This window comes from Trichomycterus rosablanca, chromosome 1 (genome assembly GCF_030014385.1).
Source record: "Trichomycterus rosablanca isolate fTriRos1 chromosome 1, fTriRos1.hap1, whole genome shotgun sequence".
NCBI lineage: Eukaryota > Metazoa > Chordata > Actinopteri > Siluriformes > Trichomycteridae > Trichomycterus > Trichomycterus rosablanca.
In genome coordinates, this window is record NC_085988.1 from 18987795 (window position 1) to 19131973 (window position 144179).

General features: G+C 40.9%; 1 protein-coding gene across 2 annotated transcripts; it reads left to right on the forward strand.

The window, feature by feature from the left end:
• The first annotated feature begins 34382 nt into the window (after nt 1-34382).
• Nucleotides 34383-65966, forward strand: zgc:92242 (uncharacterized protein LOC436899 homolog). Of its 2 annotated transcripts, none has more exons than XM_063000569.1 (6): nt 34383-34458; nt 42093-42477; nt 54629-54776; nt 55762-55852; nt 58273-58558; nt 65450-65966. In XM_063000569.1, exons 2-6 carry the CDS (start codon nt 42300-42302, stop codon nt 65608-65610), a joined length of 864 nt encoding a protein of 287 aa, XP_062856639.1. In that variant the 5' UTR covers nt 34383-34458; nt 42093-42299; the 3' UTR covers nt 65611-65966. The 2 variants fall into 2 exon arrangements, with proteins under 2 accessions (XP_062856639.1, XP_062856630.1); XM_063000560.1 differs by having other exon boundaries at nt 34415-34462.
• Nucleotides 65967-144179: the final 78213 nt, after the last annotated feature.

A 144179-nucleotide genomic window follows, 5' to 3' on the forward strand; every position in this document is an offset into this window, starting at 1 on the left:
ATTGTGCGATTAATTTGTTAATTTTTTTTTTATCGATTGACAGCCCTAATATATATATATCTTCTGGGAAGACTTTCCACAAGGTTTGGGAGTAAGTTTATGGGAATTTTTGTGAAAATTGTCCAAAATCTCTTGGTATGCTGAAGCATTAAGAGTTACTTTCACTGGAACTAAGAAGCCGAGCCCAACTCCTGAAGAACAACCCCACACCATAATCCCCCCCCACCAAACTTTACACTTGGCACAATGCAGTCAGACAAGTACCGTTCTCCTGGCAACCGCCAAACCCAGACTCGTCCATTGGAATGCCAGACGGAGAAGCGTGATTCGTCACTCCAGAGAACACGTCTCTAGAGTCCAGTGGCGGTGTGCTTTACACCACTGCATCTAACGCTTTGCATTGCGCTTGGTGATGTATGGTCGGCCATGGAAACCCATTCCATGAAGCTCTCTATACACTGTTCTTCAGCTAATCTGAAGGCCACATGAAGTTTGGAGGTCTGTAGCGATTGACTCTGTAGAAAGTTGGTGACCTCTGCACACTATGTGCCTCAGCGTCCGCTGTCCCCGCTCTGTCATTTTACGTGGCCTACCACTTTGTGGCTGAGTTGCTGTTGTTCCCAATCACTTCCACTTTGTTATAATACCACTGACAGTCGACTGTGGAATATTTACTAGTGAGGAAATTTCACGACTGGACTTGTTGCACAGGTGGCATCCTATCACAGTACCACGCTGGAATTCACTGAGCTCCTGAGAGCGACCCATTCTTTCACAAATGTTTGTAGAAGCAGTCTGCATGCCTAGGTGCTTGGTTTTATACACCTGTGGCCATGGAAGTGATTGGAACACCTGAACTCAATGATTTTGATGGGTGAGTTAATACTTTTGGCAATAAAGTGTATATGCATTTGTTGAGGGGGCCCACAAGCTGCTAGTTACGCCACTGGGTGATTGGCTGCTGGGTGTAGGTGGGTGAATAAATGTGTGAGTGTGCGACCTACACACCCACCCCAGTGCTGATCCGAATAAAAGGATTATTAGATTGATAAATAGAAATTGTTTTTTAGTGCTTTAGATGTCTTCTGTCAGTAAATGAACAGTTCTGTGTTATTCATTATGTCATAAATGTTATTTGTCCTAAAAAGAGACTACGTCAGGCCACATTGTAGACAAAAAGGGGAGTTTCCACAGTTACTACTGCTGAAAGTTACCAGTTATACATTCCTGTGTTATCTCCCAGGAAATTGTTCAATGACACAGTGTTCTTGACAGACAACATCCGGCCTAAAATAGGCTGTTATCTAGATGCAAACACACAAACAATCTGCTTTGACCTGCTATGTGGTCTAAAGAGACATACAAGATACGCACTGAACATACCTCTACACACACTGTCACTGATACTTGTTCTGATAAGAAGTGATGACAACAATGCTATCCCATGATGCAGTGTGTGTTTTGCTTTTTATTTTCAATGGACCTTAACAATATAGTTATTTTGTAATGTAACAGTCTCTCCCCGCACAGCGGTTCCCAAGCCGGCACTACACATGGACATTATGTTGACATTTCCCTACTGTTGTCTGGTGGCACTCACATGTGCATGTTCAGCTTTGTTGACAGAAATATTAGTGCTTGGAGTCGAGGTTAGTTGCTGCCTCTTGTGGTTGTACACAGTGTACCCCACTGTGAGTGGTATTTGGCATGGTTTACACAGCATTAAACAAGTGCTATTTTGTATGTGGCAAGGTGAAGCATCAAGCATACAAAATAAATGTATTAAGTGTATTAATCTTGTATGTCCAATGCAACATCTAGTTTACACAGCCTGGTTTAATAAATTGTCAACGTAGTATGTCCTTTTGCTACCTGTGTTTGTTGAGTGTCCCACATCGCTTGCCATCAACTCTTCTGAAGTTAATGTGGACTTGGCATCTGTTGGTAGTGTCTTAAAGTTTGTCACTGGTGCCTCTGTGTTACTCTTTGACACCTAGTTTGTTTCTCTTATGCCAAAGAGGTCAGAGTGAACTAGGATCCAGCAGAACATCATATTGATGCTTTTTGAGGCGGTATGCTCTTTGAAAGATTTCTTTGATGATTGGGTGCACTGGCCCCACCTAGAGCCAGCGAGCCAGACTTCAAGACCATGCACATAAATGTCTTTGTTGCTGTGCTGAGCTAGCAAGGGCCTCTGTCGTGGATATTGATCAGCGACTTGGGAGGATAACTCATTTACACACACAGCGTACCCCACTGTGAGTGGTGTTTGGCATGGTTCACACAGAGGGGCACCCTACTCTCTTATCAGAAACGTTATTTTTGTATGTGCCAAGATGTAGCATCGGGCATACAAAAGAAATGTATTAAGTGTATTAATCTTGTTGCTACATCTAGTGTAATCTATGGGTCCAATCAAATTTCAAGGTAGTATGTCCTTTTGCTACCTGTGTGTTTGTTGAGTGTCCCACATCACTTGCCATCAATTCTTTGGAAGTTTGTCACTGGTGCCTTTGTTGTACTCTTTGCCACCTAGTTTGTTTCTCTTTTGGTGACCTCATGCCAATGACCTAGGATCCAGCTTTGTGTTTTTGAGGCAGTATGCTCTATGAAAGATGATTGGGTGCTCCGACTCCCCCTAGAGCCCGCAAGCCAAACTTCAAGACCATGCACACAAATGTCTTTGTTGCTGTGCTGACTTGGGATATTCAGGAGCTAGCAAGGGGCAATGGCCGCTGTCGTAGATATTGATCAGCGATTTGGCAGGATAACTCATTTAGTTTAGCTACCTTGGCTACTGACACCTGATTGTCTGATTTAGAATATACAAATAAGTGTGTGTAATAAAGGGTGTGTAATAAATTTTGGGGTGTACATCTATTTATCAGAGTTTAGGTGGGTTAATGTCACAAGAAATGTCTAGGATAACGTTCAATTTCTCAAGTAACCCAGTTTCATATAATGTACAATAATAACAAACAATGGAATAGTAGAATATAGTTTTTGAAGTTTACATATTAGCTGTCATGTAAGTTTTGGGATTTAAATGTTTATTTTTGAAATTGCTCTTTTTAGAACACGTGCATTTTGTCCAGACAAAAATGAATTTGAATTCTTTCATAAGTTTATTAGGGGGTGTAAATTATAATTCTGGTGGTGTAGAAAGTTCTTTGTCCATACCTGAACTCATAAAAACAGCAGTCTATTGCAAAGACAGGAAAAAACCTGACTTATTTTACACTGAGAAAATAAATATGGTCAGATGTAATTCAGGAACCGCCAAATAACAAAATTTAAAAGATTTGAAGCTGCTGGAACAAAAGTGTCACTGAGTTTTACCTTTTAGTGCTGGGTGGGTCAAAACTACGTTAACACTAAAGGATCAGTTCCCCAAGAAATGTGTATCCAGGCATTAAATGGTACTGTAGCTCGCTGGTTTTTGTGTGTTGAACATGATGGTGGACAGGTTGAGACTCTCCTGTAAATCAGCGGTCCCCAACCTTTTTTGCACCATGGACCGGTTTCATATAAGATATAATTTCACGGACCGGCATGGGTGGGAGGATTTAAAATATAATAACTATAGAATGCCAAATAAGTTCAAATCCTTAACTTTTATCGCTGCAACGAGACGCTGCTCCCAACTAGTGGTGATAAGACAATAACACCCGAAGAGTTTTGGAAATTTAATTGCTTTTTGTAGCAATCTTTAATTATTTGTTATTTCTGTGTGGCCCGGTAATTAATGACCCACGGACCGGTATCCGGTATTGGTCCGCGGCCCGGTGGTTGGGGACCACTGCTGTAAATCATCTTACACATATGAAGTATGTTTGGTGAATAAATGGTTTCCATATATATACATACATACTACAAAATCGGCTTTACTCAAAATAAAGGTTGTTGCTGCCTACTTTTTAGGTTAATTGTATACTTTATTTTTACAATGAAGACTATAGCAGAACTTGTTCTCTGACGTCTTTATCTAAAGTCACATCAGGAAAACACAAATGGTTTGGGTGAATCATGTTGATGCTGCATGCAAACAACACGAAAGCACATTTCGACACATTTGTGTTTACCGCATTCCACTAATGTTGCGGTGTCACAGCTATATTGTTAAAAAAGAAAGAAACTTAACAGAAGTTAAGCTACAACTTTGAATATGGGCTACAACTGAGCTAATTAATCTAATATATATTTTCAAACAAAAAATCTCTACTTATTTTAATTTCAATAAACGAACACGTCCTTTATTTACAAACTGCTTCACGCATGGAGTAGCAAATTTAGCTGCATTTCTGTAATATGAGAGGAAACCTTGCAAGACATAAAGGAAAAGCAGAGAGGTATCATTAGAAGTACTAAGAGCTGTGAGCATTAGTTTCTACATTTCAATGGGGTTTGTTGACTGGTAATAAGGAAATGAATAATTCTGGGAAAGGCCTAATTCCTGTTGCAAATGCTACGTGACTCACTGGATACAGACACCCATGAGTCTAAATGCTGCTCTCTAAGAAATCTGAGGTTGCTCAAGTAAAATGTCAATGTAAAAATGTTCAAATAGAACAAAGTATTTTTAAATATGTTGTCTTGTCAGAAATGCAAAAATACAAATATAGGTCACTGGAATAGGTCAATTCCAAAATGGTTTAATAGCACGTGCATCAATGGGCCTTGGCCACCCATGACCCTGTCGCCAGTGTACCACTGTTCCTTTTTTGGACCACTTTTGATAGATACTGACCACTGCAGACCAGGAACACCCCACAAGAGCTGCAGTTTTGGAGATGCTCTGACCCAGTCGTCTAGCCATCACAATTTGGTCCTTGTCAAACTCGCTCAAATCCTTACGCTTGCCCATTTTTCCTGCTTCTAACACATCAACTTTGAGGATAAAATGTTCACTTACTGCCTAATATATCCCACCCACTAACAGGTGCCGTGATGAAGAGATAATCAGTGTTATTCACTTCACCTATACTGTATATGTAAATATATTCTTGTATGAGCTTAATTAGTAGCTCCAATTAACCTGACTACAGGAGAACAGGAGCTACCGGAGGAAACTCACACATGGGGAGAACATGCAAACTCCATCGCTCCACCTGGGAATTGAACCCAGGACCTTCTTGCTGTGAGACGACAGTGCTACCCACCGAGCCACCATGCCCTTGTTCACATTATGTCTAAACAAAAAAAACAAGGTGTCATTATATATATATTCATTCATTCATCATTATATATATATATATATATATATATATATATATATATATATACAGTGTATCACAAAAGTGAGTACACCCCTCACATTTCTGCAGATATTTAAGTATATCTTTTCATGGGACAACACTGACAAAATGACACTTTGACACAATGAAAAGTAGTCTGTGTGCAGCTTATATAACAGTGTAAATTTATTCTTCCCTCAAAATAACTCAATATACAGCCATTAATGTCTAAACCACCGGCAACAAAAGTGAGTACACCCCTTAGTGAAAGTTCCTAAAGTGTCAATATTTTGTGTGGCCACCATTATTTCCCAGAACTGCCTTAACTCTCCTGGGCATGGAGTTTACCAGAGCTTCACAGGTTGCCACTGGAATGCTTTTCCACTCCTCCATGACGACATCACGGAGCTGGCGGATATTCGAGACTTTGCGCTCCTCCACCTTCCGCTTGAGGATGCCCCAAAGATGTTCTATTGGGTTTAGGTCTGGTGACATGCTTGGCCAGTCCATCACCTTTACCCTCAGCCTCTTCAATAAAGCAGTGGTCGTCTTAGAGGTGTGTATGGGGTCATTATCATGCTGGAACACTGCCCTGCGACCCAGTTTCCGGAGGGAGGGGATCATGCTCTGCTTCAGTATTTCACAGTACATATTGGAGTTCATGTGTCCCTCAATGAAATGTAACTCCCCAACACCTGCTGCACTCATGCAGCCCCAGACCATGGCATTCCCACCACCATGCTTGACTGTAGGCATGACACACTTATCTTTGTACTCCTCACATGATTGCCGCCACACATGCTTGAGACCATCTGAACCAAACAAATTAATCTTGGTCTCATCAGACCATAGGACATGGTTCCAGTAATCCATGTCCTTTGTTGACATGTCTTCAGCAAACTGTTTGCGGGCTTTCTTGTGTAGAGACTTCAGAAGAGGCTTCCTTCTGGGGTGACAGCCATGCAGACCAATTTGATGTAGTGTGCGGCGTATGGTCTGAGCACTGACAGGCTGACCCCCCACCTTTTCAATCTCTGCAGCAATGCTGACAGCACTCCTGCGCCTATCTTTCAAAGACAGCAGTTGGATGTGACGCTGAGCATGTGCACTCAGCTTCTTTGGACGACCAACGCGAGGTCTGTTCTGAGTGGACCCTGCTCTTTTAAAACGCTGGATGATCTTGGCCACTGTGCTGCAGCTCAGTTTCAGGGTGTTGGCAATCTTCTTGTAGCCTTGGCCATCTTCATGTAACGCAACAATTCGTCTTTTAAGATCCTCAGAGAGTTCTTTGCCATGAGGTGCCATGTTGGAACTTTCAGTGACCAGTATGAGAGAGTGTGAGAGCTGTACTACACACCTGCTCCCTATGCACACCTGAGACCTAGTAACACTAACAAATCACATGACATTTTGGAGGGAAAATGACAAGCAGTGCTCAATTTGGACATTTAGGGGTGTAGTCTCTTAGGGGTGTACTCACTTTTGTTGCCGGTGGTTTAGACATTAATGGCTGTATATTGAGTTATTTTGAGGGAAGAATAAATTTACAGTTATATAAGCTGCACACAGACTACTTTTCATTGTGTCAAAGTGTCATTTTGTCAGTGTTGTCCCATGAAAAGATATACTTAAATATCTGCAGAAATGTGAGGGGTGTACTCACTTTTGTGATACACTGTATATATACAGGTATATATATATATATATATATATATATATATATATTCATTCATCTTCAGTATTTGGTTCATTTAGGCTCACAAAGTAAAACACTGGGCACAAGGTAAAAATACATCCTGGTCAAGGTGGCAATACATTGCAAAATATTAAACAAGCACTCATTTACTTTTATACACACCTGGTGGTGGTTTAGAATAACCACCTGCTGGCATGTATTTGGGAGGTTACAGGAAAACAGTGTGGATATGAAGAGAACAAGCCAAACTGGATCTCTGGAGCTAAGTGGTACAAATTGCACCACTGCTGTGCTGCTGTGCTGTCATTTAATACAAAGCATAAGTATATCCTGGATGATCTACTGATCCATTGCACAGAAACACACACATACACACAGCTATGGTAACCAGTATAAATCCACATGCAGGCATCAGGGATATTTGGATAGGTCAAAATAAAAACCCACAATCATAGCTTTCACTTCCTGGAACATTTGAACAAAGCAGTACAAATGCAGTGTTATATAATTGTTAAATACACCTACGAGATTGTCCCCTGGAGGGCAAACAGGCAAAACTCATCACAGTCAAGGAAAATCATTGTTATACAAATGCCTGGGAGAACTGTCTATACACCTCATACTGCGCTTTATGTAAGGGTAGTACCTTTCAGCGCTGTTGTTTTTCTGTACACACTGATACCCCCTGAAACCTCACGTAGGGCATTCCTTTTTAACAGACCCTTATTTACCTGTAATTCAAGCATTTATGGGTAAGCGCAATCACTTTCTCTTTATTAAACATTGTGTCATGCACTTGTGTGATGAAGTATGAAAGAATCGGTTGCTTATCAAATGTGGTCTGATCTTTAAACAAATTATTAAATGGTCCATAGTTTGGCAGTGTGGGTTCTAAAAGTATATAAAATGTATATAAAATGTTGCACAAAGTCTTTTAGATGGGTGTCCCACAAAGACCACACTAAGAGCACAGCATGAACCACAAAGGCACCATACGTGTAGAATTATGCTTTGTAAGGCTTTATAAATGACACGCACCAAAAAGTCAGTAGAAAATGTCAAACAGTATGTTCTACACCAGGGGTCATCAAACTACGGCCCGATGCTTTCATCTGACCGGCCCCTTTAACCACAGCAGCAATACATGTTGTCTGGCCCCTGTTCATCTTTAAACTCACAGTATTATAGCGGGGAAAAAAATAACAGAAAAAACAAAAATTGGCCACCTGGAGTCTCCGTAGATTATACGGCAGCGATCCAACGGGTGGCGCTCCAAGCATGGTGGGTTTGGCGAGAGGAGTGATTGTGCGTATCAATAGAGAGATGACTGACCGCAGCGACTGCACTGTGTTGCAAAGCAGTTAAATGGAATTTCGTTATGAAAATCGTTGTGTCCTGTGTTGATTTCATTAAAACTAATGCTCTTAACTACATGCAGATTCAGGAATTATTGTCCTGTTTGGACGCGAACAATTTTGCTTGGTATACGACCTTTGTTTGGAATACGACTCGCATGCTAGAACTTGTACGGGTCAAAATTAGTCACGACACTGCGCGCTACTCTTGTTTACCTCTCGCGAGACAAAGCCACGAGCGTTAACGGTGTGCCGTATTGCTAGGCAACATGAGGGCGAACATAACATTCGCAAACTATTACACTATTTCTTGGACGAAACACCCGCTTAATGATCAGGATTACTGTTTATATTAATCTGGACATTTCCATGTATAGTACATGACTTAAAATAGTGTTCAACCAAGTTTGTACTTGTTCTTTTCAGTGGCGTATTAATATGGGATGATGTGAGGTGGTGACAGGTGCGCTTATATCGGTGATTTTACAGCGGCTTCGAACGCGGCTCAGCCAATCAGATTTTAGGACCGGAACTATCCGTTTTATACATTATTTTATACAACCCCATCAACGTATAATATGCCAATAACAATAGGATTTTTTTTCATGGGAACGGATCAATCATTTTTCCTTTATTTCTAATGGGAAGAATTTGTTTGGTATACGTCCTGTTTGGTATGAATCCAAGGATCTGGAATGGATTAAGGACGTATACCGAGGTACCACTGTACCTGTGAGCAGACTTTATCAAGTTTAAACACCTTAAATCTCCAACCAGATTCAGACTCATTCATCAACACTTATTACCTATTATGACTGGCAGTAACAAATATGGAACCTGATGCTTACTGTCTCGTCAGGCAAAAGCAGACTCACAGTTCACACTGATTTTTGGGGAAACACTATGAGTTGGGATAATGGAAATGATTAAAATAAATAAAATGTCTGCATTATCATTATGAAGTAAAATTATACTACAGTTATACACAGCAGACAATACGTACATCCAGTATACATAGTAAATATCCTGTATTTAGGGATCACCACAGTGGATCTGGTCCACATACCAGACTTGGCACAGTTTTTACTCCTATTTTTAATTTTTATCCTGGCCTGGGACCAGCGCTGAGAGTGTACTGAAAAGTGGCCATCCCCATCCTTCAGACATTAGCCAATCATGCAGATGCCCAGCCAGCCATATTATATATATATATTCGTCTCTGACTTTACATCTACAAGGTGGACAAACTAGGTAGGAGTGTCTAATAGAGTGGACAGTGAGTGGACACGGTATTTAAGAACTCCAACAGCGTTGCTGTGTCCTGGGAGAGTCCTGACCATTGAAGAACAGCATGAAAGAGTGCTAACAAAGCATGTAGAGAAACAGGTGGACTACAGTCAGTATTTGTAGAACTACAAAGTGCTTCTACAGTATATGGTAAGTGGAGCTGATAAAATGGACAGTGAGTGTAGAAACAAGGAAGTGGTTTTAATGTTATGGCTGATGAGTATATATATATATATATATATATATACAATTAAACTCTTATCTGAATATGACACGCATAGTTCATATAGGTTTTTTAAAACATTTTATAATATCAAAGAGATTAAGCACAAAGCAAATACACATTGGCTGTAAAATTTAGAACAGCTAATTGACCCTCTACATGTTTTAGGGAGGTAGAAAACCTATGCAGACACAGGAAAAAACATACAAAACTCCTTCCAAACAATGACCGGAGGTGTGATTTAAACTACACCAGACAACTCTACCAGCTGTGTCACTGTACTGCATGTAATGCATAATTGTACAGACATTTTTACAGATTTTTAAGGTAGTAGTCCAGTACCTCAGCATTGTGGAAGACCCATCACATCCATCGCATGGACTTTTTACTGAAACGAAAATGTATCACAATTTCTCAGAACCCAGAGCTGTAACACAAGTTTAAAAGTGAAACAGAAGAAAAATCCAGCTAAACACAGATACATGTGGACGCTTTCAGAGTGAATCTGATGGTTATTCCACACGAATGCAGTTTTGTCTCATATGCACACTTTGATGACGTATTACCGCACTGCTCAAGCCGAGCGCTGAACAAAGTGACTGACTTGACTTGACTGATACACATAACTTATGCTGTACAATACCTGCACATCTGGACATTATAAAACTATTCTAATTCTAAAACTGAAACGTTATATGCCGGAATAATACTTGAAACATTTACTTTGCATATCAGAATATGTTTTTCTACCTCACCCATTATTTACAACACTTGTCTCTAGTCTTGTCTTCCTTAAATACTCTTTAGACTATGAATGTCTTTTTGTATTTATTTTAGGCCTTTCTTGTATGTATTGTACTGTTGTCTACCTGCACTGTATTGTACTGTCTTGTAGTGGTGGTAAATTCGGTTCATTTTATGGATTTTATTAATCTGAGTCACTCAGTAATGTGATCCGGTTCACTTGAGTCACTTATACTGACATCTTGTTTGCAATTGATTTACTGCATGAAAATGCATCAAAATATCACTTGTCTTCTGTCCACTCATCTTCTGTAAATAAATCCTCTCTTAATTCTCTTGGTACCTCACACTTCTCTTGTCAGTGACAAGTTGACACTTTTTTTTTAAGTGGAATCTTGATCTTGATCTTGGGGATAGGGACAAGTAGGGTGGTGGACTCACCTACCAATCAGATGGGTATATTAATGGATCAAGGGTTCAAGGAGGATGGTCAACAACAAATTGCCATGGTAACTTCACCCATTCAGGCAGCCACGGTGGCACCAAAACAAACAGTCAATAAATTACAATGGGGAAGGGCTATGATACTCCTTAAGTGATACAGTACTAAAGTAGCCTGTAAGCATTTGCATTTTAATAATAATATAACTATATTTTGTTGTTGTTTTGCTAACAAGAACATACGCTGCATTACTAATCTATACCACTACTACTGATAATAATAATGATAATGATAACAATAATAATAGCATGTGCATAAAATCAGCCACATAACGAACACCAGTGTGTTTAACCGCATGTTTATTGGAATATTTAACTTATTACTTAGATTCACGGACTGGATGGCCAATCAGAGGACTCATAAGATCCGGGTTGATTGAGACCTCGGACTCGTGATTCCTGATTCGGTACGAAGAATCGAATCATTAACCCGGGTAATTCAGGAACCGCCCAGCTCTACTGTCTTGCACTGTAGTTCTATGTTGCACCTTGGTCCTGGAGGAACGTTGTTTTCTTTCAATATGTACTCGTATATAGCTGAAATGACAATAAAACCTCTCTTGACTCTTTTGACTCTTGACCTAAAGCTTTAAGGAAGTTGGATGATGCAGTGAGAAAGTGACAGCACAAGCAGATAACAAAATACTTAAATTAGGGTTCACATATTTTAAGCCTGAACCGTGAATAATATAACATGCTCAACAACTGTTTAAGTTGAATCTGTTTGTTTTTGACATATTTAGACAAATATGTTTCTGTTACAGTACGGTCACACTGCTTTTCATAAGAAAAGAATGCAGAAATCCAAGGAATTCCAATTTTGCAGCTGTAAAAATACAATACATAAATACACTGGAAGTGCTCACACTCTCGGGTGTTTAAAAAGCAACTGGTTATCAGTTAATACGTCTGAGTCGCAGGCAGCATGGGCGTGTATGGGAAGTATCTTGATCTTACAATAGGAGAAGTCTGATTTACGGTAAACACTACTATAGGCTAGTGAGTCTTGCCAAACAGGTAGTTCCTTCCAGTAAACTTAAATTATCAATGTTGCATTAGGGGAAAGCACTTCAACAGTAATCTTAAACTAAGCTTTTCACAGGTTGCCATTCTTGGAGAATTACATTCCTACAGAGTTTATATGCAAATTTACCAGCTAATCAAAGATTATACAGACACTGATAAACTGGACCTGCAGGTTAGAGACCAGAATTATAACTTTTTTCACACATCCAAACCAAGTACAGTGGTACCTTGACAGTGGAACCAACGTCAATTGGTTCTGGGACTGGCGTTGAGTTTAAATGGACTTGCATATATTTTAGGCTAATGTTAAATAATGGGGTTGTTTTTGACACTTATATACTGAAAATAACACAAATATAATATAAATACACTGAAATAAAAAGCTGATTCTTACAATTTCTCAGAACCTCGAGAACCTGTAACACAAGTTTCAAAGTGTAACAGAAGAAAAATCCAGCTAAACACAGATACATGTGGAGCTTTCAGAGTTAATGTGATGGTTATTGCACACGAATGCAGTTTCGTCTCATATGCACACTTTGATGACTTTGATATTACCGCACTGCTCAAGCCGAGCGCTGAATGAAGCGGCCGTTCATTTTCATTGTTAATTTAAAATTAAATAAATACATTTTAAAAAAACAAACGGAACATGTTGAGTTTAAGGGAAACGTTGAGTTTACGGGTACAAATTTCAGGGGCGTAAAGATTTTGAGTTTAGGGGATGTTGAGTGATAAGGTAGCACTGTATATTGCAGTCATTTCAAACAGTAGAATTTTAAGTACTAGCACAATGTTTAAAGATCTAGAATTCATTACTCTCTGTAATTATCAGCTAGGAAATCTTAATAACTCTTTACCCTCTCATGCGTCAACTGAAATGTTTATACCTTTTTACGTATACCACAATTACTATTTTATGATTGTTTCTACATTTGAACTCATACAAAACATTAGAAAAAAAAATCCAGCTAGGTTGCTCCTGGTTTTAATAAAAAAATTTGATCAGTGCTATTAGTGCATTTCGGGAGCTAACATGGGGTGTGTGAGGGTATGCTTTTGTGACACTCAGTCTCCCTTTGTAGCATCATAGTTTTTAAGGTGATGCTACACATGGACTTTTGTTGCTGATTTTTTCTTATTCTTCCTGTGTTTATCATACTCAGCTGTTATCCATGTAGCCCTTTATTAATCTGTATATACAGTACCCCTTCTCTTCTGTTCCCTTTAAGCATTATCCTGATCCTTAGGTATAGTCTGAGGTTGTCTTTTGTTTTCTAGTTTGATTGTCTGTAGCATTAAACTTCCATAGTCTGTTGCTTTGTTAGTGTATGATTAGCAGTAAGCTTAGAGTAGTTCTTGTTAGCCTTTAGCAGTTAGCTTAGCATGGGAAGTAGCATTTAGATAGATAGATCAGGCCTTCTCATCCAACATCAGTGTCTGACCTCACGAATGCGCTTCTGGAAGAATGGTAAAAAATTCCCATAAACACACTCCTAAACCTTGTGGAAAGCCTTCCCAGAAGAGTTGAAGCTGTTGTAGCTGCCAAGGTTGGGCCGACATCATATTAAACCCTATGGATTAAAATTGGGATGTCACTCAAGTTCATATGCGTGTGAAGGCAGACGAGCGAATACTTTTGGCAATATAGTGTAGATAGATCACTTCATTAATCCCAAAGGGAAAGTCAAGTATAACAACAGCTCAAGGTACATCAGAAAAGATTAATAAGGCTCAAAGTACATTAAAAAAAATTAAGTAAGTAAAAGACTCAATTAAAAATTATTAATTAAGTAAGGCCCAATGTCCATAAGAAATATTAAGTATGTATTACAGTACAATGCTGGTAGGTAATAAATATATATATGTAATATGTGATATAGTAGAAAAATTATAAAAGTGTCCTGTGCATTAAATATCCATAGATGTGCAATTTCATAAACAGAGTGACAGAATTGACTGTGCAATGATGTCCCGGCACAGTGGAGATGTGTTATACAGTGAGATCGTTGTTGGTACAAATGATTTCCTGTATCGTTCCTTCTTACAGCGGAGCTGAATAAGTCTGTGACTGAAGGTGCTCCGCTGTCTGACTAGGAGGTCATGGAGGGGGTGTGATGCATTGTCCAGTATGGAAATAAGTTTGTTTAAAGACCTTCTTTCGACCACCGACTCGAAACCTTCCAGTGAACAGCCCAAGACTGATCCAGCCTTCTTGATCAGTTTATTAAGTTTTTTTGCATCTCCTGCTCTGATGCTGCCTCCCCAACACACTGCTGCAAAGAGGACAGCCCCCGCAACAACCGACTGGTAGAAAATAGTCAGCATCTTGCTGCACACATTAAAGGACCTGAGCTTTCTCAGAAAGTAGAGTCTGCTCATCCCGTTCCTGTACACAGCCTTTGTGTTGGCCCTCCCAGTCTGTTGTCAAGCCAGACACCCAAGTACTTGTACGTGTCCACCAGTTCAACATTCTGACCCATGATGGTAACAGGGCTGGTCACAGTCCTCTTCCTTCTGAAGTCCACCAACATCTCCTTAGTTTTGAAGACATTCATGAGCAGATGGTTCCTAACGCACCACTGGACAAAGCCGTCCACAAGGTCCCTGTATTCACCTTATTTATGTTTTGTTTAGTTTAGTGATTAGCTTAGCCTAATCTCTGTGTTCTGTCCTTGCACTTACTGTTCGTTTTCATGTTCTTAGTTTTTGCTGTTGTATTATGTTTTAGTTGCTATTTTTAGGTTTGTATTTTGTTAATTGTGTTTAATTTAATACATCTAATGATAAATCTATTAAATCTAATTCATAAAGCCTGTGCACTTTTGTGCTGCCACTTCACCCAGCCAATCTTTTCATCGAAGAATGTCATTTTGTGTTGCACTTAAACAAGCTTGTTTATCACCATATACAGATATAAGAAAAATGACTAGATATATTCAAAAAAGTCACAGTAACAACTACAAAACATGACCCAAATATGGTAAACAGAGATTAATTTTAGCACAGTACAGCAATTTTTTTCACTAACAGTCACACACCAGCTACATACAGCATTTAATAGATAGGGTGATGTGAGGTGAGGGAAAGTGAACATTGAGACTGCGAGAGCGATTGGCTCTATAAAATCTCAAACCCTAGGCTGCAAATAAGCCTCTTTAGAAGATGTAAAAGCAGCCCTATATGAACGTCTGAGAGCCCAGAGCTTTTTACGGTTATCAGAATTCCTTCCTTTGACTACTCCCAGCTCTGCTTTCACCTTACAATACAGCCTGGAAGTGTAATCAGCCTGATCGCACTACAATGCAGCCTAATCATCAGAGCTGGAAGCTAAAAAGATGAGGCAAGTGGCCATTTTCTGATTTTTGTAGAGTCTATAAAAAGACTAGGGTGTTCAGGTGTTCATGGTAACCCATTACCGCTTGGTTCCAGCTATTGGCCGATCAGGTGTCTACATACAGGCGTAATTAGCTTGTGATTATGTCTCAGAGGGGGTGGCCAAGGCACTGTAATTGAATGGTGTCTTGTCTGGGTGTGTTACTGCATTGCATCCAGTGGTTCTGGTAAAGCCTGACCCACCAAGACCACAGCATATCGCTGGTAAAAACATGAAAAGTAGAGATATACCATAATTGTATACTATAGCAGTAAAAATAAATGTAATGCAACAGTGTTTATGGAGCCTTGATGGCTGTGGGTTCTAAGCAGAACTCATACAAGGTCCAAAGGCAATATTCTTTTAATAAAACATTGAACGGGCAGCTCATCATTAGACAGGTTCACCTTGCTAATGCAACATATGCAACTAAAATGTACTGTATGTGAATGAAACTAAAAGGCCAAACAAATAAAAATAAAAAATTGGGATAGGTTTTAATGATCCACAACAAATTATTTCTACTACCAGCCACATACCTGCTACATAATGCATTAAAATTAAAGGGTTAAGTGAGTGCTGAAACTGCTAAAGACTAGCTGGCCCTATAAAACCCAAATATCCTGTTCTTTAGTCCCAACCTGTGATTCCTCTCTTTCTTATCTACCAGTCCTACTTTCCCAGTCCCATTTAAACTGACCAAAAAAGCTGGAGGCTAAATGGTTGAGTATCTAGTGGTCATCTGTCTGGGTATTACATAGCCGTCTCTGTTGGTTTTTAAAGGATGCCTTAGGGGCAGCATGAAAAGTAAAGTAGTGTAAAATGCAGACAATGGAACTACATAACTATTAGGAGAATGTGGGGTAAGAAGTTAAAACATTAAAATATGGATGATAAGGAAAACAAATGATATAGAACTTAAAAAGTAAAAGTAAAACTGCCATATTTTTTTGCCATCGAGTTTAGTTGTAGTGATAAGCTGACAAGTCTGTCTTACTTTTAGTATGTGATTGTAAAATCATACATACATTCCTGTCATCAAAATGGTTTTAATTTTGTGTTTTAAAAAATTGCAGTCATTTCCAAAGTCTCTGTGAAGTACTACGTCACCCCCAGAGCCTGTGGCTACCTTTCCAAAGTAGGTAGCTTGCTCCAGCATCCTGTGTGGCTTCAGTCCCTTTGTGTTGCAGCTAGTCTTCTTTGACATTTGACCTGCATAGTGACTGGCTTTCGGGAGCCGAGGTTAAGCATAGACTACATGTCTGCAAATAAGCCAATTAGCCACCTTGACCAAACAACACCAGATTATATGGCTACTAATTTTTGTATATGTGACGGAGCGGTGGACGTTTGGTTTATTTGTTTAGGTTAAAGTTGCTCGACAACGCCACCCAGGGGAATTTCACCCCTAGGAAATATTTATATAACTGGCACTTAAGGCCCAGAAAGAAAGACACCCAGGTTCGAACACACTTAGAGACCAGAGACGTACTTCCAACACTTAGTTAGTTTTATTAACAATTGTTTACAAAAGTTTCCACATGACAAGCCACGTTCTAAAACAGACACAATTAGTATAAAATGATTAGCCACATCACATTTAATACTCTATGGGTCCATTTATAATTTATAAAGACAACCAGGGCAGGAAGGAACAGGGCTGAGGCAGAAGGAACAGTGCTGAGGGCTTACCACGGCAGCGGAAAATATGGAAGTAAAGAAATCTCCTACACTACACACCACACGTGATCACACCGCACACCTCAATAACACCCAATGTGCTCTAGACTGCAGGGCAAGTGAAAGAGGTTCCACCACCAAAGTCCGTCTGCCTCCTGCTTTGGCCCACAGCTCCTGTCCAGCCAAAGGAAAAGAAAGAAAACAAATAATTCTCCAATACAATAAACCATAAATCAAAATAAATGAAAACAATTATATAAACAAAATGTATTTATACAAAACAATAACTCAAATACAATTCAGACAAAACAATGATGTAAACAAAAATGACAAAGTCTGACCAAACAATACTTTAGCAAGACCCAATGCAGGCAAAACAGTCTATCAGCCAAAACAATAGTTTCAGCAGAACACCAATAAAGGCAAAACAGTTCTTTAGGCAAAACAGCAGAACACCGATGAAGGCAAAACACCAATGAAGGCAAAACAGCAATGAAGGCAAAACAGCAATGAAGGCAAAACAGCAATCCAGACAGGAAACTGGAACCAAGCCAGCACGATCCAGGCTAAAAGACCAGGATACAGCAATGCAGTTTTCCGCGCAGTGGAAGTCAGAGTACAGACCAGCAGGTACAACAGCTACCGTAGTCACAGTAGTGTAATGTAGCCGCCATTTTCACTCGACTGGAGGCGAAACACGCCAACAGAAACGCAGAGAAAACCCGCAACATAGCACCGGTACTACAAACACAAGCCCACATGGCTTTTAATCGTTAAGAAGCGATTCACCGGGAGACACGAAGCCAAACTCGTCCATGTCGGCACGGACGTCAGATGCCCCGGAAGAGGAAAGAGCAGGAAGTGCACCACAGGTAGTCAACCAATGCCCATACTTATAGCATGGGAAAGGACCGCCCAGCAGTTTAAAGGTATCTACAAATCATCCTCAGCTGGAGAGCAATTTAGATGAAAACACAAAACCCCATCCTGCTACATATACTTACAATAGCCATAAAGCACCATGATTGTGTAACAGATAAATGAAATAAAAAAAGATTTATTCAACTCTTTTTTTGCATTTTCTCCCAATCTAGTTGTATCCAATTACCTGACTGCATTACGCTTCCTCTCTACTTATGCTGATCCCCACTGCTGATTGAGAAGAGCGAGACACTCTCCCCCTCCAACACGTATGCAGTAGCCGACTGCATCTTTTCACCTGCACAAGGCGAGTTCATATGAGGATCAGCTTTGTGTACGGAGAGCCACACCCTGATCAAAGCATTTTTCTCTCTGCAGGTGCCATCAGTTAGCCAGCAGGAGTTATAATTGCATCAGGTAAAGCTGATATAAAACTGATATAGACAGTAAAACTTGTTTCCAGCAGCTTCTAATTCATGGCAGACTCTTTTTTGGATTACAAACTAATGTTATCTTTGATTGTGGCAAAGGAATCACTAGTCCATTGACTTTTTAGTAGAGGCTTGTTTGTACAATGATGTTGGACCTGAAAAGTAGTTACATTACTGACCTGACCTGTTGCTCAGCTAATTTGTGCAGTATATAAATATAATCTTTAACTAGGATCCATGAGGCCATGCCACAAAGTTAATATTAAATTATTGATCTTGCTAAGTTGCTGTATGTATAAATTAAAGTTTAAATGAAAGATTTTAGAACCTAAACAACAATAATGTGTTCCAGTTCATTTTGGGCAAAAAACATTTCAGTCACTTAAGTTATAGAAAAAAATAACATTAGAAATTGTATTATAATTGTATTCATCAATGGTCCTTACACATTGTACTGTATAATTGTAGTTATTATTTTAGATTTTACATGTCAGAATGTAACAATAAGTGTAAAATGACTAGTGATGCTGACACTTGAATCCATGTTATTCTGATCTATTTGTTACAAAACCAGTCAGTTGCTCTATTTTTGCCAAATTACAATGTCGCCCAAAAACTTAAAAAACAGTCAGCTATTGTCAATGAAAAATAACCTAATTCATGTAAGCCTAACTCATGTAAGCTAATTCATGTAAGCAATTCTGTATAACAGCAACTACACAATCAGACAGTATGAAATGAGGCCAGTTAATGTTTGGCCTGAGTAGAACTAATGACAACAGAAAGCAGTTCAGAACCAGTTACATTGTAAGCACTGGTGTTTTTTTTTTTATAAATGGAACATTTGTGTTTGTGTTGCTTTCCTAACAGCTCTAAATCATATGTAGTTCATTCATTCAGATTGAGGACAGAAGGCTGAATAATATGTGGACCTCATGTTAACTAGTGTATACCTGTATATGATGCTTTTTGGATTGTGCCTTAAAACAGCATGAAACATGAGTGGTCAGTGTCTTTTTAACAGTTCTTTAGCTTGATAAGTCTGTATCAATAGCATACAGTCAACCCATGTTTATATATACACCGATCAGCCATAACATTATGACCACCTCCTTGTTTCTACACTCACTGTCCATTTTATCAGCTCCACTTACCATATAGAAGCACTTTGTAGTTCTACAATTACTGACTGTAGTCCATCTGTTTCTCTGCATGCTTTGTTAGCTCCCTTTCATGCTGTTCTTCAATGGTCAGGACCCCCACAGGACCACTACAGAGCAGGTATTATTTAGGTGGTGGATCATTCTCAGCACTGCAGTGACACTGACATGGTGGTGGTGTGTTAGTGTGTGTTGTGCTGGTATGAGTGGATCAGACACAGCAGCGCTGCTGGAGTTTTAAAACACCTGACTGTCACTGCTGGACTGAGAATAGTCCACCAACCAAATATATCCAGCCAACAGCGCCCCGTGGGCAGCGCCCTGTGACCACTGATGAAGGTCTAGAAAATGACCACCTCAAACAGCAGCAACAGATGAGCGATAGTCTCTGACTTTACATCTACAAGGTGGACCAACTAGGTAGGAGTGTCTAATAGAGTGGACAGTGAGTGGACATGGTATTTAAAAACTCCAGCAGCGCTGCTGTGTCTGATCCACTCATACCAGCACAACACACACTAACACACCACCACCATGTCAGTGTCACTGCAGTGCTGAGGATCATCCACCACCTAAATAATACCGTCTCTGTGGTGGTCCTGTGGGGGTCCTGACCATGGAAGAACAGCATGAAAGGGGGCTAACAAAGCATGCAGAGAAACAGATGGACTACAGTCAGTAATTGTAGAACTACAAAGTGCTTCTATATGGTAAGTGGAGCTGATAAAATGGACAGTGAGTGTAGAAACAAGGAGGTGGTTTTAATGTTATGGCTGATCGATGTGTATATATATATATATATATGTATATAATATCTCGATGTTTTGAATATCCAATAAATAAAAATGTCACTACAATGCAAGTTATAAACTGAGTTTTAAGTGCTATAATAAAATATAAACTACTGTAATAAAAATTTTACTAGCCCAATATTGTTCGCAAGCCAGCTCTGACAGTCCAATAAAATAATCATTAGAGTGTCTCTCTTTAGTGCAGTGGCATGTTTATACTACCCAGTGGGGCATAAATAAAATATTTTTAGCAAATATTTAATATCCTTTATTGTTCATAAACCTTTCAGTTTACCGGCATAATAGCTGTTGGTGTTATTCTCCAGAACACCTACTGAATGATTCACCCCTGTTTACTTTGCAAGTCAGCATGTGCAGCTAAAAGGCATTGAGAGAAAGCACAAACTGACCACACAGACACATTCTTGGTCATCACATTTTAGTCTTGTTAAAAAAAGCTGTCAACATTCACACACCAGCTACATACAACATAACATTGGTAGGCTGAGGCAAGGTGAAAGCTGAGCACAGAACTAGTTAAAGCTGGTCCTATAAAACCCGATAACTGTTCCTCTGACCATTAATTCTCTCCTTTCTGTCCTCCAGCCTGATATTCACAAACCCATTCAGCCTTATACATAGAGTTAGAGGCTCAAGGACTGGGGAATATGTGGCTACTGACTGGGAGTTACACAGCCGTCTCTGTTGCTTCTCTAAGCCTTGAGGACAGTATGAAAAGTAAGGCAAGGCAAGGCAAGGCAAGTTTATTTGTATAGCACCTTTCATACACAGTGGCAATTCAAAGTGCTTTACATAAGGAAAAATTAAAAATTAAAAGCATTAAAACATTCCTGAGATCTAGAACCTCAGAAAGACTTCTTGCAAACATTTAGTTACAATTAAAAACATGAAATGCAAACAAGAGAGATAAAGATTAAGAACTTGAAAAATTAAAAGAAAATATTGTAAAATATACCCTACAATTTGGTAAATACGAAATTAAAACAAGAGAAATAAGCAAATAAAACATAAAAACTAAAAGAAAATATAGTAAAATATACCTTACAGTTTAGAGATTATGGAATTAAAACAAGACTAAAAGAAATATGGTAAAATGAGGGTAATAGTAAAAATATCGAGCTCAATCATAGGCACAAGAAAAAAGAAAAGTTTTTAACCTGGATTTAAAGATTTCTATGTTTGAGGAACATCTAATATCTCCTGGCAGTCTGTTCCAGTTATATGCAGCCCAACAACTAAATGCTGCTTCACCATGTTTAGTTTGGACTCTGGGCTCTACTAGCTGACCTGAGTCCATGGATCTAAGAGATGTAGGGTCAAATGTATGAAAATACTGTTTTGAAAGATTAAAGAAACTTAAGAAAGGCATGGTTCATTGTACTAGGTCAAAGTATATATTCATGTGGACAACAAAGAGTGGCCAAACACTGAACTGTACTCAACCAGCCTGCCTTTGTTAATACATAAAGAGGTTAGAAAAGACTATAGGGATCATATGAACAAGGCCACTGTCACAAATAGGATCTAACGAATCATATTCATTAAATGTACGTAGCACATCCAAATCTAGAGCTATATTTACCATACTAAATGCACTACTGTACAAGGTTACTAATGAAAGTATAAAAGTCTCCACCATATGTTAATAGCAAATGTACCTTGGTAACTGCTTTTTGACTGCCCCACTGTAGTTTTTGTGGTGTTTAATTTCCTGCAGCCCTGTTGTTCATGACAACCTTGTTGAGATTCTGTTTGGCCAATCAACGATCTACACTGTTTCTCACCACAACAATATAAACTGCCTTAGTATGCTTGGTTCCTGGTCAAGAAAGGGTAACCAAATTTGCCATCGGTACAAATGTACAATAGGGTTTACTTGGCAGTGGAAACAACCACTGAACACCACATAGGGTATCATGCATTGGAAAAGTGGCATTCAGTGGACTGAAACAAAAGAAAACTGTTCTTAAAGCCCAGAACAGTTTATTCATTCATTGTACAGAACAGTATTGGGTGCATTGCTGCCTAACTCTCACTGCCCACTGATTAGAAGCAGTTCATTCATCTGACTCTCTGACTCACTTGACTCTGTGGACTCTTTAATGTACTACATATCCCAGGATTGACATGGTCACATGATGTGACAGTCACCAACAACTACCAGTCAGTACTCTCTCATTTGTTAGTCATCACCACAGTTCTAATTGACTTGTCTGTTTCTTATTAGCTAGTATGTATTGTTTGTTTTCCAAACTCTGTATTCACTTAACTGTGAAGTAATGCTAACACCATTATTTTGTTTATCTGCTTTTCATGTATGACCCTGTTTGTATCTTTGACCCTGGTTTTTGACATACCCTGATTTGGTTACTTGTGCTACTGTGTATCGGTTGACGTCTTGGCTTTGTTCTTGACTACACTTTTGGATCATCCCTGTATTTCTGTTTCTGTTTGCCTTCATTAAAGCTGCTGATTATATGAAGCATCTGGTTCTTCTGTTCGGACACACTGCGACCCTGAATAGGATAAAGTGGTGGTAGAACAGACAATGAATGATTATGCTGCCTGACATCTTTTTCAAGGTCCAAGCTTACTTTAACATGACCACGCCAAGCCACACTCAGTATGTATTATGTAATCGGACATTGTGGGTGCTAGACAGCCCTGCCTGTAGTCTAGACCTGTCTTCTATTGGAAACGTGTTGCATTATGACAATGAATGACACATATCTAAAATATTTAACCCCCCTTACCTAAAAAGTTATGGTGGTGGGCAGTGGAAGCTCGGTGGTTAAGGTACTGGACTTGTGATCAATAGGTTGCTATCCCTACTACCACCAGTTTGCCACTGTTGGGCTCCTGGGCAAGCCGGTAAACCTTAATTGCTTGTAAATTATTCAGTCATAACTGTAATCCGTTTTAAATACAAATGTCTGCTAAATGCCATAACCATAAACAGTGATGTCTAGAGAATTAAAAGGAAAACACACATAACATTTTAATTAACAGATAAAGAATATTTATTGATACCTGCAAGTGATTTTGATGACATAAGTTGGCATTTTAAGTTTAAATGAAAACAAATGTTCATGTGCATTATTATTTAACCCCTGCCTCAGTACTTGGTGGAACATCCTTTTGCCCTGAGAATCAATCTTGGGCCTTTGCTATTTAACCTGTATATGCTTCCACTTCCTGCTGTAATTACTATTTTCACCAATGTGCAGATAATAACATATCCCTAACAGCAAATGCTGGCAAATGCTGTTCAGTGGCATAGTGTAAGTAATATCAATTTGTGGATGTCTTGGAGTTAAACAGAGAAACAACAGAGGTTCTTATTGTTGGAAGTAAGACACAAATAAAGAACACTGAGGCTTATCTACAATCTATTAATATAAAGAATAAATGATGTGTCAAGAATCGTGGGTTGCTTTTGATAATGAGCTCATTTTTGATAACGAGCTCATAATGTAAAACTGCATATTTCTATCTTTAGAATATCTTAAAAGTTCAGGACATTCTAACCCCTGCTGATAGCAAGAACCTTGTGTATGCCTTGGTCACATCTAAACTTGACAGTTATAATGCTCTGCTGTCTACCATACCCAGGAGTTCTGTCAGACACCTGCAACAATTTCAGAATGCTGATGCTAGAGTTCTTTGATAAAAACAGACCAGTTTGTGAGTCTCCCAAGTGTACTTGTACGTAAATAAAAACAACAATTTGGTTTGTACTAACAAATTATTGTCATTGTACTTTATTAATCCCTTTTCTTAGCGCAAAACTCTTATTTATTCGAACCTGGGACTGGCACTAAGAGTGCACTGATATGTTTCCCCCCCAATGGCTAGGTTTGTGTAACAATGTGCACCTTCTGTAATTGTGAGCCCAGCCCAGTATTTAAACCCCTGAGACTCAGACACTGCCATTTCCAGCAGCATGGCTTTTACCGTTACGCCACACAAGCTCACTATGAGGTTAAATCCCTCATAATAATAAAGTACAAGAAATGGAACATGTATTAGTCTGTACTCCCAACCTGCAGTTTTCCTGTGTTCCTATGTTCTATTAAAATGCTGAGACATTTTCCCTAAGAGCATGACTAGCTTAAAATCCTGGGGTCTCAATGACATGCTGATTTAATGAGTATTTATTCTACACTCTGATATACAGTGTATTTATTTATTTATTAGTTTTTTTAGTTAATCGTTATACCAAATATCATTTCCATGAAAGGGTGTACATGGTCTGTAACAATGCTTGGGTAGGTTGTACGTGTCAAAGTAACATCCACATGGATGGCAGGATCTAAGGTTTTACGCTGCCTCCTCCGGCTTGCCTTCTTCCCATAGTGCATCCTGGTGCCATGTGTTCCCCAGGCAAGCGTCGCCGACGCACCCGGCCATCCATGTGATGTAAAAGAAAATGTGATTCATCAGACCAGGCCACCTTCTTCCATTGCTCCGTGGTCCAGTTTGGATGCTCACATGCCCATTGTTGGCACTTTTGGCAGTGGACAGGGGTCAGCATGGGCACCCTGACTGGTCTGCGGCTATGCAGCCCCATACACAACAAACTGTGATGCACTGTGTATTTTGACACCTTTGTATCAGAACCAGCATTAACTTCTTCAGCAATCTGAGCTACAGTAGCTCGTCTGTTGGATCGAACCACACGGGCCAGCCTTCGCTCCCCATGTGCATCAATGAGCCTTGGCCACCCATGACCCTGTCGTCGGTTTACCAATGTTTCTTTCTTCAATTTTTGATAGATACTGACCAATCCTTAGGCTTGTCCATTTTTCCTGCTTTTGACACATCAACTTTGATAAAATGGATAAAATGTTTACTTGTTACTTGCTGCCTAATATATGCCACCCAGTTAGAGCCGTGATGAAGAGATAATCAGAGATAATATATATATATATATATATATATACACTATATTGCCAAAAGTATTCGCACGTCTGCCTTCATGCGTATATGAACTTGAGTGACATCCCATTCTTAATCCATAGGGTTTAATATGATGTCGGCCCACCCTTTGCAGCTATAACAGCTTCAACTCTTCTGGGAAGGCTTTCCACACATTTTTGGAGTGTGTTTATGGGAATTTTTGACCATTCTTCCAAAAGCGCATTTGTGAGGTCAGACACTGATGTTAGACGAGAAGGCCTGGCTCAAAGTCTCCGCTCTAATTCATCCCAAAGGTGTTCTATCAGGTTGAGGTGCAGGCCAGTCAAGTTCTTCCACACCAAACTGGCTCATCCATGTCTTTATGGACCTTGCTTTGTGCGCTGGTGCGCAGTCATGTTGGAACAGGAATGGGCCATCCCCAAACTGTTCCCACAAAGTTGGGAGCATGAAATTGTCCAAAATCTCTTGGTATGCTGAAGCATTGAGAGTTACTTTCACTGGAACTAAGCGGCCGAGCCCGAGCCTTTGCATTGCGCAGGTGGCATCCTATCACGGTACCACACTGGAATTCACTTGTGTTTGGAAGCGCTTGTGTTTACGCTTGTGTTTACTAACGTAAATCCGTGCTTGTGAAAACTTCTGCTACCGGCATCGGAACGAAGCCGGTTTTAGTTTGTTTGTTTTGTAATTCAGCGAATAAACATCTTATTCATCCAGAATTAAAACCGCTTTCTGTCCGCTTTCTGTCCGTTTGTGTTTGGTTGTGTTTTGTATTTTAGCGCTTAAACATCTTTGTTTTGTGGGGAGTTATAATCGTTTTCTGTCCGTAGGAACCGCGTTTTGTTTATTTATTTAGTACACCAGCGCATAAACACCGTTTTCCTTTAGAATTACAGCCGTTTTGCCCGAACGAAGCGCGTTTGTGTTGTTTGGTTGTTGGTTTTACATTCCAGCTCATCATCGCCTGTTTCGTCCGGAATTAAAGCCGTTTTTCTGTGACTACCAGCAGAAGCGCCGGTGAAACCAACATAAACATCAACTTCAACTCATCTTCTAAAGCTAAGTACATTTCTCTATTATAATGGCCCCAGCAGGAGCTTTATATCCCTGTTCCGAATGCAACATGTTCAGTTATTCCTTCTTCGTGTTTAGTGATAACTTAAGTGTAGATTAGTTGTTAGTCTGACGGAGAAGATCTCAGTGTTAGAAGGGCGCATTCGGGCATTAGAACAGACTACTACTAGTGAGGGCTTAGATTCAGCTGTAGCAGTCCCGAATGCCAGCAGTTCAGGTACAGAACCCCAGACTCCGGCATTAGAGCCCTCACAGCGGGGCGACTGGGTGACGTCTCGGCGACATAGTCGTAGGGCAAAGCACCGACCATCTCAGTTGCACGTGTCCAACAGGTCTTCCCCACTCAGTGACCCACCCGCTGAGAAGCCTGTTAATGTAAGTGCTCTGGTTATAGGAGATTCTTAGCTCCGACACGTGCGTATTGCGACCCCCATAGAGACACCAGCAACCATAGTCACCTGTATTCCGGGGGCCAGGGCGCCTGACATCAGAGCAAATCTGAAAGTGCTGGCTAATGCTAATCATAGATTTTCGAAGATTGTTATCCACGTCGGCACTAATGATGTTCATTTGCGGCAGTCTGAGGTTACTAAGAATAATGTTAAAGAGGTGTGTGAGTTAGCTAGGTCGATGTCTGAGGCAGTAGTGTGCTCTGGCCCCTTACCGATTCGACCCAGTGGCGAAACCTACAGCAGGTTGTTGTCGCTGAACCGCTGGATGTCTAAATGGTGCTCAGAAAACTGCATTGATTTTGTAGATAACTGGTCCACTTTTGAGGGTAGGCCTGGTCTTTTAAAGCGGGATGGTGTCCACCCCACGTGGGAGGGTGCTGCTCGCATTTCTTGCAGCATAGGTGACAGGCTTTACCACCGCGTTAGTGTAGCGGCAGATAGTGTTAAATGACTATCCAGAGCCAAGACCAGGCAGCAGACAAACAGGTCTAACGAGTCTGCGAGTCGCCATCGGACGTCACCCGGAATCCTTAGGTCACAAACCATTGAGACTGTATCTGTTTACCGTGGCAGGTGTAAGCCAAAACAAAATCAAAAAGTATGTCATAATAACTTAATTAAAATTAATCTAAATGAGCATCATGAAAACCATAGTAAGGCTAAACTAAAGTTAGGACTTCTAAACATCAGGTCACTTGCATGCAAAACAGTAATTGTAAATGAAATAATTACAGATAATAGTCTTAGTGCACTTTGTTTAACCGAGACCTGGGCTAGACCTGATGAGTATCTAAGTTTAAATGAAGCATCTCCTCCGGGTTACAGTTATGAACATATGCCACGTCTTAGCGGTCGTGGTGGAGGAATAGCCACAATTTATGATAAAGACATAGGTCTTACTGTAAAATCATCTCCCCTAACAAACTCGTTTGAAATTCTTATCTCTGACATAACCAATAAATGTTCATCTGATAAAACTAGTATGTTTAAGCTGGTTACTGTTTATCGACCCCCTGGTCCTTACTCAGAATTTCTTAACGAATTTGCCGATTTTCTTTCTAAATTAATCGTATCAACTAAAAAAGCTTTAATTGTTGGTGACTTTAATATTCATTATGAGGATAAGTGTAATCCACTCAAAATTGCGTTTGATTCTATTTTAGAATCCTTAGGCATCACCCAAAATGTAACAGGACCCACTCACCGCTGTAAACATACCTTAGATTTAATACTTACTTATGGTATGAACCTAGACAACCTGGTAATCGTACCACAGAATGACTTAATTTCTGATCACTCCCTACTAATTTATGAAGTGTCCCTGTCCAATAATATACAGCAACCACATCGTTTTAAATGTAAGCGCACTATTACATCTGCAACTGCAGCAGCGTTCATAAACTGCCTACCAGAATTACCAAATATATCAGCATCAGAACCTAAAGAACTAGATCAGGCAACTCAAAACCTAGAAACCGTACTGCGCACAACCTTAGATAACGTAGCCCCACTCAAAACTAAACTGATTAGGGAGAAAAAGCTTGCTCCATGGTACAATGACCACACATGCGCACTTAAACAAGCAGCACGGAAATTAGAACGCAAGTGGCGTCACACTACACTGGAAGTGTATAAGATTGCTTGGAAAGATGCTCTAACTGAGTATAAACATGCCCTTATGAAAGCTAAATCTTCATATTATTCGTCCCTAATACAGAAAAATAAAAACAATCCTAGATTCCTTTTTGAGACAGTGTCCAAATTAACTAAAAACATCAATGAAACTGAATCTAATATACCGCCTGACTGTACCAGCGATGATTTTTTAAAATTCTTTAATGACAAGATAGAAAAAATACGACTTCAGAGTCAAAGTGTGTCACTTGCCAATGTTAAGTATGGACTCACTCTGAGCAGCATTGGTGATAATAGTAACGAGTTAATCCAACTAAATTCCTTTAATCCAATCTCCCAAAATGAACTAACTGTGTTGATTAAATCATCAAAGTCATCATCGTGTATACTCGATCCTGTTCCAACTCGTTTACTCAAAGATTTACTCCCAGCTATTGTAGCGCCCCTGCTTACATTAATTAATGCATCCCTTAGCCTTGGGTACGTACCTAAATTGTTTAAAAATGCCGTTATTAAACCCCTGATTAAAAAACCTAATCTTGATCCACGTGTACTAGCTAATTATAGGCCAATTTCAAATCTTCCTTTTGTCTCTAAAATATTAGAAAAAGTCGTTTCCAAACAGCTATGTTCTTATTTGAATGAAAATTGTATTCATGAAAAATTTCAATCAGGATTTAGACCCAACCATAGTACCGAAACCGCATTAATTAGAGTAGTTAATGAGTTGTTAATGTCTTTTGATAATGGATGTGTCTCTTTTCTTGTTCTATTAGATCTTAGTGCAGCGTTTGATACGGTCGATCATAACATTTTACTGGAGAGGCTAGAAAATACAGTAGGTGTTAAAGGACTCGCACTCTCTTGGTTTCAATCATATCTGACTGACCGCTCGCAATTTGTTTATGTAAATACAAAACTACAAACTACAAAAGTAAAGTGTGGTGTTCCACAGGGGTCGGTACTGGGAGCGCTATTATTTACACTCTATATGCTTCCACTAGGAGAAATTATTCATAAACATGGCATAAACTTTCACTGCTATGCAGATGACACACAGCTGTATATATCAGCCAAACCAAATGATACTGACACAATCAGTAAGATAGAAGATTGTGTAAACGACATAAAAAACTGGATGTCGTGTAATTTTCTTTTACTTAATTCAGATAAAACTGAGGTTTTACTTGTTGGCTCTAAAGCTGCAAGAGACAAGTTGTCTAACCTGGTGCTAAACCTAAACACTTTCTCTGTTACTCCTAGCTCTGATGTAAAAAATTTAGGTGTCACAATAGATTCAGATCTCTCCTTTGATACACACGTTAATAATATTACTAGAGTTGCTTTCTATCATTTGCGTAATATTTCTAAAATAAGAAATATACTATCTGTTAATGATGCCGAAAAACTGATCCATGCGTTTATAACTTCTCGGTTAGATTATTGTAATGCTCTTCTCACTGGATGCTCTGGTAGATCCAAAAACAAACTCCAGTTAGTTCAAAATGCAGCAGCTCGAGTGCTAACTAGAACTAAAAAATTTGATCATATCAGTCCTGTTCTATCATCTCTACACTGGCTGCCAGTTAAATTCCGCATTGATTACAAAATACTTTTACTAACCTATAAAGCGCTACATGGTCTGGCTCCACAGTATCTGAGTGAACTTATTAATCACTACAGCCCAGCGCATCCACTTCGCTCACAAGATGCAGGGTTACTTATAGTTCCTAGAATTAAAAAGATCACGGCTGGTGGAAGAGCATTTTCTTACAAAGCTCCACAACTTTGGAATAATCTTTCTGCCTCTGTTCGGGATTCGGACACAGTCTCAATGTTTAAGTCTAGACTGAAAACATATTTATTTTCTCAGGCTTTTGATTAGTATAGACAAAGGCGCAGAGCTTGGGGGTTCTTGGTCATAGAAACTTGTGGTGATCAGGGATGTTGGGTTACTGTCGTTCTGCATCTCTTGTCCGATCACTCAGGTTTGGGTAGGGGAGGTGGGCGCCCTGTGAAAACCTTTATGATCTTGTTACCTGCTCGCTCTCCCTTTTAGTTATGCTGTTATATTAAGGGCTGCCGGAGTCTAAAACTCTCTGTAAAACTGTTTTACTCAACTAGCATTGTACATTATTAACTACATTCTTTGTTGTTTTACTCCAAAGGCATTCTGATGGAAACCTGTTTACCCGCCGAGGTTAAGGATTAAAGTCGAGACTGCAGTGCCAACAATGCTGCTCCTGCCGGATGTGATGGGTCAGGAGTAACTGCACCAAGAATGACAAGAAATCACTACAGACTTTATTGAAGACTAGAGTGAATAACAACTATCATTATTATTTATTTATCTATTTATTACCAGTTATAACTTTTAGTTCATTTAATTCTGTGTTTGTATGCTTTGTGTAAATCGTGTATTTATTTAAAGTATCCTCCAGGCCACCCAAGAAGGATGGGCCCTGCTGAGTCTGGTTCCTCTCAAGGTTTCTTCATGTAATTTTCAGGGAGTTTTTTGTTGCCACAGTCGCCCTCGGCTTGCTCAACAGGGGTTTTTGTATCTGTTGGTCCTGGATTTTGTAAAGTTGCTTTGAGACAATGTCTATTGTAAAAAGTGCTATATAAATAAAGTTGACTTGACTTGACTTGACTGAGCTCCTGAGAGCGACCCTTTCTTTCACTAATGTTTGTAGAAGCAGTCTGCATGCCTAGGTGCTTGGTTTTATACACCTGTGGGCATGGAACTGATTGGAACACCTGAATTCAATTATTTGGATGGGTGAATACTTTTGGCAATATAGTACTTTTGGCAATATATATATATATACATACTGTATATATACTGGTGCTGGTCATAAAATTAGAATATCATGAAAAAGTTGACTGACTGTGGAAACTTTACACTGGACCTCAAGCAACGTGGATTCTGTGCCTCTCCTCTCTTCCTCCAGACTCTGGGACCTTGATTTTCAAAGGTAATGCAAAATTTATTTTCATCAGAGAACATAACTTTGGACCACTCAGCAGTCCTTTTTGTCTTTAGCCCAGGCGAGACGCTTCTGATGCCGTCTCTTGTTCAAGAGTGGCTTGACACAAGGAATGCGACAGCTGAAACCCATGTCTTGCATACGTCTGTGCGTGGTGGTTCTTGAAGCACTGACTCCAGCTGCAGTCCACTCTTTGTGAATCTCCCCCACATTTTTGAATGGGTTTTGTTTCACAATCCTCTTCAGGGTGCGGTTATCCCTATTGCTTGTACACTTTTTTCTACCACATCTTTTCCTTCCCTTCGCCTCTCTATTAATGTGCTTGGACACAGAGCTCTGTGAACAGCCAGCCTCTTTAGCAATGACCTTTTGTGTCTTGCCCTCCTTGTGCAAGGTGTCAATGGTCGTCTTTTGGACAACTGTCAAGTCAGCAGTCTTCCCCATGATTGTGTAGCCTACAGAACTAGACTGAGAGACCATTTAAAGGCCTTTGCAGGTGTTTTGAGTTAATTAGCTGATTAGAGTGTGGCACCAGGTGTCTTCAATATTGTACCTTGTCACAATATTCTAATTTTCTGAGATACTGAATTTGGGATTTTCATTAGTTGTCGGTTATAATCATCGACATTAAAAGAAATAATTATTTGAAATATATCAGTCTGTGTGTAATGAATGAATATAATATACAAGTTTCACTTTTTGAATGGAATTACTGAAATAAATCAACTTTTTCATGATATTCTAATTTTATGACCAGCACCAGTATATACAGTGTATCACAAAAGTGAGTACACCCCTCACATTTCTGCAGATATTTAAGTATATCTTTTCATGGGACAACACTGACAAAATGACACTTTGACACAATGAAAAGTAGTCTGTGTGCAGCTTATATAACAGTGTAAATTTATTCTTCCCTCAAAATAACTCAATATACAGCCATTAATGTCTAAACCACCGGCAACAAAAGTGAGTACACCCCTAAGAGACTACACCCCTAAATGTCCAAATTGAGCACTGCTTGTCATTTTCCCTCCAAAATGTCATGTGATTTGTTAGTGTTACTAGGTCTCAGGTGTGCATAGGGAGCAGGTGTGTTCAATTTAGTAGTACAGCTCTCACACTCTCTCATACTGGTCACTGAAAGTTCCAACATGGCACCTCATGGCAAAGAACTCTCTGAGGATCTTAAAAGACGAATTGTTGCGCTACATGAAGATGGCCAAGGCTACAAGAAGATTGCCAACACCCTGAAACTGAGCTGCAGCACAGTGGCCAAGATCATCCAGCGTTTTAAAAGAGCAGGGTCCACTCAGAACAGACCTCGCGTTGGTCATCCAAAGAAGCTGAGTGCACGTGCTCAGCGTCACATCCAACTGCTGTCTTTGAAAGATAGGCGCAGGAGTGCTGTCAGCATTGCTGCAGAGATTGAAAAGGTGGGGGGTCAGCCTGTCAGTGCTCAGACCATACGCCGCACACTACATCAAATTGGTCTGCATGGCTGTCACCCCAGAAGGAAGCCTCTTCTGAAGTCTCTACACAAGAAAGCCCGCAAACAGTTTGCTGAAGACATGTCAACAAAGGACATGGATTACTGGAACCATGTCCTATGGTCTGATGAGACCAAGATTAATTTGTTTGGTTCAGATGGTCTCAAGCATGTGTGGCGGCAATCAGGTGAGGAGTACAAAGATAAGTGTGTCATGCCTACAGTCAAGCATGGTGGTGGGAATGCCATGGTCTGGGGCTGCATGGGTGCAGCAGGTGTTGGGGAGTTACATTTCATTGAGGAACACATGAACTCCAATATGTACTGTGAAATACTGAAGCAGAGCATGATCCCCTCCCTCCGGAAACTGGGTCGCAGGGCAGTGTTCCAGCATGATAATGACCCCAAACACGCCTCTAAGACGACCACTGCTTTATTGAAGAGGCTGAGGGTAAAGGTGATGGACTGGCCAAGCATGTCTCCAGACCTAAACCCAATAGAACATCTTTGGGGCATCCTCAAGCGGAAGGTGGAGGAGCGCAAAGTCTCGAATATCCGCCAGCTCCGTGATGTCGTCATGGAGGAGTGGAAAAGCATTCCAGTGGCAATCTGTGAAGCTCTGGCAAACTCCATGCCCAGGAGAGTTAAGGCAGTTCTGGGAAATAATGGTGGCCACACAAAATATTGACACTTCAGGAACTTTCACTAAGGGGTGTACTCACTTTTGTTGCCGGTGGTTTTGACATTAATGGCTGTATATTGAGTTATTTTGAGGGAAGAATAAATTTACACTGTTATATAAGCTGCACACAGACTACTTTTCATTGTGTCAAAGTGTCATTTTGTCAGTGTTGTCCCATGAAAAGATATACTTAAATATCTGCAGAAATGTGAGGGGTGTACTCACTTTTGTGATACACTGTATATATATACTGTATATATATATATATATATATATATATATATATATATATATACACACACGTTTCTATGGTGAAAAGGCTTAGTTAATATTGCAGTTACAAGCATGCAACAACATTAATGTTACTAATGCTAATCACTCACTGTAGTTCTGACTATTACTCTATAGCTCTATATTATTTCCTCTCTTCTCTGCTAGACCCATTTTTACTCTTATTTACCCTGATCAGTACAGCTGGGGGTTAAGGGGCTGGGTAATGTGTGGGCAGTGTATAACATATAGTCTTTCGTGGGTTTCCTTAAGAGCAACCTGGCAAGAAGATTAGACTAGAAGGAAATAAGAGGACGACGCACAGAAGCAGTATGTCGCTGTTTGAGGAAAGAAGGAGGCGGGAAGAAGAAACAAAGGAATTTTGTGGCGTCACTTCACACCACACCCCTTCAATACAAAGACAAGAGTAGAGCAGCACACACTCTTACTAGTGCTCTCATTTTAACTGAACTCCTGTTTACTCTCCGGCTCTCACTCAGGATGTGCGTATGTGTTTATTTTCTCTTTAAACATCAGCTTCATCAGGTTACCGCTTAATGTAATGCTTTAGTATGCTGAATTAGTAGTTCACCACTAATATGCTTGTTTTGGAGTTTGTTTTGTCTAAGCATTTTAGCTTTGTTTTCTGTTTCATGTCTCGTTCACTTTTGAGTTGAATTTCTGTCTTTGACCTTTTTAAGTAGACTTGGTTGGATCTTCTATATGGAATGCAAATGGTCTCAGCATTACTGTAGTGTATTGCGTTATTTGATTAAATGCACATGGATTAGCTTTAAGTTGCATTGTTTCAACATAAACAAGAAACACTGTTACACTAATTTGGGGCCTAAATGTAAACTCAAAGTTGTAGTTTTTGTGGTTTTGTTGTATACAAGTTTCAATTGTGGCATATTCCTTTGTTTACTTCAATTAAATTGTGCATATGAGTTGGTTCAGCCTTTACCTTTTTTAAATTAACTTACATTATTAGTTATTGTCTGTCAATAAACATTACCATCTTTTTAATTTGCTTTTTGTTGAACTGTTTGTTTGTTTGTTTGTTTATTGAATTATTGTGCAAAGTTTCAGCTTTGCTGTAGTCCATTGTAATATTCAGCTATACACACATGTGAATCGTTCTGGTCCATGTTTAGTACATTTCATAAGATGTTTAAACCTTTCTGTGCTTTTTGTACTCTTCTTTTTAGACAGTTTTTACAATATATACACAGTTGCAATCGGAAATGTTCAACCCCCTCAACTTGAAAGGAAATGTGTATAGAATTATATTAACATTGTATTAAAATCTTTTATACCCATTGCCCTTTTGGTGCAATAAAATGATCTTCATTTTCTTCATGGTTGCTCAACACCTGAAACACTTATAACAGCTGAAGAAAATTAAGGGTCATTATTGAATTCCTTATTGTTTTGTTTGTCTTGTTTACATTTTATTTAAGGTAAATGTCATCAAAGATGACTTAAAACCTTGGTGTAGTATATTTAGCATTAATGTACATAGTTGTAGTGATGTGCTGTGTTGTGGCTGTGGCCTTTTACCCTTATTGAGAGAAAAACACATGGTGAGGTTATAAATAGAGGCCTGTTCTTTGTTGATGTAAAAAGCATTTTATTGTGTTATTGTCTGACAAAGAATTAAAACGACTCACTGATGTTGTTCACTTCTGTAGAATGACTACAATGCTCTATTTCTATCCATGTTAAAAAGAACATATCATGTCCTGTTTTTTTGTTTTCTTGTTTCATTTTGTCACACTTTTACAAACAAACGTGTTTGACAGTCTCCAAACTGGAGTATAAAAACTACAGGCGACTCCAAATTTATGTGATGTTTCCAACCATGGTTAGTCAGTGAAAAATGTTAAAAAGATTCCAAAGGCTTTGTTATTCTAACAAGCTGATGAATGGGGAAACATGGTGACGTTTACATTTGAAAAGAGGGCTGCTCTGTTGATCCTTGTATGGCTGCTCCATTTTTAAGTCAAGTTCCTGTTGGTCTAGATTTTACTTGTTAGACACTTTCTGTTCTTGATTGCTTAAATAGACTAAGATATCTAGTTTTTGAGTGAGTCATTGTTTACATCAACTGAATCTGTATGGCTTTTGCTAATAGACCTTTATAGTAATACAGATGTACAATGGTTTTCAACTAACTGATCGCAGGTATCATAATTGCTAAAGAAACATTGTTTTTAAGTAAATATCCATGTAGAAATGAGATTGTGTTGAAGCTTCAGTGGCTTAATTGGAAGTAGGGTTGTTTTTCACCAATACACTTCTGACTCTTTTGAAATGAGCCTCCTGCTGTGGCTTATCTTTTAAAGTGTCTTATCTTTCTGTCCCTCTTGCTTTGACGGTTAATTATTTAAGTCAACTGTTTGATTAGATACGTTTTATGTTTGGTACAGTTTTCAGTGTGAAAATGATTCAGCTTTGGCAAAGATTCAAGTTTTCAACAAAATTCCCTTTATATACTGTATATGTGTAGGCTGAGTTTATGTATGCATTCATGTGGGTTAACATTTTAGCATGTAATGGTTGGTATCTTGTATCTGTAATAGAGAAAAGACCACCTCCTTGTTTCTACACACATTGTTCATTTTATCAGCTCCACTTACCATATAGAAGCACTTTTGTAATTCTACAATTACTGACTGTAGTCCATCTGTTTCTCTACATACTTTGTTAGCCCCCTTTTCATGCTGTTATTCAATATCAGGACTCTCACAGGACCACTACAGAGTAGGTATTATTTAGGTGGTGGATCAATCTCAGCACTGCAGTGACACTGACATGGTGGTGGTGTGTTAGTGTGTGTTGTGCTGGCATGAGTGGATAAGACACAGCAGCGCTGATGGACTTTTTAAACACCTCATTGTCACTGCTGGATTGAGAATAGTCCACCAACCAAAAACATCCAGCCAACAGTGCCCCATGGGCAGGGTCCTGTGACCACTGATGAAGGTCTAGGAGATGACCAACTCAAACAGCAGCAATAGATGAGCGATCGTCTCTGACTTTACATCTACAAGGTGGATCAGCTAGGTAGGAGTGTCTAATAGAGTGGACTGTGAGTGGGCATAGTATTTTAAAAACTCCAGGAGCGCTGCTGTATCTGATCCAGTCATACCAGCACAACACACACTAACACACCACCACCACGTCAGTGTCACTGCAGTGCTGAGAATGACTCACCGCCCAAATAATATCTGCTCTGTAGTGGTCCTGACCATTGAAGAACAGGATAAAACAGTATGTGGAGAAATAATTGGACTACAGTCAGTATTTAATTGTAGAATTACAAAGTGCTTCTATATGGTAAGTGGAGCTGATAAAATGGACAGTGAGTGTAGAAACAAAGAGGTGGTTTTAATGTTATGGCTGATCAGTGTATATGCTGATTTAATTTTAGTTAATAACTTCATCTAAACTGACTGGTTCTACTGAGCTTATTGTTAATCAAAAACATTATTCTATTAAGCTGATATAGACCAGGCATTGTTTTTAACTTTTAAAGGCTCTGTAGATGTGGGAGGATGATTCAGAGTGATATTTACAAGTAACAAAGGAGGTTTTTCAGTATTGCCCAGTTTGGGTGTGCTCCATTTATGTTATTTTGAAAGATTAAGAACTTTTTTGTCAGAGTATTATTTTCTTTCTGACTTGTTGGTAACAGTACGAATCATAACTCATGAATATTCTTACGTGCTTTAGTTTTTTTGTGCTAGAGTTTAATCACTGTCTTGTTACTCCTCTGAATAGATGTCAGATGTTTTAGTTTAGCAGTTTACAGTTTTAGTGAATTAATGTTGACTTAGGTATTTTTGGTTATCCCAAAATACATACACACGTGAATCGTTTTGGTCCATGTTAGTGTAGATCTTAGCTAACTTATTTTTCAAAAATAACATCAACATCATATAATTGCAGTATACCATATATACACGGTTGCAATCGGAAATGTTCAACCCCCTTCATCTTAAAAGGAAATATGTATAGAATTATATTAAAACTAATATATAAAATTTAAATTTTCCCCATGGTTGCTACACACCTTCAACACTTGAAACACTTATGTAACACATAATTGGTGAAGAAAATTAAGGGTCGTTATTGAATTCCCAATTGTTTAATCATGCTGTTACCTAACTGTAGGTCATATAGACTAGCAGTAGGTTTTAGGATCAGCAACATTATCCAGGGATTAAATAATTGTGACATGGCATCATAATACATCATGCTTTATTATTCAATTGGTAAAACAGGTTTAGAGTTAGAATATTCACTTTCTTTGTGGGTTGAATATTTCCGATTGCGTGTGTGTCATGTTCATCTCTCTTAGACCATCCTTTGTGTGCTATGTTGTGTACACAATCCTGTGAAGTATTTTTGACTGTATGAAATTGGATCATTTTATTATTTCTGTTGTTTACTACTGAATGCTAAGATTTTAATATTCACAGATATAAATATATACCTATCAGGCTAAAGCTTTTCATTACTGACTTCATTAAGGTGGTAGTGGTAATGATGACACATTTGGATTAAGACAGTAGAATGGATTGTAAACCAAGAGGTTGTTAGAATTATGTCCTGTTGTTTCTAGGGATGTAACGATACACTCTACCCACGATGTGATATGAATCACAATACTGGGTTCACGACCTAATTTTTTTTTCAACTTTGTGAAGTGCCGTCAACCAGGCGAGGTGAATAGCACCAGTGCCCTCTGCTGTTTAAAGTGAATAGCGATTCATTTTAAATGAATAAACGATTCGAATCGTGGCATGTGCACCGATTTATATCTGTCTTGTGGTGCATCGTTACATCCCTAGTAGTTTCCATGCCTATGTTGGCATCATAAAAACATCATGAAAAAGGATACATGTGCTGAAGTTTTTTTTTGTAAATAGTTTCTCTGTTTGTGTTGCGTGCATGGATGGTTTTCTGATATGTGATCATCCAACTGGGAAAATTAACTGAACAAATGAACCACACAAACCAGACAAGCAGCTCCTATGCAGTCTAGGGGGAAATGGGTGGATAAATAAATAATCCCTCAGGAGTAAATGAATTGAATGTATTAAAGTGAATGGTTTTTTTTTTGCCAGGGTTACTCATTGACAAACAATGACTACATACTAGACTGTATTTGAAAGGTTTTGTAAGATGAGAGGTTTTGAAATGCTGTAGACCCGACAGTCATTAGTCCAACACCAAATCCATACAATAAATCATTCAACACTAACAGCCATACACCTGCTGAATGGAACATGTATGTTTAACATGTCATTTGATCAAACATGTTATGTAATCACATTTAGCAAGCATGGGACAGCTTAGCGTTTTGCTAATAGTTCCTGCAAGCAAATATTCACCTTTTATGTTGCTTACAACAACAATGACTAAAAACCTTTGAATGCTTGAACTCTTTTATAATAGAGATAAGAATTAGGTTGCACACTGTCTTATTTTTGCTCTGTTAATGTTACGTTTGGAGCGCAAACACCACCAAAACTGTGCATTTTTTGTAGATTATAAAAATGTCTGTCAATGTGAATATTTACACACAGAATACACAAGATATACTTTATTGATAAGCAGACACCAGTTCAAGATATGCTGCACAATATGTACACAGAGAACATGGTAATAAACGAAACGCCTCTCTCAGGCTGTTAAAAACTTTTTGCCATTCCATTTATTAAAGGAGTTGGTGTGTTTAAGTAAACACAGAGTAATAGTAATTCTAGAAGCTAAATAGCACAGGGACAGTGATGGCATAGTGGGTATAGCAGTGGGCTATCAATTGAAAGGATGAGAGTTTGAATCCCAGCTCTGCCATGCGGCCACTGTTGGGCCCTTGAGCAAGGCCCTTAACCCTCTATGCTCCAGGGGTGCTGTATAAGATAGATCGATAGATAGATAACTTTATTAATCCCAGAGGGAAAGTCAAGTATTACAACAGCTCAAGGTACAATAGCAAAACGTATTAAGTAAATAAAAGACTCAGTTAAGAACTATTAATTAAATAGGCTTAAGGTGCATAAGAAATAATAAGTAAGCATTGCAGTACAATGTTGGTGGAAATAAATACAGTATAAATGCAATATGTAATATAATAGAAAAATTACATAAGTGTCTTATCATTAAATGATAAGATCATGTTCCATGAGTCTGTCCTGATAGTCCTGGTATTAACTCAGTGAGCGATGATGTCCCGGCACAGTGGGGATGAGTTATACAGTGAGATCGCTGTTGGTACAAACGATTTCCTGTATCATTCCTTCTTACAGCGTAGCTGAATGAGTGTGTATAATGACTGACCCTGCATTCTGACCCCAGCTTTCACACAAGCTGGGATACGCGAAGAAAGAATTTCTATGTACTGTGCATCTGTATATGTACAGTGTATCACAAAAGTGAGTACACCCCTCACATTTCTGCAGATATTTAAGTATATCTTTTCATGGGACAACACTGACAAAATGACACTTTGACACAATGAAAAGTAGTCTGTGTGCAGCTTATATAACAGTGTCAATTTATTCTTCCGTCAAAATAACTCAATATACAGCCATTAATGTCTAAACCACCGGCAACAAAAGTGAGTACACCCCTTAGTGAAAGTTCCTGAAGTGTCAATATTTTGTGTGGCCACCATTATTTCCCAGAACTGCCTTAACTCTCCTGGGCATGGAGTTTACCAGAGCTTCACAGGTTGCCACTGGAATGCTTTTCCACTCCTCCATGACGACATCACGGAGCTGGCGGATATTCGAGACTTTGCACTCCTCCACCTTCCGCTTGAGGATGCCCCAAAGATGTTCTATTGGGTTTAGGTCTGGAGACATGCTTGGCCAGTCCATCACCTTTACCCTCAGCCTCTTCAATAAAGCAGTGGTCGTCTTAGAGGTGTGTTTGGGGTCATTATCATGCTGGAACACTGCCCTGCGACCCAGTTTCCGGAGAGAGGGGATCATGCTCTGCTTCAGTATTTCACAGTACATATTGGAGTTCATGTGTCCCTCAATGAAATGTAACTCCACAACACCTGCTGCACCCATGCAGCCCCAGACCATGGCATTCCCACCACCATGCTTGACTGTAGGCATGACGCACTTATCTTTGTACTCCTCACCTGATTGCCGCCACACATGCTTGAGACCATCTGAACCAAACAAATTAATCTTGGTCTCATCAGACCATAGGACATGGTTCCAGTAATCCATGTCCTTTGTTGACATGTCTTCAGCAAACTGTTTGTGGGCTTTCTTGTGTAGAGACTTCAGAAGAGGCTTCCTTCTGGGGTGACAGCCATGCAGACCAATTTGATGTAGTGTGCGGCGTATGGTCTGAGCACTGACAGGCTGACCCCCAACCTTTTCAATCTCTGCAGCAATGCTGACAGCACTCCTGCGCCTATCTTTCAAAGACAGCAGTTGGATGTGACGCTGAGCACGTGCACTCAGCTTCTTTGGACGACCAACGCGAGGTCTGTTCTGAGTGGACCCTGCTCTTTTAAAACGCTGGATGATCTTGGCCACTGTGCTGCAGCTCAGTTTCAGGGTGTTGGCAATCTTCTTGTAGCCTTGGCCATCTTCATGTAGCGCAACAATTCGTCTTTTAAGATCCTCAGAGAGTTCTTTGCCATGAGGTGCCAAGTTGGAACTTTCAGTGACCAGTATGAGAGAGTGTGAGAGCTGTACTACTAAATTGAACACACCTGCTCCCTATGCACACCTGAGACCTAGTAACACTAACAAATCACATGACATTTTGGAGGGAAAATGACAAGCAGTGCTCAATTTGGACATTTAGGGGTGTAGTCTCTTAGGGGTGTACTCACTTTTGTTGCCGGTGGTTTAGACATTAATGGCTGTATATTGAGTTATTTTGAGGGAAGAATAAATTGACACTGTTATATAAGCTGCACACAGACTACTTTTCATTGTGTCAAAGTGTCATTTTGTCAGTGTTGTCCCATGAAAAGATATACTTAAATATCTGCAGAAATGTGAGGGGTGTACTCACTTTTGTGATACACTGTATATATGACAAAGGCATTCTATATCTATAGGTAAAATTTTAACAGTTGCCCTCTCTCTTTTTTCAGTCATCACTCTACATGGTCAAAGGGTTGGCAAGGAATGAGCAGAGCCAAAACAACCACTGCCAGCTGTAGGAGGACAGGTGTTTCCACCTGAGAAGACAACGGGAAGAGGAACTACAGTCACCCTAGCAGGGGTGCCTCCTGTTTACCAGCAAACCCATTTACTAGTTGTCCAGTAGTTCATAGCAGGCCACACACACACACTCCATCATGCTGCAGCAGATCTTGGCAGACATGTACGTGGACCCTGACATCCTGGAGGCCCTGAATGAGGAGCAGAAAAAGACCCTTTTTCTGAAAATGAGGGAAGAGCAGGTGCGTCGATGGAAGGAAAGAGAGGAGCAAGAGGAGCAGGATGGAAAGAAAGACAAGCCCAGGCCAACGAAAGGTAAGGCTTTCTGGGTTCTAACAGACATCATAATATTTGTTATTCTGTCTGTCTGGCATTTACTGGATGATTGTATCCTATGTGACTCGCAATAGTGACAAAAAGGTAAAGTCTGAATAATCATTTAAGTAAATTTAAGTTCCCTTAGGCTTACTGTAAGTTATTAAATGTATACATGGTCAAAAATATACACTAGCCATAACATTAAACCCATCTCCTTGTTTCTACACTCACTGTCCATTTTATCAGCTCCACTTACCATAGAGAAGCACTTTGTAGTTCTACAATTACTGACTGTAGTCCATCTGTTTCTCTGCATACCTATTTAATCTGCTTTCATCCTGTTCTTCAATGTTAAGGACCCCCCACAGTACCACCACAGAGCAGGTATTATTTAGGTGGTGGATCATTCTCGGCACTTCAGTGACACTGTTATGGTGGTGGTGTGTTAGTGTGTGTTGTGCTGGTATGAGTGGATCAGACACAGCAGTGCTGCTGGAGTTTGTAAATACCGTGTCAACTCACTGTCCACTCTATTAGATATTACTACCTAGTTTATCGACCTTGTAGATGTAAAGTCGGAGACGATCGCTCATCTATTGCTGCCGTTTGAGTTGGTCATCTTCTAGACCTTCATCAGTGGTCACAGGACGCTGCCCACAGGACAGTGTTGTGCCAGTTCACAGCTTTTCTGAACTAGTTCAAGTTCAGTTCATACATGCTCAAAGTGAACAGTTCACGTTCAAAGTTCACAATTTTAATTCTGAACTAGTTCAAAGTTCAGTTCATTTTACTTTTTTCGTGAGATATTCAAATAAATACTTTTTTTCACACTACAAGCTAGAAATCACTATACGTTCTTTGAAACTGCTCATTGTAGACATTTGCTCATGACACTGCAATTGTGGGTTTCTTACCAGGTGATGAAACTTGCAGCAGTACAGACAAGGTAGACCAGTTCTATACTTAGTGCAATGAAATCTACCAGCATTTAATTAAAAAAAGAATATATAATATGAAATATGTATATATTATTTGATATATATGATATTATATATACATATGTGTGTGTATGAAATGAAACTCTTGAATGAAGGTAATGAAGGCAAAACTCAAAGGCACAAAAAACTTTATTTTTAAGGAAACTGCGATGCATTGCGCACACAATGTCAAAACCATTTCTGTCTGGTGATACATGATTTAAGCGGCACCAGCGAGAATACAGGAGGGAGGAACTTTCTCTCGTTGCGTTTCAAAAGAGAAAACAGATGTCACTCAGTTTTCAATGGAAAACAAATTCCAACGTTCATTTACAGTGATGTCTGCCGTTCATGACACATAATGTGAACTAATTCACGTTCAAGTTCTTTATTAAAAATGTGTTGCGTTCAGTTCAACGTTCACGAAAAAATGAGCGTGTTCAATGAACACGCGTTCACGCACAACACTGCCACAGGACGCTGTTGGCTGGATATTTTTGGTTGGTTGGACTATTCTCAGTCCAGCAGTGATAGTGAGGTGTTTAAAAACTCCATCAGTGCTGCTGTGTCTGATCCACTCATACCAGCACAACACACACTAACACACCACCAACATGTCAGTGTCACTGCAGTGCTAAGAATCGTGCAGTGGTCCTGATCATTAAAGAACAGGGTGAAAGCAGGCTACAATGGTATGTAGAGAAATAGATGGACTACAGTTGTAGAACTACAAAGTGCTTCTATATGCTTCTAAGTGGAGCTGATAAAATGGACAGTGAGTGTAGATGTTATGGCTGATCAGTGTACATTCAACAAGTTAGATTATTAATTTCTTGGTGATTCTCTAATTCTTTGTTAGGAATGGTAATTATACAAGTATGTAATACTGTTCTTACACAGACATTCCCCAGCCTGTGAAAGTCTGAAACGCCCAAGCTCCTGACAAGTTTATGTCCTTTTATGGCAGAGCATGTTTAGCATGCTACATCACTATTACACTATTACATTATTAGTTGCCATGACCTAAAAGCATAAAGCTTAATCTGTTGTAGTAACCCAACTATTACCTATTGATTGTTTTTGTTGGATAGCATGTTTAGAATTCTTGCAGTAGCCTAACTGCTTTCAAATTCCACTCAAGCTTTTAAAAACTCTCTCACGACCGGTACAAATGTTTTGGAATCAGTGAATAGTTTAAATATCTTTTAGTAATATATTTGTTTGAACTGTCACTCTCTAATGGCATTTTAAGCCTTTGGGATGCAAAAATGCCTGAAGTTCAGTTTATTTTATTGTACAGACAGTGTGTTCACTTAAAAGATGTATTGTAAGGTAATGAAATGTCTTATTTAATATACACCGATCAGGCATAACATTAAAACCACCTCCTTGTTTCTACACTCACTGTCCATTTTATCAGCTCCACTTACCATGTACAAGCACTTTGTAATTCTACAATTACTGACTGTAGTCCATTTTTTTTTTTTTTTTACATACTTTGTTAGTCTTCTTTCACTCTGTTCTTCAATGGTCATGACCCCCACAGGACCACTACAGAGCAGGTATTATTTAGGTGGTGGATCATTCTCAGCACTGCAGTGACACTGACATGGTGGTAGTGTGTTAGTGTGTGTTGTGCTGGTATGAGTGGATCAGACACAGCAGTGCTGATGGAGTCCACTCTATTAGACACTCCTACCTAGTTGGTCCACCTTGTAGATGTAAAGTCAGAGACGATCGCTCATCTATTGCTGCTGTTTGAGTTGGTCAACTTCTAGACCTTCATCAGTGGTCACAGGACCCTGCCCACGGGGCGCTGTTGGCTGGATATTTTTTTGGTTGGTGGACTATTGTCAGTCCAGCAGTGACAGTGAGGTGTTTAAAAACTCCATCAGCATTGCTGTGTCTGATCCACTCATACCAGCACAACACACACTAACACACCACCACCATGTCAGTGTCACTGCAGTGCTGAGAATGATCCACCACCCAAATAATACCTACTCTGTAGTGGTCCTGAGAGAGTCCTGACCATTGAAGAACAGCATAAATGTGGGATATCAAAGCATGTAGAGAAACAGATGGGCTACAGTCAGTAATTGTGGAACTACAAAGTGCTTCTATATGGTAAGTGGAGCTGATTAAAAATGGACAGTGAGTATAGAAACAAGGAGTTGGTTTTAATGTTATGGCTGATCGGTGTATTATCAATAGAAAAATAATGGAAGAGTGTCATTTAATCTATTTAAGACTCTTAGGAACATCACCGCAACAGAACCCACATACTGATCAAAGAACAAAGTAAGCACATATTTTACCCACATGGAGCGTAAAATATTTGATACTTGGAGCTTCAGGCACTTGAAAGCACCTGACCTAACCTTATAAACAAGAGGAATGCAGCGGGGTCACATTCTTTTTTGCCTTGCGACATTTCATGTAGAAATACTACTCTACTCTTTTTAACACTGGACGTATATTAACGTCAGGTGTCTTGCTTCACCTCACTGAAAAGGACTGAAGACATTGTTTTAATTGTTTTTTAAATTAGCAACAAATTGGTCACTGAGTGATGTGCTGATGCTCCTCCACTCTCTGGTTTGGTGAAGTTCACAGTTCACGTCACTGGTTGTATTGTTAAACAGAAGTCTTCTGTTTTCCGTCTCGAGGTTTCACCCGTGTCTGTTGGAACCATGTGACTGACGGGTGATTCTGCTCCGTTGAAGAATCTCTGTTTTGAGCTGGAATTGACTCAGCGTTGGGGTTGAAATCTGACCCGAATGAAAACACATGCGTTGCTGTTGTCTGGGTTGCGAACACAGTGGTTTAAACTGGAGTTTGCACCTGTCCTATTCCATAACAGCTGAAAACAGAACGTCTCTTAGAGCCATAAATCCTAATCCCAGTGCACACAAATTATTGGGCCGGCACAATTGGAGAATGTTTACTTTGATAAACACCTGCCTGTTTTTAAAAATGGCAAATGATATGACAAAGGGTAATAAAATAGAGAGCTCTTATTCGCTGTCTATTAAAAAGGTTGAATGGTCTGTTATACTTTTATCTCCCTTCTCTTCTTCATATCTGTAATACAGGCCCTTTTTATCCTAGTATGTACTGTACCGTATTGTTGACTTAGTATGAGATAGACAATAGGATTGAACCATAGGGCACACTACACAACATAAAATATGATGACTTGCAATGTCAGGGAAGTGTTATGGACTGACAGTCTTACATATCATGCCTGTCTTATTCCGTAGACTGTTTTTTGTATCATTTGATAGATTTGAATTAAAGCATACTTGCCCCTTGATAATTCATAAATGTGGGGCTTACATTAATGTGTTTGGGTCTGCAGCAAGTTGGACGTTCACCTAAGTACATGCTAATTTACATTGAACAGCCATAACATTAAAACCACCTTCTTGTTTCTACACTCACTGTCCATTTTATCAGCTCTACTTACCATATAGGAGCACTTTGTGACTGACTGTAGTCCATCTGTTTCTCTGCATGCTTTGTTAGCCCCCTTTCATGCTGTTCTTCAATGGTCAGGACCCCCACAGAGCAGGTATTATTTGGATGGTGGGTCATTCTCAGTGGTGTGTTAGTGTGTGTTGTGCTGTATGAGTGGATCAGACACAGCAGCGCTGCTGGAGTTTTTAAATACTGTGTCCATTCACTGTCCACTCTATTAGACACTCCTACCTAGTTGGTCCACCCAGAGACGATCGCTCATCTATTGCTGCTGTTTGAGTTGGTCATCTTCTAGACCTTCATCAGTGGTCATAGGACGCTGCCCACGGGGTGCTGTTGGCTGGATATTTTTGGTTGGTTGGACTATTCTCGGTCCAGCTGGGACAGTGAGGTGTTTAAAAGCTCCAGCAGCACTGCTGTCTGATCCACTCATACCAGCACAACACACACTAACACACCACCACCATGTCAGTGTCACTGCAGTGCTGAGAATGATCCACCACCTAAATAATACCTGCTCTGTAGTGGTCCTGACCATTGAAGAACAGGGTGAAAGCAGGCTAAAAAGGTATGTAGAGAAACAGATGGACTACAGTCGGTAATTGTAGAGCTACAAAATGCTTCTATATGGTAAGTGGAGCTGATAAAGTGGACAGTGAGTGTAGAAACAAGGAGGTGGTTTTAATTTTATGGCTGATCTGTGTACCTCTGGCTAGGAAGTCTTCTTTGTGCAATGTCTTTTAATCTTCTGGATTATTTAATCAGCCCAGGCATCTGTTTTCATATTAGCTCAGGTTTTGTTTCCTAAAAAAGGGGGTTAAAATGTATTGTAAGATACACTACACTGAAATATTTTCAGTATCAACCAGAATGTCATCAATTTACTCATCCCTGAAATCTCTTGAATGATTTATCAAGAGCGTGAGCTTGAGCTGACTTTAGTCACCAAAATTGGAAGGCAAATGAAAAATTTGACTATCAAACTAGAGTAATTTTTAGCTTTGGCTTCCAAGTCCTTAAAACCATGACCCAATCAACAGCAAACAACACAGACTATTCAAGGGAACAGTACAGACTTGGATTATATTACTTCAGGTGAAATTCAGCATACTTAGAGTAATAAATCCTAATCTCTGCACACACAATTACAGACTAACATTTACTTGGTAAATGCACATCTGGTTTCCGAAGAAATTGGGACACAAGGAGAAACAAGAACCTGTGTTTTTTTTTGTTGTTGTTTCTTTTTTTAAATTAATTAATTAATTTTTGGTTAATATTCTTAAAAAAATCGAGTGAAAATTCAGAAATAAAACAAAATGATTCCCAATATTTTACTGACCAACTGTAAACAAAGTTAGAATTGTATGCCTGCAACACACTCTAATAAGTGTAATTAATAGGAAATGGTTTTACAATTTGAAAACTGAGGACACTAGTTGTTGCGGTTTTGCAACTTGAATTTTCACCCATTCTTCAGCTCAAAAGTCCATGGTCGCTGCTGTCTGATCTGGATTTTATTCCGGCCAGTAAAGCAGATTTGCTTTGTGTCTACAGAGCCACACTGTTGTTGTGTGTGCAGAACGAGGCCTGGTATCGTCTTACTGAAATAATCATGGAGTTCTTGGAAAAAGACGACACCTTGATGGCAGCATGTGTCTTTCTAAAATCCTAACAAAGCCACTGCGTCAGTGGTACCTTTACATATATGCAAATCGCCAATGACATGGACATTGATGCACCTCCATACCATGACACATGTTGGCTTTTGCACCTTTGACACGAAGAATTTGACGTCTGTTGACCAAAAACAAGCTAAACTGTAGATCTGACCAAAGCACATTTTGTACTCTATTGTGGTTCATTTGGTTCATCCAGGACCAACAGACCAAAACCCCTGTTTAGCAATCCGAGGGCGACAGTGGCAAGGAAAAAAAAAAAACTCCCTTAAAATTACAGTAAGAAACCTTGAGAGGAACCAGACTCAGCAGGGACCCATCCTCTTTGGGTGACCTGGAGGATAATTTAAATAAATAGGATTTACACAGATCATACATTTACACAAATTTAAATTGAACTGAAAGTTATAACTAGCAAAAAATAATTGGAGTTCTTCATTGTTCAGTCCAGTGTGTGATAATGTCCGTCGTAGGTTCTGGACATTTTTGGTGCGAACACGCCAGGTTCCCATCCCATCTAGCAGAAGCAGCATTGTTGGCACTATAGTCTCGACTTGCAGTCTTTAACCTCGAGAGGCCCAGGAAACTTGGAACAGTTTTTGCATAGAATTGATGTATGGTTTTCTCTTTGTTTAACAGAGTTTTAGATTACATGTCTTAATGCACCAGTAGACTGTGTTAGGTGACACCGGTTTTCTGAAGTAATTGCAAGCCCAGGTGTTTATCACAGTAGCACAACTGTTTCTCATGCAATGCCATCTGAGGGCTTAGAGGTCACACACATTCAGCATTGGTATATGAGATTTTCTCCAAATTCACTGAATCTTTTGACAACTTTATATATGGTTAATGGTGAAAGACCTAAATTATTTGTTCTTGCATTTTTGCTTGATTATGGTGGATTAGAAACACTAGCGTTATTTAAAAACATATTTATTAGTCCACCACTAGACTCCTTCACCATTTTGGACCCTTAGTACCAAACTCCTAACACAAGTGTGCACATCTGCATAATCCAAATGCATGGTTGTGCTGTTCCTCACGTCATCCGTAGTGTGTTTACATACAATAAATTGCATGAGTTGCCATGTGGGTGTTTACATACAATAAATTGCATGAGTTGCCATGTGGGTGTTTACATACAATAAATTGCATTAGATACCACGTGCACAAAAAACCCATCTTATTTCTAACACAGACAATATGGAAACTTCACAAAACGTAAATACACAAAATGTTTACCCACCTGAGGTTGAATCCTGCAAGTCGAGACTGCTGTGCCAACAATGCTGCTCCTGCTAAATATGACAGGACCTGGCGTGTTTTGCTAGTTAAAACTTTTAGTTCAATTTAATTTTGTGTTTGTATGATTTGTGTAAATCCTATTTATTCAAATTATCCTCTTGGCCACCAAAGGAGGACGGAGGGCCCTGCTGAGCCTGGATCCTCTTAAGGTTTCTTCCAGTATTTTTAAAGGAGTTTTTCCTTGCCACTGTCACCCTCGGCTTGCTCAACAGGGGTTTTTGGTCTGTTGGTCCTGGATTCTGTGAAGTTGCTTTGAGACAATGTCTATTGTAAAAAGTGCTATACAAATACATTTGACTTGACAAAATCGGAGGAGTTTTTTTTATACATGTGCACATAGAATATAAAGTGTTTTATACTTCTTAAGACTTGATTGCTTAAATGCATCAATCCAGTACAGACTATTGGTGTAAGAACTGTTATTGGTATAAAGTAATCTAGTGGATACATTTTTCAGTCAGATCCAAGTTTTATGCTCCATACCAAACAATGACAGACAGGACACAGACCATCACACTTTTTATACAAAGTGCTGGTGTGATTTTACAAAGATGTCAGTATCTATACCAACCTTTAATCTTTAATTTGGGATGTAAAACTAAATTTACACAGTCTTAGCTATCTAGTAAGGCAACAACAATGCACAATATTGAAAGTAATTTGCAAAAGTACTAACCAAGGACAGGTCACGTTGACTTGAGACACTTTGCTTACTATTTACTATTCTTGACACGTGACCGACTGGGTGGCTTTTCAGCAAATGTTGAACTTTTATTTTATCTGGACAGTACAAAAAGTCTTTGTTAACAAGCTGCAGACATGGTACACCGAGATCAGTTCACGCAGCTTTACATTTTTTTGCATTATAATTTGTTTAAGCCCAGCCATTTGCGTCCGGCATCGTCTCTCGTGGTTTTGGTAATGCCCTTTTTGGAATCCATGCTGTTTTGCATTTGGCCTTATTAGTAACCAGTTGTTGTACTTGTGCTTCCCTCTGCATCATGATGTTATCTGTCAAAGGACTTAAATCCATGGAGGGCACAGACATTTTCATTTATTTGATTATTTTTTATTCATTTTTTTGATACTCGATTGGCTGCATCATCCGTACTGTATGTATGATAACAATGGACCTTAATTTTAAAAACAGGCTTGCTCAGGATTTACATAATTCTAAATAAATAAATAAAATTAAGATTTTAAACTGTATAATTTGTGACTGAGACTGAGAAACTTTAGGAACCTGGAGTAATATGGTAATGTTTATGAACCACTTTTATTTTGAGCAGATGTCCTGTGCCACATGGAAACACTGGGCATAAGCTGGAAAAACACTGGGAGGGTCATTAGTCTCTCACAGGGCACAACATACCCACCCATACAGCCACTAACACATGTTTTAGAGCAGCCAGTCCACCTTTTACATGTTTTAGAGGTGGGGAAAAAAAGAGATTCTAGAGGAAACCAACCCATATTTGGGGGAACATGGAAAAACATGGCATGTTTCCTGTGCCGTAATCATACTACCCATTGCAGAACTGTGCCACAATTACCTTATAAAAGGTTGTAAATGCTAAAGTTCTTCTTTATTTATTTTAGTCAGGGTATTGCCTGCTTATTACCTTTCTCAATTAGTCAGTATCAGTCTTGTTCTTTATACCTCTCCTGTCTTATACTGGTATGTTTATCTTACTCATAGAAACAGTTTACCAAACAACGTTCCTTGCCCCTATTATTTTGTGCCACTCCACTGCACCTGATTAAAAAAACAATGCATTCCAGGCATGTCCTTGTTCTTTCTCATCTTCTCAGCTCATCTATCTAATGGAATGTTGGTCTGCTTTTTGTTCCTATAGCCTGAAAGCAATGTACACTGCCTGAAGTGTTGCAGGAACATACCAGGACGATTATGTAAAAGGCGTTTCGTTGTGTCACATGTTGCATGTTGCATAGCATCTGATGTTAGACAGACGATGAAGACGATGTCAACATGTATAGGTTACACACCGCTATGGGGTCGTCAAGGTAGCCTGTGTTTATGTAGGCATTTAATTTTTTATTCAACTAAGCTGTAATGTCATAGGGCGGCACGGTGGCTCGGTGGGTAGCACTGTTGCCTCACAGCAGAAAGATCCTGGGTTCGATCCCCAGGCGGGGCAGTCCGAGTCCTTTCTGTACAGAGTTTGCATGTTCTCCCTGTGTCTGTGTGGGTTTAGTCCAGGAGCACCGGTTTCCTCCCACAGTCCGGTTAATTGGAGACACTGTACTGCCCTATAGGTGAATGGGTGTGTGTGGGTGTGTCTGCCCTGCGATAGACTGGCACCCAGTCCAGAGTGTTGCCGTGTGCCTTGCGCCCATTGAAAAGCTGGGAAAGGCTCCAGCATCCCCCTGCGACCCTAATTGGATAAGCGGTTAAGTGAGTGAGTGAGTGAGTGTCATGCATACAATATATATGTAGTATGGTAAATTGTTGCCCAGTGGAGGCCATGCTCTCCACAACACCTAGGTCCTCATACGGTTTCTTTTCCTGATACAACATTCAGAACTGATAAATAATACATTTTTTTTTATTCTTTATTTAAGCAAAGTGGTGCATGCCACACATTCCCAGGTTTAATCCTGACATCTGATCACTGTCTGGACACCAGTGTTTCTGGATGGCACTGTTTCAGTGTTTGTTTTCATATTGGAAGTACGTAGATGACAATTAATCTGGATAAAAAGCCACTCATGTAATATCCTGCTGCCCTCTGCTGGTGGATAGGATACATATTTTAAAGGGCTGATGTACAGTACTTTATTCACTAGTCATTGACGTACTTTTTACAGTTACATGTAAAAATGTGGGTAACCCAAATCGGTTTGTTTGCTGTTTTTTTTCTTCTTCTTCTAGCTGGAAAATTATTTGTAAAAAATTAAGTGTTAAAAAAAAGTGCTGTAAAGTTAATGCAGTAAAACAGAAGTGTTCATATTCCTGTTTTAGAAAGTCACCCATTTACATTTTTGGCATTTAGCAGACGCTTTTATCCAAAGCGACTTATAGTATACAGTCTAAGCAACTGAGGGTCAAGGACCCAACATTGGTAACCTGGCAGTGGTGGGGTTTGAACCAGCAACCTTCTGGTTACTAGTGCAGCACCTTAACCACTGAGCTACCACACATTTCATTATGATCTACACACGTGGTCCTGGATTGATGTTAGCTTGTGTTTCTGGGAGTAGTTCTTGGTGGACTTTTGAGATTATCTAGGATCTTTGGTCTTGTTGTAAAGCCAGCTTTTTTTGCCTTTTAGTTTCTTTACTTTACAAACTGAGATTTGCTTCCAGGATTTGGATAATGTAGTATTTAATGGAATCGATTCATCCACACGATCATGCAATGTGCCATTTGTAATAATAATATGATAATAATAACAATAAGCTTTACTTATATAGCACTTATTTTAAACAAAGTTTCACAGTGCTTTATAACAGACAGGAGTATTTGTTTGTTTGTTTCATTAGGATTGTAACGTCATGTTTTACACATCACAAGAATGGTAGTTACTCATTACACAAGGTTCTTTAGTTCACAAGTTTATATCGAACACAGTCCTGGACAATTTTGTATCTCCAATTCACCTCACTTGCATGTCTTTGGACTGTGGGAGGAAACCGGAGCTTCTGGAGGAACATGCCAATTCCACACAGAAAAAACCCGGACCGCCCCACCTGGGGGATCGAACCCAGGACCTTCTTGCTGTGAGGCAAAAGTGCTACCCACTAAGCTGCCCCAGACAGGAGTAAAATAAAGTTACAGATATAAGCAAATAAAACACAGAAAAGACAAAAAACTGAAACATTTAAAAGTGCAAATACAAACAGTAAAAGCAGTAAACCAGAAAAGAAAAAATAGAAGCATTATGTTGTGTAATAGATCCATGTCAGTGTTTAAGAGTTATCAAGATGTCTTCATCAAGTTTTATTTTTTCCTCTCTGGAAATACAAGGCCAGTTGTAGCTCAGTAGTAAAGGAATTGTACTGACAATCAGAAGGATGCCGGTTCAAGCCCTACCAATGCCAAATTGCCACTGTTAGGCCTCTGCGCAGAACCCTTAACTCGAAGTTGTCTGATTGTATTTGGTCACGATTGTAAGCCACTTTGGATAAATGTGTCTGCTAAATGTCGTAAATATGAACACACTGTTGATTATGAAAAAAAACTTCTTTGCATAATTCAGACGATGACTTTTGTAATAACTACAGATGTGTTTTATTGCACAATTACTGATTATTTAATATTCAACAGATCAGACTAAATATACATAACAATGGCACGTGCATCAATATTTTGTTTTATTTTTTCTTTTGATATGTTAACTATGCAATTGTTATTTTAATTAAAGGTGTTGGACAAAAGTATGTGGCACCTGTCTATAAGATTGTGGGACATCCCAATCCATAACAATGGGTATTCGTACTTGTTCCATTGAGTAACAAAAGAGTTATAAAGCTCTGACACATTGTTCGCATAATTTGGGTATAAATAGTTGTAATATTGTTCTCTGATCTCAATGTATTGTCATACCTCTCAGCCTTAATGCAGTGTCAAAGTCTAACATAATTGAATGCACATATTTTCTAAGGTCTGTAGGGTGTGGTGTACAGGTGTGTATCTGAATCTGCAACTGGGTGTGTGATTGTTTTTCTGTTGCTCTCTCTCCACAGCTTCTTATAAGAAAGTGAGCTGGCTGCTAGGACGGGATGGAGACGTACACGTCTGTGTTATCGGGGAGACAGACGAGTATAAATCACACAAACTTATCCTGTCTGAACTCAGGCAGCAGAACCTGACCAACTTTAGCAACTGTGACAGGTATTGTGTGCCTCAAGGTGTGAAAGGATTGGGAGAAAAACAACAGGGCACAGCTCACACATCGTCATCGACATGTTATGCGCTTTAGAGTAAGGTTAGGGTTTCTATAAAAGGTCATATTTAACGTCATGCCTTTGATAGCAATAAAAATACAGGAAGTTCAGTAAACATAATAACATGTACGTAACTGTTAGAAAAAGGAGGAAATGCTTGTTTACTTGTTATGCTACACAATGTTTTGTTGCCAAGTAATAACCAGTGAAAAATTAACAGAATAGAGAACATCTCCATGTTAAAGTACTATTCAAAGTCAAACAGTACACTTTGATGCTCTGGTGTGAGTGTATTAGGTTCAGCAATGTTGTTGGGATTTTTAAATACTGTTTTATTAAGGAAAATCTAAAAGGACCTCCCACTCTGAATAATGTGGTACAGAGGGGTTACAAAATGTCCAGTGGAACAGATGGGATAAAGTCAATAACTGTATGCCCACAAAGTTGATCTGTATGATAGATGTAGCTTTTAAAATAATGAATGAATGAATGAATGTATGTACCCGATAGTTGTACCTAAAGTGCTTGGTTTAGTTTTGCACTGAAACTTAGAGCTTTATCTTATCCAAACACGTTACCATGTGTAACTAATTATTCAGTTACTGCTTTATCTTGGTCAGGGTTGTGGTGGATCTGAGGCAGGGTTGCCTCTGTTATTTACACACATTTTAGGGACAGTTAAGAATAGGCACTTGAGCTATATGTTTTTGAGAGGAGGGAGGTGGCCGGGTGCCTACATTGACATAACTGGCTTGTCTAGGGAGCTACATAAGCTTATTTTATATAGGTTTAATGTAATCCTACTATGTACCTAATGACATTTAAGGCATATAATGTAATTAAAATAGACTTGTATTACTTTTATTAGCCTTTATTAAAATTAGCATATGTAATAAAACTTACAGCAGTGTTTTTTGTTTTTTTCTAAACAGACCTCATACTACTGGACCTTCGAAAAGCAGCATATCAAACCAAATAGACCAGTCAGACAATACCAAGCCAGGAATAGAACTACTGCTTAAAGTAAGTATAAATACATGAATATATTATCTGCAAGAAAATACTGTGCATTTACATGCTTTTATCTAAAGTGACTTACAGATGTGACAGAATACAATTAGAGCAATTAGGCTTTTGTGGGGCTTGAACCAGCAAACTTCTAATTATTATATCCAGTAACTTAACCACTGAGCTACCACTGCCCATTACATTTCATGGACTCTTAAGCGAGACCTTTAATCCGCAGTTGCTTAGATTGTACCCTGTCTTTGGGTCCTCACTTTGGATATAGGCATCAACCAAATGCCTATAGTAAAAACTTGTTCTCCCCATGTCTGCGTGGCTTCTCGCTTCTTGTGGCTTTTCTCCCACAGTTCAAAGACATGCAAGTGAGGTGAATTGGAGATGCAAAATTGTCCGTCACTGTGTTTAACATTAAAGACTTGAACTGATGAATCTTGTGTAACCTGTAATAAACTGTCCTGTCATAAATGTAACTACAGGGTGGGCCATTTATATGGATACACCTAAATAAAATGGGAATGGTTGGTGATATTAACTTCCTGTTTGTGGCACATTAGTATATGGGAGGGGGAAAACTTTTCAAGATGGGTGGTGACCATGGCGGCCATTTTGAAGTCGGCCATTTTGGATCCAACTTTAGTTTTTTCAAAGGGAAGAGGGTCATGTGACACATGAAACGTATTGAGAATTTCACAAGAAAAACAATGGTGTGCTTGGTTTTAACGTAACTTTATTCTTTCATGAGTTATTTACAAGCTTCTCTTTGTTTACAGCCATTGACATGTCGCAGAGGTTAACACGTGAGGAGCGGATAGAAATTGTGTTGATGTCTGGTGAACGCAGTACCCGGGTCATTGCAGCAGATTTCAATGCAAGACACCCTACGAGACCACCCATCTCCCATGCTACAGTTAGCAAACTGCTTGGCAAGTTTCGTGAAACTGGTTCAGTGTTGGATTTGCCAAAATGTGGACGCATGAAAACTGTCACTAATGAAGAAACATCAGTGGCTGTCCTAGCTTCATTCAGCAAGAGCCCACAGCGTAGCACTCGCCGCATGTCACTGGAGAGTGGCATCAGTCGAACATCCCTTCGGCGGATATTAGCTACTCACAAATGGCACCCTTACAAACTCCAGCTGCTGCAGCATCTCAACGAGGATGACCCACCCAGATCGGCGCACTGAATTGCAGAATGGGCAAAACAAAAATTGGAACAGGACCCTCAGTTTACACAGAACATTTTGTTCAGTGATGAGGCAAACTTTTATGTGAATGGTGAAGTTAACAAACAAAACCACCGCTATTGGTCTGACACTAACCCACATTGGATAGATCCCTCCAAGACTGTTGGAACACAAAAATTGATGGTATGGTGTGGTATATGGGGTACAAAGATAGTGGGGCCATTCTTCATCAATGGAAACCTCAAGGCCACTGGATATTTGAAATTGCTACATGATGATGTGTTTCCCTCTTTATGCACTGAAGCTGCCACGTTCCCTGAGTTTTTCCAGCAAGATGGTGCACCACCACATTATGGGTGTCAGGTCCGAGCATTCCTAGATGAACAGTTTCCTGGAAAGTGGATTGGTCGTCGTGGGCCAGTTGAATGGCCCCCAAGGTCTCCCGATCTGACCCCCTTAGACTTTTATCTTTGGGGTCATCTGAAGGCAATTGTCTATGCTGTGAAGATACGAGATGTGCAGCACCTGAAACTACGGATACTGGAAGCCTGTGCTAGCATTTCTTCTGCGGTGTTGCTATCAGTGTGTGAAGAGTGGGAGAAGAGGGTTGCATTGACAATCCAACACAATGGGCAGCACTTTGAACACATTTTATAAGTGGTCAGAAACTTGTAAATAACTCATGAAAGAATAAAGTAACGTTAAAACCAAGCACACCATTGTTTTTCTTGTGAAATTCTCAATAAGTTTGATGTGTCACATGACCCTCTTCCCATTGAAAAAAACTAAAGTTGGATCCAAAATGGCCGACTTCAAAATGGCCGCCATGGTCACCACCCATCTTGAAAAGTTTCCCCCCTCCCATATACTAATGTGCCACAAACAGGAAGTTAATATCACCAACCATTCCCATTTTATTTAGGTGTATCCATATAAATGGCCCACCCTGTATATTTAGTATAAACATAATGATAAAATCCTAATAAATAAATAAATCCATTTATATCTACAAGATCAGTGGTGACTTATCAGTTAAAGAATTGGACTATTGACCAAAATGTTGCAGTTACAGCCTCCACCACTGCCAAGCTGCCAGCATTGATTAAGGGTCATTGGCATATAAATAAGACAACTGGCAGAAATTGATGGTATTTGCATAATTATATATATAATGTGATTCATTGTTTATACATTTAACTCACCCACAGTTTACCATGTATGATTACATTGACAGAAAGCAGCTGAGTTAAAGGAATTAGATGCACAGAAAAAGGCCACCAGTTCCATTTACTCCCAAGAGGATGAAACGAACCAAGAAAACAACTCCGACTCCTCAAACTCTTCAGATTTCCTGGACAGCCAAAGCAAAGATTTGCAAAGACCTGAAGCTCGCAAAACAGAGAGATACATGTCTATAGCTGATAGACTGAGCCAGCGGGCTATGCAGAGAGGAACCCGGCAGCCACTGCCTGTCTTCGAGATGCCCTGCTTACAAGTACCAGCCCCAACACAAGAAAAAGGTACGTCAGTTCAGGAATATGTTACTTATAATGAGTTTATTAAAAGCAATATTTGTATAAATGCCATGTTTAAATATTGCTTCACCATAGTAAACTTCAAATCAGAAGTTTTTTTTTTTAGTTTTTTTTAACAAAGAACAGTGTATTTAAAAAATATCTAATTCTCTCTGAATGTAGTACTCCAGTAAAGGTTGTTGTTTATTAAGAAACGAGAGCCATCTAGTGGATATACACTAGCAGTGTTTCTATCTGAGTAGTTCTTTTTCCACTGAAGTGAGATAGGCATCTCTGTTTCTGAGTCACTCTACTGGCAAACGTCTGCACTGCGTGTTCTTTCTACAACCCCAAATCAGAAAAAGTTGGGACAGCATGGAAAATGCAATTATTCAAAAACACAGTTTCTTACATTTACTTTGACTTTTATTTGATTGCAGACAGGATGAACCTGAGATATTTCATGTTTTGTCTCGTCAACTTCATTTCATTTATTAATAAACATCCATTCCTGCATTTTAGGCCTGCAACACATTCCAAAAAAAGTTGGGACAGTAAAGCATTTACCACTTTGGCCTTTATGCACTGAAATTCCTCCCGATTCCTTGAATCATTTAATGATATTATGTACTATAGAAGGAGAAATATGCAAATATCTTTTGGTACCTTCCAATTGAGGTACATTGTCTCACACGTATGTGGACACACTGGAGATCCTCTGATCATCTTTGCTCATCATAGACTCAGCCTTTCCTGGACGCTGCTTTTGTACCAAACCATGATTACAATCACCTGTTGGTATCACCTGTTTGGAATCACATCATTATTTAGTTTTTCACCTTATTACTAGCCCTAAATTACCCCCGTCACAACTTTTTTGGAATGTGTTGCAGGCCTGAAATGCAGGAATTAAGGTATATTAACAAATCAAATGAAGCTGAGCAGATAAAACATGAAATGTAGGGAACACTGCATTTTTATTTTATTTCCATTTTCCATACTGTCCCAACTTTTTCTGAATTAGGGTTGTATATTGACTTACCTTAATGAACCCATATGAACTGATTGACAATAATTAGCTGATGATTATATTGATTATTAAATGAAGGAGGATGCTGACCACCTTGGTAGTTATCCAAGGTTGTGATTTAGTAACAACAGTCTTACACAAATGATAAACTTGGCTGAAATATAGTGTCTGACCAGCCTAACACACCACATATGTTTTCCTCAACTGTCTGGTACATATTGGTCTAATTCTGCTCACTAACAGTGCAGACACCGGTTCCTTTAATAGCACTCAGTCTGTCGCAAGTAAGATGAGCACCGTCTGTGGAGTACATTTTAGCTGCAACGTTGTGCAATGGATTGCTGTCTCCGGGATTCAAACTTTGCAAAGATTTAAAATTCTGTTTTGCACCAGGAACCAAAAACTATGAAATCTTTTAACCAAGACAAAGTAGAAACAATCCTCACATTCTTGAAAAAAATTGGTCTAAATAATCGCATATAAAACAACATACCAAAACAACGCTTGACAAGGGCTTATAGATTTAAAAATTACCCACTCTTTTCTGCTGTAAATATAACCATTGTGTAAACACAATAGTAAATAAATACATTTTGCACCAGGTTCTGTAAACAAAAGAAAAAAACAAACTATGGAGACATCGTCAAAACCAAACCAATAGAAACGGTTGAGCCCAACAGCCAGTCTACTTGACTTGCAGTCATGGTGCACATAAAGATGTAAATGAGTTTGGAGTGATGTCTTTAAAGGAGACACTAAATAAAGGAAAATAGCTTTAGTTAACTTCCACCCAAATCACTGTAGTTTAATACATCTGAGGCTATAATAACTGCTATCTAATAACCGATATCTATACACAAAAATATTCCCTTGTTCAAACCACTGATTACCAACATTCAAATTTTTTTTTTTTTTCTGTGTGCCCAAACAAGTCAATTTTGATGAGTTACTTACAAATACTTGAACTAGATTATACAGGGATTTTGCTTAAAAAAAATAACTCCAGCTTTTGATCAATCTGAATTAGGAGTTCAGTACTGCCTTGATATAAGTTTAATGTGTAAGACAAAAATGAGATCATAATTAAATTATCTGTATAGCATGCAAATGGATAGAACAAATTATAGCCAAATTAAGGTAAATGCAAGTAATTAAGTATTGTCCTTCACAATGAGGGGATACATGGAATACACAAAGTTACATGACGTAATAGAACTTTAGGCGCCACCAAAATCTAGGTTGTATGTACAGTATATTTTTGACCCAGTTTACATTAACAGCATTTAACATATGCCTTAATCCAATGCAACTTACAATACTGTGACAGTATACTGTCTAAGCAATTAAGGGTTGAGGGCCTTGCTCAGGGGCCCAACAGTGGCAACCTGGCAGTGGTGGGGCTTGAACCAGTGACCTTTGGATTACTAGTCCAGTACCTTAACCGCTAGGCTACAACTGCCCTAAAATTAGGGAATGTTACTTTCACCATGTGACTGAGCATTCAAAGCACAGTGGAATTAATATTTACATTTACAGCATTTAGCAGACGCTTTTATCCAAAAATACTTACAATAAATTTTTTGAGCAATTAAGAGTTTGCTTAGAGGCACAACGGGCAAATTGACAGTGGTGGGGCTTGAACCGGCAACCTTCTGATTATTATTATTTTTTTTTTTTCCCCTAATCTAGTTGTGTCTAATTACCCTGATTGCGTCCTCTATACTGATTCGACCCTTCACCGCTGACTGAGGATGCCTCTCAACTGACATACGCCCCCTCCGGCACGTACAGTCAGTACAGACTGCATTTTTCACCTGCACGAGTCGAGTTCATACACTTGACGGGCACTGTGTACGGAGGGCCACACCCCCATCAGCATTATTCCTCAGATCTGTGCAGGCGCCATCAGTCAGCCAGCAGGGGCCGCAGTTGCACCAGTTATGAGGACCTATGATCTGACTTTTCTTACCCTCTGACCCTGAACGACAGCCAATCGTTGTTCATGCTGCCGCACAGCCCAGTCGGAAAGGTAGAGCTGAGATTCGATACGATGTATTCGAAACCCCAACTCTGGTGCGCTAGCGTACTTTACCGCTGCGCCACCTGAGCGGCTAACCTTCAGATTCAGATAAACTTACCACTACATTTTAAACTTACAGTTGATCTAGCCATATTTAGAAAACCCATAATAAACGTTGTCATACAGATTATGTCACAGAAAGTAAATGTTTGACCAGTTGAAAATAACAAAGTCTTACTTAATAATAAATTATTTATAATCAAAAAATAATCAAATCTTTAGAGAAAAATCAATTCACTATAAATAAAGCTAAAAAAACCCTGATACCTTAAACCTTGTCTGTGACAGTGGAACAAATGCTCAGGTTTCACTCAGTACCAGTACTCTTTAGATACAGCTTTTTCACACATTTGACCACTTTCGGGTCATATTACGTACCACTTTTACACAGTTTGTGCCAGCCAGAAATAGAAGAGGTGAAAGAGAAAAGGAACCGACTTGTACTCGTCTCCATGGCAACAGCCCAACACTGTCCGAGAGTCACGGCTGTGGGGAATGGACAGCGTCACATGAAAAGGAAGTACAGATCAAAGGGCAGATACAGACAGATGGACAGACAGACAGAAATAACACAGTGAGACGGTGTGAGAGACGGTGTGAGAGTTGAAGGTAAAGGGGAAGCATGGTGCACACTGTCCCTTTGGAAAAAACACACGCATGGGTCGACGCAGAGTTGACTCCAAGCTTTAGTCCCTTAGGAAAAGCTAAAAATATTACCGGTCCCATCGTTCAGCTGATCCCCCAAGCTTGAACAGCATCCATCTGTGCAGAGCTGTCCATCATCTCTATCTCATGTCTTGCTTTCTGCTTTCTCCTTAAACTTTAAACAGATATCTCATTCATACCGGCCCCTCTTTTGTCTCTTCGTCTTTATCAGTGAAAACATCAAATGTCGTGTGTTTTTTTTGAAAGTTGGTACAGTAATCCCTCGCTATATCGCGCTTCGACTTTCGCGGCTTCACTCTATCGCGAATTTTATATGCAAGAATATCTAAATATAAATCGCTGATTTTTCGCTGGGTCGCGGATTTCTGCGGACAAGGAGTCTTTTTATTTCTGATACATGCTTCCCCAGTTGGTTAGCCCAATTGCAGGGGGTTCTGGAACGCAACCCCTGCGATTGAGGAGGGATTACTGTAGTTTTAACACGTCTTAATTCCTAAACATGCCACCAGGATTCGTTTAAATTTACACTTAAGGTTTTTATGTTCTTGCTTGGATAACATTTTCTTGCATTGCTAGCATTTTCAGTGATTTTGTGTTGGATTGGCATCACCTGTGTAGGTCTTTACAACATCTGTATCCTAGATGGTGATACACATCTAAAAATGTGGACCATCATTAACCTCACAGGAAAAGAGTTGTTAATTCACAGCCAAATTCTGATGATTGTTTAGATAATTATTAATTAACAGTCCCGTTCTGGTTCAGGTTTACGAGATGAACAGAACAGAAAAGGAGCTTCTGAACCACATTAGGTTGCAAGTTATGTTACTTTGGGTATGTCCTACTTGCTAAAAGGAGACCAGGCCCCTACCTGCCCCCACTGTGGATCAAATACTTCTATTAAACATATCCTCTATTCATGCCAACAGATGAACACCATCAGAACAAAATTCTACAATACAAACAGCTACAGGGGAATTTTCACCTCAGTACCTCCCCAAAACTGCTTACATTCTTGGAAGCAAATGCAAACGCTATGTAGAAGTTAAGAAAATTAAAACTCTACACCTAGTTACACAAACACTTTAACCATCATAAGCACAAGAAAGCAAATCCACCCACCACTTTGATGTTTAAAGACAATCTATTAGCTAGCCGTGATAATAGCCATAACAGCTGACATGGTGTTAAGAATTAAACAAACAAACTTTGGGTATGTAAGGCAAACACATGACAACATTGACGGCAGTGTTATAATAGGAAGGAATAAAAAAGACGAGGAAGGCCAAGAATAAGTAGGATTGACATCACAACGTGGGTTCTATTATTAGTGGCTAGTCTGTTATAAGCAACATGATACAGAGGGTTCTGGAGAACGCTGACCCATCTGTACAGCCAACCATCACAAAGCTGTTATGACGTGACATGCTAGTTCACAGTCAGTTGGCAGTCAAATATAGAATTTAGTATTACTAAGATGAAAAATCCCCCCTTTTTGTCACCCAAACCAAACCAGTTGTGGCCAATTGCAGCTTATCTCTCTCTCTCGTTGCTGCCGCCAGCCCCACCGCTGATTGATGTGCAGCCGGCTGTCACTTCATTTCACCTGCCAGGGTCCGAATCTCAGAGAGTGCAGTATCACGTGCAGAGGGCCATGCACTTTCATCCGTGATCAGCCGTCCCCTCAATGCAGGCGCCTTGACCGGCCAGCAGAGTACGCACTTGCATCAGCGACAAAAACCCTCACTCGGCCACTGTCCCTTTCTTTACAAACACACAGCCAATCGTGTGTCTGTGTAGGCGTCTGGACAGCTAATAGCAGAGCACACCTTATAATTATTTAATAATTATTTTAACATGCCAGGTCAGCTTTAAGAAATGTTCTCAATATGTTAATATAACAAGTATTGGTTTAAAACACCTTACGATTTTTTATTTACTATTTACCATCCAAACTTTTCAATCAGAAATGTAAAAAAATGGAAATTATTGCCTAGCAAAGTAATCAGTCATCATACAGCTAGATAAAATCTAGTGATTATGATGATCTACTAATTCTTATGAGTCTTATGATCTAATGATTCTTATGATTTATGATTCAATGACCTAATGGCCTTTTGTGATTCTTTATTGATTCTTTGTGATTTTATGATTTTAGTGATTCTTATGATCTACTGATTCTTATGAATCTTATGACTTAATGATTCTTATGATTATCATGATCTATTAATTCTTCTTATTATTATGAGCTAATAATTCTTATGATTTAATGATTCTTATGATTATTCTTGGTGGTGCAGCGGGATATTCCGCTAGATTCAAGATTGTAAACTACTAGGTTCGAAACTTGGCGTTGCCATCGGTCGACTAGGCAGCATCTAGCGGGCAGTATAATTGGCAGTACCTGCAGCAGACACAGTTCTGCTATGGTGGGATGACCGGACTATGTGGGTGGGGTCTTCAAACGCTGTGTAAGGACCCTGATTGGCAGATAGAAAGGCACCTGTGCAGAGTGCATAGGTGAAAAAGGGTTCCGCTAAGGGCTGCGTGTGGTTTGGAGGAGGCGTGAACAGCAATATACCCACCTCGACTGCAATCAGGGATCCCCCAGCAGAGGAAGACAAATTGACTACGCTGAATTGGGAGAAAATGGGAGAAAAATGCATAAAATCTAATAGAAAAAATAGAACATACATTTTTGAATACTGCATTTAAACCTACATATTGGAAATGCCAAAGACCAAAAGTATGTGGACACCTGACCATGAGTTATTTGGAGACTGTTTAAAATCATGGACATTGCTCTGGAGAATTTCTCCCACCTCATCGGCTGTAACTATAATATTGTATTGAAAAACCATTTCTGTCTAAATAATGGAATTTGACAACAGATTAAATTTCTGTGAAGTGATATCACTACTACATTTTGTTTGTAAAACTGTAAGCCTTCAGCCAGAGAGAAATCACGTTCTGTGTCATGATCGTAAAGCTCTCTTCAAGCTGGGAGATTTATATCCTATAAAAAGCTCATCATTACAAGACTAGAACGATTGAATGCTTGAAAGAGTCTGAGGTTGATTTTAACTCGTGCCTTTTTTTTTTTTTTTTTTTTTTTTTGCAGAAGTGGTAAATGAGCAAGGGAGCAGCTCTTCCAATGGAAGCCGTGTGGCTCAGCTCAGGAGCAACTTCAACACGCCGAATGCCAACAAACCTACACTGTGCCCCAAGCCACCTATTCCTGTTAAACCTGCTCATCTGATAGCTGCTGCCTCTGTTAGATGAACACACATGTAGATAAACCAGATCAGAACAGTGAGCATCAGATCTTTAATAATATACATGTAGCGTAATTAAACAATAATGAAGGAAGCAGAGGAATTGGACCATTTTAGAGCTGGTCATGTAAATAGTGTAGAACAACCAATGGATTCTCATGGAGTACATGTAATTAGATTAACTGTGGAACCCGGGTCATCTTGATTGCTTCATTGTGTCCACCGGTGGTCCACTAAACTTCTAGCGTTTTTATATCAGCGTCTTTGATTTTACAATCACGAAAGTGAACAAAGACCAAAGTTGTTTTGTACTTGTTATTGAATGTGCTTTGTACATATCACACTATCAAAAATACCAATAAAACTTGTTGAATTTGATTACTGCATGTTCTCTCGTGTGTTGTCCGTCTTTGTGTTTAATCAGTGTATGGCTGAACAAACATAAATGTAAACATAAATGTTCTGTGTAACAAAGGTATTTTGCTGACATGGTTGGGTACACTTGTCCCCTAGAGGTAAAGATTACTGTAAATCAATGCAAAGCATGTAAGTCTTGCATTGTAAATCAATATGTTGTTTTAATAATATTCCAGTCCAAGGAGGTCTCTATCAAGATGACAGGGCCCCTGTACATGTGGCAAAGATGTCACCAAATACAACCCCAAATCAGAAAAAGTTGGGACAGTATGGAAAATGCAAATAAAATAAAAATGCAGTGTTCCTTACATTTACTTTGACTTTTATTTCATTGCAGACAGTTTGAACACAAGATATGTAATGTCTTGCCTGCTCAACTTCAATTCATTTGTTAATATACCGCCATTCCTGCATTTCAGGCCTGCAACACAAAAAATGTTGGGCAAAAAACGGGGGCAATTTAGGGCTAGTAATGAGGTGAAAAAACTAAATAATGATGTGATTCCAAACAGGTGATTGTAATCATGGTTTGGTACAAAAGCAGCATCCAGGAAAGGCTGAGACTTTGATGAGCAAAGATGATCAGAGGATCTCCAGTTTGTCAACAAATGCGTGAGAAAATGATTGAAATGTTTAAAAACAATGAACCTCAAAGAAAGATTGGAAGGGATTTGCATATTTCTCCCTCTACAGTGCATAATATCATTAAACCATTCAAGAAATCGGGGGGAATTTCAGTGCGTAAGGGCTAAGGGCGCAAGCTTAAGCTGAACGCCCGTGATCTTCGATCCCTCAACTGGCACTGCATCAAGAACCACCACTCAACAATAGCTGATATAACCACATGGGTGAGGGATTACTCTGGCAAACCTTTGTCAAGCACTACAATACAGAGTTACATGCACAAATGCCACTTAAAACTTTACTTTGCAAAAAAGAAGCCTTATGTTAACCATGTCCAGAAGTGGCGTCGACTTCTCTGGACTTGGAGGCATCTAGGATGGACCATCACTGTGGTCAGATGAATCAGCATTCCAAGTCTTTTTGGAAAAAATGGACGCCGTGTGCTCCGGACCAAAGATGATAAGGACCATCCAGACTGTTATCAGTAACAAGTCCAAAAGCCAGGGTCTGTCATGGTATGGGGCTGTGTCAGTGCCCTTGGCAAAGGTCATTTACACTTCTGTGATGGCAGCATTAATGCAAAAAAGTACATTGAGATCTTAGAGCAACATATGCTGCCTTCAAGACGTCATCTTTTCCAGGGACATTCATGCATTTTTCAACAAGACAGTGCAAAGCCACATGCTGCACACATTACACAGGCATGGCTTCGGAAGAAGAGGGTACGGGTACTGGACTGGTCTGCCTGCAGTCCTGACCTGTCCCCAATAGAGAATGTGTGAAGAATTTTGAAATGAAAAATGAGACAACGACGACCCCGTACTGTTGTACATCTTAAGACATGTTTGCAGGAAGAATGAGACAAAATAAAAGCTGAAACACTAAATCACTTGGTCTCCTCGGTGCCAAAACATCTTTTAAGTGTGGTGAAAAGGAATGGCAACATTACAAAGTGGTAAATACTTTACTGTCCCAACTTTTTTTGAAATGTGTTGCAGGGCTGAAATGCAGGAATGGATGTTTACTATTAAATGAAATGAAGTTGAGTGGATAAAATATGAAATATCTCAGATTCATCCTGTCTGCAATTAAATAAAAGTCAAAGTAAATGTAAGAATGTTTTTTATTATTTGCATTTTCCATGCCGTCCCAACTTTTTCTGATTGTAGAATGTGGAGTATAAAAAATTAGGTCAATCATGGCTATTACAGCACTGCTGCTGGGATTCAGGGTTAGAATCCTGCTCAGGGCCATTCAGGCGCCTACATGCATACATGATTGGCTATGGCTGTGGCGCTGCAATGGATTGGCATCCTGTCTGGGGTGTGTTCCTGCACTGTGCTCGTTGATTTCAGGGAAGCTGGACCTTCGCTGACCCTGACATTGACATGAAAAATGACCATTACAGCCACTGTATATTAGCCCAATAAAAAATGAGAGTTTTTGCTCCAACATATTCTTCTTCTCTATAACAAGAACACCAAGTAATAGAATGTCATCTGGAAAAATGGTTCCTTCTTCAAGTAAAATACCACATACTTGTAAAACTAAGATGCATTAAAGCTGTTTTGAGGGCGTATGATTGTTTGTCACTGTTCTGTGTCATTTACCTGATAGAAGAAGAATTTTACACTGTCTCTCTGTAACAGAGATTCACAGTCATGGATGGGAAGAATGGCTGTATTGTGGAACAGGGGATGCTTTGCATGTGGTTTCCTCAATGTGAGTCACAAACATGAGCTACATACACTGATCAGCCATAACATTAAAACCACCTCCTTGTTTCTACACTCACTGTCCATTTTATCAGCTCCACTTACCATGTAGAAGCACTTTGTAGTTCTACAATTACTGACTGTATTCCATCTGTTTCTCTACATGCTTTTTTAGGCTGCTTTCACCCTGTTCTTCAATGGCCAGGACTTTGAGTGGGGGATCATTCTCAGTACTGCAGTGACACTGACATGGTGGTGGTGTGTTAGTGTGTGTTGTGCTGGTACAAGTGGATCAGACACAGCAGTGCTGCTGGAGTTTTTGAATACTGTGTCCACTTACTGTCCACTCTATTAGACACTCCTACCTAGTTGGTCCACCTTGTAGATGTAAAGTCAGAGACGATCACTCATCTATTGCCGCTGTTTGAGTTGGTCATCTTCTAGACCTTCATCAGTGGTCACAGGGCGCTGCCCACAGGGCACTGTTGGCTGGATATTTTTGGTTGGTGGACTATTCTCAGTCCAGCAGTGACAGTGAGGTGCTTAAAAACTCCATCAGCATTGCTGTGTCTGATCCACTCATACCAGCACAACACACACTAACACACCACCACCATGTCAGTGTCACTGCAGTGCTGAGAATTATCCACCACCCAAATAATACCTACTCTGTAGTGGTCCTGGGAGCATTGAAGAACAGCATGTAAGGGTGCTAACAAAGCATTTAGAGAAACAGATGAACTACAGTGCTCATATATGGTGAATGGAGCTGATAAAATGGACAATGAGTGTAGAAAAAAGGATGTGGTGTATGTGTTTACATATTAAGTGCATTTTGTCACTTTGGGATTCCATAATCAATTGAAAAGTGTGCTTCTCTACACACGTGATCATCTCTCTGTGTAGTCTGTGCTGCGCCTCAAAATCACAAGCCAGTAAAGTATTCTGCTCCTGATAGTTTGTCTATATACAATTTATTTCTTACTTTAAAAACTCAGCAAACTCTAAAAACGCTGGGTTACACTAGTAATCGGTTAGACAAAATTTCCAAGATGTTGAAGTCTAAAGCAGGTAAAAACATGACTCGGGGAACTGAGTTTGGAAAACTCCCAACCAATTCTGTGGACGCAGAGGGGTGTGTGTGAAAACATGGACGGGAATTTCTGTCTATGAGACAACATGAAGCCTGTTTTAGGTAGGCTGTACTGTGTATCGTATCTTCCATTTATTTTATCACTTAATTTATGAGTGTTATTTAATGACTGGTCCGTGAAATTAATCACATTTTCCAATTAATTTAGTAGGGCCCTTGTTATAGGGTACATTCCCAAACACTCATTGGTGTCCCCTTGATTCTTAGCTCCTATGTTTTTGAAGCTGAAATTGAAATTGGCTTAAAGGAATTTAAAAGGAAGGAGGCTTCTAGAGCGGAGACGCACCGGTATATCCTGTATGCAGAAGGCTGCATTGTAGTGTGTGACATAATCTGAACCCGCCATCACATCTGGAGCAATTTGCAAGCAATAAAGAGACTAAATGAAATGCTTTACTATTTCACTAAACACATTATAAATAAAGACAGTTCCAATAGTGACTAAAGCAAGAGTAGCCTTTCTGTTAACCTGTTAGTACATTGCCGTAAAAATTATTTGCCCACTTCTGATTTTCACACTAAATGGTTTTATATTTTTATACAGTATGTAATATAAAAAGAAATGCTTAAATAAATGTAAATAAAATTGCACAGTGTGAATAATTATTTTATTTATTATAAAAAAGTTGAAGTCTTTTTTTTAAAACATATTTTCTTTATGCATGTTCTCCCCTTTTTCTCCCTTTTAGCGTGTCCAACTGCCCGATTGTGTCATGCTTCCTCTCCACCAATGCCGATCCCTGCTCTGATTGAGGAGAACGAAGCTAACCCACGCCCCCTCCGACAAGTGGGCAGCAGCTGTATACATCTAATCACCTACACTTCAAGAAGTGCAGTGCAGCTCAGCGTTGTGTACAGAGCGACACACCCTGAGAGCACTCTTTTCTCATCTCTGTGCAGGTGGCATCAATCAGTCAGCAGAGGTTGTAATTGCATTAGTTATGAGAGAGAGACCCTATCTGGCTTAATCCCACCCATATCTGAACAACAGGCCAATCGTTGTTCGTGTGGCCTGCTCAGCCTAGCCGGCAGGCAGAGCTGAGATTTGATACGATGTATTCGAGAACCCAGCGTGTGTTTTTACCGCTGCGCCACCTGAGCTGCCAAATCTATATATTTTCAAGGGCATTTGTAGCCTATTGGTTAAGGTACTGGATTATTAATCGAAAGGTCATTGGTTCAAACCCCACTACTGTCAGGTTGCCACTGTTGGGCCCTTAAGCAAGGCCTTTAACTTTCAATTGCTTAGATCTTTATATACTGTCACAGTACTGTAAAGGCATCTGCTAAATGCCGAAAATGTAAATGTATATTACAGATTGTACAGGTTATCATTGAGAATACAGGGTTTCTCAAAGGTGTTTTGGGGCTGGGGTTAAATCACCCAAAATAACTCAAATACAGGTTATCCGTGAGACTATTCGTTTTCCTGAAGGTACTTTTGAGAATGTGGTTAAATCCCCTATAATAACATAAATCCAGGAAATAGAACATGTTACAGTCCTACTCTAAATTTGGTGTAGATAATTTATTTGGTATGATTAATTACATACACCTTACAATGTGTGTGGCTAAATTATTATTATAAAAAATAATAATAAATAAAAAGGGTGTGTTCACATACACTACTGGCCGAACGTATTTGGACACCTGACCATGAGCTTGTTGGACATCCCCTTTCAATGGTATTAAACTAGAGTGACCTCTGATCTTCAACAAGACTTTGAAGGATGTCTGTGGGAATCTGTGCCCATTCAGTCAAAAGAGCGTTTGTATTGCTGGGCACTCATGTTGGTCAAGAAAGCCTCAACTGATGTTCCAGTTCATTCCAAAACTGTTCAGTGAGGCTGAGGTCAGGGCACTGTGCAGGTCACTGGAGTTTTTTAAACCAAGCTTGTCCATATCTTTACAGAGCTTGTTTTGGGCACAGTGGCACAGTCATGCTGGAACAGGAAAGGACCTTTGCTAAACCATTGCTGCTAAGTTGGAAGTATATAATTTCTAACTCATTACAATTGTACAATTATTGTGAATACTACAATTACTGTAGCTGAAACACATGAATTCAAACACATGAATTAGGTGTCCTAATATTTTTGTCTATGTTATATAGCATAGCTTTGGCCATGTAATGTACACGTTTTGAATATCCTTAGATCGTAGTTGTTTGTGTATATATATATACTGTATATTGTGGTTGGATTCACTGAGCAAGTACTGTAGATTTGTATGTAGGATCACTGACGAGTCTGACAGTGCCTATACAGAGTGCCCCAGCAGGCTTCCTGTGCCAGAGACACCTCTGCTTATACTTTATATTGTTTATACAGGGTTAGTTGAGGGTTCTTCTTTCCAATCTTTTTTTAAACTCTATATACACTGCCTGGCCAAAAAAAGGTCACACACTCTAATATTTCGTTGGACCGCCTTTAGCTTTGATTACGGCACGCATTTGCTGTGGCATCGTTTCCACAAGCTTCTGCAATGTCACAACATTTATTTGTGTCCAGAGTTGCATTAATTTTTCCCCAAGATCTTGTATTGATGATGGGATATTTGGACCACTGCGCAAAGTCTTCTCCAGCACATCCCAAAGATTCTCAATGGGGTTCAGGTCTGGACTCTGTGGCGGCCAATCCATGTGTGAAAATGATGTCTCATGCTCCCTGAATCACTCTTTCACAATTTGAGCCAGATGAATCCTGGCATTGTCATCTTGGAATATGCCCGTACCATCAGGGAAGAAACAATCCATTGATGGAATAACCTGGTCGTTCAGTATATTCAGGTAGTCAGCTGACCTCATTATTTGGGCACATAACGTTGCTGAACCTAGACCTGACCAACTGCAGCAACCCCAGATCATAGCACTGCCTCCACAGGCTTGTACGGTAGGGTCTTACCCTGATGCGCCCATCACTCTGGAACAGGGTAAATCTGGACTGATTAGACCACATGACCTTTTTCTATTGCTCCAGAGTCCAATCTTTATGCTCCCTAGCAAATTGAAGCCGTTATTGCCGGTTAGCCTCACTGACAAGTGGCTACACAGCTGTTTAGTCCCAATCCCTTGAGTTCCCGTCACATTGTGCGTGTGAAAATGCTCTTACTTTCACTATTAAACATTTCCCTGAGTTCTACTGTAGTTTTACTACCATTTGATTTTACCAAACAATTAAGTGATCGCCGATCACGATCATACAAGATTTTTTTCCGACCACATTCCTTCCTCGAAGATGATGTTTCCCCACTGTCCTTCTACTTTTTAATAATGCGTTGGACAGTTCTTAAACCGATTTAAGTAGTTTCAGCTTCTTCTTAGATGTTTTCTCTGCTTGATGCATGCCAATAATTTGACCCTTCTGAAACAGATTAACATATTTTCCACGACTACAGGATGTGTCTTTCCACATGGTTGTTTAACAAATGAGAAGCTACTCACTGCATCAATTAGGGTTAAATAACTTGTTGCCAGCTGAAACATAATCACCCATGCAGTAATTATCCAATGGGAGGCTCTTACCTATTTGCTTAGTTAAATCCAATTGGTGACCTTTTTTTGGCCAGGCAGTGTATTAGGAATTTTAAAAACAGATGACATCACTTTTCTACATAGTCACCTTACGATGCATTTTCCCAGTGTCGTACCAACTTTTTAAGGCCATCAGCAAACAATGTTTTGGGATGAGCACATAGCCACTATAATTTGCAGGCTAAAATCTGGTTGATAAATGAAGCATAATGGTTATGTAATGGTCATCATAGCAGGACTGAAGATTATCCACACTTATTGTCAAACCCATGACTTGCTACAAATATTTTATGAGATAATGGCAAGCATTTTAAGCACCAGCAAATAAGATGAACACATACAGTTAGGCTGAAGTTTCACTTTCCCTACAGTTTAAATTAAAATATAAAAGTGTCCTCTGCGCTAATGGTGTGGAATACCTTGGACAGTTGGAAAATACAGTGATTTTCACTGCTGTGTCACCACAATGTATCACAGTTCAGGCTCCATTAGTTGGCTTGCAGTGGTTAGCATTCATCTCTGTCTGTCCAGACTCTTGGTAGCAGGATAGTGCTGTCTTCTCTGTAAATCCTAATGATTTTAGCCAACATGAACACTGGTCTTTTATTAGTGAGAATGGTTGATAAAGGGGTAAAACACATGCAATCCTAACAAACACAGATGTGACAGGAGCATCAAATGTGGAATGTCTTAGTATGTTGCTTTATGCAGTTAGTGCATTTCCAGCATTACTAAGCTTTTTTAACACATACGTTTTGTAAACAGTAGTTCTTTGAGCAATGTCCTTAAACTAATACACTAAATGGCCAAAAGTGTGTGGACATCTAATTCCAAAAGCCATGGCTCTAGCCATTTCATTTTATCAAATGTGTTTGTGCACATGACAAAGACCTACTGGAACAAAACTGTTCCTGAAACTGTTGCCACAAAGCATATAATTGTATTATTATAATTGACTGGTTAGGATTGAGTGTAGGGAACACACCTGAACTCAATAATTAGGAGGGCTGGTTCGGTGGTTGTTCAACCCCAAACCAGTACAAAGTTGGGAAAGTAGAAACAAAAATAAAAAATCACAGTGTTTCATACAAGTACTTTGGCTATTGTTTTATTTCAGACAGTATGAACTCAAGATATTTTATGTTTTGTCTGGTCAACTTCATTTCATTTGTTAATATACATACATAAAATACAAACGTCTTTTTAGTTTTGAGTATTAATGGCAACATTACAAAGTGGTAAATGCTTTACCCTCCCAACTTTTGGAATGTGTTGCAGGCGTGAAATGCAGGAATGGAGGTATATTAACAAATGAAATGAAGATGACCAGACAAAACAAGAAATATCTTGGGTTTATACTAGGGCTGGCTCTATACCACTTTTTTATGTCCGATACCGATACCGCAAATTTACATTTTTGCCATTTAGCAGACACTTTTATCTAAAGTAACTTACATCTGTGACAGTATACAATCACAGCAATTGAGGGTTCAGGGTCTTGCTCAGGGGGCCAACAGTAGTAACCTGGCAGTGGTGGGGCTTGAACCAGCAACCCTCTGATTATTAGTCCAATACCCTAGCCACTAGGCTACAACTGTCCCTGAATTGAGTATCTGCTGATACTGTCCCCAAACTGAGTATCTGCTGATACCAATACCAATCCAATACCATCATTTCTCCTCTCAAACTCATTTCCATGATGCTTCTGTAAGTGTTTAGTCAATTTTGTGGTGTTAAAGTTTGCAACGCTGCTGCCATCTCTTGAAACACTTGCCTAGCATGAATTGCACTCGGCTGTTTTGCCTTTATCTTCCTTAAAATAACTTAAAATAACTCCACACAGGTGACATGACGACTGCGCTACTAACAGGTTTCACTTACATTCAAGCTGTTGTTCACGTGACACATCTCGCTTTACGGCGTGCCATCCAAAGTGTCTACAATTGGAAGATGTAGATGTCAATCAAACGCGATGGACCAATTATAATTGACGCAGAGTTTGGTTGAGATTTTCTGTAAAAATTCTGTCACGTTTATAGATTATTAAAAACCAAAGCGCGCTTATTAAAAAACCCTGCTGGATTTTGAAGAGGATATCTGTGGCTAAAAGGGAAACGGTGTAGGTTGTTTTATTTCATAACACTAATGGATTAATCGTTGAGGATGTGAGAGATCTCCAAGCCGGGACAAAATAGGTTTTCTTAATCTCAGGTGGGCGATTTATCATTAAAGCAGTTTTTATTGTGTTTAAACAGTGTTTTTAGATGTGGCAGTAGTAGATGATTGTTTTAAAATGCTAAACGTTTAAGTAGATCAGTGTGTTTTAATTTCTGAATGGCCTTATTTACATTAAGTGTTATTTACATTAAGCAACAGTAAGGATCGGATCGGATTACACGTTTTTTGTTTTTTTTCCATGTCCGATCCAGTGATTTGGGCCAATATCGAATTTATACCAATAGAGAGTATCGGATCGGTGCACTCCCAGTTTATACTAAATTTTGAATTGAAGGTAAAAATCAGAACACTGACACCTGACATTGCCGTAATCGTCTAGATTACATTAGCCATTTATAACTCTGATGACTGTGACTGGACTAGGTAATGTGAAAAAAGTCATGGTGGGTGAATGTGACCTTTCTAGTGTTGGTGACTGATGGGCTGATAATGTTACACTGCATGTCCTTTTCTATCGGACAGTGTTTGATTACATCTGTCAAGTTGTTGGGTGCTGATTGTCTTGCTGCTCTGGTTGGCTAACTGCAGCTTCAAGTGGCCTATTTTTGTGTCTTTATTGCCAACATCACATGTATACAGGACTAACACATTACAAAACTGTACGGATATGGTAATGTATTACCAATATGTATTTTAAATCTGTATTGTCATAATCCAAAAATAATAATGTTGCTCAAAGATGTGCATGACTAAAGTTTCCCCAGTGTCACTAAGTCTAACCTAGTCCTTGCATCAAGTTAATGCATCATGCTAACAAAGTACTAAATTAGGGTGGCACGGTGGCACGGTGGCTTGGGGGATAGCACTCTCGCCTTACAGCAAGAAGGTCCTGGGTTTGATCCCCAGGCGGGGCGGTCGGCTCCTTTCTGTGTGGAGTTTGCATGTTCGCCCCGTGTCTACGTGGCTTTCCTCCAGGAGCTCCGGTTTCCTCCCAAAGTCCAAAAAACATGCAGTCAGGTTAATTGGAGACACAGAATTGCCCTATAGGTGAAGTGTTGTGTGTGTGTGTGTGTGTGTGTGTGTGTGTGTGTCTGCCCTGCGATTGACTGTCCAGGGTGTTACTATGTGCCTTGCACCCATTAAAAAGCTGGGATAGCCTCCATGACCCTAATTGAATAAGCGGTAAAGAAAGTGAGTGAGTGAAGTACCAAATTAGAGGTGAAGAAAGAGAAAGTAGCTAAAAAAGGACTGGTGCCTGTGACAACCAATTTTTTCTGAAAAACCCCGAACAAGCTGAGAACAGCAATGCACAAGCGGCACCCTACCCCATTAACTACCAGAAATAGATAAAAGTGGTTTCAAGAGAAAAGCTGGTTGCCAACAATGGAGCTGGCAAATCTGTGACAAATCCATGATAAATAGAAATACTTCCACCTGGAGCGGATTAATGCTCAACAAGGCACAAGTTAAAAGGAACTGACAAGTCAATCATCTGTGCCTCTCCTCCCCCCATTATCCATATACACTGATCAGCCATAACATTAAAACCACCTCCTTGTTTCTACACTCACTGTCCATTTTATCAGCTCCACTTACCATATAGGAGCACTTTGTAGTTCTACAATTACTGACTGTAGTCCATCTGTTTCTCTGCATACTTTGTTAGCCCCCTTTCATGCTGTTCTTCAATGGTCAGGACTCTCCCAGGACCACTACAGAGTAGGTATTATTTGTGTGTTGTGCTGGTATGAGTGAATAAGACACAGCAGTGCTGCTGGAGTTTTTAAACACCTCACTGTCACTGCTGAACTGAGAATAGTCCACCAACCAAAGACATCCAGCCAACAGCACCCTGTGGGCAGCATCCTATAACCACTGATGAAGGTCTAGAAGATTACCAACTCAAACAGCAGCAATAGATGAGCGATAATCTCTGACTTTACACCTACAAAGTGGACCAACCAGGTTGGAGTTCCTAATAGAGTGGACAGTGAGTGGACACAGTATTTAAAAACTGCACTGCAGTGACACTGACATGGTGGTGGTGTGTTAGTGTGTGTTGTGCTGGTATGAGTGGATAAGACACAGCAGCTCTGCTAGAGTTTTTAAAAAGGTAAGTGGAGCTGATAAAATGGACAGTGAGTGTAGAAACAAGGAGGTGGTTTTAATGTTATGGCTGATCAGTGTATATCCCCATCCAGCCATATTTTGGAGGGCAGAAGGACATGATTCTGTAACCTAGCCACATCGCTGATCTCCATGGTAGTTGGGCATATTACACGTTTCTAAAATGTTTAATGATCTGAAATAATTTATTGTGACAAATATGTTTTACCTTCTACCATATAACTAGTATGGGATATTATAAAAACAAAGCTATAAAAATACAATCATTTTAACATATACTATAAAATGAATACCTGGGGAAATAAAAAAATTCTACTGTATATAAACATATTTTAACAAAATTTGATACACACAGAAATATCTTAATCTTGCCTAAACTGTTTTGTTGAAGCCATTCATCTTTTTGGCATGTCCTCCTAATTTCTAGTACATTTACATTTTCAGCATGTAGCAGACGCCTTTATCCAAAGCGACTTATAGTATTGTAACAGTATATTGTCTAAGCAATTGAGGGTTAAGGGCTTTGCTCAAGGGCCCAACAGTGGCAACCTGGTAGGGGTGAACCAGCGACCTTTCAATTACTAGTCCAGTACCTCAACTGCTAGGCTACAACTGCCTCAAGTAAGTCATTTGGTGACTTCTCTGTACCCATTTAAATAAAGCAAGTTTGACTGCACCTATAAGTCTGAAAAGTTGTGTATAGATTTTAAAAAGCGGATCCTTGGATATCAACCTAAATGTTAATAGAGTGATATTCAGGAAGATTTCAGAGTAGAATTTAATCTTATCGATCAAGATAAAATTTTTATTGGATATTTCATCAAGACGAAAACCTCCTGATAGAATAGAATGTCTTTATTTGTCATATATACATATACAGGTGTATAGTACAATGAAATTCTTTCTTTGCATATACCAGCTCATTTGCAAGCTGGGGTCAGAGCGCAGGGTCAGCCATTGTACAGCACCCCTGGAGCAGACAGGGCTAAGGGCCTTGCTCAAGCTCAAGGGTTTACCAGTGGCCAAATGACTGGCTGGGATTCAAACTCTCAACCTTTCTCAACCTCATAAAATAACAGTGGTACCTTGACACTTGATGTCAATTGGTTCTGGGAGTGGCATCAAGTTTAAAAGACGTTGAGTTTCAAGGTATTTTTCCCATAAGGATGTATGAGAAACCTGTTAATGCGTTCCATGGTCCCGTGGAACTGCATATATTTTAGGCTTATGTAAAATATTGGGGTTGTTTTTGACACTTATACACTAAAAATAACACAAATATAATATAAAGTAAAAAATGTACAACAAAATACAATAAAACCTGCACTTTACCGTTACTTCTTTATTGTTTCCTTATGCTTCTTAATCATGGAGATGCTTGTACTTGGAATACCGTATTCCTTAGTGAGTTCAGTAAGTGCACAATCACATGAGAAGCTGCAAAACAGCTTTTGCGCCGGCTGTGTTGTTATTTCCTATGTATTGTGGTGGTGCACAAAGCTTAATATGACTTATTGTACTTAAACAACGAGCGAGGAATTTCATTAGTAAAGAGAACTTATGAACAGTAATAATTAAGAGAGATTTTTTACGATAAACATTTTAGACTCTCGGAAAAGCTGATTCTCACAATTTCTCAGAACCCCGAGCTATAACACAAGTTTAAAAGTGAAACAGGAGGAAAATCCAGTTAAACACAGATACATGTGGAGCTTTCAGAGTGAATTTGACGGTTATTCCACACAAATACAGATTCGTCTTATATTCACACTTTGATGACGTTTTACCTCACCGCTCAAGCCGAGCACTGAACAAAGCAGCAGTCGCACACACGTCGAGTTTAAGGGTACAAATTTCTCGATGAAGGATGACGAGTTTCAAAGATTTCGAGTTTAGGGGTCATTGAGTTACAGGGTACCACTGTATACGGTATACTGTAAATGCTGATGTAATGTTCCATGTGGACAGTAAACCTTTACAAGTGTTTTCCATTCTGTGGTTGTTTATGTGTTTATATAGGTTTATAGGTGGATTGTTTTTTGAAGTTTGCTAATGTGATCTAACCTTAATCTGTAGATGTTTAATTTCACAGGTTAGGTTTAGCTGCTTCCCTCCTGCCTGAATCTCTCCTTTCTCTCACCTTTCTCTCCTTTCTCTCTACTAAGATTCTAACCGTTTTCCCGTCACGCTCAGATGCACTGGAGAAGCTTCCGGAGAAGGAAGGGGGGCCGAACGGGGCCTCAGGGTCTGGAGGACAGAGGTGTTCGGGCCTCGTAAACCTCTCAAAGCATGTACGCGCACACACACACACACACACACACACACACACACCCATTGCAGCGGATTCTCTGAAGAGAGATAAAAAGAGTGTGTTGTGTGCAGGAAGAGAGCCGGCTCTGTGACCCCCCCCCCCCCCCCCCCCCCCCCCCCGCTGCTCGCCCTCTCTTTCTGTCAACCAGAGAGAAGAAAAGAAAATGAGAGAGAGACAGACAGATAGAGAGAGACAGAGAGAGAAAGAGAGAGAGAGAGCGAGAGAGAGAGGAAAAGTATTGCAGCCTGGTGGATTGAGCTGATCTCCAGTCCCAGTGACCCCTGGCATGAGCAAGTTCTGTGTGTGTGTGTGTGAAAGTGAAATAGTGTGTAACGGTTTGTGTTACTGCAACATGTGATAGGGCCACTGTGGTGTGCCGCTCCATTCCACCCACAAACGCAGACACACACAGACACACACAGACACACACACACACACTTCACACTTCCCCCATCTCTACTGCAGGCAGAAGCGGAATGGTCGGCTGTGAAAATGTGAGTGAGACCGAATCTCCGCAAGAAAAACGATCCAGTGTGTGCGTGTGTATGTAGGTGCACACCCGTGTATGTGTGTGTGTGCGCGTGTGGGTGGATGGGTGTGCGTACGTGTGTGCGTGTAACGCTCTACTGCGTCGTTTCCCCTCCATGATTAATCAGAGCAAGGGCAGGAGGCCGAGGGCCGAGGGGACTGCAGCAGGAACGCACTTAACCCCTCACAGTCCACAGCACAGAGAGAGAATCTGACAGAAAAAGATTGATGGAAATCACAGATTTTACAGGGTTTGGGGATATGATGATATATTGATGTTGTGGTATAAGCTCCCAGGGGTAAAAAATCATTCTGTCTACCAATAGCAGCACATTATTGTTTAATTTCAGTCGGTTGCCCATGTTGACAAACGTACAACTTTAATTCCAGAAAGTTGGGACAGATGCAGGTTCACTATCTTACCCTTTAACAACGATATGTAACCATTTAGTAATTAGGACATTCATTGCTTTCATTCATTCAGTGATTTTTCCCATCCTTGCTTTAACTGGTAATCAGTCTGGCATCTTCGTTTTTGTATATAGTGCATCAAAATGACTACACATTTTCAATAAGAGACAGATCTGGGCTGCAGACAGGCCAGTATAGCACCTGCACTCTCTTACTACACTATAGAAACATGTGCAGAATGTATTTGCATTGACTTACTCAAGCATGGAAGTCCCTAAAAAAGAAAAAGATGGTGTCTAAATAGCAGGATATGTTGCTCCAAAATGTTATCTATCTATCTATCTATCTATCTATCTATCTATCTATCTATCTATCTATCTATCTATCTATCTATCTATCTATCTATCTATCTATCTATCTATCTATCTATCTATCTATCTATCCATCTATCTATCTATCATCCATCTATCTATCTATCTATCTATCTATCTATCTATCTATCTATCTATCTATCTATCTATCTATCTATCTATCTATCTATCTATCCATCTATCATCTATCTATCTATCTATCTATCTATCTATCTATCTATCTATCTATCTATCTATCTATCCATCCATCTATCTATCATCCATCTATCTATCTATCTATCTATCTATCTATCTATCTATCTATCTATCTATCTATCTATCCATCCATCCATCCATCCATCCATCCATCCATCCATCCATCCATCCATCCAATGGTCAGGACCCCCACAGGACCACCACAGAGCAGATATTATTTAGGTGGTGGATCATTCTCAGCACTGCAGTGACACTGACATGGTGGTGGTGTGTTAGTGTGTGTTGTGCTGGTATGAGTGGATAAGACACAGCAGTGCTGCTGGAGTTTTTAAACACCTCACTGTCACTGCTGGACTGAGAATAGTCCACCAACCAAAAGCATCCAGCCAACAGCGCCCTGTGGGTAGTGTCCTGTGACCACTGATAAAGGTCTAGAAGATGACCAACTCAAACAGCAGCAATAGATGAGCGATCGTCTCTGACTTTACATCTACAAGGTGGACCAACTAGGTAGGAGTGTCTAATAGAGTGGACAGTGAGTGGACACGGTATTTAAAAACTCAGCGCTGCTGTGTCTGATCCACTCATACCAGCACAACACACAATAACACACCACCACCATGTCAGTGTCACTGCAGTGCTGAGAATGATCCACCACATAAGGGTGATTGCTTGTAGGTAATAAATACAATAAAGATATGTAATATGTGAAATAATAGACAATTATAAATTTGATTATAAAGTGTCCTGTGCAGTAAATATTCACAGATGTACAATGTAGGTTCTGTAAACAGAGTGACAGCTCATGCTTCATGAGTCTGTCCTGATAGTCCTGGTAGTGACTTAGTGTGCTATGATGTCCCGGCACAGTGGAGAGGAGTTACACAGATCTACAGCTATACAGAGTTATACAGAAAATCACCAGATCTTAATTTAATTTAATAACAGGGATTATTTGGAACAGTAACTAACAGAGAAAAAGGACATTTGTTTTCCTGGTTTTCTCTATTTCATGTTGATTTACTGAAACAAGGCAACTCTAGTTTTATCAGCCCTTTGGGACCTAAGAGTGGAAGGTTGCAGCGCCCTCTGCCGGCATCATAGATGAAACTACAGCTTCCAAATGATCATTTATAATCGTTGTGGTTGATGCAGTCATGCACTGTTGAAGTTAATGTTAGCAGCCCGACTGCACTTTATCAGATTTGGTCTGATCTTTATTAAAGTTACAGTAGTAGACAAACATCTTCTTCATAATAACATCCATAAGTTTTATGTCTTTTTGACACACTGACTCATTTTTTACCGTTCAGACCAAAAGCACTACATTTAAACTGGTAAAAGCTCCATTAACTGCTGTGAGGTTTACTGTTTGCTAATCAGACTTGCTCAACAGTAAATAGAAATTGCAGCTCATTCCACAGGATCTTAATTAGGTAAAATTTTGAACTCTGACCTGGTAATTTCAAAACAAGTTCTTTGCGTTCTGTTATCTTTTGGTTATTTGTTATTGTAGATTAATTTAAAAGTCTGAAGAAATGTTGTCATAGCATCTCTTTAGTCTGGTCTAAGCAGGTTTCATTGACATATGGTTCACTTTAATGGATGGTTTTTAAAAGAGCTGAGATTGTATGCCTTTACAGGACAGGGCATCTCTACAACCCACACCACCAATGTCATTACTGGGGACAACTCTCTCCAATCAGCTTTTAAAGATGTCATTTTTTTATGAACTGATGCCAACATGTATGTGTATTTATGTTGGTCTACATTTTCATTCATTCATTCATTGTCTGTTTTACCACAGCATTATCCTGGTCAGTCTGATTCACTGAGCAAAAGGCAGGAAACATCCTGGATTGTCCACCAGTCCATCACTGTGCAAACACACACACGCTTTTTAGGGCATTTTAGTAGCTCCAATGCATGTCTTTGGACTTGAAACTTAAGCACCTGGATTATTCAAATCAAACCCATAGGACACAGGGAGAACATGCAAACTCCACACAGAAAGGACCCTGGTTGCTGAGCGGGGAATCAGACACAGACCCTTCTTACTGTGAGGTGACAGCGCTACCCACTGCGTCACTGTGCCACCCCTCTACATATTCAAACTGTCAGTGGTCACCTTTCTATCCATCAGAATTTTATCATTCGATGTTTTGGTTAATATAAATGATCCATTAGTACTGTTCAGTTTATTATAAAGAAAATACATGCCATTACATTTATTATGGCCTATCACATACACAGATAAGTCCCCCCCCCCCCCCCCACACACACACACTTTTAGACATGGCGATGTCTATTTCATAACACTTGTGCATGTCATGTTCAGATTCATGTTCAGAGATTTATTAAATGATGGCCTTATGGTACTTACTCATAGATCACTAGTTGAATGCAACAGATATGATCAGACATAACGACCTGATTTATTAATGACTAATAGAGGCCAAATCATTATGGTTATTTACATTTACAGCATCTAGCAGATGCTGTTTATCCTAAGCAGCTCATAATTGGGGCTTCAAACAACTGAGACCTTGCAAAGGATTCCACCTGTGGCAACCTGCCAGTGGCGGGGCTTAAACTGGCAACCTTCTGATTACTAATTCAGTTTCCTAAACCACTGAGCTACAACTACCCACATAATACAGATGATAATTAGTAATGGTTACCTGGTTTAACAATTAATCACGAGTTAATCATATCTCCAAAACAGCACCAATGCTAACACGCCTGAAGAGGAACAGACCAACCTTTGACAGGTTGCTGGGCAGCCACGACTCAGTGATGCCAACAGAAACAATGATATAGTGTCTGGTGTGGACCAACTGAAGAGCTATTGTGGCTCAAACTGCAGATTTTAATACTGGTGATGATGTGAATGTGCTACAACACACAGTGTGTTCTAGGTATGTGGGTGTGTAGTTGCAGGACAGTCAGAGTACACGTGGTAACTCCTGTCCACCATCAAAAGCACATAGAATGGGAATGCAGGCAGAAGTCGAAGAAGCTGCTGGTTGTGTCCTGGTACCAGATACTACAGGACTTGGCCTGTGGAGTCCTATCTCGGCGGGTCAGAGCTGTTTGACAGCGTATTTGGCTCATGCCAGACCCACCACTGACCAGAACGAAGCGGTTAGTAAAACCAAAACAGTCGCGCTTTGAGATTTGGTTATGTCTAAAATGTAATAGCACTGACCTTAAGAATCTGGCAAAGTGTTAAATAAATAAATAAATAAATATATATGCCCATTCACACACACACACACACACACACACACACACACACATAGATGTGTGCAGGAGTGAGTCAGAGTCACGCCGAAATGGACGATCTTCCATACTGCTATTCCGGGCACTGATTCATACACACACACACGCAGTACGGCTCGCAGTACGGCTCGCAGTAATCTATAGCTCACTGTTCACACACGCCCATGTGTCACACTCTGAAAGGGAAGACCTTGCTCCGTTACTAAAACAGCAAACACACACACACACAAAGAGACTTTGAAACACACACACACACACACACGCATAAAGATTCTTTGTACTGCGTGCCCGTCTGATTTGTGCCCGGCTGATTTGTGCCCGGCTAACAGAAGAACAAGCAGCCTCATGTACCCAGAAAACCACAACAACACAAAGAAAGACATGGTGGAAATGAGAGATAGAAGGAGAGAAACTGAGGGAAGTGTAGCACTAGCAGGCCCGCCAAACCGCCTAGAGAAAAACCCTGTTTTATTTATAGTCCGCCGTAACCATGGAAACCGGAGAGGTCACAGCGAGCCAGACCCGCATTTCACCCCTGCTCAGGGGAGTAGGATTTCACGGCAAGCTTCTTACTGTGTGTGTCTGTGTGTGTGTGTGTGTGTGTGTGTGTGTGTGGGTGTGCGCGTGAGTGTGTTTGCGCCCGAGATGCAGAACCGTGACTGATGGTGGTCACGCAGTCCCTAGAGCGAGCAGCCAGGCCCGGTGCATGCCGGGATACGTGCAGAAGAGCTTGAGAATCACGCAGGCTGAAACGCGTTCTGTCTCGCAGCAGTGGAACACTTACACACACACACACACACACACACACACTCACACACACACACAGACACACACACACTTCTCTGTAACTGATCTGCTTCAGCGCGTCTCTCCGTGAGAGCTGACGCTACACCCGGCGTCGCTACAGGATACAGCATGTGAGACCGTATCAGTTCTGCAGCTCCAACAGAAATTAGACAAAATCAGACTTCAGGGCGAACATGTTCACACTACGTTAAAAAGATGCTAGCAACACGCTGCTACTGTAACGAGGCTGTAATCAATACACCTAACAGCAAGCTAGCAAACCAACTTTCTTTGTGTTCACTGTAAAGAATGCCTTTATTTTTCATATATACATATACAGACGTACAGTACAATGAAATTCTTTCTTCACATATCCCAGCTTGTTTGGAAGCTGGGGTCAGAGTGCAGGGTCAGCCATCGTATGGAGCAGAGAGGGTTAAGGGCCTTGCTCAAGGGCCCAACAGTGGCTGCATGGCAGAGCTGGGATTCGAACTCTCAATCTTTCAGTTCATAGCCCAAAGCTCTACCCACTAGGCTACCACTGTCTCTAAATTACAATACAATGATAAATTTACATTTTCGGCATTTAGCAGACGCTTTTATCCAAAGCGACTTACAGTACTGTGACCATATACTGTCTGAGCAAATGAGGGTTAAGGGCCTTGCTCAAGGGCCCAACAGTGACAACTTGGCAGTGGTGGGGCTTGAACCAGCAACCTTTTGATTACTAGTCCAGTACCTTAACCACTAGGCTACAGCTGCCCTGTAACACGAGCACATGTAACACATGCACTTTGGTCGCCATTGGGAATCTTTAAGTTGCGTCCTGATTGGTCGTGCAATAAAAATATACCTGACATTGCTTAGTGCTTTCCTAAATAGTTCAATCATTCATTTATTGTCTGTTTTATCACCACTTTATCCAATTCAGGGTTGCGGTGGGTACGATTCACTGGGCGAAAGCTAGGAAACACTCTGTACAGGTCGCCACACACATTCATTTTACATGTGAATGCAATTCTACAACCCCAAATCAGAAAAAGTTGGGACAGCATGGTTTCCATTTTATCAGCTCCACTTACCATATAGAAGCACTTTGTAGTTCTACAATTACTGACTGTAGTCCATCTATTTCTCTACATACATTTTTAGCCTGCTTTCACCCTGTTCTTCAATGGTCAGGACCCCCACATGACCACTACAGAGCAGGCATTATTTAGGTGGTGGATGATTCTCAGCACTGCAGTGACACTGACATGGTGGTGGTGTGTTAGTGTGTGTTGTGCTGGTATGAGTGGATCAGATGCCGCAGGGCTGCTGGAGTTTTTAAATACCGTGTCCACTCACTGTCCACTCTATTAGACACTCCTACCTGGTTGGTCCACCTTGTAGATGTAAAGTCAGAGACGATCGCTCATCTATTGCTGCTGTTTGAGTTGGTCATCTTCTAGACCTTCATCAGTGGTTACAGGATGCTGCCCATGGGGCGCTGTTGGCTGGATGCTTTTGGTTGGTGGACTATTCTCAGTCCAGCAGTGACAATGAGGTGTTTAAAAACTCCATCAGCACTGCTGTGTCTTACCCACTCATACCAGCACAACACACACTAACACACCACCACCATGTCAGTGTCACTGCAGTGCTGAGAATCATCCACCACCCAAATAATACCTGCTCTGTAGTGGTCCTGGGAGAGTCCTGACCATTTAAGAACAGCATGAAAGGGGGCTAACAAAGCATGCAGGCAGGCCAGTCCAGTACCCGTACCCTTTTCTTCCACAGCCATGCCTTTGTAATGTGTGCAGCATGTGGTTTTGCATTGTCTTATTGAAAAATGCATGGACGTCCCTGGAAATATGACATCATGCTGCCATCACAGAAGTGTAAATTACCTTTGCCAATGGCACTGATACAGCCCCATACAGAACAAAGACCCTGGCTTTTGGACTTGTTGCTGATAACAGTCTGGATGGTCCTTATTGTGTTTGGTCCGGAGCACACGGCATCTGTTTTCTCCCCAACTTTTTCTGATTTGGGGTTGTAAAAGCTCCAATTAACCTGACTGCATGTCTTGGGAGGAAACCCATATGGACTCAGGGAGAACATGCAAACTCCACACAGAAAGGACCCAGACCATTCCACCTGGGAATCGGACCCTCTTGCTGTGAGGCACAGTGCTCCCCTTACCTAAAAAGTTGATTTGTAAAAATGCTCTACATGCAGACTACAGAGTGGCTGCTTTCTGAAGGATTACATGTACAGTAAATAGGAGCTATTATTTGTAGTAAAGTCGCCCAATGTAATAAAACCCTTACATATATTCCTACACGATTAGTAGAAATAGCAGTTAGTTCCCATAATTGGTGCTTAAACTTACCTTTATTAAAATACTACAGTAATTACACCCTAATGTCTACTGTTATTCGCTCTTACCTTAGCCTAGTCTTAAACTATAAATGTGTCTAGGGAATGATTAATGTTGTCACCAGGAGCCTCGCTCTGGATTCACAGCTGATTCACCTAGCATTGAAAAAGCTTAGCTGTACACAGCGTGCATAAGAATCAGTCTAGGCTGGTGTATAGAGGCTTAGTGTGTGTGTCTGGGGTTCACCTTAATAATTTGCTGCTGCCTCTTTGGTCAGATGTAGACTGATCAGCCATAACATTAAAACCACCTCCTTGTCTCTACACTCACTGTTCATTTTATATAGAAGCACTTTGTAGTTCTACAATTACTGACTGTAGTCCATCTGTTTTTCTGCATGCTTTGTTAGCCCCCTTTCATGCTGTTCTTCAATGGTCAAGACTCTCCCAGGACCACTACAGAGTAGGTATTATTTAGATGGTGGATCATTCTCAGCACTGCAGTGACACTGACATGGTGGTGGTGTGTTAGTGTGTGTTGTGCTGGTATGAGTGGATAAGACACAGCAGTGCTGCTGGAGTTTTTAAACACCTCACTGTCACTGCTGGACTGAGAATAGTCCACCAACCAAAAACATCCAGCCAACAGCGCCCCGTGTGCAGCGTCCTGTGACCACTGATGAAGGTCTAGAAGATGACCAACTCAAACAGCAGCAATAGATGAGCGATCGTCTCTGACTTTACATCTACAAGGTGGACCAACTAGGTAGGAGTGTCTAACAGAGTGGACAGTGAGTGGACACAATATTTAAAAACTCCATCAGCGCTGCTGTGTCTGATCCACTCATACCAGCACAACACACACTAACACACCACCACCATGTCAGTGTCACTGCAGTGCTGAACATGATCCACCATCTAAATAATACCTGCTCTGTGGTGGTCCTGTGGGGGTTCTGACCATTGAAGAACAGGGTGAAAGCAGGCTAAAAAAGTATGTAGAGAAAAAAATGGACTACAGTCAGTAATTGTAGAACTATAAAGTGCTTCTATATGATAAGTGGAGCTGATAAAATGGACAGTAAGTGTAGAAACAAGGAGGTGGTTTTAATGTTATGGCTGATCAGTGTATGTATGTATGTATGTATGTATGTAAGTATTTACTCAGACATTTGAGTAGTTTAGTTGTGCCATATTAATTAGTAGGTTTAGGATTCCGGATTCTCGTCCTATACTCAGTTGACATTTCATTAGTAATGATTTTGTTCATATCAGATTTAACTACATCTTCTGTTTTTTACCCTAAGGTGTTTCTGGCGTGAACTTTTTCACCCGCCTGAGGCTGAAGCCTGCAGGTTTGAGGCTGCCATGCCAACGACGCCATTCCTGCTGGACTGCCTGATATGCTGGAAATCTGAATTCTGCACTCAGCAATGTCCAGAAATCACCAACAGACTTTATTCTACTCCAGACTGAATGGAAAGATAATGAACTGTAATTAAATTCTGTATGCTTTTTTACTTGTTATAAATTTTGATAGTATTATATTAGAAATGGGTAGCGCTGTCGCCTCACAGCAAGAAGGTCCTGGGTTTGATCCCCAGGCGGGGCGGTCCGGGTCCTTTCTGTGTGGATCTTGCATGTCCTTTCTGCGTGGGTTTCCTCCGGGTGCTCCGGTTTCCTCCCACAGTCCAAAAACATGCAGTCAGGTTAATTGTATACACTGAATTGCCCTATATGTGAATGGGTGTGTGTATGTGTGTGTGTGTGTATTTGTGTGTCTGCCCTGCGATGGACTGGCGCCCCGTCCAGGGTGTTACAATGTGCCTTGCGCCCATTGAAAAGCTGGGATAGGCTCCAGCACATTTTCTATTGGGGACAGGTCCGGACTTCAGGCCCGTACACGTACCCCCCCTGCACCCCCCCCCCCCCCCACACACACACACACACACACACCCGCGATTGGATAAGCGGTTAAGAAAGTGAGTGAGTATATCTAATCTGTGTAAAGCCGCTATGTGCAGGTGAAAAGAAGAGGTTGGCAACTGCACACATGTTGGATGGGGCATGTATTAGGTATAGAATAGAATGCCTTTATTTGTTATAAATACATTTACAGATGTACAATACTACAAAATTATTTCTTTGCGTAGTCCAGCTTGTTTGGAGTCAGAGCGCAGGGGGAGTCAAGAGGGTTAAGGGTCTTGCTCAAGGGCCCAAAAGTGCCTGCATGACAGAGCTGGAATTTGAACTCTCAACCTTACAATTGATAGCCCAAAGCTCTACCCACTGTGCTACCACTGACCCTGTATGGCCCTCCTTGTTCAGGGTAGGGGCAGTTGAAAAGAAATACAACTGGGTAATTGGATACAACTACATTGGAAGAAAAAGAGAAAAATAATGCAAAATTTGATTTTAAAAAAGAGTAAGAAGAGCACAGACAGGCAGACGTTGCCTTTATTTTACTACAGATTGAACTGAAAGATGATGAACTCTAATTAAATTCTGTATGCTTTTCAATTGTTGTAATTTTTGATAGAATTATATAAGAAATAATTATATCTAATCTAATTCTAATTCAGCATCAGTATCCTCTAGGCCACCCAAGGAGGATGGAGGTCCCTGTTGAGCCTGGCTCCTCTCAAGATTTCTTCCTTTCTTATTTAAGGAGTTTTTCCTTGCCACTCTTGACCCTTTGAGAAAGTAGCATGGGTAAAAACACTCAATACAAGTCACCACATGTGAGACATCCACGGGAAGTTCATTCCAAAATGTGGCTTCTGTTTATGCTTATCTTTCTTGAGTCACTAAGAATAGGTTGGTCCAATTGAGCTTTAAGCCATGCGGAGCATTGTAGGTGGGATGGAATTTGAGAGACATCTAGACAGCTAGGCTTGCTGCAGGAGAGAAGCTATAGAGCATTTTAGCAGTGCTGGGAGGTTGTAGGAACAGTGGAGTGCTTGGTTGGCACAGCAGCAAAACAAAGTAGCCCACCAGTGCTAAGATTACAACCTCTTACCTCTGCTATCGGCCAGCCTATATGCCTACATGACTGGCTGAATGGATTACAGAATCATGTCCATCTGCCTTGCCATTAATGTCACTGGCTGGTCAATAGCATCTGCACAGAGACAGGGGATAATGGAGATAAATGCATGACTCTCTACTTGATACTGATCTCTGTGTAAACAGCCTCATGCAGGAAAAAAGAAGTGGTTGGAAACTGCACACATGTTGGATGGGGCATGTGTTAGGTATGACCCTCCTTGGTCAAAGTAGGGGCAGTTGAGAAGAGATTCTACTGGGTAACTGGTTACAACTACATTGGGAGAAAAAGGGAAAATATATGATATGTAATCTACATCGATCAGGCATAACATTATGATCACCCTCCTAATATTGTGTTGGTCCCGCTTCTGCTGCCAAAACAGCCCTGCAACTGTGATGCTCTGTGTGTTCTGGCACCTTTCTATCAGAACCAGCATTAACTTCTTCAGCAATTTGAGCTACAGTAGCTCCCCACGTGCATCAGTGAGCCTTGGCCGCCCATGACCCTGTCGCCGGTTTACCACTGTTCCTTCCTTGGACCACTTTTGATAGATATTGGCCTCTGCAGACCGGGAACAGTTTTGGAGATGCTCTGACCCAGTCGTCTAGCCATCACAATTTGGCCCTTGTTAAATTCAATCAAATTCTTACGCTTGCCCATTATTCCTGCTTCTAACACATGAACTTTGAGGATAAAATGTTCACTTGCTGCCTAATATATGGGACACTTGTGGCCTAGTGGTTAAGGTACTGGACTAGTAATCCAAAGGTTGCTGGTTCAAGCCCCACTACTGCCAGGTTGCCACTGTTGGGACCTTGAGCAAGGTCCTTAACCCTCAGTTGCTTAGACTGTAAGTCGCTTTGGATAAAAGCGTCTTCTAAATGCCGAAAATGTAAATGTAATATATCCCACCCACTAACAGGTGCCGTGATGAAGAGATAATCAGTGTTATTACACTTCACCTGTCAGTGGTCATAATGTTATGCCTGGTCGGTGTACAGGACTGGTCAGGGCTTCAGTGTGAGGGCGTGAGTGCTCTCTATATGCAATTTGGCTTATGTGGTGTGGAAACTCAACGCTGGCAGGTGATAAGCAGCGGCCACTGATTGGACGTGTGTCGCACAGGGCGTGTGATAATCCAGATCAGATCGGGGATTGTGCAAGCAGCAGCGATGTTGGTGCGGGATAAGCTACATCTCTGGTATACAGTATTTAATGCTAATGTTACCTTTTCACATCTAATGCTCAGTGTACACTTTGTGAACAGATAGCATTACATTCAGTATGTTAAAGTCATTTGAAAATCTTGAAATGTTTTTGTGAAGCTGTGCCACCATGCCACCCAAGAATTGTATGAAAGATAGAGGACTATTGGTTTAACTGACTCAGTGGTTAGTACAGGACAAAGGATCTGATTCAGATGTTCATTTGGCAACCTTGCGTGCTGACAATCATTGAAGCTATAAAAGCAGTCACGACAATGGAGGAGAAAGTTGTGAGGTAATTACGTCACACCCAGCCTAGGGACAGAATCACTTGTGTGCAGAATCAGACAGTGTAGTGTAGTTGTGTTGTTGGCTTGATGTGTGATTTATCATTTCTCCTCCTCATATCTGTTGTGTTTTTGTGTTTCATCCACTATCAAAGGAAACTGTTACCAGAAATGTGGACTGGCCAAGGATTATTGAAATTCACCAAGAAGGTGCCGCATTGGCAGGAAGAACAATACAACCGAGCTGGATGCTGACTATGGCTATCTCTCTGATGCCACCTGGATGAGGCAGACCCGACGGAATAACCCCCAGGGTGGTTCTCATGCCAGCTGCAAATTGAAGTCCTATTCATGTCTGTTGCATTCATGTAGGAATAGTTGGCCTAATTCAGGCTAGTAGCTTTAGCTGTTAGGTTTTTTGGGGGTATCTTTTAGATTCTAGTTAATTAAGTATTATTGTATGATTTAGTCTAGGCTTGAGTTGCCCATCTATAACAGAAGGTACTGCACCTTTTTTATTATTACGGCTTAAGGCCACACCACCCTGAGAAGCTATCAGGGTTGGGCTCAGTCAGCACTTAGATGGGAGACTGCCTGGGAATACTGAGTGCTATAGGACAGACAATGAATGAATGAATGTTATTAATGTTAATGTTAAATGTAATTTACTCTACAAATAACTATTTAAAGGCTAAACTAAAATAAATGTAATAATAAACAATAAAAGTGTTGGATTCACAGCCAAATCAACAGTTAGAATATACTTAGATCAGCCATAACATTAAAACCACCTCCTTGTTTCTACACTCACTGTCCATTTATCAGCTTAACTTACCATATAGGAGCACTTTGTAATTCTACAATTACTGACTGTAGTCCATCTGTTTCTCTGCATGCTTTTTAGCCCCCTTTCATGCTGTTCTTCAATGGTCAGGACTCTCCCAGGACCACTACAGAGTAGGTATTATTTGGGTGGTGGATCATTCTCAGCACTGCAGTGACACTGACATGGTGGTGGTGTGTTAGTGTGTGTTGTGCTGGTATGAGTAGATAAGACACAGCAGCGCTGTTGAAGTTTTTAAACACCTCACTGTCACTGCTGGACTGACAATAGTTCACCAACCAAAAACATCCAGTCAACAGCGCCTGGTGGGCAGCGACCTATGACCACTGATGAAGGTCTAGAAGATGACCAACTCAAACAGCAGCAATAGATGAGTGATCATCTCTGACTAAACATCTACAAGGTGAACCAACTAGGTAGGAGTGTCTAACAGAGTGGACAGTGAGTGGACACGGTATTTAAAAACTCTGGCAGCGCTGCTGTGTCTGATCCACTCATACCAGCACAACACACACTAACACACCACCACCATGTCATGTGAATGCAGTGCTGAGAATGATCCATCACCTAAATAATACCTGCCCTGTGGTGGTCCTGACCATTGAAGAACAGGGTGAAAGCAGGCTAAAAAGTATGTAGAGAAATAGATGGACTACAGTCAGTAAGTGTAGAACTACAAAGTGCTTCTATATGGTAGGGTTCAATTCATGGCTACGATCTTGGTCAAAACTACACCACAGTTATTATCAATTAGGTCTTAAAGCTGTAATTACTAACAATGACTTTGCAACAAAGCACTGTTATAAATATGTGGTGTCTGCATAAACCTTTTCCCTACTAATTTTTATTATATTTGTTTATACTTAAAGGTACATTATCTTTATTTTAGTTTATTTTGATTTATAAGTACATTGCATTGTGTGTGCATTTGATGTGATAATATGTACTAGAACTATAGTTTGTTTGTTAGGATTTTAACATCATGTTTTACACTTTGGTTACATTCATGACAGGAACGGTAGTTACTCATTACACAAGGTTCATTAGTCACACAAGGTTATATCAAACACAGTCATGGACAATTTAGTGTCTTCAATTCACCAAACTTGCACGTCTTTAGACTGTGGGAGGAAACCGGAGCAAACCTACGCAGACACGGGGAGAACATGCAAACTCCACACAGAAAGGACCCAGACCGCCCCACCTGGGGATCGAACCCAGGACCTTCTTGCTGTGAGGCGACAGTGCTACCCACTTAGCCACTGTGCCGCCACTAGAACTATAGTAAATTACCTAAACAAAACTGGTAGAATATACTTCTATATTATCAGTATAGAAGTATAAATCTACTGTTCCATGGTATTCACCCATACATCAGAGACATGGGGCACAGAAGAACCGTTGGAGTATTCCTTTAAGTTTTCTGTGCTGTGGCATTAGAAGTGGGCAATCAGTGTGTGTGTGTGTCAGTGTGTGTGTGTGGTGATGAAATTGTGATGGAAATGCAATTAGAGATAAGGCTGTAAACTTTGTTAGCCTGCGGATGCAGCGGCGTCAGATACGAGACTCTCTCTCTCTTCCTTACTCCTGCGCTCTCGTTTGCTATTTCTCCTTCACGCACATTCTCCCTCGGCTTTCGCTCTCAGACTTTCCTCTCTCATTATCCTTTCCTGCTATCATTTCTCCCACTCGCTCTCCTACTCTGCCGTTCTTTTTTTCAACAGTTCCTGACTGTTCGTTCTCCTTTTCGTCTCCCTTTGTTTTTCTCGGCGTCGTCTTTTCTCACACTATTCTGTTTTTTTTTTTTTCACCTTATCCCCTTATCCTTCCCCCCTCCCTTATCCCCCCTCACACACACCGCCCTCTTTCTTTCCGCTCAACGCCAATTCGGTGACGCCAGGCGAGTATTTGCAGACAGACACCACGGCAACACGCTGGACTGTGACGAGAGGAACAAGGGCCTCTAAGAGCTCTTCATCACAGCTAACCATGGCTGGTTCTAACGCTAATCAATCTGCAGTCTTCTATACAGCCAGGAATGGCACAACACTTCCAGTCAGTATAAGAAGTCATGGTCTGGCATCCTGGGTCTGGCATATCTGTGTTCGCAGTGGAAAAAATATTAAGCCTTTAGGACTGCGGTGCAACGTAGTAAAACATACACAACTACATTTACTTGGGACAGTGGCAGCCTAGTGGGTAGAGCTTGGAGCTATAAATCAAAAGGTTGAGAGTTCAAATACTGACTCTGCCATCCTGCCACTGTTGGGCCCTTGAGCAAGGCCCTTAACTGTCTCTGTTCCAGGGGTGCCATACAATAGCTGATTCTGCGCTCTGACCCCAGCTCCAAACAAGCTGGGATATGTGAAGAAAGAATTTCGTTGTACTGTACATGTGTATATGTGTATATTGCATCTGAGCAATTATGGGTTAGATCAGGGGTCCAACAGTGGTGGCAGTGGTGAGGCTTGAACTGGCAACCCTCTGATTACTAGTCCAGTACATTTACATTTTAGGCATTTAAGCAGAGGTCTTTATTCAAAGCAACTCACAGTACAGTTACAGTATACAGGCAATTGAGGGTTAAGGGCCTTGTTCAAGGGCCCAACAGCAGCAACCTGGCAGTGGTGGGGCTTGAACCAGTGACCTTTTGATTACTAGTCCAGTACCTTAACCACTAAGCTACAGCTTGTACCATTATCACTGAGCTACCACTGGCCTTCTAAACTATTATGCACATCACATTTGCAGCATTTAGCCTTTTTCCAAAGCAAATAACAATAATCACTGAATACAATAAGAGCAGTTGAGGGTAAAGGGTCTTGCTCAAGGGCCCAAAAGTGTCAACTTGGTGATGACAGGGCTTGAACCGGCAACCTTATTACTACTCCAGTACCTTAACCACTAAGATACCACTGCCCTACGACTACAAGTCCAAACTGTCAAACAATGGTATAAGCAGAGGCGTCTCTGGCACAGAAAGTCTGGTGGGGCACAAAAAACTCTATATAGACACTGTCAGACTCATCAGTGATCATACACACAATTCTACAGTACTTGCTCAGTTAATTTAAACACAAACACACCTCATCAATGAAGTCACACATTTAAACATTAAAATAAAGCAGGAGTTAGCAGAAGTGGAGACCGGAATATGACTGACAAAGCACTTATCCCTTATCCCAGATTCCCATTCGCACAAAGTATTTCATTACAAATCCAAAGTTGTCAAGCTGTAATGGTCATTGTGGTCTGTGACTGTAATAGCACATCCAAAGCATGTCAAACCCAAGCTTTCTGTGTGTTAACACACATGTAATAATACAGAACACACTTACCAGTGATGTTCACAGAAAGCCTGGTGGGGCACAATTAACTCTGAATGGGCAGTATCTGACTCATCAGTGACATCACAACTATTTGCTCAATGAATCCAAACACAAACGCACCTTACATTAAAACATTAAAACCACCTCCTTGTTTCTACACTCACTGTACATTTTATACAAGCACTTTGTATTTCTACAATTACTGACTGTAGTGCATCTGTTTCTCTACATACAGTGTATCACAAAAGTGAGTACACCCCTCACATTTCTGCAAATATTTCATTATATCTTTTCATGGGACAACACTATAGAACTAAAACTTGGATATAACTTAGAGTAGTCAGTGTACAGCTTGTATAGCAGTGTAGATTTACTGTCTTCTGAAAATAACTCAACACACAGCCATTAATGTCTAAATAGCTGGCAACATAAGTGAGTACACCCCACAGTGAACATGTCCAAATTGTGCCCAAATGTGTCATTGTCCCTCCCTGGTGTCATGTGTCAAGGTCCCAGGTGTAAATGGGGAGCAGGGCTGTTAAATTTGGTGTTTTGGGTACAATTCTCTCATACTGGCCACTGGATATTCAACATGGCACCTCATGGCAAAGAACTCTCTGAGGATGTGAGAAATAGAATTGTTGCTCTCCACAAAGATGGCCTGGGCTATAAGAAGATTTTATCACCCTGAAACTGAGCTACAGCATGGTGGCCAAGGTCATACAGCGGTTTTCCAGGACAGGTTACACTCGGAACAGGCTTCGCCAGGGTCGACCAAAGAAGTTGAGTCCACGTGTTCGGCGTCATATCCAGAGGTTGGCTTTAAAAAATAGACACATGAGTGCTGCCAGCATTGCTGCAGAGGTTGAAGACGTGGGAGGTCAGCCTGTCAGTGCTCAGACCATACGCCGCACACTGCATCAACTCGGTCTGCATGGTCGTCATCCCAGAAGGAAGCTGACGCACAAGAAAGCCAGCAAACAGTTTGCTGAAGACAAGCAGTCCAAGAACATGGATTACTGGAATGCCCTGTGGTCTGACGAGACCAAGATAAACTTGTTTGGCTCAGATGGTGTCCAGCATGTGTGGCGGCGCCCTGGTGAGAAGTACCAAGACAACTGTATCTTGCCTACAGTCAAGCATGGTGGTGGTAGCATCATGGTCTTGGGCTGCATGAGTGTTGCTGGCACTGGGGAGCTGCAGTTCATTGAGGGAAACATGAATTCCAACATGTACTGTGACATTCTGAAACAGAGCATGATCCCCTCCCTTCGAAAACTTCGATAACGACCCCAAACACAACCTCCAAGATGACAACTGCCTTGCTGAGGAAGCTGAAGGTAAAGGTGATGGACTAAACCCAATTGAGCACCTGTGGCGCATCCTCAAGTGGAAGGTGGAGGAGTTCAAGGTGTCTAACATCCACCAGCTCCGTGATGTCATCATGGAGGAGTGGAAGAGGATTCCAGTAGCAACCTGTGCAGCTCTGGTGAATTCCATGCCCAGGAGGGTTAAGGCAGTGCTGGATAATAATGGTGGTCACACAAAATATTGACACTTTGGGCACAATTTGGACATGTTCACTGTGGGGTGTACTCACTTATGTTGCCAGCTATTTAGACATTAATGGCTGTGTGTTGAGTTATTTTCAGAAGACAGTAAATCTACACTGCTATACAAGTTGTACACTGACTACTCTAAGTTATATCCAAGTTTTATTTCTATAGTGTTGTCCCATGAAAAGATATAATAAAATATTTGCAGAAATGTGAGGGGTGTACTCACTTTTGTGATACACAGTACTTTTTTAGTCCCCTTTCACCCTGTTCTTCAATGATCAGGACCACGACAGAACAGAAATTATTTGGGTGGTGGATCATTCTCAGCACTGCAGTGACAATGACATGGTGGTGGTGTGTTAGTGTACCTTAACCACTATATAGTTGTATAGACATGGTATATTTTTTAAATACCATGTCCACTCACTGTCCACTCTATTAGACACTCCTACCTAGTTGGTCCACCTTGCAGATGTAAAGTCAGAGACGATCACTCATCTGTTGCTGCTGTTTAAGCTGGTCATCTTCTAGACCATCAGTGGTCACAGGTTGCTGCCCACGGGGCGCTGTTGGCTGGATATTTTTGGTTGGTGGACTATTTTCAGTCCAGCAGTGACAGTGAGGTCTATCAGCATTGCTGTGTCTCATCCACTCTTAGGCAAGGCAAGGCAAGGCAAGTTTATTTGTATAGCACCTTTCATACACAGTGGCAATTCAAAGTGCTTTACATAAGGAAAAATTAAAAGCATTAAAACATTTCTGAGATCTAGAACCTCAGAAAGACTTTTTGCAAACATTTAGTTACAATTAAGACAACATGAAATTCAAACAAGAGAGATAAAAATTAAGAACATGAAAAATTAAAAGAAAATATTGTAAAATATACCCTACAATTTGGGAAATACGAAATTAAAACAAGAGAGATAAGCAATTAAAACATGAAAACTTTTACCAGCACAACACACACTAACACACCACCACCATGTCATTGTCACTGCAGTGCTGAGAATGACCCAAATAATATCTGCTCTGTGGTGGTCCTGTACCCCCACACCCCCCTGACCATTGAAGAACAGGGTGAAAGCAGGCTGAAAAGGTATGTAGAGAAATAGATGGACTACAGTCAGTAATTGTAGAACTACAAAGTGCTTCTATATGGTAAGTGGAGCTGATAAAATGGACAGTGGGGATAGAATCAAGGAGGTGGTTTTAATGTTATGGCTGATCAGTGTATATTAACATAAAGCAGGAGCAAAAGTGTAGACCAGGATATGAGTGACATCACCAATTATGGCATCTGATCCCAGACAAGTGGTATATTATCTTCCTACAGAGCATCACATTACAAATCCAAAGTTGTCAAGCAGTAATGGTCATTGTGGTCTGTGACTGTAATAACACATCCAAAGCAACATGTCAAAGCAGGGAAGCTCAAACCTTCTGTATGTTACCCTACAGCCAAAAAGTGATGTTCACAGAAAGCCTGATGGTGAACAATAAACTCTGAATGAGCGGTATCTGACTCATCAGTGACATCACAACTACTTGCTCAATGAATTCAGACACAGACATCATCAATAAAGTCACAAACACACACATTAACGTAAATCAAGAGTTAGCAGAAGTGGAGACCTGAATATGAGTGACATCACACCAATAACGGCATCTGATCTCACACAACTGGTTGACTACCTAGCTATAGAGCATCACATTACAAATCCAGAGCTGTCAAGCAGTAACAGTCATTGTTACAGAGCAGGTAAAGTCAAAGCTTTTTGTGTGTTACCCTATAGCCAAAATAACACCACTGGGACAGTGGTAGCCTAGTGGGTAGGGCTTTGAGCTATCAAGTGAAAAGTTGAGAGTTCGAATCCCAGCTCTGCCATGCAGCCACTGTTGGGCCCTTGAGCAAGGCTCTGCTCCAGGGGCACTGTACTGTGGTTGACCCTGCACCGTACATCTGTATACATGTAATTGACAAATGTCATAATTTGTTGTAATAATGCAGAACACACTCAGCAGTGATGTTCAGTGCTTGAAAAGAAAAGACGCACAATGATCTTTCATCTGGGCAAACTTGTCAATAACTTTTCTGTCAAATTCCAGCGATCCATGAAGGAATTCATTTTCAATTGATAGCTCAAATAAATCAACATGATTTATTGTATTGCCTTGTTTTTAGTAGTGGCTAACAGAACTGTGATGACTTGCCAATACTGTAAACAATGTTTACTAAACGTCTTGACGTAGGCAAGTTTATGTAAATCTATTTTTTATTGGCTGCTGTCAACAAAGGGCCAACATGATTGTTCCCCACAGCTAATCATTGGAAGTGTGCTTAACATGCGCCCCTCACTTGGGACCGGTCCCATGCTCTCATACCAAAACTGTACTGGCCTTTTTGGATGTTTGGAATGCATCGGACAGCAATACTGCCGTCATATGTAATAAACATGCAACAATATTAGTTATAAAGACAATTAAATAAATTATATTATATTACATATGATAAGCTTATATGGCCAAAAATATTTGGGCACTCTGAGCTTGTTGACATCCAATTCCAAATAAATTGTAATCTGTATGTCTTGGCTAAGGTGTAGCTTATAATATAACCAATGACTGAATGTACCATGTATCCCTAACAAAGTATTTGGTCAGTGTGTATATTGACCAGTCTTCCAACTTTCTCAACTGCAGGATTCAATCACAGCAGATAAGGTTAGTGTTAATGATTCCATCCTTGATGTTCTCCTTGAGAGAGTTGCCAGGTGAAAACCACTATTAAGCAAAAAGCTCTTCTTACATTTGCCCCAAAGCCTTTTGGGACAATGTTCTGTGGACTGATGAGTCAGAAATTGAACTCTTTGGAATATTTAAGCACCATAACTTGTGTTAAAAAGCTAGCACAGCATTCTAAAATAATGACATCATACTAAAAGTCTAATGTTGTAGGATGCTTTGCTGATTCAGGACCTAGGTAACTTTTCATGATTGACAAAACCATTCATTTTGCTTCCTAATACTGTGGGTTACAGTTATCAGTATGTGATCTAAAGCTCAAGCTAAATTGGGTTATGCAACATGACCATAGCCCAAAGCAAGTCCACCCCTGAAGGGCTCAAAACAAAAAAGTTCAGTACAAAATGATGATGAATGATGTCATGCCAGAGTGATCTAATTTTACATACTAAAGACAAAAAGGTTTGGAAACACCTACATCATGTAAAAAAAAGTAACTACTACTGTGGATCCATCTTTACCATGGAGAAAGTTTGGTCCATTTGTCTTTGCAGAACTGCTTTAAGCCACATTGAAGGGCTTTCAAGCAAGAACCATCTGTTTAGAGTCCTGCCACATCATCTCAATGGAGTTGTGATTAGTTGATTTTCCCAACATGATACTGTAATAACAAAGTCATCATAAATTGGCTCCATGAACATGACAGTAAGTTCAGTCTACTTAAATTGCCTAAATCCAGTAAATCCATTCTAAAGCATTTTAATTAATGTGCAACTTACAAATCTGCAGAAATGAGTTGAAGCAGGTGCCCAGGTGGCGCAGTGGGATATTCCACTAGCACACCAACGCCGAGATTCTGGACTCCTTGGTTTGAAACTCGGCGTTGCCACCGGTTGGCTGGGCGCCATCTAGCGGGCATAATTGGCAGTGCCTGCAGCAGACACGTTTCTGCTAGGGCGGGATGACCGGACTATGTGGGTGGGATTTTCAAATGCTGTGTAAGGACCCTGGTTAGCAGATAGTGAGGTGCCTGTGCAGAGTGCATGGGTAAAAAAGGGTTCGGCTAAGGGCTGTGCACGGGTCGGAGGAGGCGTGATCAGCAATATACCCACCTTGACTGCAATCAGGGATCCCCCAGCAGCGAAAGACAAAATTACGCTAAACTGGGAGAAAATGCATAAATAAGAAATTAGGTGAAGCCATCATGTCATCGTGGGCCAACTTTTACTCAGACCTTGAATAAATTATTTCAAATCAATAAACAAAAATGATCTAATTTAAAGGCAACCTGTGTAAAAACACAAACACAATTTTATGTATTTAAAAAAAACAAATAATAAAACATGTATACATTATTTTATTATGTATATTATCTTGTTTTTACTCAATAAAAATGAGAATAAATCATATTCTGATAAATCCCGGTACACTGCTTTATTTATGCTTACATGTGTAATGCCCAGTACCAATTTCAGAGAAGCAGCCACATACAATCATACCTTCACCTGTATACTTCACTGGGGCAGCACAGTGGATCAGTGGGTAGCTCTGTCACCTTACAGTGAGAAGGTCCTGGGTTCCAAGATGTAGTGGTCTGGGTCCTTTGCATGTTCTCCCTGTGTCTCTGTGGGTTTCCACTGGGAGTTCTGGTTTCCTCTCACAGCCCAAAGTCATAGTGTATTGATAAATGATGTGTAACCTGTAACTACCTGTTCTGTCATGAATAGAACCAAAGTTTAAAACATGATGTTAAAATCTAATAAATAAGTTAACTGTACTTCACTTTGGGGTGGGTAAGAAGGATTGCACATGATGCCAAGAACACCATAGTTCATAGTGTTCAAGAATGATCTAATTTCTTAAAATGCTTATTTAAAAATTTGACGTGCTTCGCTTTGGTAAAGAAAGAAAGATAATTGCAGTGCAGTTTGTCAATTGCTGTGTAACTGTTGTTCCTGCTGCCTTCAGGTGCTGGTTCTTATTTACATTCCTAATCATTTGTCTAAAGGCATGTTGTAAAATCCAGTGCCACATCTGTCCTTAGATGATTTGAGGTTCCATGGACTTATTAACTAGTGGGTTATTAAATCAGTTGTATCAACAGTGATGGGTAAAGTGTTTACTAAAGCTCTGTATGTTTTGTTTTATTATTTAAAAGCTCCTTTAGCTTCACTATGACTGCTACTTGTTGATTAAAAAGTACAACCAATGGCAATGTTTATTATAATTTAATGAGATACAATGAGATACATTTTTAATTACAATTAAATGTGGCTCCATAAACTAAGAACTTTAGGAAGCTCCTTTAACTTATCCATGGTTGCTAGTTGTTGCATGGAATATTTGTCATGCATAATAAAATCAGGTTCGAATTGCATTCACATCTGCACACGTACACCGTTTGGGGTCAGAGTCAAGCATGGCTCAGTGGATTAGTGACATGGTGGTGCGTTAACAAAGTCAACCTTTCTCTACCACGCATTAATGATTAACCAGCAACACTGCATTGTTGTATTCTCCCACCAGACCTTCACACAGATACTACCTACACACACAAATACACACCAATGCACACAATTTCTAATGCTCTCTGCCCTCTCACACCATCTCCAGGCAGCATCTTCCGCTCACACTAAGTCTCTTGAGAGAGAAAAAACGCATTGTATCCATCCATCTGTCTGTCACATAAACACACATATACTCACACAAATGCGTATACTTACACATACACACACACACACACAAAAACACAATTATACACATACTCACGAGGAGACTTAACACCCTTGCACCTATGCCTTATGTCCAGTTCTCTTATCAGTTTTATTCACTGAATCAAGCCATAATCTCAACCACACACACCGATAAGGCATAACATTATGACCACCTTACTAATATTGTGTTGGTCCCCCTTTTGCTGCCAAAACAGCCCTGACCCGTCAAGGCATGGACTCCACTAGACCCCTGAAGGTGTGCTGTGGTATCTGGCACCAAGATATTAGCAGCAGATCCTTTAACTCCTGTAAGTTGTGAGGTGGGGTCTCCATGGATCAGACCAGCACATCCCACAGATGCTCGATTGGATTGAGATCTGGGGAATTTGGAGGCCAAGTCAACACCTCAAACTCGTTGTTGTGCTACTCATACCATTCCTGAACCATTTTTGCTTTGTGGCAGGGTGCAGTATCCTGCTGAAAGAGGTCACATCCATCAGGGAATACCGTTTCCATGAAAGAGTGTACATGGTCTGCAACAATGCTTAGGTTGCGTAGGTAACATTCACATGGATGGCAGGACTCAAGGTTTCCCAGCAGAACATTGCCCAAAGCATCACACTGCCTCTGCCGGCTTGCCTTCTTCCCATAGTTCATCCTGGTGCCATGTGTTCCCCAGGTAAGCGACACACATGCACCCGGCCCTCCACATGATGTAAAAAATTCATCAGACCAGGCCACCTTCTTCCATTGCTCCGTGGTCCAGTTCTGATGCTTACATGCCCATTGTTGACGCTTTCCGCGGTGGACAGGGGTCAGTCAGCGGCTATGCAGCCCCATATGCAGTAGCTCGTCTGTGGCCAGTCTTCGCTCCCCACATGCATCAATGAGCCTTGGCTGCCCATGACCCTTGGACCACTTTTGATAGATACTGACCACTGCAGATCGGGAACACCCCACAAGAGCTGCAGTTTTGGAGATGCTCTGACCCAGTCGTCTAGCCATCACAAATTTGGCCCAAACTCGCTCAAATCCTTACGCTTGGCCATTTTTCCTGCCTCTAACACATCAACTTTGAGGATAAAATGTTCACTTGCTGCCTTAAATATCCCACCCACTAACAGGTGCTGTGATGAAGAGATAATCAGTGTTATTGACTTCACCTGTCAGTGGTCATAATGTTATGTCAAGTCGGTGTAGGTTATAGGCTTCTATTTGTTGTGTAATCATTCAGATGTTATATATAATTGTTTTGGATGATCATTGCGTATTTTGTCTACACTAATGTCATTTAGCAGACTCCTTTAACCAAATTGTGGCCATATATAATCCAAGTAATTGAAGGTTAAGGGCCTTGCTCAAGTGCCCAACAGTGGCAACCTGGCAGATGTGAGGCTTCAACCAATGACTGTCTGATTCCTAGTCCGCTGAGCTACCACCTCTCTCCTTTCACATGATTTTTTTTATTAGAGAGCATAATAAAACAGCATTAACCTAACGAGTAACCACATATTTAATAAAGTCAGATGGATTTTTAGAATATCAGTGAGTTTTTTTTACTAAACACAGAAATTATCCAATCTTGTTGTTGCTGATTTGTAATTTGTCATTGTAATTGAGTGACTAACAAGCATTAATAATGCAACTATCATCAACAATCAATTACAGGAGATTTGTTTAGGTTCGTGTGTATTGTTTGCTCTTTTAATGTGTTGTAATTATGTATTCATAGCAATTTAATCACATTTATTACAGTGTAATCATATACACATACACAAAGAGCCTACTTACAGCAAAATAGTAATAATAATAAATAAACAAAGAAGTGCATATAAAACAATAAACCTCGTAGTTTTGGGCTGCTTGGCGGCCACAAGTTCTAGGCTGATTGAGTATCCACAGATTTACAGGACAGTGTTAAGGAAGCACTGTGTCAGAAGATGGATTAAAACAAAACAATGAGCCAAACCATACAAGTAAATCAACACCAGACTGGTTAAAAGGATTACATTTGGGATTTGTGATTGGTCACTTCAGATGCTCGAATTTTCTCCAGTTGAAATGATGAGTAACCTGAAAAGTTCTGCTCATGCAGGAAACCCAAGTATGGTCCTCCTAACGGTCATCTGAACACAGAAAAATAATGAAACGTGTAACAGCTTAAAAAGCTCTTTTAATAAAATAGAAAATCTGTTCATTTTAAAAGGTTCACAAACTTTTTCTTTCAACTCTTTGTTCGCTCCAGTTATGCTCCTTCCCGTCAGTGTGTGAGTAAAACATGAACATTGATTGGCCACGTCCATATATTGAATTCTCACCCCAGATAATAATTAACTTGCAGGTACATCCCATTTCTGCAATTCCGAGATACAACCCCAAATCAGAAAAAGTTGGGACAGTATGGAAAATGCAAATAAAATAATAATGCAGTGTTCTTTAAATTTACTTTGACTTTTATTTGATTGCAGACAGTTTGAACCCAATATATTTCATGTTTTGCCTGCTCAACTTCATTTCATTTGTTAATAAACATCCATTCCTTCATTTCAGGCCTGCAACACATTCCAAGAAAAGTTGGGACGAGGGCAATTTAGGGCTAGTAATGAGATGAAAAAACTAAATAATGTGATTCCAAACAGGTGATGTCAACAGGTACAAAAGCAGCATCCAGGAAAGGCTGAGTCTTTGATGAGCAAAGATGATCAGAGGATCTTCAGTTTGTCAACAAATGTGTGAGAAAATTATTGAAATGTTTAAAAACAATGTACCTCAAAGAAAGATTGGAAGGGATTTGCATGTTTCTCCCTCCACGGTACATAATATCATTGAACGATTGAAGGAATCAGGAGGAATTTCAGTGCGTAAAGGCCAAGCTTAAGCTAAATGCTGATATAACCACATGGGCGAGGGATTACTCTGGCAAACCTTTGTCAAGCACTACAATACAGAGTTACATGCACAAATGCCACTTTAAACTTTACTGTGCAAGAAAGGAGCCTTATGTTAACCATGTCCAGAAGCCGCGTCGACTTCTCTGGGCTCGGAGGCATCTAGGATGGACCATCACACAGTGGAAACATGTATGGTGGTCAGATGAATCAGCATCTTCTTTTGGAAATCAGCAGTCTTTTTTGGAATGCCTTACTGTCCTAACTTTTTTTTTGGAATGTGTTGCAGGCCTGAAATGCAGGAATGGATGTTTATTAATAAATGAAATGAAGTTGAGCAGATAAAACATGAAATATCTCAGGTTCATCCTGTCTACAATCAAATAAAAATAAAAGCAAATGTAAGACACTGTGTTTTTTATTAACTGCATTTTCCATGCTGTTCCAACTTTTTTGGATTTGGGGTTGTAGAACTTAGTGTTTATTGTAAACAAAATTAAAACAAAATGAAAAAGTAACCAGAGTATGAAGTAACTCTTAATGATGATACCAAATAGAATCCTATAATTCTAAAGTCACACTATGTCTTGGCAGTCTAGGAATTTACATTTTTGCAACTGTTCTTTTAGTGTCTGAATGACTGAACCCTTGTTAAACACTATATTGGCAAAAGTATATGGAGTTCAGGTGTTTCAGCCACACATCAGGGGTATAAAATAAATCATATACTACAAATTATATGCTTCCAAGTTTGTTGCAACAGTTTTAAATAGGCTCCTGTTTGTTCCAACATTAATGTGTCTGTGCACAACATGAGGTCCATAAGTATATACAGTAGTTATGTGAGTTTGTTGTACAGGAACATCGGTGGCCAGCACAAAGCCCTGACCTCAATCCACGTAAACACCTCTGAGATGAATTTGAATGCCAACTGTGAGCCAAGCCTTCTTTTCCAACATTCATTTTTGTAATGAATGAGGTATGTTAATGATGAATCGGTTACCAAATAACTAATAAAAAATCATTTGAGTAATAAATGCTGCCAGTTAAAATCTGCTTTAAATTCATCTCCAACAACTGAGGCTTGATTTGAACTGAGAGCGGATCTTGTGTGAGAGTTCAGAGTGCTAATTTGAGACTTATCCCTACACCTAGAGTGTGTATCCGCCAGCAAGAAACAGTTCCTTTAACTACACTAATGTTGACAGGAAGGATTTTAATACACCAACTGCATGTCTATTAATTACAATTAGCATGTTTAAAAAGGGCTTGTAATGAACTGTTTGCTGCTGACGACGGTTTAAAATCTACATTCTGAATGCTGAACTGGTTCTGCTCACATTTATTTTATTAATGTTTGTTTATTCACTAAAATACTCTGTTTTTGATTAAATAAATTCTAACACTTATTGTTTTCTATGTTTGTGGAACACTGTAAGCTTGTCGGTTATCAGTTAACTATCTAATAATGATGGTCAATTATTGGTTAAAGGAAATCAGCATAATTTGCAGGGGTGTGAACTCTTTCCAGAAGTGTAGACACTGTTATTGCTGCAAATACACATGGTGCAGGTCCAAACATTTGGCCATATAGCAATCAGTTCAAAAATCAAGTATGTTATTCAATATCTGAATATCTGTATAAAACTCTAGTATGTTTAACCCATTCAGTGCTGATCAATCTTAAATATCCTAAATCAATATTATTTGTTTTAAAATGCTAATAGAAGCTTATTTTGTATTTGACATCACAGGTGGAAACACACCTGGATTCAATGGTTTAGAAACACCTGGATTTAATGGTAGAAAACAGACAGACTTTGCTGAACTAACTGTGTAAAAACTAATCTACCCCAAGCCCTGTTTCAAAAAGAATATATAAATACACCAATTAGGCATAACATTATGACTTCCTAATATTGTATTGGTCCCACTTTTGCTGCCGAAACAGCCCTGATCCAGCGAGGCATGGACTCCACTAGAACCCTGAAGGTGTGCTGTGGTATCTGGCACCAAGATGTTGGCAGCAGATCCTTTAACTCCTGTAAGTTGTGAGATGGGGCCTCCATGGATCAGACTTGTTTGTCCAGCACATCCCACAGATGCTTGATTGGATTGAGATCTGGGGAATTTGGAGGCCAAGTCAACACCTCAAACTTGTTGTTGTGCATTTTTGCTTTGTGGCAGGGCGCATTATCCTGCTGAAAGAGGCCACAGCCATCAGGGAATATTGTTTCCATTACAGGGTGTACATGGTCTGCAACAATGTTTAGGTAGGTGGTACATGTAACATCCATGTGGGTGGCAGGACCCAAAGTTTCCCAGCAGAACATTGCCCAATGCATCACACTACCTCAGCTGGCTTGCCCTCTTTCCATAGTGCATCCTGGTGCCATGTCTTCCCCAGGTAAGCGACGCACCTGGCCATCCACATGATGTAAAAGAAAACGTGATTCATCAAAAACCAGGCCACCTTCTTCCATTGCTCCGTGGTCCAGTTCCGATGCTCAGCGGCTATGCAGCCATATACACAACAAACTGTGATGCACTGTGTATTCTGACATCTTTCTATCAGAACAAGCATGAACTCTTTCAGCAATTTGAGCTACAATAGCTCGTCTGTTGGATTGGACTGCACGAGCCAGCCTTCGCTCCCCACATGAATCAGTGAGCCTTGGTCGCCCATGACCCTGTCGCTGGTTTACCACTGTTTCTTCCTTGGACAACTTTTAAAAGATACTGACCACTGCAGACCGGGAACACCCCACAAGAGCTGCAGTTTTGGAGATGCTCTGACCCAGTCGTCTAGCTATCACAATTTGGCTCTTGTCAAACTCGCTCAAATCCTTATCCATTTTTCAACTTTGAGGATAAATGTTCACTTGCTGCGTAATATATCCCTCCCCACTAATATATATATATATATATATATATACAGTGTATCACAAAAGTGAGTACACCCCTCACATTTCTGCAAATATTTTATTATATCTTTTCATGGGACAACACTATAGAAATAAAACTTGGATATAACTTAGAGTAGTCAGTGTACAGCTTGTATAGCAGTGTAGATTTACTGTCTTCTGAAAATAACTGAACACACAGCCATTAATGTCTAAATGGCTGGCAACATAAGTGAGTACACCCCACAGTGAACATGTCCAAATTGTGCCCAAAGTGTCAATATTTTGTGTGACCACCATTATTATCCAGCACTGCCTTAACCCTCCTGGGCATGGAATTCACCAGAGCTGCACAGGTTGCTACTGGAATCCTCTTCCACTCCTCCATGATGACATCACGGAGCTGGTGGATGTTAGACACCTTGAACTCCTCCACCTTCCACTTGAGGATGCGCCACAGGTGCTCAATTGGGTTTAGTCCATCACCTTTACCTTCAGCTTCCTCAGCAAGGCAGTTGTCATCTTGGAGGTTGTGTTTGGGGTCGTTATCCTGTTGGAAAACAGTTTTCGAAGGGAGGGGATTAAGCTCTGTTTCAGAATGTCACAGTACATGTTGGAATTCATGTTTCCCTCAATGAACTGCAGCACCCCAGTGCCAGCAACACTCATGCAGCCCAAGACCATGATGCTACCACCACCATGCTTGACTGTAGGCAAGATACAGTTGTCTTGGTACTTCTCACCAGGGCGCCGCCACACATGCTGGACACCATCTGAGCCAAACAAGTTTATCTTGGTCTCGTCAGACCACAGGGCATTTCAGTAATCCATGTTCTTGGACTGCTTGTCTTCAGTAAACTGTTTGCGGGCTTTCTTGTGCGTCAGCTTCCTTCTGGGATGACGACCATGCAGACCGAGTTGATGCAGTGTGCGGCGTATGGTCTGAGCACTGACAGGCTGACCTCCCACGTCTTCAACCTCTGCAGCAATGCTGGCAGCACTCATGTGTCTATTTTTTAAAGCCAACCTCTGGATATGACGCCGAACACGTGGACTCAACTTCTTTGGTCGACCCTGGCGAAGCCTGTTCCGAGTGTAACCTGTCCTGGAAAACCGCTGTATGACCTTGGCCACCATGCTGTAGCTCAGTTTCAGGGTGTTAGCAATCTTCTTATAGCCCAGGCCATCTTTGTGGAGAGCAACAATTCTATTTCTCACATCCTCAGAGAGTTCTTTGCCATGAGGTGCCATGTTGAATATCCAGTGGCCAGTATGAGAGAATTGTACCCAAAACACCAAATTTAACAGCCCTGCTCCCCATTTACACCTGGGACCTTGACACATGACACCAGGGAGGGACAACGACACATTTGGGCACAATTTGGACATGTTCACTGTGGGGTGTACTCACTTATGTTGCCAGCTATTTAGACATTAATGGCTGTGTGTTGAGTTATTTTCAGAAGACAGTAAATCTACACTGCTATACAAGCTGTACACTGACTACTCTAAGTTATATCCAAGTTTCATGTCTATAGTGTTGTCCCATGAAAAGATATAATGAAATATTTGCAGAAATGTGAGGGGTGTACTCACTTACAGTGATAAATATATATACAGTATATGTGTACAGTGGGGCCAAAAAGTATTTAGTCAGCCACTGATTGTGCAAGTTCTCCTACTTAGAAAGATGAGAGAGGTCTGTAATTTTCATCATAGGTACACTTCATCTATGAGAGACAAAATGAGAAAAAAAAAATCCAGGAAATCACATTGTAGGATTTTTAAAGAATTTATTTGTAAATTATGGTGGAAAATAAGTATTTGGTCACCCACAAACAAGCAAGATTTCTGGCTCTCACAGACCTGTAACTTCTTCTTTAAGAAGCTCTTCTGTCCTCCACTCATTACCTGTATTAATGGCACCTGTTTGACCTCGTTATCTGTATAAAAGACACCTGTCCACAGCCTCAAACAGTCAGACTCCAAACTCAACCATGGCCAAGACCAAAGAGCTGTCGAAGGACACCAGGAAGAAAATTGTAGACCTGCACCAGGCTGGGAAGAGTGAATCTACAATAGGCAAGCAGGTTGGTGTGAATAAATCAACTGTGGGAGCAATTGTAAGAAAATGGAAGACATACAAGACCATTGATAATCTCCCTCGATCTGGGGCCCCACACAAGATCTCATCCCGTGGGGTCAAAATGATCATGAGAACAGTGAGCAAAAATCCCAGAACTACACAAAGGGACCTGATGAATGACCTGCTGAGAGCTGGGACCAAAGTAACAAAGGCTACCATCAGTAACACACTACGCCGAGAGGGACTCAAATCCTGCAGTGCCAGGCGTGTCCCCGTGCTTAAGCCAGTACATGTCCAGGCCCGTCTGAAGTTTGCCAGAGAGCGTATGGATGATCCAGAAGAGGATTGGGAGAATATCATGTGGTCAGATGAAACCAAAATGGAACTTTTTGGTAAAAACTCAACTCGTCGTGTTTGGAGGAAGAAGAAAAACCCAAGAACACCATACCTACTGTGAAGAATGGGGGTGGAAACATCATGCTTTGGGGCTGTTTTTCTGCAAAGGGGACAGGACGACTGATCCGTGTTAAGGGAAGAATGAACGGGGCCATGTATCGTGAGATTTTAAGCCAAAACCTCCATCAGTGAGAGCATTAAAGATGGAACGTGGCTGGGTCTTCCAGCATGACAATGATCCCAAACACACCGCTCGGGCAACGAAGGAGTGGCTCTGTAAAAAGCATTTCAAGGTCCTGGAGTGGCCTAGCCAGTCTCCAGACCTCAACCCCATAGAAAATTTGTGTCCAGCAACAGCCCCAAAACATCACTGCTCTAGAGGAGATCTGCATGGAGGAATGGGCCAAAATACCAGCTACAGTGTGTGCAAACCTGGTGAAGACTTACAGGAAACGTTTGACCTCTGTCATTGCCAACAAAGGTTATGTTACAAAGTATTGAGTTGAACTTTTGTTATTGACCAAATACTTATTTTCCACCATAATTTACAAATAAATTCTTTAAAAATCCTACAATGTGATTTCCTGGATTTTTTTTTCTCATTTTGTCTCTCATAGTTGAAGTGTACCTATGATGAAAATTACAGACCTCTCTCATCTTTCTAAGTAGGAGAACTTGCACAATCAGTGGCTGACTAAATACTTTTTGGCCCCACTGTATATATAAAACATCAAAAAGTATATATACACTTACTGTATAAATACACATATATTTATATATACACAACATTATAAGGCCACGCAGAATTTAATTTGCTTTTCCAGCCCTGCAGCCCTCTTTGCCCTGCCCATGTAGTACAAGTAGGTAGGAAATAGAGTACATGGGAACTAAAAATAGCCCATTAAGAAGCACCTCCAGTGATTGATTCTGCCACCACCATGTTTCACCATAAGGATTTGCCAGGTGACAAATTTTCATTATGTTTCAAGAGATGGTTGTCCAGCCAACAATTTTTTCCATTCTAATATAATTCTCAATAGTTATAATAATTACTGAGGCAACTGTGGTCCTGAAAACACTCAAAAGCCTTAGATATTGTTATACAGTATATCTTTGCTCTGCTCTATGTCGCTATAATTTGCTCACAGAGATCCACAGACAGTTCCTCGGACTTCACGGCTTGGTTTTTGTCCTGACAGTGCAGTGTGAATTGTGGACTTTGTAATTTGTTAGACCCAGGTGTGTGTGTGTGTGCCACTTCCTTTTTGGAACCTTAAACGTAAGGGTCATAAATGTCTTAATCCGTCCTTGCTTACATCAAACACAAATGAACAAGCCTGACCCTCACACACACACACACAGACACACACTTTTGTGTACTTTGGCTGGATTCCGTTTCTAAGTCGTCCTTGATCAAAATCGACACGCCATTTCCAGACAGACTCATATGGATTTAGGCTGACGTCCGTACCCCTAACGATCCACATGACTTCTGTTTCACCGATGGCTAATAATTACCCTCTACACACGCACACACACGCACACATTAGCACACACTCATGTGAAGGGAGATTGAAATATACAGTATAAAAAAGGTTGGATGGATATATCTGATACAGGCGTGTGAAAGCCACAGGTACAATGTATTGCTTGGAAGCCGGACACTGGGTTTGAATTGGTACACAGGTTATGGTGGGTCAAGCACCAGCCAGACACAATGGTCACAGGGCAGGAAAATATCCTGGACAAGATGTGGGTCCATTCTAGGGTAACATACAGTTATACATTTACTTAGTTCCACCCAGGATACCTTTCGACCAGCCAATTCTACACATGTTTGGGGAGGTCAGAGGGAACTTCTCAACAGTGATTGGACCTGTGTTGCTGTATGATACTGACTGTACCAGCTAAGCTACCAGGCCATTTATAACGTACACAAGAGATTACTGGCATTATTATTAAAATTCTATACCAATTCTGGAGGCATTAGCATGGTGGTGAGAAAATGCTGTACACCAATTCACCACCAAGCTGATTCTGGACCCAAGTGTAGCGGCTGAACAGAATCAGAACTAAGGATGCCAACAGAAAACAACAACAATGGGCAGTCAAAACCGTGGAGTTTGGAAAATAATTCAAAAAAGGAAAGAGTAAGAGCTACCAACAAGAAGAAACAAACAGACGTGCAAAAGGGTTACATCAGGAAAGTGGATGAACACAAATGGACTACCATCACACCAACTGGTTCACACAAAAGAAAAAACAAAAATAAAACAAACAAATAATCTGATTGGTCACTAAACAAGGTAAGACTGCAAGGTGGAACTGCTACTTGATCCACCAATGTGTGACACAGGTCAATACTTCTCTCTTTGCTCTAACTATATAATGACAAGGGGAGAGTGGATCACAAATATGCTACACAGCTTCAATGCTTTTGGCATTTATACATTTACTTAATGTCTTAATGATGAAGGCAAACTTGATTAATTAAGCATAAAGCAAAGACTCAGCACCGCACTTATCTGAATGAGTTTAGCTGTGGTGGTTATTTGTTTAATTAAAAAGTGTTGTAACTGGGCTGGACAGAAGTTCAGAAATGAGAACTGGATGTTGAGATATGACAGGCTACTCCGGTCATTCATGACAAGCCAGCCCTCAAAAACTGGAATAACAGGAAACTGTCCGAACCTGCCGTTTCCAGCAATGGATGAGTAGATCCGTACCACACCAACTGTCACTATCAGTGGTTTTATCTGTGAATCCAACTCAGGAAACAGGGACGTCACGTGGCCTTTGGGACAATCCACTCTTCCAGGGCGGTTTCCTCATGTGGCCCAACAAGCCGTGACACCGGGGCAAGTTCACAGATTTACACTGATCAGCCATAACATTAAAACCACTTCCTTGTTTTTACTCTCACTGTCCACTTTATCAGCTCCACTCACCATATAGAAGCACTTTGTAGTTCTACAATTATTGACTGTAGTCCATCTATTTCTTTACATACCTTTTTAGCCTGCTTTCACCCTCTTCTTCAATGGTCAGGACCCCCACTACAGAGCAGGTATTATTTAGGTGGTGGATCATTCTCAGCACTGCAGTGACACTGACATGGTGGTGGTGTGTTAGTGTGTGTTGTGCTGGTATGAAGGGATCAGACACAGCAGCGCTGCTGGAGTTTTTAAATACCGTGTCCACTTACTGTGCACTCTATTAGACACTCCTACCTAGTTGGTCCACCTTGTAGATGTAAAGTCAGAGATGATCGCTCATCTATTGCTGCTGTTTGAGTTGGTCATCTTCTAGACCTTCTTCAGTGGTCACAGGGCGCTGCCCAAAGGGTGCTGTTGGCTGGATATTTTTAGTTGGTGGACTATTCTCAATCCAGCAGTGACAGTGAGGTGTTTAAAAACTCCAGCAGCACTGCTGTGTCTGATCCACTCATACCAGCACAACACACACTAACACACCACCACCATGTCAGTGTCACTGCAGTGCTGAGAATGATCCACCACCCAAATAACACATACTCTGTAGTGGTCCTGACAATTGAAGAACAGCATGAAACGGGGCTAACAAAGCATGCAGAGAAACAGATGGACTACAGTCAGTAATTGTAGAACTACAAAGTGCTCCTATATGGTAAGTGAAGCCGATAAAGTGGACAATGTGTGTAGAAACAAGGAGGTGGTTTTAATGTTATGGCTGATCAGTGTATATATAATAAGAAGCTCCTGATTTTTTGCTACACATTTTGCTTGCTGTTTTACACAAACAGTTTAGTTTCATATTGCCATTCTACATTAGCAAATCACATTTTTATGGCAAACCAACCTTGACTTTTATTGCCAAAATAGCTTATCTAGTGGTCCAGAACATAATACTGTTTTAAAGTAATTTACCCATGTGACATAACAGTAGGCTTTCTGCTGTGGTCTTTCACTAAGAGGAAATTCATCCACATGGTTAAAACCAAGAATTACCTGGTTTGCCATGAATTCTAATGTTGGAACACAGGTGTCACTGCCCACAGTCAAGCAAACCCCACACTGCCATGAGCCTAGAGGCTGCCATGTAAGAAAAAAAGGACTCCAAACTGGCACCTTAAAGCTGAGGTGTTTTGTTGCTGATTACAAGGACAAAGAAAATGCCTTCTGATAGAGAGTTTTGTAGTTAGATGACACAATGATTGAGTTATTTGACCACACTGACCAAATTTATGTATGGAGGGAAAAAGGTAAGGAAATCACATCCAGTAACACTGCATCCACTGTCAAGAATTATGCTTTACTGCATTGTTTCCTGTTTTTCATCTAATGGATCAGACCCACGGTGACCCTATATACTGTATTATTCTAACTACACCAATCAGTCATAACATTAAAACCACCTACAATTCTACAATTACTGACTGTAGTCCATCTACTACAGGACCACTACAGAGCAGGTATTATTTAGGTGGTGGATCATTCTCAGCACTGCAGTGACACTGACATGGTGGTGGTGTGTTAGTGTGTGTTGTGCTGGCATGAGTGAATCAGACACAGCAGTGCTGATGGAGTTTTTTTTTCAGCATTTTTTTCTTTTTTTTTGCACTTTCTCCCCATTTTCCTCCCGATTTAGCACACTCCATTTTGTCTTCCACTGCTGAGAGATACCAGATTGCATACGAGGAGAGCACATCGCTGTACACGCCTCTTCCGACACCTGTACAGCCCTCCTCTTCTCGCCTCTGCTTACACAGCATATGAAAACCCACCCACCCACCCACCCACCCACCCACCCACCCACCCACACACCCACACACACACCCACCCACCCACACATAGTCTGGCCCCCACCCTGCAAATACGGTGGCCAATTAGTATCTGCTGCAGGCACTGCCAATTATACCTGCCAGATGGTGCCCAGCCGACCGGTAGCAACACCGAGTTTCGAACCGAGGAGTTCAGAAACTCGGTGCTGGTGTGCTAGCGGAATATCACGCTGTGCCACCTGGGCGCCGCTGGAGTTTTCAAATACCGTGTCCACTCACTGTCCACTCTGTTAGTACACTCCTACCTAGTTGGTCCACCTTGTAGATGTGAAGTCAGCGACGATCGCTCATCTATTGCTGCTGTTTGAGTTGGTCATCTGCTAGACTTTCACCAGTGGTCACAGGACGCTGCCCACAGGGCGCTGTTGGCTGGATTCTTTTGGTTGGTGGACTATTCTCAGTCCAGCAGTGACAGTGAGGTGTTTAAAAACTCCATCAGCATTGCTGTGTCTGATCCACTCATACCAGCACAACACACACTAACACACCACCACCATGTCAGTGTCACTGCAGTGCTGAGAATGATCCACCACCCAAATAATACCTGCTCTGTAGTGATCCTGTGGGGGTCCTGACCATTGAAGAACAGGGTGAAAGCAGGCTAAAAAATCAAGCAGAGAAACAGATGGACTACAGTCAGTAATTGTAGAACTACAAAGTGCTTCTATAAGGTAAGTGGAGCTGATGAAATGGACAGTGAGTGTAGAAACAAGGAGATGGGCATAATGGTATGCCTAATCGGTGTATATTGTCTTTGAACTGTGATTTGTGTTCTTAGAATGCTGTCTGCAGAACATGGAAATGTTTTGTACAGGAAACAAGCTTGTCTAAGTTGCTATGGATGGTCTGCAAAAATATCCAATACAGAGTTTGCCCTTCTCTTAAACTTTTCTAACCCCACATGTCCCTGTCTCCTAAACTTTCCAGTGTCTTAAACTCTTGTCCTGCAGTTCCTGTCCCTTGTTCCTCCCATCACTGCTTCTTACTATATCTCTGTCCATCCTGCTTCACAAAATAACCCAATTTCCTCGTTCTTTCTCTCGATCCACCCCTCCCCCTCTGCTGTCTCTGCCATTCTGCCAGGCCGGTACCGGTGCTGGTGCCTGCTAGCGTGTTGGCAGCACGAGCATACAGCAGCACGGACAGCAGGTGATACAGATTTCCGGAAAAGTGGAATAAGAGGTGTGGAAATTGCTATACAGTGAGTGCTCATGTGGAAAATATGGAAGAAGAGACGGCGGAAAACCAGCAATGATTTCCATACACAAAAACATGCTCAGCCAAATTTCTTTTATTATTATCTGTTCAGAAACAGATTTAAATCAATACATTTCTGTTTTATCACAGCTTTATCCTGTCCCACTACATAACAAAATGTAATAAAGTGCATTAAACTAAGTGAACATAAAGTATAAGCAATAGTTTTAAAGATCAATTTATGTACTAAAGGAAAATGATTATTCAACTCATACACTGACAAGACATAACATTATGACCACTGACAGGTGAAGTGAATAACACTGATTATCTCTTCATCACTGCACCTGTTAGTGGGTGGGATACATTAGGCAGCAAGTGAACATTTTATTTTCAAAGTTGATGTGTTAGAAGCAGGAAAAATGGGCGAGCGTAAGGATTTGAGCGAGTTTGACAAGGGCCAAACTGTGATGGCTAGACGACTGGGTCAGAGCATCTCCAAAACTGCAGCTCTTGTGTGGTGTTCCCGGTCTGCAGTGGTCAGTATCTATCAAAAGTGGTCCAAGGAAGGAACAGTGGTAAACCGGCGACAGGGTCATGGGCAGCCAAGGCTCAGTGATGCACGTGGGGAGCGAAGGCTGGCCCGTGTGGTCCAATCCAACAGACGATCTACTGTAGCTCAAACTGCTGAAGAAGTTAATGCTGGTTCTGATAGAAAGGTGTCAGAATACACAGTGCATCACAGTTTGTTGCGTATGGGGCAGCAAAAGGAGGACCAACACATTATTAGGAAGGTGGTCATAATGTTATGCCTTATCTGTGTATATCACCCATGAGAAAATAAAATTGCTCCTCTGATCTTAATAACTGGTTGTGTCAACATCAGCAGCAAAATTGGCAACCGGATGCTTCCAGTAATTGGTGATCAGTTTGGACTGTTGTGGTGGAAATTTGGCCCAATCGTCTTTGCACAATGATTTTCATGTAGCCACACTGGAGGGCCATTGAGGAGCCAGCATCCATTTGATCCATTTGATTTACAGCCACAGCATGTCAACTGGGTTCAAGTCAAGACCCTTACTAGGCCACTAGAAAAAATAACATAATTATGTCTCTTTAGAGCAGTTCAGAGGTCTTACCTCTCTGCCTCAGATTGTTTTCTTGTTGCATAACCCAGGTTTGCTTGAGTGGTAGATGTACAGTATAATGTCAAAACCATTACTTAAATGAATTTGACTTGACTTGACTTAAGCTACAGATTATAGACTGATAAAAATTTTTATTTTTATAAAAAATAAAATGAACAATTCCATCAATTATAGCAAGTTGCCCAGACTCTAAAGCAGCAAAGCATCCCCAGACTATCACACTCCCACCACCTTGTCTGACTGGTTGGCTTTTTTGTCAATTCTTTGTCTAATAGTGACACAATGAATGCTGACCTTATCTGAGCCTATCAAGGCTTGTAGTTTTTTTAATGTATGTATCCTTTTGTGACATCCTGACCTCCTGGATGAGTTATCACTGTGCTTGTAGGCCAGACACATCTGGAAGGAGTCACCACTGACTATTATTGTTTGTCCCAGGAACTTAAAAATGGGTGTATAACCCTTTGCAGACTGATAAACACTGATCAGCCATAACATTAAAACCACCTCCTTGTTTCTACACTCACTGTCTGTTTTATCAGCTCCACTTACCATATAGAAGCACTACAATTACTGACTGTAGTCCATCTATTTCTTTACATACCTTTTTAGCCTGCTTTCACCCTCTTCTTCAATGGTCAGGACCCCCACAGGACCACTACAGAGCAGGTATTATTTAGGTGGTGGATCATTCTCAGCACTGCAGTGACACTGACATGGTGGTGGTGTGTTAGTGTGTGTTGTGCTGGTATGAGTGGATAAGACACAGCAGTGCTGCTGGAGTTTTTAAATACTGTGTCCACTCACTGTCCACTCTATTAGACACTCCTACCTGGTTGGTCCACCTTGTATATGTAAAGTCAGAGACGATCGCTCATCTATTGCTGCTGTTTGAGTTGGTCATCTTCTAGACCTTCATCAGTGGTCACAGGACTCTGCCAATGGGGCGCTGTTGGCTGGATATTTTTGGTTGGTGGACTATTCTCAGTCCAGCAGTGACAGTGAGGTGTTTAAAAACTCCAGCAGCACTGCTGTGTCTGATCCACTCATACCAGCACAACACACACTAACACACCACCACCATGTCAGTGTCACTGCAGTGCTGAGAATGATCCACCACCCAAATAATACCTGCTCTGTAGTGGTCCTGTGTGGGTCCTGACCATTGAAGAACAGCATGAAAGGGGGCTAACAAAGCATGCAGAGAAACAGATGGACTACAGCCAGTAATTGTAGAACTACAAAGTGCTTCTATATGGTAAGTGAAGCTGATAAAATGGACAGTGAGTGTAGAAACAAGGAGGTGGTTTTAATGTTATGGCTGATTTTAATAATAGTATAAAGTACATATTTTCTGACATATAAAAATGTATAAAAATAATAAATAAAGCTATACACTATACAGAATAATCAGCTGCCCTGATGCTTTATTATGTGATGTATTTACGGACTGTTAATTTCAGGAGAGCTTAATAAAGCGGTGGGTTATGCAGTGATGTATTTTAGGTTATGATTGAGATACATTTTGTCATTTTTTATAATTTTACTTAGCATTCAGAAGATGCGTTTAGCAAGTGACTAAAGACAATCCAAAACAATTAAAGTATAAGGGCCTTGCTTAAACGGCCAACAGTGTCAATCTAACAGTCTTGGGGCTTGAAGAAGTGACTAGTTCTAATTACTAGTTCACTACCCTTCTATACCAAATCATCATTACCTTTTTATTTAATCTTTTAGTTTATGTATAATTATTTTTTATCATTAATTTATTAAGCAACTGCTTTGTAGTGAGGTGGATCACAGAGGGCCCAGTGCCTCCCAGAAACACTGGGCACAAGTCGAAAAAACACCCACTGGACATTGCACCAATCTATCACATTTCAACCATCACTCACTCATAGTGGCAGTTTGGAGTAACCAAACTGTGTATTAACAACCATGATTGCATTTGGGAGGTCAAAGAAAAACAGAGCACATGGAAACACTGCAGAAGATCAACTGCACTACTGAGCTGTCCTGATTATTATTATTATCACTGTATACACTTTATTTAATCAGCATTTTAGTAATTGTCATAATTAGTAATTGTAATAAAACACTCAAAATATTTTTCTTAAATTTTTAGGGGTCACCACAACACCACAACAGATCTGGTCCTCATACCAGATCTGGCACAGTTTTTATGTCAGATGCCCTTCCTGACGCAACTCTTCTATGTCTATTCGGGCTTGGAACCATTACTGATAGTGAGTGCACTGACAAGTCCGCCTTCCAATGGTTAGACTGTTTTGGCCACCCCTCCTAGGACATTAGCCAGTTATATACATGCAGATGCCTGAATGGCCAATAACACTGCAGAGATTTAGATCCCCAGATCTTGGCAATAGTGGGCTAGAGTATTTAATTGCTGCGTCACTGGGTGCCCATGTTCTGTTTTCTACAATAAATAATTAACACTGTTTGTTTAAGACTGACCTAATCTGTCACAATAGGTTCACTGCCTCCGCCGGCTTGCCTTCTGCCCATAGTGCATCCTGGTGCCGTGTGTTTCCCAGGTAAGCGACACACACGCACCCGGCCATCCACGTAATGTAAAAGAAAACGTGATTCATCAGACCAGGCCAGCTCCTTCCATTGCTCCGCGGTTCAGTTCTGATGCTCATGTGCCCATAGTTGGTGCTTTAGGCAGTGGACAGGGGTCAGCATGGGCACCCTGACTGGTCAGCGGCTATGCAGCCCCATACGCAACAACTGTGATGCACTGTGTATTCTGACACCTTTCTATCAGAACCAACATTAACTTCTTCAGCAATCTGAGCTACAGTAGCTCATCTGTTGGATCGGACCACACAGGCCAGCCTTCGCTCCTCACGTGCATCAATGAGCCTTGGCCGCCCATGACCTTGGACCACTTTTGATAGATGCTGACCACTGCAGACCGGGAACACCCCATCAGAGCTGCATTTTTGGAGATGCTTTGACCCAGTCGTCTAGTCATTACAATTTGGTCCTTGTCAAACTCGCTCAAATCCTTACTGCCCATTTTTCCTGCTTGTGACACATCAACTTTGAGGATAAAATGTTTACTTGCTGCCTAATAAATCCCACCCACTAACAGGTGCTGTGATGAAGAGATAATCAGTGTTAATCACTTCACCTGTCAGGGGTCATAATGTTATGCCTATTCGGTGTATATCTGACCTGGCTGCAATTTTGTAGGCTGAGATAGAAACAATCCATAAAAGCCAGAATCACTTAATGAAATATTTAGCACTATCTATAGCTACCTAAAATCTGAGCTAACTTGGTGCATCCTAAGTGACTTCATGTTGGTATCGTCTAGGGTGTAAAAACCAGTTTGTCATATTGTATGTTTTGCACGTACGTAGGATTCTGACCACCTTGGGAGTCACTACCATAGAAATGGTATAAAATCGCACATTTTTAGAATCTAAAATAACTTGACTAAAAAAATGTGACCCATAGCAGCCCTGCAGACAACAAGCAACTTACATGCATCGACTTCCTCCTGTCTAGACTAACAACACACTGTTTAGCTGGGCATAAATGGGAGCAGATAAGAACCAGTTGTTTGCCATAAAGTCTAGGCTTTTAATAACAGTGCTGAGGAAATACACCTTGTAGTATAATCTTAGCTGCCAATACTATTAGTACAGTCGACCCTTGACTTAGAAATTTAATTGGTTCTGAAGGGCTGTTCTTAAGTCAAAATGTTCGTTAGTTAAACCTATTTTTCCCATAAGAAATAATGTAAACAGAATTCATCTGTGCCAGACCTCCCAAACCATTCTCTTACCTAACCTTTCTAATGTCTTAAATGGTCTTTTTTGTTATAAATACAAGTATATTTCCCTTAAATCTTAAATTATAGAATAGACATTTCTGTAATAAACAATAATAAACAACAAAACACAGTAGTACTGTACATAAAAAAACACACATCACATTTCAGTACATAAAAAACACACATCACATTTCAGTACAGTGCGTGTGCTGTACTATACACCATAATACATTTCTTTTTTTTTTATAAAATGTATCTACAGTGTATCACAAAAGTGAGTACACCCCTCACATTTCTGCAAATATTTCATTATATCTTTTCATGGGACAACACTATAGACATGAAACTTGGATATAACTTAGAGTAGTCAGTGTACAACTTGTATAGCAGTGTAGATTTACTGTCTTCTGAAAATAACTCAACACACAGCCATTAATGTCTAAATAGCTGGCAACATAAGTGAGTACACCCCACAGTGAACATGTCCAAATTGTGCCCAAATGTGTCGTTGTCCCTCCCTGGTGTCATGTGTCAAGGTCCCAGGTGTAAATGGGGAGCAGGGCTGTTAAATTTGGTGTTTTGGGTACAATTCTCTCATACTGGCCACTGGATATTCAACATGGCACCTCATGGCAAAGAACTCTCTGAGGATGTGAGAAATAGAATTGTTGCTCTCCACAAAGATGGCCTGGGCTATAAGAAGATTGCTAACACCCTGAAACTGAGCTACAGCATGGTGGCCAAGGTCATACAGCGGTTTTCCAGGACAGGTTCCACTCGGAACAGGCTTCGCCAGGGTCGACCAAAGAAGTTGAGTCCACGTGTTCGGCGTCATATCCAGAGGTTGGCTTTAAAAAATAGACACATGAGTGCTGCCAGCATTGCTGCAGAGGTTGAAGACGTGGGAGGTCAGCCTGTCAGTGCTCAGACCATACGCCGCACACTGCATCAACTCGGTCTGCATGGTCGTCATCCCAGAAGGAAGCTGACGCACAAGAAAGCCCACAAACAGTTTACTGAAGACAAGCAGTCCAAGAACATGGATTACTGGAATGCCCTGTGGTCTGACGAGACCAAGATAAACTTGTTTGGCTCAGATGGTGTCCAGCATGTGTGGCGGCGCCCTGGTGAGAAGTACCGAGACAACTGTATCTTGCCTACAGTCAAGCATGGTGGTGGTAGCATCATGGTCTTGGGCTGCATGAGTGTTGCTGGCACTGGGGAGCTGCAGTTCATTGAGGGAAACATGAATTCCAACATGTACTGTGACATTCTGAAACAGAGCATGATCCCCTCCCTTCGAAAACTGGGCCTCATGGCAGTTTTCCAACAGGATAACGACCCCAAACACAACCTCCAAGATGACAACTGCCTTGCTGAGGAAGCTGAAGGTAAAGGTGATGGACTAAACCCAATTGAGCACCTGTGGCACATCCTCAAGTGGAAGGTGGAGGAGTTCAAGGTGTCTAACATCCACCAGCTCCGTGATGTCATCATGGAGGAGTGGAAGAGGATTCCAGTAGCAACCTGTGCAGCTCTGGTGAATTCCATGCCCAGGAGGGTTAAGGCAGTGCTGGATAATAATGGTGGTCACACAAAATATTGACACTTTGGGCACAATTTGGACATGTTCACTGTGGGGTGTACTCACTTATGTTGCCAGCTATTTAGACATTAATGGCTGTGTGTTGAGTTATTTTCAGAAGACAGTAAATCTACACTGCTATACAAGTTGTACACTGACTACTCTAAGTTATATCCAAGTTTCATGTCTATAGTGTTGTCCCATGAAAAGATATAATGAAATATTTGCAGAAATGTGAGGGGTGTACTCACTTTTGTGATACACTGTACCAGAAACAACAATAACTCATATTTCTATTTTATTTCCTTCTTTATTTTAATAGTGTTGTATTTTGTAGGTGTAATTGCACGAAAGAAAGAATACTTAACTCAGCGACTTCCTTCTTCTCTCTCACTCACTGTCCCCGCTGTCTGATACACAGTGACACCTACTGGCAGGAGTAATTATACAACAATACAAGTAATAATAATAGATTTGTTCATTTTTTCACCACTACACTTTCTCTGCACCTTCTTTATGGCCATTTTAATACTGAATTTTACAAAATATAAAGAAAACACTGGAAAACCACCGAATGTTCGCTCACTGTATATATATATAGAGAGAGAGAGACAGTCGGAGTGAACTTGTTCGTGACGTCATGTGTTTCGCAAATTTTGGTTCGTAATCCAAAATTTGTTCGTACGTTAAGTTGAAAAAGATCGCTCGTAACCCGAAATGTTCGTATGGTAAGCAGTTCGTAACTCAAGAGTCTACTGTATCTATTCACTGCATCGTATCACAACAGTTTTTTCTTCATAGATCATCCGATGTACTCCAATAGTATATAACTATACTAATAATAGTGTGATATTTGAACACTATTTAATCCAGCAGGGTGTGGTTTGGAACCCAATCCATTTCAGCAATCATGTCCCTCGCTGCGACGTTATGTCCGTTGTGGCCTATTGATGAGCTCTGTAATGCATCATTCACCAATTCGCTTTTGGTGAAAACGGGATTAGTCGATACGCTTTGAAGGCTCGTTCGATTAGTAGTCAGCGAAGAAAATACTCCACATCAGCTAAATAAAGAGAAGAAGAGTGGGCAGAATGGAAGGGTGGAAAGAAAGCCAGATTGAGAGATGGGGGAGTGAGCTGGAGAGAGATGGTGGAAAGGCTTCAGTAATTGGCAGTCAGTCTTTGTTGGAGAAGGCCGCTGGATTTAATAGGCTCTGCTGGTGACTCAAACAGCGTGGCGAAAACCGTACATGTGCGCACACACACACACACACACACACACACAAACTCCACATGGCCACCCTTCCCCCAGCCCTCAGAAGGGTGTGGGAGAGCCTCCTGACTGCCCCTCAGCAACCCTCTTGGACCTTGTGTTTTTGCCAACGTACAGATTTTCCTCAGTTTCTTACACACATTTCACACTGTGAGGGTTTACAATGATGACCACAGACCACCACACAATACATACACAATATGGATTTTCATATAAAATTTAACAACCAGTCATGTTCACACAACTGTTCTGGCCAATTCAAAGCAAGATTCTCACTATGTACAAGATTCTATATACATATACACCGATCAGCCATAACATTAAAACCACCTTCTTGTTTCTAACTCACTGTTAATTTTTTCAGCTCCATTTACCATATAGAAGCACTTTGTAGTTCTACAATTACTGACTGTAGTCCATCTGTTTCTCTACATACTTTTTTAGCCTGCTTTCACCCTGTTCTTCAATGGTCAGGACCACTACAGAACAGGTATTATTTAGATGTTGGATCATTCTCAGCACTGCAGTGACACTGACATGGTGGTGGTGTGTTAGTGTGTGTTGTGCTGGTATGAGTGGTTCAGACACAGCAGCGCTGCTGGAGTTTTTAAGTACCGTGTCCATTCACTGTCCACTCTATTAGACACTCCTGCCTAGTTAATCCACCTTGTAGATGTAAAGTCAAAGAAGATCGCTTATCTATTGCTGCTGTTTGAGTTGGTCATCTTCTAGACCTTCATCAGTGGTCACAGGACGCTGGCTAGATATTTTTGGTTGGTGGATTATTCTCAGTCCAGCAGTGACAGTGAGATGTTTAAAAACCCCATTAGCGCTGCTGTGTCTGATCCACTCATACCATCATATATATATATATATATACAGTGTATCACAAAAGTGAGTACACCCCTCACATTTCTGCAGATATTTAAGTATATCTTTTCATGGGACAACACTGACAAAATGACACTTTGACACAATGAAAAGTAGTCTGTGTGCAGCTTATATAACACTGTAAATTTATTCTTCCCTCAAAATAACTCAATATACAGCCATTAATGTCTAAACCACCGGCAACAAAAGTGAGTACACCCCTAAGAGACTACACCCCTAAATGTCCAAATTGAGCACTGCTTGTCATTTTCCCTCCAAAAAGTCATGTGACTCGTTAGTGTTACTAGGTCTCAGGTGTGCATAGGGAGCAGGTGTGTTCAATTTAGTAGTACAGCTCTCACACTCTCTCATACTGGTCACTGAAAGTTCCAACATGGCACCTCATGGCAAAGAACTCTCTGAGGATCTTAAAAGACGAATTGTTGCACTACATGAAGATGGCCAAGGCTACAAGAAGATTGCCAACACCCTGAAACTGAGCTGCAGCACAGTGGCCAAGATCATCCAGCGTTTTAAAAGAGCAGGATCCACTCAGAACAGACCTCGCGTTGGTCGTCCAAAGAAGCTGAGTGCACGTGCTCAGCGTCACATCCAACTGCTGTCTTTGAAAGATAGGCGCAGGAGTGCTGTCAGCATTGCTGCAGTGATTGAAAAGGTGGGGGGTCAGCCTGTCAGTGCTCAGACCATACGCCGCACACTACATCAAATTGGTCTGCATGGCTGTCACCCCAGAAGGAAGCCTCTTCTGAAGTCTCTACACAAGAAAGCCCGCAAACAGTTTGCTGAAGACATGTCAACTAAGGACATGGATTACTGGAACCATGTCCTATGGTCTGATGAGACCAAGATTAATTTGTTTGGTTCAGATGGTCTCAAGCATGTGTGGCGGCAATCAGGTGAGGAGTACAAAGATAAGTGTGTCATGCCTACAATCAAGCATGGTGGTGGGAATGCCATGGTCTGGGGCTGCATGAGTGCAGCAGGTGTTGGGGAGTTACATTTAATTGAGGGACACATGAACTCCAATATGTACTGTGAAATACTGAAGCAGAGCATGATCCCCTCCCTCCGGAAACTGGGTCGCAGGGCAGTGTTCCAGCATGATAATGACCCCAAACACACCTCTAAGACGACCACTGCTTTATTGAAGAGGCTGAGGGTAAAGGTGATGGACTGGCCAAGCATGTCTCCAGACCTAAACCCAATAGAACATCTTTGGTGCATCCTCAAGCGGAAGGTGGAGGAGCGCAAAGTCTCGAATATCCGCCAGCTCCGTGATGTCGTCATGGAGGAGTGGAAAAGCATTCCAGTGGCAACCTGTGAAGCTCTGGTAAACTCCATGCCCAGGAGAGTTAAGGCAGTTCTGGGAAATAATGGTGGCCACACAAAATATTGACACTTCAGGAACTTTCACTAAGGGGTGTACTCACTTTTGTTGCCGGTGGTTTAGACATTAATGGCTGTATATTGAGTTATTTTGAGGGAAGAATAAATTTACACTTTTATATAAGCTGCACACAGACTACCTTTCATTGTGTCAAAGTGTCATTTTGTCAGTGTTGTCCCATGAAAAGATATACTTAAATATCTGCAGAAATGTGAGGGGTGTACTCACTTCTGTGATACACTGTATATATATATATATACAGTATATATATATATATATATATATATATTCATTTTTATACCTCCAGCATTTGAAATTTCTCTCTCTTTATTGGTCGGAAGGTATTAAATAATTTTTATATTAAAGCAGGGCTCTGACATGTAGTGACAGCTTCAAGGTTAATTACAGCTATATATCAATCACTCCGGCCACTAAGGGACCTCACAATACCGGAGCCGTCAGACGAGGTGCCACAAGGCAATGTAGGTCCCGGGGACTTTAAAACCATCCATACTTCCGGTCACTGTTTGTGAGGATGGAAAAGGAATTTTTTCACACATGTGAAAACATACTGAATGTTCTTTCGGCTGCTTCATATCACCCCTTTGTGTGAGTGGGTAAATGCAGTAGATGTTTTCATGCAACGGATTGACACCCAGCCTTCATCCTGTGTTTCCAGGTGGTGCAGGAACTACTGCAAACCCGACCAGGTTAAAAAAAAAAAGTTAACAATCTTATCTTAACAATAACTAAATATAAACAAAGTTATAGACGGAGTATTTACTATTTTTTTAATTGTTGTTACTATTGGCACTGTTTTTCTTATTTTTTTATGTACAGTGTATCACAAAAGTGAGTACACTTTTCCACTCCTCCATGACGACATCACAGAGCTGGCGGATATTCGAGACTTTGCGCTCCTCCACCTTCCGCTTGAGGATGCCCCAAAGATGTTCTATTGGGTTTAGGTCTGGAGACATGCTTGGCCAGTCCATCACCTTTACCCTCAGCCTCTTCAATAAAGCAGTGGTCGTCTTAGAGGTGTGTTTGGGGTCATTATCATGCTGGAACACTGCCCTGCGACCCAGTTTCCGGAGGGAGGGGATCATGCTCTGCTTCAGTATTTCACAGTACATATTGGAGTTCATGTGTCCCTCAATGAAATGTAACTCCCCAACACCTGCTGCACTCATGCAGCCCAGACCATGGCATTCCCACCACCATGCTTGACTGTAGGCATGACACACTTATCTTTGTACTCCTCACCTGATTGCCGCCACACATGCTTGAGACCATCTGAACCAAACAAATTAATCTTGGTCTCATCAGACCATAGGATATGGTTCCAGTAATCCATGTCCTTTGTTGACATGTCTTCAGCAAACTGTTTGCGGGCTTTCTTGTGTAGAGACTTCAGAAGAGGCTTCCTTCTGGGGTGACATCCATGCAGACCAATTTGATGTAGTGTGCGGCATATGGTCTGAGCACTGACAGGCTGACCCCCCACCTTTTCAATCTCTGCAGCAATGCTGACAGCACTCCTGCGCCTATCTTTCAAAGACAGCAGTTGGATGTGACGCTGAGCACGTGCACTCAGCTTCTTTGGACGACCAACGCGAGGTCTGTTCTGAGTGGACCCTGCTCTTTTAAAACGCTGGATGATCTTGGCCACTGTGCTGCAGCTCAGTTTCAGGGTGTTGGCAATCTTCTTGTAGCCTTGGCCATCTTCATGTAGTGCAACAATTCGTCTTTTAAGATCCTCAGAGAGTTCTTTGCCATGAGGTGCCATGTTGGAACTTTCAGTGACCAGTATGAGAGAGTGTGAGAGCTGTACTACTAAATTGAACACACCTGCTCCCTATGCACACCTGAGACCTAGTAACACTAACGAGTCACATGACATTTTGGAGGGAAAATGACAAGCAGTGCTCAATTTGGACATTTAGGGGTGTAGTCTCTTAGGGGTGTACTCACTTTTGTTGCTGGTGGTTTAGACATTAATGGCTGTATATTGAGTTATTTTGAGGGAAGAATAAATGTACACTGTTATATAAGCTGCACACAGACTACTTTTCATTGTGTCAAAGTGTCATTTTGTCAGTGTTGTCCCATGAAAAGATATACTTAGATATCTGCAGAAATGTGAGGGGTGTACTCACTTTTGTGATACACTGTATATCTGTAACTATTATTATTATTGTCATAATAATATTCTAGGTGAACAGTTAGAGACTAGAGCTATGTGTTAATCTAGCTTTAGTCTTTTATCAATGGATGCTTTCTGACCACAGAATGCTGTTTGCTTCATATTTTTGGTTGGAGTGCTGTACCTGAAACACTCACTACCATGTTTTCACCATGTTGAATTGTTAAATACCATCTTATTTCAGTTTCTAATTACATTCAATCATTCATTCATTCATCCATTGTCTGTTTTACCACTGCTTTATCCTATTCAGGGTCGCGGTGGGTCTGATTGGGTGAAATGCAGGAAACACCCTGGACAGGTCGCCAGCCCATCACAGGGTACACACACTCATACCTAGATGGACTTTAGTATCTCCAGTTATCCTGACTGCATGTCTTTGGACTGTGTGGAGGAAACCGGAGCCCGGAGGAAACCCACACAGACAGGGAGAACATGTAAACTCCAGAAAGGACAAAAATTACCCGGACCACTCCACCTAGGAATCGAACCCAAAAACCCCTAATGAATCCCTAATAATTAACTACAGTGGTACCTTGAAACTTCTGCTTCTGGGAGTGGCATAGATTTTAAAAGATGTTGAGTTTCAAGGTATTTTTCCCATAAGGATGTATGAGAAACCTGTTAATGTGTTCCATGGTCCCGTGGAACTGCATATATTTTAGGCTCATGTAAAATAATGTGGTTGTTTTTGACACTAAAACACTAAAAATAACGCAAATATGATATAAAAACACTGAAATACAATTGAAAAACAGTTTAAAATCAATATAAAAATACAATAAAACTTGCACTTTACCTTTACTTCTTTATTGTTTCCTTATGCTTTGTAATTGTGGAGATGCTTGATCTTGAAATACCGTTTTCCATTCAGTAAAGGCGCATTCACATGAGAAGCAGCAAAACAACTTTTGTGCTGCTGAGCCGTTATTTCCTATGGAGTGTGCCAGTGCACAAAGCTTAACATGACTTATTGTACTAAAACAATTAGCGAGGAATTTCCTTAGTGGACAGAACTCATTAACAGTAATAATTAAGAGAGGTTTAGTGTTTCTATGTCGTTCTTTTAATACATTAAGTCACATTAAGCTTTTTTGTAACGATTAACGTTTTAGACTCTCGGAAAAGTTGATTCTCACAAGTTCAAAAGTGAAATTTAGCTGAACACAGATACATGTGGAGCTTTCAGAGTGAATTTGACAGTTATTCCACACAAATGCAGATTCGTCTTATATTTGCACTTTGATAATGTTTTAAAGCACTGCTCAAGCCAAGTGCTGAGCAAAGCGACAGTCACACAAACATTGTCAAGTTTCAAAGAAGTTCAGCGGATGTCGAGTTACAAGGTACCACTGTATTACTAAAGTTATAATGACTAAAAAGCATAATGACAGTAATTAGAGTTTATCATCCTTCAGTTCAGTGGGACGTAGAATAGAGTTCAGTTTCTGAACCGTGTAAAATTCCTGCAGATCATTGCAGATTCCCATCACATCCAGCATTGTTGGCATTGTAGCATTCAGCCTACAGTCTTCACTTAAGAGCCACCCTGGGGCAATGGGATATGAGAAGTGTAGCGGGAAAAAACAAGAAAACCAAGACACTGACACAAGAAGAACATGCAAAATTCTTCACATATTGTGACCAGAGGTACAGTTCAAACCCAGGAAGGTTTTTGTAATTAATTTTTACATAACACTTTATCCTGATCATGGTTACAGTGAGTCCAGCACCACAGGACAACAACAGGCAACAGCATCCAAAAATGAGGATTATTACTGTGCGTATGTAGTCTCTCATACCTCTTATAACATGAAATGAGTGAATCAATGAACACATAATAAATTAATGTTTTTTACTATGTATGAATTTCTTTATTGTCATTGTACATGTACAACACAATTGGAATGAAAATTTCTTGTGTTCACCTTAAGTGTGTGTCTAAGCATGTTTGTATGGCCAGCTTAGTGTCTATTAAAGACAACAGGGTGATGGTAGTTAGGTAATGTGCTTCATTAGTTAGTAGAGCATCTTCAGGGAAGGAGTGCTGAAGTGTGTGTGTGTGTGTGTGTGCGTGTTTGCGTGGTGTGTGCGTGTTTGAATGGTGTGTGCGTGTTTGCGTGGTGTGTGTGCATTGAAGGTGTGTAGGTGATGCTAAATTAAACGGCTTTCTCACAGAGAGACCTGAGCCTGTCCTGATGCTGCCTTCCGCCACCACACGCAATTAAACTCAGAAATTGCCTAGAGAGAGAGAGAGAGAGAGAGTACGAGAGAGAGAGCGTGAGTGAGTGAGTGAGTGAGTGAGTGAGTGAGTGAGTGAGTGAGTGAGTGAGTGAGTGAGTGAGCTAGCATTAATCTCTTTTCTGGGTAAGTGAGAATGAGTGAGAGAGCATCAGTAATCTGTAGATCTGGAGATGAGTGAGTGAGTGAGTGAACTAGAGAGCAGCAGTAATCTGTAGATCTTTATGAGCGACTAAGTAAGTGGGAACGACTAAGTAAATTTGTCGATCTGGAGATGTGTGAGTGAGTGAGAGTGCATGAAAGAGTGAGAGTGCATGAGTAAGTGAGTGAGTGAACTAGAGAGCAGCAGTAATCTGGAGATCTGGAGATGTGAGTGAGTGAGTGAGTGAGTGAGTGAGTGAGTGAGTGAACTAGAGAGCAGCAGTAATCTGTAGATCTGGAGATGTAAATCAATGAGTGAGTGAGTAAACTAGAGAGCAGCAGTAATCTGTAGATTTGGAGATGTGTAAGTGAGTGAGTGAGTGAGTGAACTAGAGAGCAGCAGTAATCTGTAGATCTGGAGATTTGTGAGTGAGTGAGTGAGTGAGTGAACTAGAGAGCAGCAGTAATCTGTAGATCTGGAGATGTGTGAGTGAGTGAGTGAGTGAGTAAGTGAGTGAACTAGAGAGCAGCAGTAATCTGTAGATCTGGAGATGTGTGAGTGAGTGAGTGAGTGAGTGAAATAGAGAGCAGCAGTAATCTGTAGATCTGGAGATGTGTAAATGAGTGAGTGAGTGAACTAAAGAGCAGCAGTAATCTGTAGATCTGGAGATATGTGAGTGAGTGAGTGAGTGAGTGAACTAGAGAGCAGCAGTAATCTGTAGATCTGGAGATGTGTGAGTGAGTGAGTGAGTGAGTGAAATAGAGAGCAGCAGTAATCTGTAGATCTGGAGATGTGTAAGTGAGTGAGTGAGTGAGTGAGTGAGTGAACTAGAGAGCAGCAGTAATCTGTAGATCTGGAGATGTGTGAGTGAGTGAGTGAGTGAGTGAGTGAGTGAACTAGAGAGCAGCAGTAATCTGGAGATCTGGAGATGTGAGTGAGTGAGTGAGTGAGTGAACTAGAGAGCAGCAGTAATCTGTAGATCTGGAGATGTAAGTCAATGAGTGAGTGAGTAAACTAGAGAGCAGCAGTAATCTGTAGATTTGGAGATGTGTAAGTGAGTGAGTGAGTGAGTGAGTGAGTGAGTGAACTAGAGAGCAGCAGTAATCTGTAGATCTGGAGATGTGTGAGTGAGTGAGTGAGTGAGTGAACTAGAGAGCAGCAGTAATCTGTAGATCTGGAGATGTGTGAGTGAGTGAGTGAGTGAGTGAGTGAGTGAACTAGAGAGCAGCAGTAATCTGTAGATCTGGAGATGTGTGAGTGAGTGAGTGAGTGAGTGAGTGAGTGAGTGAAATAGAGAGCAGCAGTAATCTGTAGATCTGGAGATGTGTAAATGAGTGAGTAAGTGAACTAAAGAGCAGCAGTAATCTGTGGATCTGGAGATGTGTAAATGAGTGAGTAAGTGAACTAAAGAGCAGCAGTAATCTGTAGATCTGGAGATGTGTAAATGAGTGAGTAAGTGAACTAAAGAGCAGCAGTAATCTGTAGATCTGGATATATGTGAGTGAGTGAGTGAGTGAACTAGAGAGCAGCAGTAATCTGTAGATCTGGAGATGTGTGAGTGAGTGAGTGAGTGAGTGAGTGAGTGAGTGAGTGAGTGAAATAGAGAGCAGCAGTAATCTGTAGATCTGGAGATGTGTAAATGAGTGAGTGAGTGAACTAAAGAGCAGCAGTAATCTGTAGATCTGGAGATGTGTGAGTGAGTAAGTGAGTGAGTGAACTAGAGAGCAGCAGTAATCTGTAGATCTGGAGATGTGTGAGTGAGTGAAATAGAGAGCAGCAGTAATCTGTAGATCTGGAGATGTGTAAATGAGTGAGTGAGTAAGTGAACTAAAGAGCAGCAGTAATCTGTAGATCTGGAGATATGTGAGTGAGTGAGTGAGTGAACTAGAGAGCAGCAGTAATCTGTAGATCTGGAGATGTGTGAGTGAGTGAGTGAGTGAGCTAGCATTAATCTCTTTTCTGGGTAAGTGAGAATGAGTGAGAGAGCATCAGTAATCTGTAGATCTGGAGATGAGTGAGTGAGTGAGTGAGTGAGTGAGTGAACTAGAGAGCAGCAGTAATCTGTAGATCTTTATGAGCGACTAAGTAAGTGGGAACGACTAAGTAAATTTGTCGATCTGGAGATGTGTGAGTGAGTGAGAGTGCATGAGTAAGTGAGTGAGTGAACTAGATAGCAGCAGTAATCTGGAGATCTGGAGATGTGAGTGAGTGAGTGAGTGAGTGAACTAGAGAGCAGCAGTAATCTGTAGATCTGGAGATGTAAGTCAATGAGTGAGTGAGTAAACTAGAGAGCAGCAGTAATCTGTAGATTTGGAGATGTGTGAGTGAGTGAGTGAGTGAGTGAGTGAACTAGAGAGCAGCAGTAATCTGTAGATCTGGAGATGTGTGAGTGAGTGAGTGAGTGAGTGAGTGAACTAGAGAGCAGCAGTAATCTGTAGATCTGGAGATGTGTGAGTGAGTGAGTGAGTGAACTAAAGAGCAGCAGTAATCTGTAGATCTGGAGATGTGTGAGTGAGTGAGTGAGTGAGTGAGTGAGTGAGTGAGTGAACTAGAGAGCAGCAGTAATCTGTAGATCTGGAGATGTGTGAGTGAGTGAGTGAGTGAGTGAACTAGAGAGCAGCAGTAATCTGTAGATCTGGAGATGTGTAAATGAGTGAGTGAGTGAACTAAAGAGCAGCAGTAATCTGGAGATCTGGAGATATGTGAGTGAGTGAGTGAGTGAGTGAGTGAGTGAACTAGAGAGCAGCAGTAATCTGTAGATCTGGAGATGTGTGAGTGAGTGAGTGAGTGAGTGAGTGAGTGAGTAAGTGAACTAGAGAGCAGCAGTAATCTGTAGATCTGGAGATGTGTGAGTGAGTGAGTGAGTGAGTGAGTGAGTGAGTGAGTGAGTGAGTGAGTGAATAGAGAGCAGCAGTAATCTGTAGATCTGGAGATGTTTAAATGAGTGAGTGAGTGAACTAAAGAGCAGCAGTAATCTGTAGATCTGGAGATATGTGAGTGAGTGAGTGAGTGAGTGAGTGAGTGAACCAGAGAGCAGCAGTAATCTGTAGATCTGGAGATGTGTGAGTGAGTGAGTGAGTGAGTGAACTAAAGAGCAGCAGTAATCTGTAGATCTGGAGATGTGTGAGTGAGTGAGTGAGTGAAATAGAGAGCAGCAGTAATCTGTAGATCTGGAGATGTGTAAATGAGTGAGTGAGTGAACTAAAGAGCAGCAGTAATCTGTAGATCTGGAGATGTGTGAGTGAGTGAGTGAGTGAGTGAGTGAGTGAAATAGAGAGCAGCAGTAATCTGTAGATCTGGAGATGTGTAAATGAGTGAGTGAACTAAAGAGCAGCAGTAATCTGTAGATCTGGATATGTGTGAGTGAGTAAGTGAGTGAGTGAACTAGAGAGCAGCAGTAATCTGTAGATCTGGAGATGTGTGAGTGAGTGAGTGAAATAGAGAGCAGCAGTAATCTGTAGATCTGGAGATGTGTAAATGAGTGAGTGAGTGAACTAAAGAGCAGCAGTAATCTGTAGATCTGGAGATATGTGAGTGAGTGAGTGAGTGAGTGAGTGAACTAGAGAGCAGCAGTAATCTGTAGATCTGGAGATGTGTGAGTGAGTGAAATAGAGAGCAGCAGTAATCTGTAGATCTGGAGATGTGTAAATGAGTGAGTGAGTAAGTGAACTAAAGAGCAGCAGTAATCTGTAGATCTGGAGATATGTGAGTGAGTGAGTGAGTGAACTAGAGAGCAGCAGTAATCTGTAGATCTGGAGATGTGTGAGTGAGTGAGTGAACTAGAGAGCAGCAGTAATCTGTAGATCTGGAGATGTGTGAGTGAGTGAGTGAGTGAGTGAACTAGAGAGCAGCAGTAATCTGTAGATCTGGAGATGAGTGAGTGAGTGAGTGAACTAGAGAGCAGCAGTAATCTGTAGATCTGGAGATGTAAGTCAATGAGTGAGTGAATAAGTGAATGAGTAAGCGAGTGAGTGAGTAAGTGAATAAGCGAGTGGGTAAATGAGTGAGTGAATGAGTGAATAAATGAGTGAGTGAATGAGTGAATAAGTGAGTGAGTAAATGAGTGAGTGAATGAGTGAATAAGTGAGTGAGTGAGTGAATGAGTGAGTGAATAAGTGATTGAGTAAATGAGTGAGTGAATGAGTGAATAAGTGAGTGAGTAAATGAGTGAGTGAATGAGTGAGTAAATGAGTGAGTGAATGAGTGAATAAGTGATTGAGTAAATGAGTGAGTGAATGAGTGAATAAGTGAGTGACTAAATGAGTGAATAAGTGAGTGAGTAAATGAGTGAGTGAATGAGTGAATAAGTGAGTGAGTAAATTAATAAGTGAAAGTGAATAAGTGAGTGAATAAGTGATTGAGTAAATGAGTGAGTAAATGAGTGAGTGAATGAGTGAATAAGTGAGTGAGTAAATGAGTGAGTGAATGAGTGAGTAAATGAGTGAGTGAATGAGTGAATAAGTGAGTGAATAAGTGAGTGAGTAAATGAGTGAGTGAATGAGTGAATAAGTGAGTGAGTAAATTAATGAGTGAAAGTGAATAAGTGAGTGAATAAGTGATTGAGTAAATGAGTGAGTGAATGAGTGAATAAGTGAGTGAGTAAATGAGTGAGTGAAAGTGAATAAGTGAGTGAATAAGTGATTGAGTAAATGAGTGAGTGAATGAGTGAATAAGTGAGTGAGTAAATGAGTGAGTGAATGAGTGAATAAGTGAGTGAATGAGTGAGTGAATAAGTGATTGAGTAAATGAGTGAGTGAATGAGTGAATAAGTGAGTGAGTAAATGAGTGAGTGAAAGTGAATAAGTGAGTGAATAAGTGATTGAGTAAATGAGTGAGTGAATGAGTGAATAAGTGAGTGAGTAAATGAGTGAATAAGTGAGTTAATGAGTGAGTAACATGCAAACATGCAAAACATTAGTTTTTGTTGTGATACAGTGACCTGCTCACTCCTATCACTACAAGGCACTGCAATACCAAGAACAGCAAGAAGAAAAGTTCCCTCATACACTGGTTCTGACACTGACAGACACCGGGACGTCAGGACCAGTCTGCAATTCAAACAATCAAACTAAACCAAATGATAACACTTCAAAAACAAAACTACATCACCTGCTGAAGTGCACAGACACGAGCACAAAACGCAGTGCAATCTGCCTCTAAAATGACAGTACACTGTGACGGAGTACCTGAACACTGTAACGGATCCTATACACAGAAACACGCTGACAAAGTACAGACTCGGTCAAAACAGCCTGACGGAGTGACCGACCACTACAAAGAGCAGAGACTCTGCCAGCAATGCAGTAACAGCATGAAGACAGAGCTGCAACTTCTCACAGAATATAAAAAACTAGTTTATCAAGTGTAAGAAATAAGTGAGTGTGTGTGAGTGAGTGAGTGTGTTAGTGAATGAGTGAGTGGGTGAATGTGTAAGTGAGTGAGAGGGTGAGTGAGCAAGTGAGCGAGTGAGAGAGTGCAGCAGTAATCTGTAGATCTGGGTGAGTGAGTATGTGAGTGCAAGGGTGAGTGAGTAAGTGAAAGGGTGAGTGAGTGACTGAGTCTGTAAGTGAATGTACAGCAGTAATCTGTAGATCTGAGCGAGTAAATGACTAAGTAATGTGGGTGAGAGAGTGAGTGAGCGAGTGAGTGAATGATTAAGATGGTGAGTGAGTGAGTGAATGAGTAAGTAAGGTGGGTAAGAGAGTGAGTGAATGATTGAGTGACATGGTGAGTGAGTAAGTAAGTGAGTGTGGGAGTGAGAGGGCGGGTGAGTGAGTGATCAAGTGAGTGAGTGAGGGGATGAGTGAGTGAGTGTGTTTGTGTGTGTGTGTGTGAGTGAGTGAGAGTGCAGGTGTAATCTGTGAATCTTGGGTGAGTAAGTAAGAGCGTGAGTGAGTGAGAGGTTGAGTGAGTGAGTGAGTGAGTGAGAGGTTGAGTGAGTGAGTGAGCAAGCGTGTGAGTTAGTGAGTGAGAGGGTGAATTCTCTGGCCCAGTGCTCTCTCATGCCTCAGTGCGCAGCAGTGACCTGTAGATCTGGGTGAGTGAGTGAGTGAGTGAGTGAGTGAGTGAGTGAGTGAGTGAGCGAGCGAGTGAGTGAGTGAGCAAGCGTGTGAGTTAGTGAGTGAGAGGGTGAATTCTCTGGCCCAGTGCTCTCTCATGCCTCAGTGCGCAGCAGTAATCTGTAGATCTGGGTGAGTGAGTGAGTGAGTGAGTGAGTGAGTGAGTAAGTGAGTGAGACGTGAATTCTCTGGCCCAGTGCTCTCTCATGCCTCAGTGTGCAGCAGTAATCTGTAGATCTGGGTGAGTGAGTGAGTGAGTGAGTGAGAGGTGAATTCACTGGCCCCATGCTCTCTCATGCCTCAGTGCACAGCAGTAATCTGTAGATCTGGGTGAGTGAGTGAGCAAGTGAGTGAGTGAGTGAGTGAGTGAGCAAGCGTGTGAGTGAGAGGGTGAATTCTCTGGCCCCGTGCTCTCTCATGCCTCAGTGCACAGCAGTAATCTGTAGATCTGGGTGAGTGAGTGGGCGAGTGAGAGGGTGAGTGAGAGGGTGAGTGAGTGAGTGAGAGAGCGAGTGAGTGAGAGGGCGAATTATCTGGCCCCGTGCTCTTTCATGCCTCAGTGTGCAGCAGTAATCTGTAGATCTGGGTGAGTGAGTGAGTGAGTGAGTGAGTGAGCAAGCGTGTGAGTGAGAGGGTGAATTATCTGGCCCCGTGCTCTCTCATGCGTCAGTGCGCAGCAGTAATCTGTAGATCTGGGTGAGTGAGTGGGCGAGTGAGAGGGTGAGTGAGTGAGTGAGAGAGCGAGTGAGTGAGAGGGCGAATTATCTGGCCCCGTGCTCTTTCATGCCTCAGTGTGCAGCAGTAATCTGTAGATCTGGGTGAGTGAGTGAGTGAGTGAGTGAGTGAGCAAGCGTGTGAGTGAGAGGGTGAATTCTCTGGCCCCGTGCTCTCTCATGCCTCAGTGTGCAGCAGTAATCTGTAGATCTGGGTGAGTGAGTGAGTGAGTGAGTGAGTGAGCAAGCGTGTGAGTGAGAGGGTGAATTCTCTGGCCCCGTGCTCTCTCATGCCTCAGTGTGCAGCAGTAATCTGTAGATCTGGGTGAGTGAGTGAGCAAGTGAGTGAGTGAGTGAGTGAGCAAGCGTGTGAGTGAGAGGGTGAATTCTCTGGCCCCATGCTTTCTCATGCCTCAGTGCGCAACAGTAATCTGTAGATCTGGGTGAGTGAGTGAGTGAGTGAGAGAGCGAGTTAGTGAGAGGGTGAATTCTCTGGCCCCATGCTCTCTCATGCCTCAGTGTGCAGCAGTAATCTGTAGATCTGGGTGAGTGAGTGAGAGGGTGAGTGAGTGAGTGAGTGAGAGAGCGAGTGAGTGAGAGGGTGAGCGAGTGAGTGAGAGGGTGAACACTCATGCCTCAGTGTGCAGCAGTAATCTGTAGATCTGGGTGAGTGAGTGCGTGAGTGAGTGAGTGAGTGAGTGAGCGAGCGTGTGAGTTAGTGAGTGAGAGGGTGAATTCCCTGGCCCCGTGCTCTCTTATGCCTCAGTGTGCAGCAGTAATCTGTAGATCTGGGTGAGTGAGTCAGCGAGTGAGTAAGCGAGTGAGAGGGTGAGTGAGTGAGAGAGCGAGTGAGTGAGAGGGTGAATTCTCTGGCCCCGTGCTCTCTCATGCCTCAGTGTGCAGCAGTAATCTGTAGATCTGGGTGAGTGAGTGAGTGAGTGAGAGGGTGAATTCTCTGGCCCCGTGCTCTCTCATGCCTCAGTGTGCAGCAGTAATCTGTAGATCTGGGTAAGTGAGTGAGCGAGTGAGAGGGTGAGTGAGTGAGTGAGTGAGTGAGAGAGCGTGTGAGTGAGAGGGTGAATTCTCTGGCCCCGTGCTCTCTCATGCCTCAGTGTGCAGCAATAATCTGTTGATCTGGGTGAGTGAGTGAGCGAGTGAGAGAGTGAGTGAGTGAGAGAGCGAGTGACTGAGAGGGTGAATTCTCTGGCCCCATGCTCTCTCATGCCTCAGTGTGCAGCAGTAATCTTTAGATCTGGGTAAGCGAGTGAGCGAGTGAGCGAGTGAGAGGGTGAGTGAGTGAGTGAGTGAGAGAGCGAGTGAGTGAGAGGGTGAATTATCTGGCCCCGTGCTCTCTCATGCCTCAGTGTGCAGCAGTAATCTGTAGATCTGGATGGGTGAGTGAGTGAGAGAGAGAGCTAGTGAGTGTGAGGGTGAATTCTCTGGCCCCGTGCTCTCTCATGCCTCAGTGTGCAGCAGTAATCTGTAGATCTGGGTGAGTGAGTGAGCGAGTGAGAGGGTGAGTGCGTGAGTGAGAGAGCGAGTGAGTGAGAGGGTGAATTCTCTGGCCCCGTGCTCTCTCATGCCTCAGTGTGCAGGCTCAGACAGATTGAGTTACAATGTGCTGCTGCAGTGATGTGTGTGATTTCAGGCCTCCGCGCTCATCAGCAGTTTTTAGAAAGACGCTAACGTCCACAGCGCCGCTGCTAGTGGGGTGCAAAGTGCTGATAAATAAAAGGGTCGGTCGGTGCTTTCATTACATTTATATACTATACGGTCGAAAGTATGTGGACACCTGATCATGAGCTTGGTTTTTTACATGTTATTCCAAAATCTAAATTGTGAATTGTGACTGTGAGGATTTGTGTACATTTAGTTAAAAAATAAATAAATAATAAAATTGAGGTTAGACGTTGATATTGGAAGAGAAGGCCTGACTTGCAGTCAAGATTCTAATTCATCCCAAAAGTGTTCAGTTCGCCTCCACAACAAAATTCTCATATGAATTATTAAATAAATACAATATTTCTTTTATATAATTGATTTTATACAACAGGTAGTTCCGACCTTACAATCTGATTGGTTGAGAAGCGTTCTAACTGTGCTGATATTCGTGATAACAGCACGGTCTTTTCACACCACAATGGTATTACTCCGCTGACGCGTTGCCATTAACGACAAGCTTCATGCACACAAACGCGCACGCAGGCGACACAGACTTTTTTTCCCGGTCGTGTTTTAAATTTGTTATCTGATATACAATCTAGTGCACTGTGTAGGGAACATAAATCAATTGTCTAATTCACTATCTAGTGCACTATGTAGGGAACATATATCCATGATCTGATACACAATCTAGTGCACTATGTAGGGAACATTAATGTGTTTGTAACGCGAACAGTTAGCTTAATAGCCCAGTTAGCAGCTCCTAGAAGTTCTGTTATCACCATATCACCATATCCTTTGGTGTGTGCGAGAGGTTTTTTATTCCTTTTTTTTCCCTTCGGGGTTCTTGCCTTCTTCTTCTTGTTCTTCTTACCTCCCTGAAATGAGTTTTTGCAACTTGGGATGTCTGCTTTGTACTAGTGTTAAACTTTATATTCGTTGTGGAACTACTTTTTGGCGGAAGGTATTGTCAATATTAAAGCATATTTATTATGAAATTCAGGGCTTCTTTGATTTATTTTCTTTCTTTATTTTGTAAAAACTGTTGTATAAAAGTAATAGAACACTCGAGGTCATGTGTTATCACGAATAAAATCACAGCCGTGATGTTATTCGCGATAACACACTCCCTCTCGTGTTCTATTGCTTAAATATACGTCTGTAGACAATGGGTGTGGCTTAAAAACACCTGAACTGCATTATAACATACGTAAACAGGTAGATGGACCATAAACAATGTCCACTCAAGACCCCAAAAGTCCTACATAAACCAGTTACGAGACATGCAGATGAACTCTAATGACCTTTATCATTTTTAAATCTTTATAACTGACCGCTTGAACGAGACGAGCCGAACGGAGAAGAGACGGACAGAGCAGGACCAGGGTGTGTTTCGCCGCCTCTCTCAGCGGGGAGACGGGGGGTGGGGGGAGGTAATATGGCACTGACACGCACACCTGGAAGTGCCGCTACGCTGCGTCGCACCAATTATAGCGCAACGTCTCGCACGGCCGTTACCATAGTAGCACGGCACTCGGTTCCCGCCTCCCCCGAACCCGTGCAGGGACCGCAGGGGAGCGAATATCTTATCATCTATCGCCCTGGATACCGCTCCCCCCGCCCTGCCTTCTCATGCACATGCAATCACATGAGCGTCAGGCCACACTAGGGGCCCGTGTGCGTGCGTGTGAGTGTGTGTGTGTGTGTGTGCATACCTTAGAGCACTAGAGCCTGCGTAGTGCTGATAACGCTGAAAGGGCCTCCAGTCCGTCCCTCAGTGTCCCTCAGCCATCCAGTGTGCACAGGTCACCTCTGCCCAGCACACACACACACACACACACCTAGACACAGTCACATGACAGCCTTAGGAGAGAAGATAGATGGGTAAATAATTTGTAATGACAGTGCACCTGTAGCTCAGTACATCTAAACACACCACACATGATCAATCGCACAATTGCACATCAAGATTTTCCTCGCTTTAGTGGATACTTCGGAAATGGCTTCGGAAATTTTGAATCGTTCTACCCTGCACACTACGCAATCAGTCAATGAAGGATCAAACTGGACACAATTTTTTAGCCAAAGAACGTCTACCCACAATGCAGCACATGATCAAGGCTGCACTGTGTAGGCCAAAATAATTCAAACCAACACCAAAACAGTATTTACAAAACGTGCACCATAATACAACCCCAAACCAGAAAAAGTTGGGACGGTATGGATGCAAACCAAAAAAACATTTACTTACATTTACTTTGACTTTTATTTCATTGCAGAGAATATGAAGCCAAGATATTTCATGTTCAGTCTGGTCAATTTCATTTATTCATTCATTCATTGTTTGTTTTGCCACCTTTTGTTTGTCTCGGTGGGTCCGATTCACTGGGCGAAAGGTAGGAAACACCCTGGACAGGTCACTGGTCCATCACAGGGCAAACACACTCACATACTCATACATAAGGGCAATTTTGTAGCTCCAATTAACCGGACTGCTCCACCTGGGAATCGAACCCAGGACTTTCTTGCTGTGAAAGAACAACAGTGCTATCCACCAAGCCACCATGCCAACCCAACTTAAATGTATTTATTAATAAACATCCATTCCTGCATTTCAGGCCTGCAACACATTCCAAAAAAAGTAATTTGTAATGTTGCCATTCCTTTTCACCACACTTAAAAGACATTTTGGCACCGAGGAGACCAAGTGATTTAGTGTTTCAGCTTTTACACGTTTTGAGGTGTGCAACAGTACGGGGTCGTCATCACATTTTCGTTTCAAAATTCTTCACATGTTCTCTATTGGGGACAGGTCAGGACTGCAGGCAGGCCAGTCCAGTACCCGTACCCTATTCTTCTGCAGCCATGCCTTTGTAATGTGTGCAGCATGTGGTTTTGCATTGTCTTGTTGAAAAATGCATGAACGTCCCTGGAAAAGATGACGTCTTGAAGGCAGCACATGTTGCTCTAAGATCTCAAAGTACTTTTCTGCATTAATGCTGCCATTACAGAAGTGTAAATGACCTTTGCCAAGGGCACTGACACAGCCCCATACCATGACAGACCCTGGGTTTTGGACTTGTTGCTGATAACAGTCTGGATGGTCCTTTTCGTCTTTGGTCCGGAGCACATGGTATCCATTTTTTTCCAAAAAAGACCTGGAATGCTGATTCATCTGACAACAATACACGTTTCCACTGTGTGATGGTCCATCCTAGATGCCTCCGAGCCCAGAGAAGTTGACGCCACTTCTGAACATGGTTAACATAAGGCTTCTTTTTTGCACAGTAAAGTTTTAAGTGGCATTTGTGCATGTAACTCTGTATTGAAGTGCTTGACAAAGGTTTGCCAAAGTAATCCCTCACCCATGTGGTTATATCAGCTATTGTTGAGTGGTGGTTCTTGATGCAGTGCTGTCTGAGGGATCAAATATCACGGGCATTCAGCTTAAGC

What these genes read in the sequence shown, in the direction of transcription:
- zgc:92242 (XM_063000569.1), top strand. Translation starts at nt 42,300, where the DNA reads ATGCTGCAGCAGATCTTGGCAGACATGTACGTGGACCCTGACATCCTG. An exon ending in GAATAGAACTACTGCTTAAA is followed by an intron (nt 55,853 to 58,272) that starts GTAAGTATAAAT and finishes TTACATTGACAG; the next exon opens with AAAGCAGCTGAGTTAAAGGA. An exon ending in AGCCCCAACACAAGAAAAAG is followed by an intron (nt 58,559 to 65,449) that starts GTACGTCAGTTC and finishes TTTTTTTTGCAG; the next exon opens with AAGTGGTAAATGAGCAAGGG.